Genomic DNA, 144,179 nt, shown 5'->3' with positions numbered 1-144,179 from the left:
TTCCAGATTCCAGGCTCCTGGCTTTTGGCATGACTGTTGTGGGCATTTGGGGAATGAACCAACAAATGGAAGATTTCTCTCTCTCCTTTTCTCTCTCCCTCCTTCTCTCCTCTCAAATAAATACACTGAAACCTTACGTACTGCTATTAGGCTGAGAATCAAGCATCCCTAAACCTAACAAGTTTATATAAATTCAGCTCTGAAGGGTCATCTAGTCTTATCTTTTTTCCCTCTCTTACCTCTGAGCTCTGCCAACTAGCTTTATATTTCAGTTCTTCACATGCTCTGAGCTCTTTCTTTTCTCAGGTATTTTTTCACATTGCTTTTTTTGAAATTCTGTTCTCTTCCTTGTTGCTTTTCCATAACATTTTCCAAGACTGTATCTTTCCTTGATCTTGGTTCACTTTTCCTACTCAGGTTCATCCATTTCTATGGTATCTATACTCAGTTCTGTATGGCAGATACTCAAATCTACCTTTTAAAAAAGCTGCAGGTGAACATTTCCCATGATGGCTATTTACACCTCAGTGTTTTGTGAATGTCTTAACTTTAATATGCAGCAAACTCATCTTCCTCCTAAATTCATTCCTCCCCATGCCCACTATATCTTTGTAATAGTATCAGGAAACTCAAAGTCATTTACTTTTTAAGTTTTTTTTTTTTTTGTATTTGAAAGGCACAGCTAGAGAGAGAGAGAGAGAGAGAGAGAGAGAGAAACTTCCATCTACTGTTTCACTCCCCAAAAGGCCACAGTGACCAGAGCTGAGTTGATCTAAAGTCAGCAGCCAGGACCTTCTTCTAGGTCTCCCATGTGGATTCAGGTGCCCAAGCACTTGGACCATCTTCCATTGCTTTGTCAGGTGTATTAGCAGGGAGCTGGATCGAAAGTGGAGCACTGGGGACTCAAACCAGTGCCCATCTGGGATGCTGGTGCCTCAGGTGACAGCTTTACCTGCTGCACCACAGTGCCAGCCCCAAATTCATTCACTTTTAAAAATAACATCTTCATTAAGATACAATTCATATACCATAAAATTTATCCTTGTAAAATGTACAATTCAGGGATTTTCTTCTATATGCACAAAGTTGGAAAGCCATCATCACAACCTAATTTTAAAACATTTTCATCATTCTAAAAGAAACCCCAAACCCATTGGCAGTCACTCCCCCTCCCTCCAGCCCCTGAGAATCATTATTCTGCTTTCTGTCTCTATGGGCTTGCCTGCCATTGACACTTCAGGTACATAGAATCTTATGATATTTAGCCTTTGTGTCCAATTTCATTTGCTTAGCATGTTTTTTTTTCTTTTTTAAAAATATTTATTTATTTGAAAGAGTTACACAGAGAAAGAGAGAGAGAGAAGGAGAGGCAGAGAGAGAGAGACGTCTTCCATCTGCTGGTTCACTCCCCAGTTGGCCACAACAGCCAGGGCTGTGCTGATCTGAAGCCAGGAGCCAGGAGTCAGGAGCTTTTTCCAAGTCTTCCACGCAGGTGCAGAGGCCCAAGGACTTGGGGCCATCTTCTACTGCTTTCCCAGGCCATAGCAGGGAGCTGTGTCGGAAATAGAGCACCCGGGACTCAAACCAGTGCCCATATGGAATGCCCGTTATGCCACAGTGCCGGCCCCAGCATGTTTTCAAGATTTAGTACTGTTGTAGCATGAATTAGGAATTTATTCCTTTTTAAAGTTTTTTCTATTCTATTCTGTGTATATACTACATTTCCTTTATCTTTTCATGAGTTGATGAATATTTGAGATGGTTCTACACTGGGCTATTTATATTGATGCTTCTGCAAATATTCCTATATAGGTTTTTTGGGAGGAGTGGACATAAATGTTTAGTTATCTTGTGTATATACCTAAGAGTGGAGTTGTAGGATCTTCAAGTAACTTTATGTTTCACTTATTTGAGGAGCTGCCAAATAGCTTTTCAATATAGCTGCACCATTTTACATTCCCACTCACTTTTCAGTCTGTGCTCATTCTTGTATGTAGAAACAAAGAAGACAGTAATTTGTTATTTTGTATCATATATTCAATCTCTGCAATGTCCCTTGAGTGTGCCTCCTGTTTTTCACATATTCTATCACTACCTTAGATTTAGATTCTTATTATTTCCTCTGGGAGATGGAGAGACTTTCAAAACTTCTTCTCCCCCACAACCCCCTTGTTTTCCTTATTTTATCTCTCCATGCGGTAATTTAATAATGCACAAATTAAATCTCTAATTCTGTCACTCAAGTGGTCAAAAATCCCTCAATGACTTCCTAATGCCAACTGAATTAAGCTGAATTCCTTGGATGGGCATTAGGGGCCTTATCTTTTGTGGTTCTTGCCTAGTATTTTATTCTTAAATCCAAGTATAGTAGAGCGAAAGTTGTCCTATTTGTAAAGCCCTTCCTGGATAACGACAATCATTTCTCAAATTAAAATCAGATGAACTTTCCTAACACTTTCCTAACACTTCCATAAACACATTCATTTGTATTAAAACATGTTTTAGGGGCCAACGCTGTTGCATAGTAGATAAAGCCGATGCCTGCAGAGCCAGCATCACGATTTGGTGCTGGTTCGATCCCAGCTACTCCATTTCTGATCCCAGCTACTCCACTTCCCTGTTAATGTGCCTGGGAAAGCAGTGGAGGATTGCCCAAGTGCCTGGGGCCCTACACCCATGTGGGAGACCTGGAAGAAGTTCCTGGCTCCTAGCTTCAGATTGGCCCAGCTCTGAGTGTTGCGGCCATTTGGGGAGTGAATCAGCAGATGGAAGATCTCTCTCTCTCTCTCTCTCTCTCTCTGCCCCTCTCTCTTTGCCCCTCTCTCTCTGTAACTCTGTCTTTCAAATAAATAAGTAAATATTTAAAAAAAAGTCTTAGAACAAATGTGCTAGACCCAGAACAATATATGGTGATTGTTCAATAAATATTAATTGAATGAATGAAAAAAGTATGAAAAAGTATTCATTTTTATCTCTCTTTCTTATGTGTTCACCAAATTCATTCAACACCACTGTGTGGCAGTAAAGATCCCAAGTGATAGGGCTGCAGTTCAGGCATCCTTGAACCCTCATCAGGTAACTCAATACTTGGTATATAATAAGTTTTCAATAAATACTTGTGGAATGAATAAATGGATGACTCAATCAATCCAAGCCAAAGCACACTATTTCTTAGTCTTTGGACATGCTCTGAACATCCCCACCATCTTGCCTTTGTGAACAGAATCTCTCTTTCCAAATGCTGTTTCTCTATTTCCAAAAGGAATCATTTCAAATAACACTTCTTCTGTTATGCCTCATTAAAGATTTTATAGCATTTCTTTAGTACCTCTCTCATGGCTAATCCTGTCCTTCCTTCCCTTCTAGGCACCTCTGAACTCCTGTTATCCAACACCACTCATACCTGATCCTTCTCTTAATTACATCTGTGTGGGATGAGGGGATATATATTATTTTATTTTTTTAAAGATTTATTTAATTATTTGAAAGTCAGAGTTACATACAGAGAGAAGGAGAGGCAGAGAGAGAGAAGTATTCCATCCACTGGTTCACTCCCCTACTGGCCGCAATGGCTGGAGCTGTGCTGATCTGAAGCTAGGAGCCAGGAGCTTCTTCCAGGTCTCCCATGTGCAGGGGCCCAAGGGCTTGGACCATCTTCTACTGATTTTTCAGGCCATAGCAGAGAGCTGGATTGGAAGTGGAGCAGTCAGGTCTTGAACCAGTGCCCATATGAGATGCTGGTACTGCAGGCAGTAGCTTTACCCACTATGCAACAGCGCTGGCCCCAGGGATATATATTATTACTGCTAACAGAATGCTTTACACAGAAGTAGAGATTTAAAGACTGAATCAGAAAATAGTGTGTTGATTTTTAAAATAAATTTTTGTTTTCACTTTATTTGGAAGAGAGAGAGAGAGAGAGAGAGAGAGAGAGAGAGAATAAATATGCCTAGGCTAGGCCAACATGCAAAAACTAGGAACTCAATCTCAGTCTCCTCTGTGGGTGACAGGGATCCAAGTACTTGAGCCATCACCTGCACAAAATGCACATTAGCAGGCAGTTGGATGGGAAACTGAGTAGATAAAACTTGAATCAAGACACTCAGATATGGCATGCAGGCATCCCAAGCAGCATCTTAACTGCTATGCCACATGTCACTATATTAGTTCTTAATTGATGAGTTGAACTTAAAATACACAGAACTTCTGATGTTCCCATCCTTGTTTTTTCCCATATTGGTACATAGCATCATTACGCCAAAATCTGGGGTTAACATTTGATGCCTCTATTTTCCTTGCCCACACAGTAAGCCTATCAGCAAAATCTATTGATTGTAACTCCTAAAGTAGATCATGAATTCCATCTTTTTTGTTACCACTCGGGTGACCATCCTGGTTCAATCTGGCATTCTCTCACCTTTACTACTACAACAACCTTGCAAGTGATCTCTTTACTTCCATTCTTATATCTTTGTAAGATTATAACTGTATTGTCATACTATTATGTTTATATGAAATTTATATACTTGGAAACATAAAGAAGATTCATGGCTTCCTATTGCACTCAGTTTAAATCCAAAACTCCTTTATGTGGCTGAACCCTCTCCTCTATATGTTCTCATCTCCACTCGTTTCTCCCCATGCTCCCTTCTTACCGTCCATCATGATACCAGCATGAAGTACAAGGTAGCAGAGGTATTTTACTTCCCACCCTGCTACTAAAAACTGTGAAACTTTGGATAAGTTTCTTTACTTTTGGTGCTCAATCACTTATCCCCAAAATGTGGGGAGTTGATTAAATGGTCATAAATGGTCCCTTCAGTTTAATTATCTTCCCTGTTCTTGAAGTCACTTGTCTCTAAGGTCAGGATGTGTTATTAGTAGGAATCATTTTTAAAACTCCTAAACAACGTTATAAAAAATGTTGCTGATTCTGAGGCCAGAGTGCTGTTTAAGACATCTGCCATTCTATGGGTCTGCTGTGTATCTCACTTCCCATGTTGGATCGTTCTCTCCCTTTTTTATTCTATCAGCTAGTATATCATGCGGACCCGGCTGAAAAGCCCATGAGAGTATTTCAGGCATGGAAAGCCAAGACACTCTGGAAAAAAAACAAACAAACAAACAAAAAAAAACCACCTAAATGAAAGATCTCTGTGAGTGAGATCCCAGTGGAAAGAATGGGTCATCAAAGAAGGAGGTACCTTTCTCTGAAGGGAGAACTTCCACTTTGACCATGGCCTTGTCTAAAAATGATCAGAGTCAGTGAACTCAGGGGGCTTCCATAGCCTTGGCAGCTCATGACAAGAGCCTAGGGTGATTACTGAGGCCATAAACAAGAGTGTCAATTTGTAAAGTCAACAACAGGAGTCACTGTGCACTTACTCCTCATGTAGGATCTCTGTCCTTAGTGTGCTGTACATTGAGATTTAATGCTATAACTAGTACTCAAACAGTATTTTTCACTTTATGTTTCTGTGTGGGAGCAAACTGTTGAAATCTTTACTTAATGTATGCTAAACTGATCTTCTGTATATAAAGAGAATTGAAAATGAATCTTGATGTGAATAGAAGGGGAGAGGGAGTGGGAAAGGGGAGGGTTGCAGGTGGGAGGGACATTATGGGGGGGAAGCCATTGTAATCCATAAGCTGTACTTTGGAAATTTATATTCATTAAATAAAAGTTAAAAAAATAAAAAAAAATGTTGCTAATGCTATGATGTTACAATTTAGTATGCTCCAACCAATACATCTTCTGATACCAGGAAGATGAAAGCAAAGCAAGTGCTTTATAAAGTATAATAATGGCTAAATGATTCTGCTTTCTTTTTAATAAATGAGGATTTCAGACAATCCCTAAAGTGACTTCTGTTCATATGCCATATTGATTTCTTTTGTTCACCTATAACTTCACTAGAAGAAAGCTTAAATTTTTCCTTTTGTTAAAAAGAAAAGAACTGGTAGAAGGTGTATTAGTTTCCTATTGCTGCTGTTCACAAATTCACCACAAGGCTGGCCACTTAAAACAACACAACGTTATAACCCCACAGCTCTGGAGCTTACAAATCCAAAATATGTCTTAGTGGGCTAGTTTCAAGGTATTGCCAGGATTGCTTTCTTCTGAAGGTTTTGGGAAACAATCTGTGTCTTTGCCTCTTTTGGCTTCTACAGGTTGCCTGCATCCCTTGGCTCATAATCGACTCCCTTGTGTCTTCAGAGCCAACGGTGGAAAGTTGAGTTCTTTTGATTCTGCATCAACTGATTCAAACTCCACAGCCTTCCTTTTCCCACATTTAAAGGCCACTTGTGATTTCAGTGAGTCCACCTGGATAATCGTCTTTTAAGACAGTTGTTTAGCAACCTAATTCTTTCTGCAATCATAATTCCCTCTTGCCAGGTAACAGCGGGGACAAGGATGCTGACGCCTTGGTGAGACTATTGTTCTGCCTACAATGACAGCACGAGTCCAGGAGACAACTGATGAGGATCTGAAGTAGGCAGTGATGGGGTCGATCCTGATTTAAGTGGCATTTAGGATGTAAAATAAATAGGAAGTAGCAACTGCTGGATCGCCTTTGAGGAGGGAAAGAAAAGGACACTTCCAAGATGATTCCTGGGTTCACAGCTTAGGTACTCCCTTTCACAGGGTACAGGCTTCTGGTTTTTTGTTTTTTATTTTTCCCCCTGCCACCTCTACAAATAGAAAAATAATCATCCACCAAGACCAAGTACGATTCATTTTAGAAATGTAAAGGATTATATAATATTAGGACACCCCCCCCCCCCACCACGCACACAGCCAAGATATATCTACGCAAAGCTTTTAAAGAAACCATGCTGTGGTAGAGACAGCTAACTGCCTACCCAAATTCTATGTCCCTCATTACACTACATAGAGTAGTTACTAGAAAGTGATTCCTGATGGGGCCAGTAGACAAATTTTTGGCAAAGAAATGTGAGTAGTGATGATGTGTGTTCCTCTGCCCCAGAGCCTTTTAGGAAGCTGGTGTGCTTCTTTTATACTCTCTTTTTCCACCAGTAAGACATAAAAAGCAGCAAGGCCTCAGGAGCTAATACAGACAAAATACATAAGGAGCTGAGTCCCTGAATTACTTTATGGAGGAGAGCCACCTGCCTCAGCATTACATAATTGAAAAATAAAACTCAGTATGTTAGACAGCAAGCTGTATACCAGCTCTGTTTGTTACTGTACCTTAAATGTTACAGGAATTATTATAGTAGACTCCTTAAAGCAAGCGATAACGGTGGATGACTATTGCTGATGTAAATTTTCAAAACAATTAATTAACTTGCAAGGAAGAGAGAGAGAAAACACCTTCTCAACTGCTGGTTCACTCCCAAAATGACTGCAACAGCTGGGAAAGAGCTGAGACTGAGACTGAAGCCTAGAGACCCAGTGTGCAATCCAAGATCTCTCATGTTGAGGGCAAGAACCTTTTATCTGAGCCATCATAGCTGTCTCTCAGGTTTTGCATTATCAGGGAACTGGAGCTAGAAGTCAGATCTGATGTGGGGTGTGGGCATTCTAACTGCTAGGCTAAACATAGCCCCCCAAACTTAAAAAATGCAAATTAGTTATATGCTCTGTTAACAAGGGGTCCATTGACCCAGACATGCAAAGAACAAAGTTGGTTTGTGAAAAATTTTATCTTTATTCTCACTAGCATTCAAATGAAATTCAGCATTTCTTTCCATTATGAAGAGGCAACAAATCAAGTATTGTTAGCAGCTCAAGGGACTAGTCACCAATAGAAAATGCAATCTTTTCCTATAGCATTCTAGTTGTTGCAGATATATCAAAGGATCATTTATCCGTATCACTAATTCAAAATGACAGTAACTATTAGATTATCACTAGATCGATCTTGTATTTGAATGTATTAATAAAAGGACATAGCTCACAAATAATATCTTAACAAATATATTATAAAACAACTGAATTTTAATAATCATATCTAGTTCATGCATTTAAAAACATTTTTCTGAAAATGGATCTATAGCATTAAAAATGGATAGGAACTAAAAGATGAGTAGCACTGATTGCAGCTTCATGCTAATGTGAATCCTGGGAAGCAACAGGGGTTAACTCAGGATGATGGGTCTCTGCCACCCATGTGATTAGACATGAATAGCCATTGTGGAAATTTAGGGTGTGAATCAGCAGATAGGAGCTCTCCTTGTCTTTCAGTCTGTCTCTCTTCTCTCTCTCTCAGGAGAAGGAGAAGAACAGGAGAAGTAAGGAGAGAAAAAGGAGTAGTGTTGAGTTATAGTTGCATCTCCACCATTTATCCCTTTTGTGACCTTAAAATGACTCTGGGCAAGTCATTTAATCTTTGTTAGTTTCTACTTCCTTACTTGTAAAACTATGATAATACTTTCCATGCCTACTTTACTGAGTAGGAGAAGATCTTTATGAGAAAACTGTTAAAACCTGTTAAGTGCTATATAAGGGATTATAATTATTTATTTCTTTTTGTATTCTAATATCTAATTCAAACTTGTTTAAACATAATAAATAATATTTACTGACAAAGAAAAAAAAAGATGAGTAGCAATATAGCATGTAGCCATAGAGCAATGAGCATCTAAGTAGCAATGAATGTAGTCATGAATATCTAATTTAAAACAACAAATCCGCTACACCCAACTTTACATTTCTAGTTTGAATACTAAGATGGAATAAACAGAGACAGAATGATAATTAAAAAAAAAATAACAACTCACAGGAGTAGGCATTTTGCCTGGCAGTTAAGATCCCAAGCCCTCTCATCAGCATGACTATGTTCAAGCTGCAGCTCCAGCTCTGACATCAGCTTTCTGTCAGTGCAGACCCTGGAGGACATTGGTGATGGCTCAGGTAATTGGGTTCCTTCCACCTGCAGTGGGAAACTTGGACTTCATTCCCAGTTAGGAGGCCTAGCTTTGGCCCAGGCCCAGCCTTTGCAGGCATATGGGGAGTGAACTAATGGGAGGGAATTCTCTGTTTGTTTCAACCTCTTAAATACAAAATAATTTAAAAATTTCAAAAATCTCACAGTATTCTTAAGCATTGGAATAATAAATAATATAACATGATCAAATAATACCAAGAATAAAGGAACCTGTTAATATGTGTATGTTTAGACACATGGAAATTAAGTACTTGTAATCTTTTTTACTGAGGGTAAGCATTGACATTTATATTTATTAAGACTTCTTTTAAATGGGCCATTAAAGAAGGAGGTACCTTTGTCTGAAGGGAGGAAAGAACTTCCACTTTAACTATGGCCTTGTCTAAATGAGACCGGAGGTGGTGAACTCAAGAGGCTTCCATAGCCTTGGCAACTCATGACAAGAGCCTCGAGTGATTACCGACGTCATAAATAAGAGTGTCAATCATTAAATCAACAATGGGAGTCACTGTGCACCTACTCCCCATGTAGGATCTCTGTCCTTAATGTGTTGTACTATGCAAATTAATCGTAAAACTACTACTCAAACAGTACTCTATACTTTGTGTGTCTGGGTAGGTGCAAACTGTTGAAATCTTTACTTAGTATACACTAAGTTGATCTTCTGTATATAAAGATAATTGAAAATGAATCGTGGCAAGCGCCATGGCTCAACAGGCTAATCCTCCACCTGCGGCGCCGGCACCCTGGGTTCTGGTCCCGGTCGGGGCGCCGGATTCTGTCCCGGTTGCCCCTCTTCCAGTCCAGCTCTCTGCTGTGGCCAGGGAGCACAGTGGAGGATGGCCCAAGTCCTTGGGCCCTGCACCCGTATGGGAGACCAGGAGAAGCACCTGGTTCCTGACTTTGGATCGGCATGGTGTGCCGGCTGCAGCGGCCATTGGGGGGTGAACCAACGGAAAAGGAAGACCTTTCTCTCTGTCTCTTTCTCTTTCACTGTCTACTCTGCCTGTCAAAAAGAAAAAAAGAAAGAAAATGAATCGTGATGAAGAATGGGATGGGAGAGGGAGTGGGAGATGGGATGTTGTGGGTGGGAGGGAGGTTATGGGGGGAAAAGCCGCTATAATCCAAAAGTTGTACTTTGGAAATTTATATTTATTAAATAAAAGTTGAAAAAAGACTTCTTTTAGTATGTTTCTTTCTAATTGATTATGATCATTTTACAAATAGTAGAATTCAAGTTAAAGAGCTTACAATATTCTTGATCTTCACCAAGCCAAGTTAGCAAGTGCTAAGAATTACTTCATCCATGAATCATGTTGGAGATTACAGTATTAAGCGTTTTAATAATAGTGATCTTTTTCTAAAATCAGAACTTAAAGACTTCTTGAACTTTTTTCATTTCCAAAGGTAGCAGAACATTCTTGGAGCACCTGCCACGTAAACATTTTTACTAGAAAGTCTCTCCATTTAGGACTCCTAGGGATATACGAAATCATTTATTGAAATCACATTAAATCATGTTTACATCACTTTCCAATAATTGTCAGCTCCACTATCCAATAAAAACAGCCACAATTTATTCCTAAAGAGAAGATAGATCAGTGGTTTTCATGAGGCAGGAGAGCATGAAAGAGTGGACTTTTCATATCAAAAAGACCTGTGTTTGGATTCCCAGTCCACTACTTAAGATTGTTCATCTTAAATAATTTACTTATTTTTTCTATTTTTAAAAATCATGTATTTATTTATTTGAAAGAGACACAGATCTTCCATCTGCTGGTTAGCTCCCAAATGCCTGTGATAGCCAGGGCTGGGCCAGGCTAAAGCCAGGAACCAGAAACTCAATCCAGGCCTTTCACATGAGTAGCAGGGACCAATTAGTTGAGCAATGACCTGCTGCTTTACAGGGTTCACATTAGCAAGATGCTAGAATTGGAAAGGGAAGCAGAACTAGAACCCAGGCCATGGGTTGTGGGTGTCCCAACCAGCATTTTAATGAAATGCCCACCCTTAATTACTTTTTTCCAAGTTTCACTTTCCACTGGACAAACCTGAGATACAATGATTTAATCCATAGTACTTCTGTGAATACTGAATGAGATACTTCAGTAAATTTCAACAGGAACGTGTGTGCAAAAACCACTGATTTCTGATCTATTGATTTATAAAACAGTCATCACAATAGACGTGAACAAGTAGTTTAACCTTTACAAACCTTAGGAAGATCTCCACAAAGGGAGTTATCTTGTGTCAGGGAAGTACTTGGCTATACAAACACATAGCATCTGTCACTATAAATATTGATACTCTTAAAATCTGCTTCTCTCATAGTATGTGTTCCTAAACTTTTGAGGTAGAATGCTGTTGGATCCAGTGTTTTTGGGGAACTGCTCCTCTAACCAAAGGGAAACTATGTCAGATGCCAATTAAACTTTCTGACAATATCTCTGGGTATGTACTATCTGATTAAATCTATCCCAGTGACTCCCATGATTTCCCAACTTAACACTATCTATATATGAACAGCTAGTAGGGGTACTCCTTTTATTTGTCTTGGATGTGAAGAATTATTTGTGATGATATTATTTTCTTTTCCAAAGTTGTGGTTGTATAAAGTGCTAAAATGTTCTGTCCAATATATCTCTGCCTGAAGATGTGTGCATTATAGTTTAGAGAAATGCATTTTTTGGGTAATTTTTACTATTTAGATGTCTACCAAATTTGTGTACAGTCAGTAATCAGGTAATAGTAGTAGCTAATGGCCGGCGCCGCGGCTCACTAGGCTAATCCTCCGCCTAGCGGCGCCGGCACACCGGGTTCTAGTCCCGGTTGGGGCGCCGGATTCTGTCCCGGTTGCCCCTCTTCCAGGCCAGCCCTCTGCTGTGGCCAGGGAGTGCAGTGGAGGATGGCCCCGGTGCTTGGGCCCTGCACCCCATGGGAGACCAGAAGCACCTGGCTCCTGGCTCCTGCCATCGGATCAGCGCGGTGCGCCGGCCTCGGCGGCCATTGGAGGGTGAACCAACGGCAAAAGGAAGACCTTTCTCTCTGTCTCTCTCTCTCACTGTCCACTCTGCCTGTCAAAAAAAAAAAAATAGTAGTAGCTAAGATTTACTGACTTCGTCCGTAGTACTAGGATCAGAAAATGATACCTAAAGCAAAAGCTTCAGGAAGTGCCTGAGGAGCAGGGGTTTGCGCTGACCTTCTCCTGTCTTCCTGTCTCTCACCTCTCATTCTCCTTCAAGGCAGACTAGGGAACTAGAGCTCCTGTTCTTCACGATGGGTCATAGAAACCAGACTCTTTTCCCCAAAGTCAGCCATAAAACCTGAAAATACAGCTCTAACATTGCCCTGCTTTTCTAAGTAACAGCCAGCCATAAAAAATTTCTTTGAGCTACTTTGTTGGATTGTAGATTATAAGACTATTCCAGAAAGGGTCTGCCCCCATATCTTGGAAGAAGTGCTGCACAAAGAGGTCAGGAAGAATCTGGACAGACAGGCATTGCTGGGCTTTCCTTCTGTGTCCATTACTATTAGACCATACCTTTTTGGTTCATTCATATTTCTACAGGATTGTCTATGCTTCATTGTTCCCAAGCATAGAAAAGGGTAGCTCAGCCTGTATCTGTGTCTTTAATCTTTTAAAACAGTTTTATTTCTTTGAAAGTCAGAGAGGTACCAGTGCGGTGGCGCAGCGGGTGAAAGCCCTGGCCTGTAGTGCCAGCTTCCCATATGGGTGCTGGTTCAAGTCTGAGCTGCTCCATTTCTGATTCAGCTCTTTTCTATGGCCTGGGAAAGCAGTAGAAGATGGCCCAAACCCTTGGGCCCCTGCACTCACATGGAGTCCTGGAAGAAGCTCCTGGCTCCTGGCTTTGGATCAGTTCAGCTCTGGCCGTTGTGGCCATCTGGGGAGTGAACCAGTGGATGGAAGACCTCTTTCACTCTGGCTCTACCTTTCTCTGCAACTGCCTTTCAAATAAAGAAAATAAATATTTTAAAAAAAAGAATACAAAGAAAAAAAGAAAGAGAAAGACACAGAGATTCACTGGTTCACCTCTCAGAGCCTGCAACAGCTGGAACTGGACCACGAAAAAGCCAGAATCTGGAACTTAATCTAGGTCTCCTTTGTGGGTGGCAGGAACCAAGTACTTGAGCCATCATCTGCTTTGTCCCAGGGAATGCATTAACAGGAAGCTGGAATCAGAAGCAGAGCTGGAACCTAGGCATTCTGATAGCAGGCATCCAAAGTGGCATCTTCACCACTATGTCAAAGGCCCACCCTGGGTCTTCAGTCTTAAGCCTCCTGTGTCATGTGACATTATGATAGAAAAATTTCTCATACTTGTTTTTGGTTGTTAATATGTCTTTGTTATAGGAGTGTTGGCAGGAAAAGGATCACTACCTGTTTTGCCTCTACAGAAAGAAGAGTGACATATGACTTGCATATGTCATCCCTGCTAAACCTTAAACCCTCCTAAGAGATGTGTTGTCAGAGATGGAAAGAAATTTGCCTGAGGTCAGAAAACTCATAAATGGCAGAGCTGAGATTCAAATCCAAGTGTCTTTCACATCCCATTCTCTCAATCATGATGCTATGCAGTTCTTTGATTTCCTGATGAGAGTCTGGCTAACTGAACTCAACATGACATCTCACAGCATGTGGTAATGTTGAACACTTCAGAATCCTAAAACTGCTAGTAATGTTTGGAACTTTAAAAGTGAGCATGAGAATAGTATAAGCCACCTGATTTCCTGTAACCAAATGGAATGAATATAGTACAAGATCAAATAGCAAATTATTAGAATGCATCAGAGAACAAAAGGTAACAATTTCTGAGCTCTGGTGAAAATGTCTGTCAACACTCTTTCCAATAGCTTTGAAAAAAATCTTTATTGCTTTGACCCCATTCCCACTCCACCCTGTTTCCTGAGCTATGGAAAACAAGTGGGCCAAATTCTAATGTCAAATTCAATAATAGATTTTTTCAAATATTTCCATTGAGGTATATGTGGCATTCAATTCCATATCCTCAAGCCTAACTGCTCTCAGAAGTCTCCTTTCCCATCTCCAAGTATTTGCTACATCATCCCACTTAACTTGTCACACTATTTCAGCATCAATATGTAGGTTTAAGAGGGCTACATGCCACTCTGGTACTATTAATGAGACCACCAAGAGGTGTTAGTCCCCCGGGCTCAATTGCTTGTGTTCTAATCCTAGCTCTGCCACTCATAATCTGTGATTTTGATCCCATCATCTAACCACTGATGCTTCAGGTTTCCCATCTGTGAAATGGGAATGAACACTATGTGAAGTTCTTAGGAATGTGTTATATGTAAAGCACTTCAAGTGCTGGGAACGTAGTAAGTGTCATGGAAATGTTGGCTACTGTTATTATTGCTGTTGTTTTTATTCCCTCAATCATGCAAGGTGAGAACTGTGGTCTCTTGTTTGGATTGCTAGAAATTGGAAAGATGTGGCATAAAGGCACAGGGAGTAATAGTCACCAAATCCTTCCACTTCTTCCTGTGGAATGTTGATTGCATTCTCACAACCTCACACTGAAGGCCTCTACTACCTCTGATCTACCCCATTACAATAGCAGCCTTCTTGTTTCCTATTACTTTTCTTCTACAATTCATGTTATACATCATCAGCAGATCTATCTCTTTAAATGTTGATTTAATGAAATTATTTTACTATTCAAAAACCCTCAGCATCTAATGTTACAGCATATAAGGTAAATTCCTCTAGGACGGAAAATTCTTTCAATCCAACCCCAATCTATCTTTCTTAACTTCATTTCCCACTCCCTAGAATGTCAAAACAAGTCTGGACAAACCAGTCCACTCACTTTGTGTTTTTTACACAAGATTCCTAGGGCTTGGGATATCCTTTTCTCACTATTCAAATCCTACCTGTTCCCCAAAGTCCAGTTCAAATTTCCTCTTGTCCAAGGGCCTCTAGACATGACATAGACTCTGCAATGTGGAGCAGACACAAAGGACATCAGAAGACAATGTCAGTCTTTACTGATCCAGAGTGGACATATTCCTGTATTTGGTCTGAGTATATAAAAGCAAAGCCAAGGTACAGAGCTTGAGTGATACTTTATGAATTACAAAACTTTAGAATTATTCAATTATTTTCAAGATTTATATGGTGTCTTAGCTACTTTAACAGAACACCACAAACTTGGAATTTATAAATAATATAATTTATTTATCATGGTTCTAGTGGCTGGGATGTCTAAAATTAAGGCACATGCAGGTTTAGTTTCTGGTAAGGATTCACTTTGTTTTCAAGATAGCTCCTTGATTCTGTGTCCTCTGGAGGAGAACACTGTCCTCACATGGCAGAAAGGATGGAAGGGCCAGCCAGGTATCTGAAGCCACTGTTAACAAGAGCACTGATTTCATTCAAGATCCTTTTTTTTAAAAGGCCCCACCACCTTTTAATATTACCGCCTTGGGGATAAAAAGACATGCATTTTAAGGCCGGCACCGCGGCTCACTAGGCTAATCCTCTGCCTTGCGGCACCGGCACACTGGGTTCTAGCCCCAGTCGGGGCGCCGGATTCTGTCCCAGTTGTCCCTCTTCCAGGCCAGCTCTCTGCTGTGGCCCGGGAGTGCAGTGGAGGATGGCCCAAGTGCTTGGGCCCTGCACCCCATGGGAGACCAGGAGAAGCACCTGGCTCCTGCCTTCGGATCAGCGCGATGCGCCGGCCGCGGCAGCCATTGGGGGGTGAACCAACGGCAAAAGGAAGACCTTTCTCTCTGTCTGTCTCTCTCTCACTGTCCACTCTGCCTGTCAAAAAAAAAAAAAAAAAAAAAGAGACATGCATTTTAGAGGGAAACATACATTCAAACCATTGCATATAGTGATATCAAGCAAAGATTGAAGTAATTAGCATAGAACATGCTTTAATCCATTTTTATAGGTAGTATTGTATATGAGGGAACTATTAAAATAATTGGTCATCATCAAACTAGTAGCCCTATTGTCTCAACTGCCTGTTCCGCTATCATGAAATAGGTGCATTCATACGGAATCTTGCATGATCAAAATAAAAAGTCAATGTAAAAAACAGAAGCTTCAGATTCATAATATTGTTTCTAAGGAATTTCAAAAATAAAGGTGCTTCTTATAACTATACATGTGTAACTACAAAATGTAAACATTATTGAGCAAATTGAATATTTTATCATATCTAGGATCTTCAAAAACTTCATAAAAATGTATTACCTCTTACCTCCTTTTTCCATGAACTTTGTGAAGTGCTCTTATATCAAAGGTATTGGCCTTTCTCTATTACTTCTTATAGCCTCATTAAACAGAACCTCCTGCCATTTCTATCACCACTGATGAAGCAGAGCTGCTCAAATAAAGCAGGAGTACTATGAATTGCCTCTTTAAGGGTAGGGAAGGTTTGTAATTAAGATTGTATTACAAATGTATGATTATGCAATGCACACTGATGATGTTATAAAAGCCCATACTGTACTTGAAAATTTGTTTTTGCATAGAGAATAAAACATTAATTTTAAAGCCACTCCATCAAATCATCAAAAATGGCCAATTAGAGAAGAGGTTCACAGACTAAGACCCGCGGAATCCAGATTCTATTGCAACCCTGGACAAATTCACTTGATTTTCTCATCTGAAAAATAAAAGACTAGATGATTTCTGAGACCCTCCCCAAATATTCAATGCTTTTTTTTTTTATTGCCTACAGGTTATTAACTTTGTAAAGTTCTGTTACTTTGCTTGACAAAGTTCAATGAATGTGTCTATTCCCACATGGCTTATTTTTCAAAGAATCAGAATATAATCTTAGTAGTAAAATAATGAATAATTATAATTGACTCTCTGCATGCATTTTTCTCTGTATTTCATGTATCATATATATTTTTTATCTTTATTTTAAAAATTTATTTATTTATTAAAAATCTTTAAGGTAAACAAATTTCATGTATTTCATATGTACAAATTTAGGAAAATAGTGATACTTCCCACCCTGCCCTCCCACCTGCCCAGGCTCCTCCCCTTCTCCTTCTTTCTCTCTTATTCCCTCTCAAGTTTTACAATGACTACCATCAGTTTACTTTATATTCGTATTTTTAATGACTGTAAGGCCATAGTACATTACTATAATTCTAATACCCAAGAGTTTAACTTTATTAGCTTTTTGCTTACATAATATTTCAAATACACAGCCTCATCTGGGGGAGAGAGCAGGTACTAAAATACACAATTAATTTCAAATTTGAGATCCTATCAGATCTTTTAACTAAACAGCACTCTCAGACTTACAGGATTTCTCTCTTTCTCTCTTTCTCTCTCTCTCTCTCTCTCTCTCTCTCTCTCTCTCTCTTTCTCTCTCTCTTTCTCTCTCTCTTTCTCTCTCTCTCTCTCTCTCTTTCTCTCTCTCTCTCTTTCTCTCTCTCTTTCTCTCTTTCTCTCTTTCTCTCTTTCTCTCTTTCTCTCTTTCTCTCTTTCTCTCTCTCTCTCTCTCTCTCTCTCTCTCTCTCTCTCTCTTTCTTTCTTTCTTTCTTTCTTTCTTTCTTTCTTTCTTTCTTTCTGACAGGCAGAGTGGACAGTGAGAGAAAGAGACAGAGAGAAAGGTCTTCCTTTACCGTTGGTTCATCCTGCAATGGCCGCCGCGGCTGATCCGAAGGCAGGAGCCAGGTGCTTCTCCTGGTCTCCCATGGGGTGCAGGGCCCAAGGACTTGGGCCATCCTCCACTGTCTTCCCGGGCCACAGCAGAGAGCTGGCCTGGAAGAGGGGTAACAGGGACAGAATCCGGCGCCCTGACCGGGGCTAGAACCCGGTGTGCCAGCGCCGCAGGCAGAGGATTAGCCTATTGAGCCATGGCGCCAGCTTCTTTTTAAAAATTTAATTAATTATATTTATTTGAGAAGCAGAGAGGCCCAGAGATAGGGACAGACGGACAAAGCTCCAAGCCATTGGGTCATTTCTCATTGCCCACAATAGCCTGGTCTGGGCTGGGCTAGGCTAGGCTGAAGACAGGAGCTTGAATTCAATCCACTTCTCCCAGGTGGATGGCAAAGACCCAACTACTTGAACAATCCCCTGTTATTTTATAGGGTCTGCCTTAGTAGGAAGCTGGAATGCGAAGCAGAGCTGGGACTTGAACCTAGATACTCCAATATGAGATGTGGACATTTCATTTCAGCCAGCCAAATGCCTGCCCTTCCAGAATTTCTTGATTGCTTTGCTATTGAATAGTTTGGCTACTTCACAGATTTTTTTCTCTTTCCTTAAATATTAGTAGCTATGAGTTTTTCTCTCCACCTTTCTTCTGTGATTCAAGACATTAGATTGCACTACAACAATCATTTTCCACAACTCATTTTTTTTAAATGAAATGCATGCAAATCATTTCCTATCTTGAAGGCTAGTTTCATAGCCCAAATAATGGCACCTGGGCAACAGCAATAGGTGGGGAAGGTCATGTACAAGAACAAACAGGTAGAATTGATAAGTTTGATCATTCTTTATAAAACTAGATGCCTCCAATTCTTTGCAAATGGTTAAGTCCCAAATTTGAAGAATTTCTAGGTAGTTAAATGGTGACACCTATTGGCCAAATATATCACTGCTGCCAATCTTTTAAAATATCTACAAGTAGAGGATTAAATAAAGTTGGCAAAGTCACAAGCACAAAATTTGAAGTTCTTTTATTTAAATGATCTATTTATTTATTTGAAAGTTGGAGAGAGAGAGAGAGAGAGAGAGAGAGAGAGAGAAAGTTTTATCTGCTGGTTTGCTCTCCAAATGGCTGCAACAGCCAGGTCTGGGACATGTTGATGCCAGGAATCAGAAACTCCAGTACTTGAGCTATCATTTGCTGCTTCCCAGGTGCATTAGAAGGGAGCTGGGTTGGAAGTGTAGCAGTAGGGATCAAATTGGCACTCTGATATGGGATGCCAACTTCTCCAATGGCGTTTAAACAACTGTGCCACAAACCTGCCCCAAATTTAAGGTTCTTAATCATTTAAGATATTCACATTTGTGGATACATTTTAATGTAGTATTTTAAAATTTTCTAACATATCCAGGTATTTTACTGTTAGACGTTTTTGTTCCCATTGTGTTCATTAAAAGGCACTCATTGCTACTAGTAGGTTGTTTTTCATTACACATGGATTTACATGGTGGAAAAATTAACAGCTAAAGCAGCTTCTGCAGTAACCATTCAGTATTCACAACAATGGTATCGACTATCTAAATGTTTGTAAAGTAAGGATATTGATTTTTACATATAGCTTATATATTTATCTCAGTGCTTTCCAGTTATCCTGTGTAACATTCAGTGTCAGAAAAGGGGCTATCATATTAAACTTCTACAGAGTCTTTAATTGCCTGTGAAAATAAACTTAACTGAAAAACAGAAAACAGGATTAATTCTAGAAGTAGGCCAGGAGTTCTAATATCTGAAATGATACGTTACTTCTTTTACACTTTATGCCGCACTTTTAATATGCTGAGAGGAACTTGGTGTTTTAATTGTCACCAACAAAACTTACATTTTTTCCAAAATGCTATGGTGATTTTTGCCACTTGGGGACATTATTGTCTGGAATCAAAGTAGAACTTCGGCTTTTCTGCATAAAGTAATACTGTGGTTCATGTACTTTTGATTCCAAGGGAACTATAGAGAGTAATCTAAAAGCATGTGCTCATCCATTTGAGATTAATTGCCTCTTCCAGGTCACTAATTCATGCTTCCGTGTCCCAGGAGAGTTAATTTATTTCCCATGAGTGACCATTTGACTCTGAGAAAGTATTTTTGGCTCATCGGGGCTTAATTTAAGATTAATCTTATTATTATAACTTAGTTACACTACAATAAACATAGTTTCCCTTTCTTTCCCAGCTTATTTACTCAGTTGCAGAACTAAGTCTTCCTTTTGACCCTACTAGTGATTCAAGGCAGTTTAAATGGCTACATATACTGCAACTGGCATTTCAGATTGTGTGACATTGAAGACAGCGTTCTTACTACTTAAAATAACTTAAAAAATAAAGGTAAATGATGTCGCATGCTCTGTAAGCAAATAACAAATCTTATATCATTCAGTAATCAAGTAAGATTGTGAAGAATAAAATTCTTCTAAAAAATATTGTTGATTTCAGTGTTGAGGATCTTTGTCCTGATTTTAAAACCAGGAGAATGAGATAGCAATCAAGCAAACAGTAACCACTCAAAGGTAAAACTCTGGAATTATAAACTGATGATCTGCCATGAAGTCATTAACCCTGAAAGCCTAACTTTTCAGTATACTCACAGCTTGTACCCTTTTCAATTTTAGTAGATATTTAAATTTCTGATGAAAACTATTGTTTAATAGTGATGTCACTTACACAGGGTCAACAGATTGCTTAATAGTGATGCTATTTACATAGGGTCAATAGATTAACAAACAAAAATCAGTAGATAGTAAAATATATTTGAACATCAGATAAATAATTCTTTGTATAAATATCAATATTTGGGAGGTAGGTAATGTATTTCATTAAATACACCATTCCAAATAGGCTGATTACATAGTGCTACAATTGTAAAACAGGTTGAACATCTGAGTCTAACAGGAAATTAATCTGAAACTTACAGGAAATATCTCTGTAAGAGGTTTTTGGAATAAAGTGAATACCAAGACAAAGCTTCAGTTAGATTTTCTAACAATTAATAAGTTAATCAGCATCTGTTTCACAGCATCTATCACCGAATGTCTAAGTAACAGGAACTACACTTGAATATTCTATAAGCTACAAAACAGAACCATTTGGCTGATACTTTTTCATGAGTCTTGTGACAAGGGTGGCTTTGTACTATTCAAAAACTCAATTTGTAAAAAAATTCAATTTGAGCAAAATGACATATAAACTTGAAACAGACTGAATACAAATCAGTGATTAAAAAGTTTAATGCCTATTTTTGTATCATTAAATTGTCACTCATTTTAAACAGAGTGGCAATTTAATGATACACAATGATGATACATAATCTTTATAATGGAATTTAAAAGAAGTTATAACAGAATGAAAGCAATTAGAAACTCTGTTTTTATAGCATTGCAATTTTATCTGTTAAGCTCATTTTCATTTTAGGGAAGTAAAGTTAAAGACTACACAATTCCTATAAAGACAATGAAACAAAATTGTGAATGTGCCTAACAATTAATCAATAATTGAAAATGATGAAAGAACTGTTATATTGTTTAAAGACTGATGGAAGAAAAATCTACAATGACTCAATGTGGGGAACTGTAAGAGACAATGAATTTAACTATCCAAGGATTGAGAGATTCTCAGAAAACTTACAAAATTCTGGGAAAACTTACCATGCTACAAAAAATGTAAAATTATGTCTAATGACACAGCATTAACAACAATGAAAGGCTTTGCCAACTTGATGTTTTGCTTAATGTAAGCATTAATGTATAGCTGAAATTATGTATTTCATAAGAAAAACTGTTTCATAATTCCCTTCCAGTTAACTATAAATTTCTTTTTAAAGGCTCTTCTCTTCACTGATACAAGTTATCTTGAATAGGTTCCAGCACTATTTTAGGAGATTTGATTGTACTTTTAAGAACTTGCTATTAAAGTATGTTACAACGTATGTATAAGTTTGCACAACTAAATTAAGCAGTTGAGGAAATTCAGAAAAAATTACCCACATTCCGGAACTCACAGTTATTTCTACCAGTCATACCCTTCTTGTCTGAAGGATAAGCACCATCCTCAATTCCTGCACCACAGTTTTCTTTTTGCACCTTATATTATTGGAATTATATAGTGTTTCATGTCTGGCCTCTTTTGCAGTTTCATTTCACTTTTGTTGCAAGCAGCCAAAAAGCATTTATATTCATTACTATGTAGCATCCCATTATGTGAATATGTCACAATTGATACACCCATTCAAGAGTCAATGAGCCTTTGAGCAGTTTCCTACTTTCACTAGTACATTTAATGCTGGTATGCATTTTCACAATCTTGATGAATATACAGATATATTTCTGTTCAATCTATATATTAGAGTGGAATTACTAGGTCTGAGGAATGTTAAGCCTTAGAACTGAGTTTTCAAAATATTTGTTAACATTTTACATTCCAAACAAACACACTATAAATCGCTCTATAGTCCTGTCAATACTGGGCATCTTATTATTATTATTATTATTTTATTTTTTGACAGGCAGAGTGGACAGAGAGAGAGAGACAGAGAGAAAGGTCTTCCTTTGCCTTGGTTCACCCTCCAATGGCCGCCGCGGCCTGCGCACTGCGGCCGGCACACCACACTGATCCGATGGCAGGAGCCAGGTACTTCTGGTCTCCCATGGGGTACAGGGCCCAAGCACTTGGGCCATCCTCCACTGCACTCCCTGGCCACAGCAGAGAGCTGGCCTGGAAGAGGGGCAACTGGGTCAGAATCCGGCGCCCCGACTGGGACTAGAACCCGGTGTGCCGGCGCTGCAAGGTGGAGAATTAGCCTAGTGAGCCGCGGTGCTGGGCATCTTCTTTATTATTTTAGCCATTCTGTTGGGCATGGTATTGTTTAATTTGCGTATCTGATGATGGAGTAGAACATCTTTTCATGTCTACTGGCCATTTGGAGATCTTTGTAAATGTTTGTCATTGTTTTTGCTTTCTGATTTTAGTTCCTTATATATGTTAGATTAGTCCTTTGTTGGGTATGTATATGACTTGATTGTTGGATATGTGTATAACTTCACTTGTTACTTTCTCCTTCAGGGTGTTTTAATTGAAAGTACTTAGTTTTAATATGCCACAATTAGCAAACTGCTCCCTAGTTACGTCATATTGTGCTTTAAAAAATACTTGTTGGAGCAAGTGGAGGCTAAGAAACCCACTTGAGATACTTCTAACCCACACTGTAGTGCATGGTTCCAGTCCTGGCTCCTCTTCTGATTAAGCTTATAATAATGTGCATTCTGGTAGGCAGCAGGTAAGAGCTCAAGAACTTGCATCCCTGCCACCCACATGGGGGACATGGACTGGGTTCTGGGTTCCTGGCTTTGGCCTGGTCTAGCTATGAGTATTGCCAACATTTAGGTGAGTGAACCAGTAGATGGAAGATTCTTCAAATAAGAGTGAAAATAAAATTTAACAAAAAATGTCTCCTCCAAGGTCATAAAGATCTTGTTTGTTCCTAAGTGCTTTATTTCACCTTTCATATTTAGATCTGCAATCCATTTTGGAACAGATTTTTGTGAAACATATAAAGAAAATAAAAATGCACTATTTTCCTGTATGAATTATCCATCAACCCATTAATACATATGGAACACATCATACTTTTCTCACTGCAGTGTCCCTTTTGTCATAAATTAAGCAATTACTTACGTGCTTCCTATAGTAGTGGCATGGTTTTACGTGATTACAACTTCCCGTAATCATTGGAAGTCAAATGCTCAAAGCTCTACATCTTCTGTATAATTTACAGCTTACATGTACTTCTATTGACACAAAGAGGGAAGGGCAGACCAAAAATCTATGAATGTTTAAAATATTCTTAGTCCCTATTTCCCAGATGTGAAAGGCAAAATTTGAGGAAACATACCAAAGAACTGTGTACTAGTATATAACCTAATGCAAAATGGTGTGGTTTAAACCAAGTACAATACAAAGAAAAGAAAACACAAGTGAAAAGAATAGTCGGGAAAGTTTTACAAAGGAGGACTCAAATAAATCCTTGAATTGATCTGGGCTCTGATTAGGACACTCAATACAAAACATTATAGAGACCCCCCATTTTGTTTTTAATACATTATCCTCACTCTCTGCTTTTATTTCCTTTGATACCTATTTTACTACAATAAGTTTTAGAATATAATGATTGCAATCCTGACTGTATACTGAAACACTTAGAAAGGTTTTTTTTTTTTAAGATTTATTTATTTGAAAGGCAGAGTTACAGCGAAGCAGAGGCAGAAAGAAAGAGAGGTCTTCCATCCCCTGGTTCACTCTCCAGATGACCGCAATGGCTGGAACTGGGCCGATACAAAGCCAGGAGCCAGGAGCTTCTTTCGGGTCTCCCACTTGAATGCAGGGGCCCAAGGGCTTAGGCCATCTTCTTCTGCTTTCCCAGGACATACCAGAGAGCTGGAAGTAGGGCAGCCAGGACTCAAACTGACACTCAAATGAGAAGCTGGTACTGCAGGCAGCAGCTTTACCCGCTGCATCACAGTGCCGGACCCTAGAAAACTTTTAGCGATGCTCAAACCCCACTGACTAATGAAATCAAGTTCTGGATGTGGGGCAAAATCTTCTGCATTTCTATCTCAGTTGATTCAAACACACAGCTAAGATTGAGGAGCATGAATCTAGAAGTTGCCTCAAGTCAGTGGTTCTTGACCAAGAATAGGTCAACAAACATTTAACTAACAAATTTAACTTCAGAAAAGGAAGCATTTTTTCCTCTAGGAGTATTACAGCACTGTTTGGAGACATTTTTTGTCATGACCAGCAAATGCTGCTAAATAATCTACAATGTACAGGACAGCCCCCACAACAGATAATATGGTTCAAAACATCAATAATGCAGAGGTGGCTGAATACTGCTTTGATGCAACAAGAGAACTGGTTGTAGAAGAGGAATCAAAGCTGGAACTAAATGCAGGATTTGGTTCAAACATAAGGATTTTGTTGATGTTACAAGTGATAGAAGACCAAGAAAAATATGAAGGTTTTACACTTGAAGCCAGAGTACTACTTCATGAAGTGGCATTCTATAATTAAACTTTTAGATACATATTTTAGTGAATTTTCAAAGAAATTCAGAGCATGGAGAGTTCAATGGAATGAATTTGTAACTCAAAACACAGCAGCTGTATTAGTTAACCCTAACATTCTTTGACCTTAAATTCTGTAACTCTGATATTTTTAGGCAGATACATAATAGTCTTGATGATAATAAAACAGCAAATATGAATCACAACCTGTTTCAGTGGTGGGTCTCAATACTAGCTGTGTGTCCTCATGCATGTTCCTCAGCTTCCCATTTTACCTATAAAATGAGGGGCATGGATCAGATGATCTGAAAGACATCTTTCAGGACTTCCATGCAAAAGTTTTCAAGTTTTTATCAAAACATAAATTTCACAACAAAAATTTTTTCCCAGTGAAAGGTCTAATATCAATTTACCTTCTATTAACAGGTAGAAAATTTAAGATGGCTAACTTTGTAAATTCTTCCTTATTCATAGGTCTTGATCAAGCGAACATGATGGAGGAGATATCTGAGGTATTTTCTTACTGTAGTATACAATACTACACTATTTTCTACTATTTTCATACTTAATTGGCAGTTACTATTTGTCATGTTTTTTGTGTCTAGAAATCTTGTTAGGAACAAGGTAATAAAAGAAGTTCCATCATTATGTATATTATTCCCCAATCAGCAGTCACCTACAGGGAATAAATATTTTCAATCAGTAGAGGGCACTTCTTAATTGTTAAAGCAAATGTTCAAGTTTCAAAGAACACAGCTCAGAACGCGACAATGTAGGAAATACCTAACTAAGTAATATCCATGTTAGAAATACCGAAACCACATCATTCTCTGTTGTGTCCTTTGCACTCTGGGATGTTTAGCACTATTACTGGTCTCTACTTAGTAGATGCTATAACACAATTTACTCCCTGCATTCCTTGCTCGACCGTTGTGGTAATCAAAAATGTCTCTAAATACAGGGCTAGCATTGTGGTATAGTGGGTTAAGCCACTGCCTCCGATGCTGGCATCCCATATGGGCACTAGATGGTAACCTGGCTGTTCCACTTCCAATCTAGCTCCTTGCTAATGTGTCTGCAAAAGCAGCAGAGAATGCCCCAAGTGCTTGGGCCCTTGGACCCATGTGAGAGACTAGGAAAAAGCTCTTGGCTTCAGCCTACCCCAGCCTCAACTGTTGTGGCTATTTGGGGGAAGGAACAAGTGGATAGAAGATCTCTCTCTCTCCTTCCCTCCCATTCTCCCACCCCACTACATAATTCTGGCTTTCAAATTAGTAAATCTTTAAAAAATTAAAAAAAAATTAAAAAACTGACTCAAGGGCCAAAACTGCCCCAATTTAAAAATCACTGAGAAGATAACACCTCTCTCAACAGGTTATCTATAATGATACATGATAAGAATTAATTTCACAATGTTAAATCAAAGAGGTCAGCCACAAAAGTGAACATTTTATATAGTTTCATGTATCTATATGAAGCACTAAAGCAGGCAAAACCAATCTATGCTATAGAAATTCAGATAGTGGTTACCCTTGGGAGAGGCAGAGATACTTGTAAGGGAGCAGGATGAACCTGACGTGTTCTGTGGTTTGATCTGGGTGCTGGTTACATAAATAGAAACATATACTTTCAAAATGTTATGGAAATCATTACTCATCTTTTTCTAAAGACAGAAAACTTTGTGGTTTTTGTTTAGATTATAATATCCATTATCAAGTGATTAAAAAGTTGGTCACCTTCATGTAAACACTGAAAAACATTAAAAATATAGAAAATTATCCATTATGGTTAATTCATTTGGTACAAGTTCTTTTTTCTTCTGAGATCTATTTTTACTGGCAAAAGCCTATCAAAAAATTCTTTTGATGTATATCAAGCTAAAAGAACAAGCTTTTTCACAAATGAGGCACTTCAACTGCAAAAGCTGGAGAAGTATGATTTAATGGCTGAGGCATAGTTTTAACTGAAAGCAAAGTATATTTACCTGTCTTACGGAGTTATGGTTTTTTTTTAAGATTCATATGCTTTTATACATAAAGATATATTGTCTTTATGTTTCCATTACATTATTTCAAAGTAACAGACTGCATTAGAACATTTAACAGATAAGAAAAAAATTAGAAATGGGAAAACCTAAAATGAATTAAATTCTCAACTGCGTTGTTAAAAAACACATTGTAGCTTCTTAACAATTTTTAAGAATCATATTTTTAAAATATTGCAGTGAAAAAACACATTATCATAACCAAAAGTGTGATTTATTTTTGGAGAAAAATAATTAAAAATGAAGTTTTTCCAATAAAGGGGAGAAATAAGACCATACCCTGGTTACATGTTAACTGTCACATTCTGTGCAATATGGATGTGCTCAACATGTATTCAATGAAAATATCAATAATGAAGTTTGCAATTTAGAACCTCAAACCACCTGCCAATGTTGCAAATTCAGAAATATTGAAATAAATACCTACAAAATAAGTATATTTTAAAACTTGAAGTCTTGACAGTATTTATAGATCAATCCATCATATATAAACAGTACAGCAAATAAACTGATGTTACTGTTAGTTTCCACTTAATTTCTTCATAATATGGCTGTCTGGTGTTGCATTAGTGAAAATACTTCCTACAAATACATGGGTGCCCCAGAGACTATGACGAATCACTTTACAGCAGCCAAGATCATCGACAGAGAAACCTAAATGTCGGTAGCGTTCATCTGTTTCAAAAAGAGTGTTGTTTGTATATGGTCCAAAAAACTGGAAGAAATAAAATACAAAGTAATATTTTCATTAGGAAGAAAGGCAATGTAGTAAAAGTTTTCATGTAAACATGAAGATACAACTACCAGTACTCCAAATATTTCAAGTAGGAAATAAAAAGGTTATATTCAACATCTGAATTACTCCCTCCTTCTAAATACCTATGCATTCTGAAAAGCTACATGAATGATTTAGCAGATTTTGTGTTTTACCTCAAATGTGTAATATTACATAACCTTTAAAGATAAAATGAATCTTAGAGAAGTTCACTATCATTTTCATTATAAGGAAAAGTCCAGAGCAAAAGTTTTTCATTTCTAGTCCATGGTTTGTATCTTACTTGCCTTTGAGAAGAAACAGTACTTAATCCCATCTTAAGATCCAAAAAATGATTTTATTACTACTTGTAACTGAAAGATACATCCAGAATTTAAACTCTGATCACAATAACAGTGACATTTTCTTCAAAGTATAACCTTTAAAGTTTATAGCTAAACCTTAAAGAAACTAGACTATATTTCCAATTCTCAGTTTACAAACAGTAAACATAACAATAAAAATCAAAAAACATCTACTGGCAAGAGTAGTGATTAATAACTACTTTGGTTATTTTTAGTAGGAAAAAAAAAGTTGCAGTGATGGAGAAACTGAACTGTGAGTAACAGAAGGCTCTCAAAACTTGAATGCAACTGACCTATAATAGCACTTCTTGGGTAAAATTGTGATATTTTAAAAAAGTCATAAATGATCTACTTTTACCAAGGTTATAATAGTCATTTTACAATAAAAACCACTGCTATCTCATAATTTGGTTTTAAAAATGCATTTAATTACTCACTGCCAAGCCAGATGATGGGTCAATAAAGTCAGCCCAATAGCCTTCTGCTCGAAGAGCATAGCAGATTTCCTTAGCACCACTGATGAACTGTATAGAGAAAGCACAAATAATATATTCAAGATAGCATCACTGTAGATTGCCTAATTTTTTGAAAAAAAAAAAAATTTAAATGGATCTCTGCTTATGAAAGAAAACTCAGTAAGGTTAATAAAAAATAATAATTAAGATTGTAATGTTGTAAAAAAAATTTTTTCCCATTCCAAAATATTAATGGTTACTATAACATTTTAATTTCAAGAAGTCTTAATTCTCTATTTTTTCATCTAAATTATTTTCTTTATGAAATATTTCTGATTATTTCTATACTGTAACTTCTGAATTTACCATAAACTATAGGTTATAGTTGCTATTTTATATCATTATGGAGATATCAGATAACAAGAAAATAAAATGTAAGAAAAGTTCTGAATCATTCTTTAGTTTAAATGATAGCTGTTTGTCTAGGCCAGGGCTGTGTAGTAGTGGGTAAAGCTGCAGCCTGCAGTGCTGGCATCCCACATGGGCGCAGGTTCAAGACCTGGCTCCTCCTCTTCCGATCCAGATCTCTGCTATGGCCTGGGAAAGCAGATGAGCTAAGCCCTTGGGCCCCTGCACTCGTGTGGGAGACCAAGAAGAAGCTCCTGGCTCCTTGCTTCGGACTGGTGCAGCTCTAGTCATTGTAGCCATTTGGGAAGTGAACCAGTGAATGGAAGATCCCTCTTTTTCTCTGCTTCTCTATAACTCTGGCTTTCAAATGAATAAATAAATAAATCTTTTAAAAATTGATAGCTATTTGAAAACATCTTCAAAACATCTCTCCACTCCCATATTTATGAAATTTTTCTGAAAAAGGGGTTATACACCCCTGTGTATCTTTTGCATACCACAGTGCATAATGACTGCATACCATGTGCCTATATCACAATTTTAGTCTTTCAAATCTAATGTCTGTCTTTATTAGCTTTATCAGAAGTTCAAGTAATGAAAAACAAATACTAAGACTAGATTACAATGCTTGAAATAAAAGGCCTAATCAGTTAAAAACAAGGGTACAAAGCATACAGTTCCACTTCTAGTCATGTCAGCATAAGTAATGAATTCACTATCCTATTCAGTAATTATAAAAATTGATCAAAATATGGGGCAATTAGTTTCAGATTTTAAGTAACTGCCAGACTATAGACTTTGAGAGAAGTAAATAAATGAAGTAATTTCCATATTTGCTCCCTTTGTTTGGGGACATTTTTTTGTCACAGGACAAAGATAAGGAGCCCAAGCAAAGTGATGGTGCTGAGGGAGGTTAGGGTGGGAAATAAAGAATCCTAAGTTTTAAATTGAGCACAGCTCTGAATAGCATGGTGTATCTCAGTTTCTCTTGCTTCTTCTGTTCCCTTTGTACAGCATATCCACACTCCAAATGCTACCTGCCTGTTGAGTCATTTAGTTAGCTGCTGAGGTATCACAGCATTTATGTTCAAGTCAACCTGACTTTACTACTTTACTTAATAATGGTCCTCAAGCACAAAAGTAGTGATGCTAGCAATTAGGTTATGCCAAAGAGAAGTCATAAAACACCTGCTTTAGACCAGGATAAGCACCTGGCTCCTGCCATCGGAGCAGCGCAGTGTGCCGGCCGCAGCGCGCTGGCCGAGGCGGCCATTGGAGGGTGAACCAACGGCAAAAAGGAAGACCTTTCTCTCTGTCTCTCTCTCTCTCTCACTGTCCACTCTGCCTGTCAAAAAAAACAAATAAAAATAAAAAAATAAAAGTGAAAAGAGCAAAAGTACAGTAAGACATTCTGAGACATTTATGTAACTTTTATAACATTTTTGTCATCACTGTTCTATTTTATAGTATTATTTTAATCTCAACGTGCCTCATTTGTAAATTAAGCTTTATTAAAGTTATGTACATAAAACATAAAATAGTTCAGTACTATCTGGGGGCTCAAGCATCCACTGAGAGTCTCAGACTATACCCCTCAATGAAAACAGGGGACTACCATATTTGCTGACTAGGCTTTATTACACAAAGTTTATGGCAGACTACTGTTTTAGACTAGCCTCATGTATTAGTTTCCAGTAGGCTAGACCAAACCAGAATGGTAATCATTCATGCTAGGTGCCATGTAATTAACAATTAAACTGACCTTGGCAGAGGCCAGTTTAAAAAATAAAAACAAATCTAAAACTCACAAGATTCATACCAATTAATTGAAGGGGTTCAGTTTACCTGAGCCAGCATGGTAAGAAAATTTCTGTCTATTTTAGTCCCATAAGCAAAAAACAATTTCGAAAGGGCTAACGCACTTCATTTTTCCTGTTTGTACTTCAACCCTTTTCTATCTATAGTGTCAAATTCCTTTGCTTGCCTCATAGGAACATTCATTCTAGAATAGAACTGAGGTGAATAAAGTGCTGTCCAATACTGGAATGGCCAATAAAACCCAATTAGATCTTTAAATAGTTAAAAGTTGGTCCAAGGTAAACCTCCAAGCCTTGGGTCTTTAGTTAACATACTGTAACCAATCTTAGTACATAAACAAACTGAAAGCCCAACTTAGAAGTGCATTTCTTTCTTTCTTTCTTTTTTTTTTTTTTTGACAGGCAGAGTGGACAGTGAGAGAGAGACAGAAAGAGAAAGGTCTTCCTTTGCCGTTGGTTCACCCTGCAATGGCCGCCGTTGCAGCTGGCGCACCGCGCTGATCCGATGGCAGGAGCCAGGATCCAGGTGCTTTTCCTGGTCTCCCATGGGGTGCAGGGCCCAAGCACCTGGGCCATCCTCCACTGCACTCCCTGGCCATAGCAGAGAGCTGGCCTGGAAGAGGGGCAACCGGGACAGAATCCGGCGCCCCAACCGGGACTAGAACCTGGTGTGCCGGCGCCGCAAGGTGGAGGATTAGCCTGTTGAGCCATGGCGCCGGCACTAGAAGTGTATTTCTTAAGAAATATCAAGGGTTTCAGCCAATCACAGTAGCTGAGTTTCAGTCAATGGTGGTATACCCTGAGCTATAAACAATGAAGTTGTTTCTGTCCTGGCTTCTGCTTTCCATCTATAAATATTTCCTGGCCACACGGCAAAGTAAAGCTCTCTCTGAAACTCTTCATGTTCTAAGAGCTGCCTGATTCCCACATCATTCTTTGCTCAAATAAATAGTTAAAACTGTCAGAAATTGTTTTTACAGGGCCGGTGCTGTGGCGCATCAGGTTAAAGCCCTGGCCTGAAGAGCCGGCATCCCATATGGGCACCGGTTCTAGTCCCAGCTGCTCCTCTTCCAGTCCAGCTCTCTGCTATGGCCTGGGATAACAGTGGAAGATGGCCCAGGTCCTTGGCCCCGCACTGGCGTGGGAGACCTGGAAGAAGCTCCTGGCCCCTGATCAGCACAGCTCCTGGCCGTTGTGGCCATCTGGGGAGTGAACCAATGGATGGAAAACCTCTCTCTGTCTCTACCTCTTTCTGTAACTCTTTCAAATAAATAAAATAATTCTTAAAAAATTGTTTTTATGAAACTAAATTTGTTGTAACCTTATTTTTTGATATTCTTCACAGTTTGTTGATAGGTACACCACCAAAGCAAACTTCTTTTTAAAGATTTATTTATTTATTTCAATGGTAGTGTTACAGAGAGGCAGAGAGAGAGAGCACGCACACACGCGCGCGTGCAAGAGAGAGCAAGAGAGAATGAAAGGTCTTCCATCCACTATTTCACTCCCTAGATGGCTGCAATGATTCGAGCTGTGCCAATCCGAAGCCAGGAGCCAGTAGCTTCTTCCAGGTCTCCCAGGTGGATGCAGGAGCCCCAGCACCTGGGCCATCTTCTACTGCTTTCCCAGGGCTTAGCAGAGAGCTGGATTAGAACTGGAGCAGCCAGGACTTGGACTGGTGCCCAGATGGGATGCCAGAACTGCAGGCGGCAGCTTTACCCGCTATACCACAATGCTGGCCCCAAGCTAACATTTTTTCTCAATACCTTCATGTAAACTAATGATGAGCATTAAACATTAAAATAATTCTGTATTCTGTAGATTGTATTCAATATTTACATTATGGTTATATCTAATTAACCCTCATAATTCTCAAAAGTACTGAAACAACTGAACATAGTACAGAAACTAGGGATAACATATTTCAATTTAATAGATATGTGCTGTACCTAAAATCTATAAGCAGAGCGAAGCAATATAATGTAATGCAAATGCTTAGAAACATTAACTAAAAGAGCACCAAATTAGCATAAGAAAAAACAATTTAAATATCTGTTTCTGTTCAAGGGGCTGGTGTGGTGGAACAGTGGGTTAAACCACTGCCTGTGACACCACCATCCCATATCAGTGAGCCAGTTTGAGTCCTGCTTGCTTTGCTTCTGATTCAGTTCCCAGCTAATGCCTTGGGAAGGCAGTGGGAGATGGCTTAAGTACTTGGGCACCTGTCACCCACATGGTGGATCCTGATAGAGTTCGAGGCTTCTGGTTTTCGCCTTGTCTAGCCCCAGCTGTTGTGGCCATCTGGGAAGTGAACCAGCAGAGGGAAGATGTCTCTCTGTCTCTCCCTGTTTCTGTAACTCTGCCTTTCAAATAAATACATTAAAAAAAAAATTCTCATCAACACCAAATACATCTGCTGGAAAAAACTGGAACAGATTTAAACTATATAACATATATTATCTACTTGGAGAAAAAACTATGTATGATTCTAAAATAATCACTAATATATCTTCAATACACTTATCTTTTTTTCATAGAGAGTGAAACAGCTACAGCCACTATAAAATTAAATTTCAATAAGAAAGATGTTGTCATTTCAAAATCCTGAAACTAGTTATTGAAAACTGACTTAGAACTATACCAGAGTCAGTTACACATTAGGCTCAGAATTTAACCGATCAAAAATTAGGGCCACTAATGCAATGCATATGTGAGAGTTCCCTGGCCACTCAATGACAATGATAAATTAAGTACTTACTAAGCTTTATGTTAATATACAAATAAAGTATTTACTGTTAGTTATTGCCTATTCCAATTCTCTAAATCAGATGTTCTTGAAATCACTGACAATGTTTTATGCCTTTCTGTAATTTCTTTTTTGATAAGCATTTAACTAATATGTTCACGACTGTTACAAACCACATGAAAATTATTAGATAGCTTTATGTGAGACAGAGGTATGATGTCATTATCATAAAATACTACTAAATATATGAATTACAGTAATGCTACAAATGATAGGGACCATACATCCAATCCTAAAGAAAATATAATTCTAAACATTATCCTAAAAGGAAATCAGTAAAGGAAAATTTTCAACTCAAAGTTAGCTAAGGTACTCAAATGAGTCATTCTTAGCCTGTCATACAGAGGAATATTCCTTTCTGTCTTTCAGACAAAGAAACTGATAGAACCCAACATTAAATTCTTAGAAACATAATTATACAGGTTTAAAATATAACATGAGAAAGTACTACTTATCACTTCCCAGACAGATAAAAATGAAAAGAATGTTAACACATAGGGTAAGTTAGGGTGATAGCCATATACAAAAAAAATCTTTTTGGTGGGCAAATTAGCAGTGTGTATCAAAATTTTAAATCTAATTATCCTTTGATTCCTCTCTACATAGGAATCTATAGAGAGATTAGTATGCATTAAAACATGTACAGACTTTTTTTTACTAATGTGTTGCCTATAAATGCAAAAGTTTGATTTTCAACCTATAAATCATTAATGAAATTTAAAAAATAATTTAAAAACCTCCTGGTTTAGACATGCTTTGTAATACTATGCAAATTTTAAAAAGAATGAAATATATCAATGTATAATGATATAAAAAGTACTCAAATATATGCTTATGTAAAAGTAAAAGAGGAAAAAATATAGGCAGGATCATCATATTGTTCACTGTTAACATTTATTCTTTGGAGAGGGTTGGGGTAACTTTTACTCTTTCTTTTTGTTTCTTTCCTTTTTTTTTTTTTTTTTTTTAAGATTTATTTGAAAGGCAGAGTTACAGAGAGAGAGCTCTTCCATCTGCTGGTTCATTCCCCAAATGGCTGCAATGGCTGGAGTTGGGCTGATTCAAAGCCACGAGCTTCTCTCTGGTCTCCCACATAGGTGCAGAGGCCCAAAGACTTGGGCAATCTTCTACTGCTTTCCAGGCCTAGCAGAGAGATGGATTGGAAGTGGAGCTGCTGGGAGTTGAACCTGTACCCATATGGGATGCCAGCACTGCATGTGGCAGCTTTACATGTTCTGCCACGCATCGGCCCCATAACTTTCACTTTTTACTCAACATGCATTAAATGAGGGTAGTGGAAGAGATGGAGGGAGAGAAGGATTTAGAGAGGGAGAGACAGGGTAGAAGAATAAATTTTATTTTTGTGTCTTTTTTTACTGTTATTTTCCAAATTTCTGCAAACAGACATACATTTTTTTTTGACAGGCAGAGTGGACAGTGAGAGAGAGAGAGACACAGAGAAAGGTCTTCCTTTGCCGTTCGTTCACCCTCCAATAGCCGCCGCGGCTGGCGCGTTGCGGCCGGTGCACTGCACCGATCCAAAGGCAGGAGCCAGGTACTTATCCTGGTCTCCCATGGGGTACAGGGCCCAAGCACTTGGGCCATCCTCCACTGCACTCCCTGGCCACAGCAGAGAGCTGGCCTGGAAGAGGGGCAACCGGGACAGAATCCGGCGCCCTGACTGGGACTAGAACTCGGTGTGCCGGCGCCGCAAGGCAGAGGATTAGCCTAGTGAGCCACGGCGCCGGCTCAAACAGACATACATTTTAAAACATTCAGAAAAGCAATGAACATAATCTAAATTTTTCAAGAATATTTTAAAAAAACTGTCATTTTTATTCTGAAAACAGATGTGAAGTCCTTTATAATTAAAATACTTCAGCAGAGAATGAATAAAGACTGAAGATCATACTCATAATTGTAAAACACTGGCTCTATGGTATATAAATAAGATCAAAATTAAACCATGCATAATTGAAAGAATTACCTTTTCTAAGAGCATTTCTCTTTCAGTTTCTACCTCTTCACTCCAAACAGTCATATCATTCTGAGTTTTCTGTGTTACAGTCAGAATCATTAGTTTGCTATTAGACATTTCTGGAAATAGTGATTCAAAATCTACAAATAAAACAAAAATTCAAAGAAGAATATAATTTGTTTTGTGAAAAAACAGTGTATAAAACAGTTTATTAAAATACTTTAGAAAAATGATCAGGTTAAATCATTGTGATATTACATTATTTGTATAAATGTATGCAATTTTTTGAAATGAGTAAAATAAACTTCGTTTTGTTCACATCTGCTTTTGTTGGATGAGCTGAAATATTACCACCAAAGTTCTGATGAATAAACAGGGTTAAAAAATGTTATTGGTGTTAATATAATTTTCAAAAAAGTTTATTACCAAGAAAAGAGTTTTCTCAGTAACATTTACTAGCTCATGAAATAATAGCTATAAGCACGCAGGAGGAAAACTGACTTGAGCTTAAGAGAAAACGTTATTGAAAATAATAACACTCTGTCTACCAGCAACAGAACATAGATGCTAGGAGACATCTGAAAGCCTCCATCTTGGCCAGGCAATCATATCTAGCCAGACCTTAAAATGTAAGGTACAGCACTACAATTCCTATGGAGTACATTATTTAGTATACATTAGTATTTCAATGTATAAAGCACAACATACCTCTTCGCAGCAATTCTGGACATGTTTGGATTGCACACTCTACCCTGGCACTTTCAAAGTAAGTTTCTGCACTGTTAATTTCCTGTTCAACAGGTGTATTATGACCCTATGAAGAACAGGGATATATAAGTGAAAATAATGTAGGGTTCAAATAAAATGTATGCCTTCTATGTACTTACCAAGTTAGAAAGTTTTTAAAAAAATAAATTCTAATCTAACTGGAAGATGAGGTAATAATATTTTATATACTTAAAACTCTTCTCTGATGAAAGATTTTAAAATTTTCAATGAAATAGAATATGTGCATATATATATTGATATTTAAACACATGGTATGAACTGAAATTGGCTAAAACTCTAACTACTATGACTCTATCATGATGTCTTTCATATTCTGTGATAAATATAATTTTTCTTTTGTGCAATCATCTATAAAATGGGGATAGTAACACTAACTAGCAAAATACCATGATTCAATAATAAGGCTCTCCTACAGGGAGAGCTGAGGCTTTTATTCAACTGAAATTTATTGGGAGCCTACTATACATCAGCCACTAGAATAGGAGCAAACATTACACAGGTAAAATTTCAGTCTTCACTCTCAGGTATACCAGAACTAGAAGAAAAATGAACATAAAGAAATTAATTCAACTGAGTATTAAAAGTGCTACAGAGTTATGAAGAAAGTCTTCTGGGGATGGAGGAGGAAGGAATTTGCTTTGCAAGGAGGAATCAGGAAGAAAGTTGAAATGGTAATATTTGAGCTCTCTATTAACTTATGTGTTTATCTGTTAAGTAAAGAACAGGTGGAATACAGGATAGGAATTCAGGAGGAAAAGCAGATCAGTAAAACCAAATAACAGTATAAAGGCATACAGTGGTGTATTTAAAAAAGGTAAACTGTGGATGGAGTGCAGATGTAGTAGGAGGTGGTGGGATACAGGGAAAGGTTCAAAATTGTGAAATGAAATTTTTTTTTTTACTTTTTTGTTTCTATAAAGGGAACAAATTTCATGTTCTCTCCCTCCTTCACTGTTTCCTCCTTCTTAAGCAAAAAGAAATAGTAAGATCACATACAAAAAATGAACATAACTATTAGTGAAGTACATATGCTAATGAGAAGAAGCAGATGATAGATCAATTGTCAACATTTATTATTGGTGTTTTAGGGTAGTTAAGTGCTTTGTACATATTACCATATTTAATCCTCACAGAAATCTTGTGAGATTGGAATATTATCCCTATTTTACTTACAAGCAAAAAGTGATTCAAATATATTAAGTAACTTCCTCAAGGTCACAAAATTAAATAAGTGGTAGATGTGGGGACCCATGAGCCGGCCATGGGCCCACATGCTAAGGCTTAGCTTGCTGACCCATTGCAATAGTTACTGCTGTGTGGATGTTTATGGTTTTTGTTGAGCTGAGATATCAGGACCGTTTCATAACCCCAGGCTAGAGTCAAAACAACTATGGCCTTGGGGCTTCCCGTACTTCTTTTCCCACTGACCAAGGCTGAGAAAACAACAGGTGGAAGCTTGTGCTTAGCACCTGAGTTGCCTGCTACGTGACCAGGAGCTTGATTGGATGAAGGCGCATGATCACCTTTATGGTTGGACAGGGAGCGCATGGACTGTGAGTGATCAGGCACCCGACTGAAGCACCACCGCATGGACTGTAGCATGGACTAAGCTTGCTTACATGCTTCAACAAAGTTATACTATATAAGCTGTTTGTGATATGGTACGGGAGCTTCCCCTTTCTTTCGGAGCTCCCCTTGCTCAAGGGTTTCTTTTTCTATCCTGTTTAAATAAAAGTCTACTGAAGACCGATCAGCTGGGAGCAATGTCGTTCCTTTGCGGGCAAGGGAGCCAAAGGTAGAGAAAATTTTTGAGCCTAGATTTATTTTATCACCATAGTCCCTGACAATATAATGCCTCTAAGAATTCATATGATGTAAAGAGCCCTTGAACTTTGGCAGAGAACTGAGAAGACACTAATAACTTAGGAATAAATTCAGGGATAGGAGTAATATGATTTTGATACTACTTATGGTGACATGATAAAGAAGGAAGCGAAGCTTGGTACTACTTTGGGACAGGAGGATGGTTCTGCCAATTTGGTTACACAGGTTTTAGGAGAAAACAGGACTACTTCACATTATTTAATATGGAAAATCTAGGAATTTGTGAGACATTCAAATAAAAATGTTTGGCTGGTAGAAAGAAATATAGAGGCAGACATGTCAGAAATAGAAATACTGAGTTAGGAGTTATTAAAAAATAGTCTGTGTAAGAAGCCAAGAGATTAAGTGACCAATACATAATTTAAATGAGTATGAAGGACAAAATTCTATGAAAAGTGTAATTTAATTTGTATGCAGAGGAGAAACAAGGAGCCAAGAAAGAAAAAACAGTTATTTGGGACAAAAAAGATAGGGGAAGTCAAATCCAAGATTTGGTTATGTACCTAACTCCTAGTTGTGAGGGACACTGCTGCTTCTAATAATACGGCTTTGATCAAAAACTCAGCCTGAAACCACACAGAAATGTGAAAAGTGGTAAACATCAGGGATTTGACAGAAACCCTGAATTTTATTAGCTTTTACCCAAATGAGCCATGACACAAAGCAAGTTTAAAAAATTCAAATAAAACTTAAGAAACATTCCCCTCCCAAACTCCCAGATATTGTTTTATAAAAAGTTATTACTCTTCCTTTTCAATTTACTATATTTTAACAATTTCAGGGATCTCAAACATTTCTTAAGCCTTTACATGGGCAGGGGAGTATTAAAAGTAGCTGGAAGTAGGCCCATATCCAAATTATAATTGAGATTTATAAAAGTGAAAAACAGAATATAAATTTCTAGTAATCTAAAATAATAATTATCAATATTTGAAATAAGTAGTTATTATAAAACATATTAAGACTTCTATGAGGGCTGGCGCTGCGGCTCACTAGGCTAATCCTCCACCTTGCGGCACCGGCACACCGGGTTCTAGTCCTGGTTGAGGCGCTGGATTCTGTCCTGTTTGCCCCTCTTCCAGTCCAGCTCTCTGCTGTGGCCCGGGAAGGCAGTAGAGGATGGCCCAAGTGCTTAGGCCCTGCACCCACATGGGAGACCAGGAGGAAGCACCTGGCTCCTGGCTTCGGATCGTGGCCGTGGCAGCCATTTTGGGGGTGAACCAATGGAAAAGGTAGAGCTTTCTCTCTGTCTCTCTCTCTCTAACTCTGGCTGTCAACAACAACAACAACAACAAAAAGACTTCTATGAGTACCTAAAAATTATATAACAAAAATCATACAGGACAGTAACCAGTTTTTAATGTTTTTTTCTGTATATACTGGAAGAAGTTTGATTTCTTTTTTATTTTTCAATGTGTAACATGCTTATAGTAACTGAAAAGTAATATAGCATCAACTGGAACACAAAAAAACAGTATTAACAACTTACTTGAAATTCATTTACATATTGTGCCATTACGAATTCATGTCTTTCACTTGATAATGGTTCTGCTAGAACATCAGGCAAAGTTTTATTAACTTGGTTTTTCTTCTGTGAAGCAGTGCCATTGAGGTGACAATCAAATCCTATGTTTCCAGGAAGCTGGAATCTCTGATCCTGAGGTCCAAATGGTCCCATAGCTTCATCAGGCCATACTGTTCGAGTGCCTGAAGAGGAGGAGCAACAAATGAATCATATTTTCTATGATAATTAAGTGCATTGGCAAAGTGAAAGAATGCTCTTCTTAAAACTGTGCATTTTTTTCCTGAAAGATCTTTGAAATTTTGCTTTCTCTGTGAATATAAATTATTTTGTCATATCCAAAAGTCTAATCAAGCAACTAGTGCATTTAAAAAAAAAAGCTAGGTCAAAGAATATATATGTACGAAACATGTTTTTATATCTTCATATTCATATTTTTAAATAGCGAAAAAATATTTAAAAGGAAAGACATCAAGCTTAACAGCAGTGATCCTTGGGGAGGAGCATTCAGCTGCTGTTCCCTAGTGATATCTGTATCAATGGGCTGGGAAAAAAAAAAAAAGAGTTGCACATTATGTGACAAAACGCTCTATTTACAAATCACATGAATTAATACAGATTACAAAGCAGAAGAGACCACATTATTTACTTAAAGCTTAACAAATACACTAGCTTATAAAAAATTTAAAAAGATCAAAAAAAAGAATAAAGTAGAAAATCAAACTAATAATTACTCAGAATAGGGGGTTAATTTAGAGAAACTTAAGGACAACTGTTATTCACATTACTTGGCAATAAAAACAGTTATTTTTTAATACCCTGCCAGAATAGAATGACTGAAAAAGGTCATGTAAATGTGGCTCCCTCTCTGCTGGATTGTGAGTGTGATTACTTCTTTCATATGCCATTATCACCTATCAGTCATGGAACTTGTTCCTGCTGAACCTTGATACCTTCTCAAAATTATCAACACAGACACCTTAACCCAATGTTTCCCAGACTTTAAAGGACTTAAGAAAAATGTGGGATCTTGTTAAAATGTAAATTCTGATTTAATGGCTTGGGGTGGGGGCTCAAGATACTATTTTCCTAACAACTTCTCAGATAATAGCAAGGTTGATCATTTTGAGTAACAAGACTCTAACAATTGCAGCTCATCACAAGATAAAGTCTTTTAAAGCATTTCTGAACAAGATGAGTTTTAAAGACTATTCATGTCTATGAGCTTCTAGTACTCTTCATAAAAAATAAGTGCCTCACAATAATATTGGATTTGATTAAACTTTCATATAGATTTAGGGTCATTTAGTATTTCTCTTCTGTGAAAGGTCTGCTCATATCTTCATTTGTTGTGCTTTCTGGGTTTCCACTGGGTTCTTCTTCCCACTAATCTTTTTTTTTTTTTTTTTTTTTTTTTTTTTGACAGGCAGAGTTAGACAGTGTGAGAGAGAGAGAGACAGACAGAGAGAAAGGTCTTCCTTTTCTGTTGGTTCACCCCCTAAATGGCCGCCACGGCCGCGATCCGAAGCCAGGAGCCAGGTGCTTCCTCCTGGTCTCCCATGTGGGTGTAGGGCCTAAGCACTTGGGCCATCCTCCACTACCTTCCCGGGCCACAGCAGAGAGCTGGACTGGAAGAGAAGCAACCAGGACAAAATCCGACGCCCCAACCGGGACTAGAACCTGGGGTGCGAGCGCGCAGGCAGAGGATTAGCCAAGTGAGCTGCGGTGCCGGCTTCCTACTAATCTTTAAAAATGCTTTACATATTCAGGATACCAATCCCTTACATAACCTGATGGCAAGTCTTTCATTTATGATAACTTATGATTTACCTGAAAGTGACATAAACTGAATAGTCGTCAAAGATGGTGGGGGATGGGAAGCTTTGAATGCCCAGGTCAATGTCAAATACATTGTGTTTCATGAAAAAGTGTTTTTCATGAAAAAAGTGATTCCACGCATGACAACTTTTGAACACATTAGGTTAAATTTCTAAGAGTCTTTAACATTTTAGTGTGCATTACAAATTTCTAAGACAGGAATATAGAAGGTAGAATTTCTCAAACTTAACACAAAAATCTTCCACCTTTTTTTTTTTTAAACCGTGAAAAATGATTCAAAGTTTGAGGATGGTTTAGGAACTGCTGATAAAAGTCATGGTGTAACCAAAGTTTATGAAGAAAATGGCATGATTAAAATATTTAGAATGATTAGCCTAACAGTGGCATACAAAATAAATTCAAAGATGTAAACTTTATAGATAGCAGGTGAGTTACTGAATATACACTAATATATAACATGTGCCAGCTATATTTAAGAAACTTAGTGGGGGCTGGCATTGTGGTGTAGTGGGTAAAGCCATTGACCGTGATGCTGGTACCGATATGGGTGCTGGTTCAAGTCCCAGCAACTCCACTTCCAATCCTGTTTCCTGCTTATGTACTTGGGAAAGCAGCAGAGGATCATTCAAGTGCTTGGGCCCCTGCACCCACATGGGAGACTTGGATGAATCTCCTGTCTCTTGGCTTTGGATCAGCCCAGCTACGGCCATTGAGGCCATATGGGGAGTGAACCAGTAGATGAAAGGTATCTCTCTGTCCCCCTCTTTCTCTGTAACTCTGCCTTTTAAATAAATATATCTAAAACAGGAAAAATAAATTAGGGAAGAATATCAGGAAGTAGCAGCACAGGTTACCATATCAAAAGGAGAAATGTTTCAGGGAGACTGTGGGACTGAAGATAGAAAGAAACTAAAATTCGAGAAAATAAGCTTTGGAAACAAGTACATATGGTCCCCATTTTATGATAGTGCAAAAGAATATATATTCAGTAGAAACTGTATTTACATTTTGATTTTTATCTTTTCCCGACCTACCAACATATAGTATAATACCTATTGCTGAACAGGCAAGTAAGCCACAGCTCCCAGTCAATCATGCATTCATGTGGGTAAATAACTGATACCCTTACAGAGTACTACGTTGCTGAACTATGATATTGGGCTAGATGTATTAAATGCATTTTTGACTTACAGGTATTTTCAAATTTAAAGAGTATATCAAGACATAGCCTCATCATAAGTCAAGAGCATTTGTATTCTTTTTCTTTTCATATTGTAGCTTTCTGGTATAAATTATTTATGCAGAACACATAAACACAACTTAAAAAATATCCATAAAAACCCAAGAAGAAACAGTAGAAGAAATACAACTCAAAGTGTTCTGATACAATTATAAGTAATAATAACCTTTACTTACAAATATCTGGAGGTGCAGTAGCCACATGAGATTCATCGGAACCTGAAGATCCTGCAGTTGAAAAGGCTCTGGGGTTGACAACCCTCTTAACTAAAGAGCAAAATCCCGGGAGATAGGAAACCAGTCTGGCTCTGTTACAAAGCACCTAACAACAGCACCAAAGTTAAAAATTATTTATTCTAGATAGTAATGCTATGTTTACATAGATATTCTCTGCAAATCATCATACTGATTTTTACTTTTATTGATCATCTACTACGTGACAAGTTTAAAAATAAATAATAGGATCGTTGTTAGACTCAACATGGAGTCACTTTTGTCAAACCCTAATAAAATGCAATTGGAAAGTCATGAAGTTGGTCCTTTTGCATATTTGCCTGACAACAGAATAATCACAAAAATGTATGCCAAATGACAACATTGCACAAGGGCTACCACAACCTTACACACCAAAAAATTTGAAAAGGATTCTTACACAGCAATTGTTTGTTCAATCTTGGACTGACACTAGCCTTGTTACTAATCCTCATGGCCAACAATGATTGTTTCAAGTAACTATGAACTCTTTCTCATTTTACCTTTAAAAACTTATTTTTAAAATATTTATTTGTTTATTTGAAAGGGAGAGTTACAGAGAGGCAGAGGCAGAGACAGAGGGAGGTTTTCCAACCATTGGTTCACTCCCCAAATGGCCGCAACGGCCGCAGCTGCGCAGATCCAAAGCCAGGAGCCAGGAGCTTCTTCCAGGTCTCCCATGTGGGTGCAGGGACCCAAGGGCTTGGGCCATCTTCCACTGCTTCCCCAGGCCATAGCAGAGAGCTGGATTGGAAGTGGAGCAGCCGGGACTTGAACCAGCGCCCACATGGGATGCCAGCACTTCAGGTGGCAGCTTTACCTGCTACACCACAGAGCCAGCCCCTAAAAACTCTTGTCTTCCTTTGCCTGCCTGAGTATATCTATGGCTCCCACAGTTGGCCATATCAGGGATTACTCTTGGATATACTTTGTTTTTTGAGAGCCCCTTTCTCTGCCACACATTTTTGGGTTGATAGCACCAATATTAAAACAAACAAACAAACAAACAAACAAAAAACAGTAGCTTACTTTGGTTAAAAGTGTGTGTCTTTTCTGGTAAAAATTAGAATTAAGAATGCCATACAAGAAAGAAATGAAAACCCTATGTTCATAATTTCCTAGACTGAGCTTAGTTACAATGGACAGATGTGTTTCACACATAAACTTTCAGCAAAATAGTTGGCTCAGACGAATATAACACAGGAGTTGGCAAACTATTTTACAATACAGCCTACTGCTCTAGTAAATAAAGATTTATTCTAACATAGCCATACCCATTCATTCATTTATGCTTTCTCAACATAATGGCAAGAGTTAAGTAGTTGCAATAGAGATGGGATAGCCCTAAAAATTACAGGAACAAGTGTATCAACTGTGAAATGCTATTAAGAGTTAAGTAATTGGGGCTGGCGCTGTAGCCCAGTGGGTTAATGCGCTGGCCTGAAGTGCCGGCATCCCATATGGGCACCGGTTCAAGATCCAGCTGCTCCACTTCTGATCCAGCTCTCTGCTATGGCCTGGGAAAGCAGCAGAAGATGACCCAAGTCTTTGGGCCCCTGCACCTGCATGGGAGACCAGGAAGAAGCTCCTGGCTTCAGATTGGCGCAGCTCTGGCCATTGCGACCAATTGAGGAATGAACCATCAGATGGAAGACCTGTCTCTGTCTCTGTCTCTCTCTCCCTCCCTCCCTGCCTCTCCTCTCTCTAACTCCTTCAAATAAATAAATAAATCTTTTTTTTTTTTTTTTTTTTAAAGAGAGTTAAGCAATTAAGAGACCAGGAGTAGGGGTGTTGGATAAGGAGAATAGCTTTGAGGATTAGTGAGTAAAGCTGCAGCCTGTGATGTAGGCATCCCATATGGGTGCCAGTTCATGTTCTGGCTGTTCCACTTCCAATCTAGCTTCCTGCTAATGTGCCTGGGAAAGCAGCAAAATATGGCCTCAGTGTCTGGGATCCTGACACCCTATGTGGGAGACCCAGATGAAGCTCCTAGCTTCTGGCTTCTGTTTTTTACTTTCATTTATTATCTACTATGTGACAAGTTTATTGCGGCCATCTTGGGGGTGAACTAGCAGATGGAAGATCAATCTCTCTCTTTCTCTCTCTCTGTAACTCTGAATTTCAAATAACCAGTAAAGGCAATATGGAGAATGGACTGGAGTGTGGAGGGTAGAGTAGCATGAAAATTAGTCACCAGGATAGGATGCTGGATCAGTATAGACATTCGTAAAGTTCAAAATCATCCCTTTTTCTTTTATCTAATATTCTGAAATCCAATCTAGCTGTTCTTACTTTGTTTCTTATCCTAATGTAGCATCCTAGAAATGGTCTTCTAGCTCTCTGACATATTCCCTACAAATTTTACCTTCCTTTTTCTTATTCTATGCTGTAATCATGTAAGAACATCTTATCAACATCTCTCATATTACTCTGTATTCCTTTAAACCAGGGGTAGGGAATCTCTTTATGGCCACGGGCCATTTGGATGTTTGGAACCTCATTTGGACACACAAAATTTTCAGCTTAATTAGCCTGCTAGAGAACTGACTGACTTCCTAGTCTTGTGTTAGACTGCCTTGGTAGGGACAGACCAAACAACTTCACAGGCTTTCAGCCTTATACAACCCTTAGGCCGGACATTCCCCACCCCTGCTTAAATGGTCATAGGATTTTTTTTTCTCTGTTAAAAATGCTTACTTTCCCCTTCCCTTGAGGCCTGGCAAACTCACACTGTCAAGACTTGGAGAAATATAAATTCTTGGGTGATATGCATCTACAAAGCATATGGCCTGTCTCCAGAGAATTCTATATACCTGAAAATTTAAGTGTCCATTCTTTGGGCCTGGACCCAACCTGCCCAAAGACACAAAAATAGCAATTATAGCAATTATTTGGCTTTTTACTTACTAGACAAATGGACTTTTGGATGTCTATATAATACAAATTAATCATTATAATAATAATATAAATTAACCTTTATAACTGAAAATAATTCAGGTTTAAAGGTAATTAAAGTTTTAAGTTCTAAACTATTGTGTAGAAAGGCTCAAAATAAGAGGTTAAATAAGAATATTTGAACATTTTTAAAAATTTAAAATCTAATTAAGTAATTGAGAGGCAAAGAGTCTGAGAGAGCAAGTGTGAGAAAGCATACTGTCATCTGCTGGTTTACTCCACAGATGCCTGCAACAGTAAAGGCTGGGTCAGGGTGAACTGGGAGTCAGGAACTCGACCCAGATCACCCGTATCATATGGATGGCAAGGATCCAATTAGCTGAGTCACTACCTGCTGCTTCCCCAAGCGTGGATTAGCAAGATTGGAACTGGGAGCAGAGACAGGACTTGAACCTCAGGTACTTCAACATGGGATGCATGTGTCCCAACCAGTGGCTTCACTGCCAGGCCAAATACTTGTCCTGACAACATTCATTTGAAAGCATGTGATGGTAAATAAACAAGATATTAACTGTTATGGGGCCAGGTCCAGTGCTACGTACTTTACATGCATTGTTTTATTTAATTTCTACAACAATTCTACATACTATTAACACTATGTTTAGTATAATTACTAAAATATGATTCATGATCATGCACATTCACATTGCTTCAAGGCAAAAACACAGGGAAAGATCATTCAAATTAGTTTAGAAATTGTCTAATGTTATTTATGATTATTTTAGGCCAAGAATTAAGGCTACTAGATTTCTCTTAAGCCAGTTTTCTTCTTAATGATCAACATGTAAAGAAAGTATATATTAAAATGTGAGTTTTGTTCCTACCCTAAGAAAACCCAATTACGAAATTTCATTTTAATGAAAAATGGCCAGTATTGAGTTTGCCCAAAGAAAAGGACAGCTGAAGATAGTACTAATTTGTTTCAAACCTTACCCTTTAACCTGTTAAGATTCTTAAATCCCTTACTTAGGAGGTATAATGTTTTGTGACAACTTGACAGACTTTATGACATTGGGTCAGCTAATGAACATAATAATCAAAAGTGACAGTTAATGAATACTTCCAAAACTGTAACAGTTGAGTTCATTTTTGTTGGAGGATAAGTCACAAACAATTCACTTCCAACAAACCTAAGAGGTCTAGACTTGGGAAAATATTAGGCTATTTAGATTTAATTGCAAAATCCTTAGTATAAAAAGAGAAACAGCTTTCAGGCACACCTTTAGGGCTTAGTCCTGTTTCTTGGTCATGTGAAGAGAACAAAAATGTCTATTCCAATTGCTAAAAACTAATGGTGTAAAAAGTACATCCACACCCATCTACAGATACGTCTTGTGCTTATTTTTCAGTGTTTTGAGAAGTTTGAAGTGGTTATCAACACTGAAAAATTGCAAGATTTCACACAAAGTCCAGATGTTTAGCCTTTCTTACAATCTCAGAAGATAAGGCAATAGATTTATACATGCAAAAGGCATTAATTAATGAATAACAGATCACTGCAACTAAGGGAAGGCTACTCTTTTCATATCAGAGACACATATTTCAGTTTGTCATAGTCTCTACCATTGTTGTTTATGATCCTTGTTATGCTTGTTAATTACAGAAGACCCTCATATCTGCATATTTTATTACTATCCATTCAGAATTTACAAAGCAAAAAAATTAACACAAAAAGTTCATTTTAATACTAAAATTTAGTTGTATTTTAATATAAAGTCACCTAACTCAATTTATTCAGTTAAGCCAATATAAGTCAAGAGAGATACTAGCATTTTAGTTTATTTCAATTAATTTCCCTTCCTTGAAAGCACCATATAATTTTTTTTCTTTTTAAACAACATTCCCTTTCTGTGCAGGTTACTGTTCGACAAAAATTTACCTTAAAAACTAGTTCAGACTGATGGTTCCTGTTTATTTCTGGACAGTTATACCTTTAGGCTTTATTTAATATATCACCTTCAATTGCTAGAGTAGCAAACCGGCTAACTGTTGGCACATATTAATGTTCCTAACACAAATCATAACTTAAAGAATAAACCTTAAATTACCGAGTCTAGCACTCAAAGGTATTAGTTTGTCCCCACTTCACAATCCAACCTTCCCTTTCCATTAATCGTTTTCACACATCTTTTATTTGAGAAGGCAGAATGACTTCTTAATATTTGAAGCGCGTTCTCTAAATATGCCCCCTAGTTTCCTCACCTACACCTTCACTCTCTCAAGTGCCATCCATTTTCAAAACTCAAGTTAAAAGCTCTGACCACTAAATGATCCCAACTCCCTGCTATCCCCTCTCCACAAAGCTCTGAATCTGCTTTTTACTTTTTCAAAGCTTTGTAAATGGCACGACTGTACTCTTTCTACACCTGTTTTCCTATGTTTCATGTGCCCTTATTACATGAACGCCTACGGCAGGATCTTTCACTCACATGAATAGTATGTGCTCTTGCTCTCATTTTGTGGAATCTGAAAGGTCATTTCTTATACTGAAACTGCTACAGAGAAAAAGGGGCTTAAATATTCTAATCTACTGAAACAATGTCTTTAAAAAATATGGAAGGGGTACTTGCACTGAGTTTCTATATAAACCTGAAATTAGAGAAGTGCACACGCATTTAAAAGAATGTGCTCAAGTTACCTCCAAACATAACAAGGATTTCACACTTCTTGCTATCCTGGCATTTTTGAAACCTTCAGTAGAACATGACCCCGCCAACGCCATCATAATCCCTCCCTTTCCTAAGAAGTTCCCAAACCAGATGACCGATTTTAAGGGACTATTTACTCACATTGGCCATATCTGGCAGAGCAGGCAGACGCAAAGGCTCCCCTGTTTGTAAAGTTACTCCTGGGAAAGGACAAAACAAAACAGGTTCGTGACAGACTGAACTCTTAACACGGGCGGCTCGGGTAAGGTCCACGATTTCCTCCTCCGTGTGCCTCGCCCACCGCAGGACCAAAGTCTGAGCTCAACCCGGACCCAACGAGGAGGTGGCCAGGACCCGTCCCCCGCCCTCAGGAGGCTGCGCAGAGCGCCCGCCCGGCGGCGGCGGCTCGCCTCGGACTCGGACCCGCCAGGCCGGAGTCCTGAGGGCCGAAGCAAGTGTTTGAACACAGATCCGGGTCGTGTGGCGACAGCTCCCAGCTGTTCGGACCGAGCTGAGGGCGTGAGAAAGAAGGGAGCCTAAAAGTAGGGTGACAGGACGACTAGGGCCTCGTAGGCATGGGGGCAATACCCAGGGCTCTGGCCCGAAGGCAGGGGAATGTGGAGAGGCTAACGCGAGAGGAAGCCGGCCGCACCACTCACCACCGCCGCCTCCACCTGCCCCAGAACCAGACTCTTCCCGCCGTGGAAATGGCGGCGGCGAATACAGCGACAGCAGCGACTACGCCGGCAGCGGCCAGGCTAAACTAGTCACTTTCGAGCGCATCGATGAGAAGGATCGTCGAGTCGGTGATGCGCACGCGTGTCACGTAGGCCTACGTGGCGCTGACTTTCGGTAGGATGCTCCCGGGCAGACGACGTGGGAGGAGGAAAGGTGGGGTGGAGAGGGCTACAGAGCTTGCTCCTTGACTCCTTGAACCCCTTTCAGAATTCCTCTCACCGCAAACTTTTCTGATTGCCTCCAGGAGGCGCAGTTTCCTGTTTTTCTGTCAGAATCGCGTACTTCATTGACCTGGACCCTGGGTTGTGAGCTAATGGTCATTTCTGTTCCAGGAGCCTTCCTGAATTCCCTGTCACATTTACTTGCCGTGGCTCCACGGACTCTAAACTGTGACAGTTCTTCAGACCTCCCCCACACCCCCCAGTAATCTTTACAGTTTTGAAACATCGTCTTCAGGCATTTTGTCAAAAGTCCCTCCCCTCGGGTTTACCTGACCTGTTTCTCATGATGGACTGAGGTGGCGGATTTTTGAGTGCGGAGATACAGCGCCCCTCTCAGCACAACGTATCAGAGACTTATCATTATGATAACAACACTACTGGCTTACCGTTGTTGGTGCTAACTTTCGTCGCTTAGTGCTTGTTCAGTTTCCGCACTGTGAAGTTTCTCTTTCTCCCAGCCTGTTCCGTGACACCCTTTGGAAGGATGTCCATGTGCGTTCCCAGTTGTAGGAGTGGGAAGTTAGGCTCACCCTCTTCTGAGGGCAGTGTATCTTCACAATGATTTGAAACACCTCTGCATGAGAGAGTTGGCTGTTTTCCTCATTTACGTATTCTTTTGTTTGTGTCAGTATCATTTGACATCTCAAAGGCCCTCTCAGAAAATTGTCGCTGCCCAACACTCCGCATGGTGCACATTTATTTCCTCTTTTCCTTTCCATCCTAGAAATTAGCTTGTCAAAATAGAATGGAAAGCAAAAATGCTTCTTCTCAAATTGTCTTTTTTTTTTTAAACTGGTGCTTTTTAATGCTGAGGATTTATTGTTCTAAAGTTGGTGAGTGACTAAGTCATTATACTCAAGCTGAGAGGTGGGAGAGAAATGAGTGTTTTCTCAGAGAAAATATCAGATACACAGCAAGAAAAGGAAGAGAGGAGCTCTTTTTCTTTGTTGGTCTCTTATCAAAATCTGGATGTCAGGTCCTTCAGGAATGGAATTTGCAGAAAAGCTCCAAAGAAATTGGTCATTTGGGGCCTTTACATTGCAAACATAAGTGACATAAAATAAAATTATTTCCACTTTGACTATGACCTTGTCTAAATAAGATCAGAGTTGGCGAACTCAAAAGGCTTCCATAGCCTTGGCAACTCATGACAAGAGCCTAGGGTGATTACTGATGCCATAAATAAAAGTGTCAATTTGTTAAGTCAACAACAGGAGTCACTGTGCACTTACTCCCCATGTAGGATCTCTGTCCTTAATGTGTTGTACTATGTGAATTAATGCTATAACTACAGTACTTTATACTTTATGTTTCTATGTGGGTGCAAACTGTTGAAATCTTTACTTAATATATACTAAATTGAACTTCTGTATATAAAGAGAATTGAAAATGAATCTTGATGTGAATGGAATGGGAGAAGGAGCCGGAGATGGGAGGGTTGCGGATGGGAGGGAAGTTATTGGGGGGGGGGGGGGAAGACCACTGTAATCCAAAAGCTGTATTTGGAAATTTATATTTATTAAATAAAAGTTAAAAAATAAAATTATTTCTAGCTCTGAGGAGATAATTCTAGATTATCTCTTTAACATAAATATAACTAGGAGTAACCAGTCTGAAGAATTTTACTCCCCCTACAGGTGCCATTTTAGAAAGGCAGGATATATCCTGAGTTAACGTCCAATTTGATATTTGTAGCTGGGTCATGCATCAGGCTAAATTACTAAGTCTCTTTATGTTTTAATTTCCTTGCTTCTAAAATGAATTCTGTGAAGAGTAAATGGGTTAATATATAGGCAGTACTTATATAGCAACACACACACACACACACACACACATGAAGCTGAGGGTGGGATAAAACCCAGAAGTCTTCAGAGAATGGAATACTTAACTGATCATTGAAGTTACTTGAAGCTTTGTGATTCTAAAATTTCTCTTTCTATTTGACTTACTTGTCCATATTATATAGCAGGATTTCTGGTGAAATGGTGACTGTCAGCTTTTTGAGACTAGGAACCATGTGGTACTCATCTTTACTGTGATATAAAATCTTCTGTCATATACAACCAGGATATGAAGGAAGTCAGCCATCAACAGTATCGCAGGAGGCTGTCAGGAATAACTTCATAGTGGATGGTGATGCTTGGACTTGCTTTGAAGGATGAGTAGGTGCTTGCGTAAATGTCAAGAGCAGATGCAAAGGGTTGAAAGCATTTTAGGTACAGGAAGCAGTGTGAGTAGGAGCATAGAATCCAAAGTGCTGTGAGCTGCTTGGGAGCTCCACGATTATTTTAAGTGACTAAATTGAAGGTAAATGGGTACACGATCACAGTTGGCCTTCAGTGCCACAGTAAGGTAGGTGTAGTGCTGGAAGCAATGGAAAAGCAAGCAGGAAGATTTAAGCAGAGTCATGCCATTTTCAGAGTGATGTCTTTGGAAAAGATCCTCTGGCAGCTGTGCAGAGGATAGATAGACAGGGTGTGGGACTGTGGTTGGGTCAGCCAGATAGGAAACATTTGGGTATCTATGAGAAAGAACACAAGAACCTGAACTAAGCACAGGAGGAAGTTAAGAAGTCACCAGCATTGCCATCTGTTTGTTCCAGATGAGGAACAGGGGACAAGTAGAAAATGGTTCCTAAATTTCTGACTAAGGATACTTGGTGAATGGATTTGCTTTTACTGAGCTTAATAATCCAGTAATATTAGCATTTGTGGAATGCACACCACATGGCAGGTACAAGGATAAGCATTTTTCCCATCATTTATTTTAACCCAAGTAATACTACAAAAAAATGGAGATGTTATATTATCCTTATGTTATAAATAAAGAAATTAAAGCATAAAGAAGTTAACCATGCTGCTGGAACTTCAGGGGCTGGATTTATATCTAGGTCTGTTTGGTTTAAAAATAGCGTTTACTTCCCCATAGAATTCTGCCTCTCAGGAGGAGAATAGCTTTAAGGATAAAGATAATGAGTTTCGTTTGGGAGATTTTGAGTTTAAGATGCCTGAAGGACATTTGTGTGGAATTGTCCAAAAATAAGTTGTTTGGAAACAGGGCTGTTGCTTAGGGAAGTGAACTACGTAGGAGATGTTTTTGAGGATCATTCCAAAGCCATAAGGACACCTTGAACTGGTGTTCAATGAGAGACTTTGGGGGATGAAGAATGTTTATAAAACTTTTGAATAAGTATGTAGGTTTTTGTATATTTTTCAGTAAAGCAGTTCCTCCACCAACCTCCCAAGATCAGTGTGTACAGTTTCTTCAAACCTTTAAAGCGTCCCTGCCTCTGAAGATATCAACAGCAATTAGTAGAGAATATAAAAGAAAGGAGCAAAAGTCAGAGCTGTAGGAAATATTGATTACTTAAAGTGACAGAAGTAGAAAATGTGGCAACTTTCAGAGAGGTTTCAATCTGAGAGTAGGTTGTGAGTAGAAAGACAGAATGAGAGGGAGGAATGGAGAGAGAGAGAAAGGGGATATTCTTGATATCAAAAAGGTGGTTTCTCAATAGTATTAGGTGCTCCACAAAGGTTGTGTTGGGAACCAAGGGTCCATCCTATCTGCGAGATAGGGTAGGGGTGACTTTGCCAAAGGACTTTCAGTGGCGTAGCGGGGAACAGATGTTTCATTACCATGTGATTCAAAGGATGAAGCATGAATAGCTGAGGACAGAGCTTTAATAATAAGCTTTAATAAGAAGAAGAATAAAGAAGAGATCTGTTGTATCTCTTGGGACTTCCCTATATTCTTTCCACAAAGAGGATATTGGTAAATATGTGTAGAAAGTTAAGACAGATGAAGAAGTAGTGGCAGCTACTCTTAACAACAGCTGTTCTTTGTTCTATTTCTAGACTCCATACCTACCTAACATCTGTCTTCTCAGTAACTCTGCTGGGGAAGCAGTAGTCCCTGCCTGTCGTAAGTGAGGAAACTGAAGGAGACCCTGTGGCTGAGTAAACTGCCCAATGCCATTGAGATGCATAGTGATGGATATGAGATTCAAACTTGGATTTTTCTGGCTTGAAAGTCTCTGTTCCTTTCACCACAGTAAAACTAAAGAGAAGAGAAAGAGGTGAGTAGCTGACTTGCAGCTGTTGTTGCAGTTTTCACTTGTCTATTTGCTTTCCTCCTTCCACTCCCTCTTGACGTGGTGTTGTCTTCAGAGGCAGAGCAGAGCTTTCAGAACTAGCAAGGTTGATCACAGTACCAGATTACAAGATTATTCAGAGGCTAATGAGTAATCCTGGGGTTTCCTTTCTCATCACTCTCACAGATGCTTCTACTAATGCTTTCTGATAATCAAATGACTTCCTTTGTATTCTATGAAACACTAGTCCTCAACAACAAAGGGTACATACTTAAGGGGCTCAACCTGGAAATACTATTATATTCCTGCCTACGCTTTCTATAAAGGCAATAATACTATAAAAGCAAAGGACTAAAGAGGGGTTATTTTCTGCTCAACTAAGCATCTCTACAGCACATTAGAAGCATGGAAACATTACTTTCTATTATTTAAAAAAGTTGCATAGATTTTTGTTACCTGGTTCTAAGGAAATAACATGTAAAGGAAGGGTAATAATAAGAAGAATAAACAAGAGATTAGATTCAAGAAAAGTATGAAACAATGTTGTTTCAGAGTTTCAGAGTTCTGTAACTCAATACACCATTGTAAGTTGGCCACATGGAGGGTATAATACCTGTTTAGTACTGAATGCATGAGACAGGCATATGCATAGGCCATTTCTAGAAAACCCAAGATTTTCCTGGGTATCCCTTGTAGTATTCCAGACATCATTGCTAGATGGTAACATAGGAATATTACAGAGAAATGTGATAGAGAGAGAATGTTACATTTCTTTAGGGCATAATGGAGGAAGATCCCTGATTTAATATTTTGACCTTTACATTGTGACTCATATAGTCTATCACTGAGCTTAAAATATGATACATTTTTAAAATTTTTTTAAAAAGACTTATGTTATTTATTTGAAATGCAGAGTGACAAAGAGAAAAAGAAATGTTTTCTATCTTCTGGTTCATTCCCTAGATGGCCAGAACAGCCAGGTCTGCTGGGCCAGGCTGGAACTCCATTCAGATCTCTGTAATGGGTAGCAGGGGACCAAGTACTTGGGCTACCTTCTGCTGCCTTCCCAGGCACATTAGCAGGAAGCTGGATCTGAGGCACAGTAGCCAAGAGCTACTGTACTGGTACTTCCATATGGCATGCCAGCATCACAAGCAGTGGCTTAACCAGCTGTTTAACAAGGCCTTCTCCTAATTATGATATTAATGATTACCTATCTACTCTTCTCTGTCTCTCTCCTTATCATTAAAATGAGGACATGATGTTATCTACCTAATGGCATTTTGAGAACTATATAGATAATCCATATAAAGAATTTAACACAGTGCCTGGAACTTAGCAAGTACCCAGTAAATGTTAGCTGATATCATATGATCATTCAATTCCTTTAAACTCCATTCTGGGAGGAGGTGATAATGTGGTAAGGAGCTTTGGCTTTCAAGGACATGTATAACATTCATAAAGATTGTTACTTCCCTGGGCCTTTTTGTCTCTTTGGTACCAGAAATGATTTGTTCTAGATAGGAAAAGGCATAGGTTTAGGTGGGATTCCTATCAGAAACTTGGCCTGTTTTCTTCCTAGCTATTTCTGGAGGTGACTTTGGCTATCCCTTAGGACTCTGAGTATGTGGACAAAGTAGAGAACAGAGGTAAGGATAAGATTAAAGCAAAACCTCTTTAACCAGTGAGCAAGAAGCATCCATCATTCACATTTTGTAAATGTGACTATAGTAATCTAGCCACATAAACAAGAGGAAATTAATAGGTTTAAAATGGGGGTATAAAGTTACCCAGAAGTTTGTTAGAAATGCAGTCTCTGGCTTCATACCCAAACTACTGTCTCATAATCTGTATTTTAACAAGATTTCTAGCACCTTGTGTTTGTTGTAGAGTTTGAGAAACACTGTTATAGTCCCTTGAATGAAACTGACCAAGAGGTGGGCTTAGGGTTGGTAGCAGTGGGGCTTGCAAAATGAACTTGGCCTCGTATGCACAGAATCAAAATTTATGAGAGTATACTCTTAGAAATTTGCATTTCAAAAAGCTTTTCAGAGAACTTACTATGAACACTAGAATTTGAGGATCACAGGTAAAAGGCAAACACTGAACTGAAGGAAGACATGCAATACACACTATGAACACCAGGTGTCACTATTCTACAATTTAAAAATGAGTCTAATAGTTAACAGCAAAAAGAATTATTACAAGCACATTTTCTCAATTTGACTTGTAAAGATCTAGGGAAAGTGACTTATAGATTAAACAAGTTCAGATTTTATTGAAGGTCTCCAGGATATATAGATGGTTTACAAAGAGATTTAGAGATTTTGGATATATGTGAATAAGCTTGCATCAGAAGAATAATGTCCTCACTGTACTTGGGGAAATTAAATGAATGTTTTTGTGGTTTAAAAGCCAAACTGAATTCTGCACTTTGAAAGTAGGTAAGGTGGTTCAGTAACTTTCTGAGGATATCTTTTCATTTTCCTGGACAGAGGTTTTGAAATTCTTATGTAATGCTCACATGAGGATTTTCTTTATTTGTAAAGTTTGCACTATACTGGTAGATTTGGATTCACGTTATAGCTTTTCCATCACCTCCACGTGGATTATGATGACAGCTCTTAGACATCTATTTTCATCATCTAGAATTGTGAAATGGGCATGTGAGAGTTTTCATGAGAATAATACAGATAATATAATTAATGATACAGATAAGATAATTAATAAATTTGAACAGATTTTATTGATTACAAAGCATTAAATAAGTGCAAGGTGTTATTTGAATGCTTTGTTGTCGAGGCTTTACTTTGTTATTTGATCATTTGAACTCCCCTAAGTGCCATTTCCATAAAGACAGCGCAGGTCTTTGCTAGAAGCCTAGTTGTTTTTCCAGGTTGGGATTTTCGTACTCCCCCAGGTAGGTTTACCTGACAAAGTACAAAGTACAGGACAACCAGTTAAATTTGAGTTTCTTTCCTTCCTTCTTTCTTCCTTCCATCCTTTCTTTCTTCCTTTCTTTCTTTTAAAAAATATTTTATTTATTTGAAAAGCAAAGTTACACAGAGGCAGAGAGAGAGAGAGAGAGAGAGAGAGGGAATCTTCTGCCCACTGATTCACTCTCCAAATGGCCACAGTGGCTGAAGCTGTGCAGATTCGAAGTTAGGAGCCAGGAGTGTCTTCCAGGTCTCCCACACGGGTGCAAGGGGACTTGGGTTATCTTCTACTGCTTTCCCAGGCCATAGCAGAGATAGATTGGAAATGGAGCATTTAGGACTTGAACCTGTGCCCATATGGAATGCTGGCACTGCAGGTGGTGGTTTTATCTGCTGTACCACAGCACAGGCCCTGAAGTTTCAGATACACAGTATTTTTTAGTATAAATATGGAAGGATTGAATGGAAAACTCTAATTGCTCACTTCTTCAATTTTTGCCCGATAGAGAAAACATCTGATTCAGATAGGAATATAGATCTAAAAAGGCTTTGAGATAAATCATTGCTGTCTGAAAGTTTACATCTTCAAAAATTTTCATACCTTCTATTTGAGATTATTTTTAATTTCTATTCTGCAGTTATGTTGATTTTTGATTGTGCATTAACACCTCTTTCTCTGCCCCACTGTGTGGTTATGGGAGTAGAAGGAGAGAAAAGGTAAATTTACAAAATGACATAATTCTACAGCCTTAAAATGTTATGAACAATTCTGATTCATTTCTTGTGCAGTCTCTGTCTAATTATATTTTGTGCAGTTAATAATGCTGTTACTATATATAGACTATACATAAAGAGAGCTCACATCCCAGTGCTGGAGGAGAGTAGAGAGGTGGAAGGTGGAACTTTGATATATGCTGAGTGGATAGATGTCACCCTGGGAAGAGTTTGCAGATTCACAGTACTTGGGACTTTAACAATAAAAAATAAAACCATATTTACACTTTTTGGGTGTGTGCTGAAGTGGAGTGAAGAAACACTAGGAACCCTGGTGTACAGGGTGGCCGAGTCTAACAGGAAACCCCTTGATGACTGAAGAAATGTCACCTTTGGGCTTTCCTGACTTTGGACACTAGGTGTCAGCATAAGACAATGCAGAGCTTTTAGAACTTGAGGTTGTGGTGGATGGACTGAAATAGTGAGAGAAAAGAGTTGTGAGATGAGATTTTGTTTCCTGCTGTTAACACAGAGCCCTTCAATTTGTGGTAGAATATTGAATCTTCACTAGGGACAGGAAATGTGGCAGATTCACTTCTGGGGATTTTCTCCCTTTTTTTCCATTCTAGGACTGATTATTTCTCACTTCTGCAAAGTACTTAATTAGTCTCATCAGGCCTCCAAACCTGATACCTGTGCCTAAATTTAGACATGGAGATGGAGAAGGTATTTAATTGGTAGTTAGACCCATTAGAGGGAATCAGGAGAGCAGCAGAGGGACATTGTGCTGGGGTCATTTGAGCTGAGCATGAGGGTAAGGATATAATACTGGGCTGTGTACTCCCGTCACTAAGAACATTTGCTAATTTGCTAACAGATTGCAGTGGGAATATTCCTGGAACCCTGAAGACCCAGTGGCCTGTCATTTGAGCATAGCAGGCATTCTCCCATCCCACAGGAGTATCGATGATGATGTTTGCTGAGATCAATGATGTTTATTAATTGATTAAAGATGCTTTTGTACTTAAAAATACCAATAGAATCTTGGATCAGGTAAAGTTTTCCTATATTTGATTTTTATTGATACTTCTGAATTCCAAGGAAATTATATGAATATTAAATGAGCTTTGAGACCTGTTTTCCTATTGTTTTGGGCATTCTCTGCACTCCATCTTGTATTTCTGTCCTTTCTCCTATGGAGTAAAGCAGAATGATTTAGAATGCTTAAGAGTTTGTGGATGTAAGACATCAAGCCTTTATTTGTAACAATAATCTGAAATTCAGGTTAATTTTCATGCCCTGATTCACATTCCTCCTGCCCCCTTTCCACATTTAGGTTTGTCTTCAGTTGTCTTATAACAATACTTTCCCTTAGCCAGAGTAAGGATCAGTGCCTCCTCCCTGCCCCCCGCCCCCCCACCTTTACTTGTACACATGGGCCTACTGTTTTATACATGCAGTGGACACCAAAGTCCACAGATGTGCAGATCCCTTATGTAAAACAAGCAGCACATGTTCAGTATAGAAACATTTTTTTTTCTGAATATTTTTAGTCTGTGGTTGGTTGAATCCATGGATGCAGAACTCTTGAAGGGAGGGCCAACTGTAATATTCAGTTTACCCCATGATTATAATCTAGTCTTAGTTGTTTTTTAATAGATTAACACATATGTACATGCATGCATGCACACATCCACATAATACCCAATGAACTGGATTCTAAGCTTTTTGAAAGCAGGACTGTACCCCAATGACAACTAACAATATGGTGTGTGTTGTATATACATTCTCAGGATAGCCATCTTCTGTTCATCTCTCTGGTCCTAGAGCCAAGAACACAGTAAATATTAAAAAATGTTTATTGAGATAGCTGAGAAATGTGTTCAAACTATTCTGCTGAAGTTCTAGATATTTGATAGTGGTAGATTGTGACATATAGTGTGAAAAACTGGTGCACAACCCTTCTAAAAGCTTGCTGAAGTCTTTTCTCTTCCATCACAATTTCCCCAGGCTGGCACAATCCGCACTTTTCTCCCCTTGTTCATGACTTCTCCTTTTGGTTCTGAATTAGTAATGCATTCTATATCTACACTGGGAAAAGCTCCTCACTCAGGATATCATATCTGTAGGATAGGGTTGATAATATACCTACCTAGTTGGAGTTGTCTTGTGATTAAATGACTTTATATATATACTGTACGTATATACACACACACATATGTATTTAGAATTTTTATATATATGTATTAAATGCACATATATAAATATATATTTATTTAGAACTTTTCCTGCATATAAAAGTGATCTATAGGTGATTATTTTTATTGTTGTGATTATAACATTTATTTTTAGGTGTGAATAGAACCTTTCTGAAGGGGCAGGCATCATCCCCTTTTTCATTCCTGGTATTGGTAATTTGTGTCTTTATGTTTCCTCATCCGTTTAACTACAGATTTATCAATTCTATTAATTTTTCTTATACTATTAGTTTTTTTTCTTCTTTGTTTTTAAAACCATTGATTTCTTTATACTTCTTCCTACTTGTTTTGGGCTTTTTTAAAAATTCGTTTTGTAGTTTCTTATGATATATAATTTGTTGGAGACCATACTTCTTTTCAGATGCAAACATTTTTCTTAATTTTTCTTATACTGTTTCAGCTGCATACTATACATTTCAATATGTTGTGTTTCAATTTTGTGCTGTTAAAATATTTTCTACTTTTTTGTCATTTCTTCTTTATTTATGAATTACTCACAAGTGTGTTGTTTTATTTGCAAATATTTGGAGATTTTCCAGATTGCTTTCAGTTGAAATAGCAACATAACTTTGTGTGATTTCAATTCTAAATTTCTTTTGTGTGTGTGTGTGTGTGTGTGTTACTTAATTTTTTAAAACTTTTATTTAATAAATATAGATTTTGGATTATAACATTTTCCCCCCATAACCTCCCTCCCACCCATAATTTCTTAAGACTTGTTTTAAGGTACTAAATGATGTAAACATACAATGAGTTCTTGCAAAATATGTATATTATGCTTCAGTTGGTCATGGTGTTTTATGAAAATGTCAGTTAAGTGAAGTCAGTTGATAATGTTGTTCAAGTCTTTTATATCCTTCAGATTTTCTGACTCCTTATTCTATTAATTATTGAGAGAGAAACATCAGTCTTCAGATAAAGCTGTCTCCCTTGATCCATGGGGGATATATTCAAAGACCCCTAGGGGGTGCCTGAAACTGCAGATAGTGCTGAACCATGTCTATGTCTATATGGATACGGATATAGATAGTTATTGTTTTTCCTATATACATATTGATGAACTTTCACCTTTTCACTTAAAGTAAGCACTTTATAGTTTTTTTTTCATATCTGCATTGCCAGCAATATTACTGTTTTACTTTGGGGGCATTATTATTAAGTAAAATAAAGGTTACTCGAACACAGAAGCACTGTAGTACCTGACCTTCAATGTGATAATCAAAATGGCTACCATAATAGCATAGACATGCTGGACATAGGAATGATTCATGTTCTGAGCAGGATGGAATGTGATTGCCTGAGATTTCATCAAGCTACTCCAAACAGCATGCAATTTAAAACTATGGATTGTTTGTTTATGGAATTTTGCCTTCTATATTTTTGGACATAGTTGACTATGAATATCTGAAACTGTGGAAAGTGAAAGTATGGGTAAGGAGGGACTGCCGTATAAGGGAAGATCTGTATATGTCTCCTTTCGGTGCTATCAGTTGTAATGCTTGTAGTTTGAAGTCCTGTTTGTAGGTGTTGAATACAGGCTGCCATAACAGTGTAACATAGAGTGGTTGACTTAAATAGAAAACACATTTTTTCACAGGGCTGGAGGCCAGAACACACAGGATCACAGTGCTGACATAGTTTCTGGTGAGGGCTATCTTCCTAGCTTGCAGATGACTGTCTTCTCACTGTGCCCTTCATGGCAGAAAAACACCTCCAAGGTCTTTCCTCTTTTAGATAACACTTCTAATAAATTAGGCCTCAGCACTTATAACCTCATTTAATGTTAATCACTTCTATAGCGTCCTTATTTCCAACACAGTCACATACATGGGAGTCAAGACTACAGATATGAATTGTGGGGCCACACAATTTGGTCACACATATAGGATTGTTGTGCCTTCGTCATGAATTAACTTTTTCTCACTATGAAATACTCCTCTTTTAACCATTATAATTTTCATTGATCTAAAATACTTTGATATTAATAATGCCACTCAAATTTTATTTTTTTAAAGATTTATTAATTTATTTGAAAGGCAGAGTTACAGAGAGGCAGAGAGAGAGAGAGAGAGAGAGAGAGAGAGAGAGATCTCTTTGATCTACTGGTTCACTCCCCAAATGGCTGCAATGGTTGGAGCTGGGCTGATCTAAAGACAGAAGCCAGTAGCTTCTTCCAGGTCTCCTATGTAGGTGAAAGGGCCCGAGGACTTGGTCCATCTTCCACTGCTTTGCCAGGCCATAGCAGAGAACTGGATCAGAAGTGGAGCAGCTGGGACTTGAACTGGCACCTACATAGTATGCCAGCACTACAAGTGGTAGCATTACCTGCTACACAACAGAACTGGCCCCTCAAATTTCTTTTGATAAGTGTTAGCATGGTATGTACTTTTCCATCCTTTTATTTCTTGTATTTTTGGTGCAGTGCGGCAAATTTTGCCTTTTAAATGGAATCTTGAAATTATTTTTGTTTAATGTCATTATTCAGTTGGTTAAATAAAGCCTACCAACTTGTTATTTTCTATTTGCCTTTCCTGCTCTTTGTTTTGGTTTCCTGTTCCTCTTCCTTTTCATGAATAAATTGACTATTTTTATAGTCATATTTTATTGACATCTTTGGGGGTATACCTTCTTGTTTTGTTTTTCATTGGCTTTTCTTGAGTTGCCAATATCCACTTTTAACTTGGTTTATATCAAATAGTATTAGACATCCACGTATGTAAAATAGGAAGTTTACAATATTGGATTTTGTTCTCATTATCGCTTGTGTTATTGTTATGTATTTTTTTTTAACTCTATCATTTGGGGCAAGTCAGCTTGAGCATGTCCCAAATTATACATCTCTTCCCTCTCTTATTCCCACTCTTATGTTATGTATTTTGTTTTCAGATATGCTATAGAACCCACACTATATTATTCTAATTTTTGCTTTAGTCACTTAAGTTTTGAAAAATGAGAAAATTATTTTTTTACATTCTCATATGTACTTCCCATTTCTGGGATTCTTCAATCTTTCATTGAGGTTTGACTAGTGTTATTTCAGCTCTGTCTAAAGAACTTCCTTTAATATTATTGGAGGGTTATTCTCGTGGTGATGAATTCTCTTCATTTTGTTCAGTTTATATTACTCTTTTTTTTTTTTTTTTTTTTTTTTTTTTTTTTTTTTGACAGGCAGAGTGGACAGTGAGAGAGAGAGACAGAGAGAAAGGTCTTCCTTTGCCGTTGGTTCACCCTCCAATGGCCGCCCCGGCCGGCGCGCTGCGGCCGGCGCACCATGCTGATCCGATGGCAGGAGCCAGGTACTTATCCTGGTCTCCCGTGGGGTGCAGGGCCCAAGCACTTGGGCCATCCTCCACTGCACTCCCTGGCCACAGCAGAGAGCTGGCCTGGAAGAGGGGCAACCGGGACAGAATCCGGCTTCCCGACTGGGACTAGAACCTGGTGTGCCGGCACCGCAAGGCAGAGGATTAGCCTAGTGAGCTGAGGCGCCGGCCAGTTTGTATTTACTCTTCATTTTTGAAAGGTGTTTTCTCTTGGTCAAGAATGGTAGGTAAACAGATTGTTTTTGCCTTTCTATATATGTGGCTTTCATGGTTTATTATTGCTGTGTATGTTCTATAACAAAGCACCTTATTTTCCTGGCTGATTTTAAGATTTTCTTTTTGTCACTAATTTTTAGCAATTCTATTATTTAGAGCCTTCAAATGCAATACCCCTCTTGAAGCTTCTACTTGATGCTCTATCTAGTTTGTTGCTGTTAGTTTTGGCGTTTATTTTCATTCTGGCTGGTGGCAACATGAATTACTACTAGTCTTCTCAGTTACAAGGTTTTTCTCACTATTCCATTCCTTTTTATTCCCCTAGATTGGGTCATTTCCTGTCATGCATGCATACACCTGTATTCAGCCAAAATATGTGAATCCCATGGCAGATCTGGGGAGTCTGTCTTTGTGCAGCTCCTTTCTCTGTGATACTGTGTCCTACTCATTCCACCTTTCTTGGTTCTCTTTAATTTTAATATCTGGTTTTTTTTCAACTCAGAGAGACTGCCTGACTCTGTTGTTGCCTGGAAGCTGCTTATAGGAGTTAAGCTGGTGCATCTTGCACTTTCATCATCTGTTTTCTTTCTTTCATGGACTGGAGTCCTGTATGCCTCTTCTTTAATGTCCGTAAACCACTATTTCTCATATTTTCTGGTTGTTTATAACGTGGGATGTGGTAACAGTGCTAAGCCCATCCCATTTTTAAAAGGATTTAATTATTTATTTATTTGAGAGATGGACAGAGAGATGGACAGGTCTTGCATATACTGATTCACTCTTCAAATTCTTTTTTTTTTTTTAAAGATTTATTTATTTTATTTGAAATTCAGAGTTACATAGAGAGAGAAGGAAAGGCAGAGAGAGAGAGAGAAAGAGGTCTTCCATCTGCTGGTTCACTCCCCCAGTTGGCCACAAAGGCTGGAGCTGCACCAATCTGAAGCCAGGAGCCAGGAGCCAGGACCTTCTTCCAGGTCTCCCACAGGGGTGCAGAGCCCCAAGGCCTGGGTCATCTATTGCTTTCCCAGCCCATAGCAGAGAACTGAGTCAGAAGTGGAGCAGCTGGGACTTCAGGCGGCGGCTTTACCTGCTACACCACAGCGCCAGCCCCTCCAAATTCTTGAAATAGCTGGGACTAGGATACACTGAAGCCAGGATCCAGGAATTCCATCTGTGTTTGCTGTGTGGATGGAGCAACCCAAATCCTTAAACTATCACCTGCTGCCTCCCAGGGTGCACATTAGCAGGAAGCTAGAATGAAAAGCAGAGCTGGTACTCAAACACATGAACTCTGATATGGGATGCAGGTGACCCAGATATCTTAAGGACTGTGCCAAAGGCCCACATTAAACTCATGCCTTTTATCTCTCTTTTGGCTTGAAGCGAAAGTATCTGAATGTATGCTGAAAGGTGATTTTTTTCTGACATCTTAACTCTATACTCTAGAGTTTATGATAAAAGAGAATAGCCAGAAATTAATGCTAGTACTAGTGCCTGTATGGATATTCTAGTAATTGCTAGATAATGATAAATAAAAATATCATGAAGATTATTTGTATTATAAAGCTATTTGACCTGTACATCAACTATGGTGCAGCAATATCATGAAATGCAGTATCCTTTTCTGCTACAGTCTGCAAGTCTTAGAATTTTAGAACATATTACTCTCACTATTTCAGATGCAGTAATTGAAGTTCAAATAGATTATTAAATTTCTGTCTGGCAGACAATTGCCAGGAAGGGTCCAAATAGAATTCATATGCCAGCTGCCTTAATGGTTTGTGAAATACTATAGGTAAATGAGAGGCAGTTTTAATATTGTGACTTCAAGGTGAAAGATTGTTGTTTAACTTCCTAATAGATAAACACATTATTGCCTTTCAGTTCACTTTTGTTTAAAAACAGCTTCTTCTGGAATTTTTCACTGATACATTGCTTTAGCTTTGACACAAATCCCCAAGGTGTCAGTGCAAAATTTAGCATCTAAATCTTCTTTAAAATGAATATAGAATTTTCATGAGCATAGTAATACCATTTAGAAATAATATAAATGTGCATACATGTGAATATGTATATATAGTTTTGAAGTCTATAAAAATTATAATTTCAGCATTTTCATTAGTCTTTTAAGGTATCGAATTTTTCAATAAAAGTACTCTCTATTATTGTGCACTTAGAGATTTTTTTCTAGGCAATATTATGTGAATTCATTGCTTTCTCAGAGCTTGCTATGGATTTTCCAATTATGCATGGAATAGATTGAATAAATTTTTCTCTTTTGTGGCAGTTTTAACTATCTTTAAAAAATAGTTTAAATCCCTAGTTACTGCATCTCAGTGTTAATTACTTTAAGAAATGCTCCCTAGAAAAAAATCTCACTATTAATAGAAAAATTTTCTTATAATAGCCAATTACAAATTTTAGCCAGGATTCTTAATAAATTTCTCTTTGATATGAATTTTTAAATACCAATTATAATGAATCTGCTTCTGTAAATCAAAGAAGTGGTTAAAACCAAATGATCCAATTACAGGTTTATTTTAAATATTAATGAATAAGGAAAACGTTTTAGCTCCTTAAGATGCTATTTTTCCCTTTATAGAATGTCAGCAAAGTAATCAATCTTACTTTGATTAGACTTGTGTCTTGTCTTCTTTTTCTATTAAATTTCTGGAGACTTTTCATTTGCTGGAGGAAAAATCACTCAGAATGGTATGGGGCAGTGAGAAATAACAGCTAGGAATTTTCCAGGGCTTTGAGGGTGGATAAACTGAGAAGACATGAGTGACTGCTGTACTCTGCGTTCAACTGTGTTTGTTGTGCTTCTCCAATTTCATTATAAGCAGGTTTGAGTCCCAACTGCTCTACTTCTGATCAGCTCCCTGCTATGGCCTGGGAAAGCAGTGAAGATGGCCCAAGTGCTTGGGCCCTGAGTGGGAAACCTGGAAGAAGCCCCTGACTCTTGTCTTTGGATCTACCCAGCTCCTGCTGTTGTGGCCTTCTGGGGAGTGTACCAGCTGATGGAAGACCTCTCTCCCTCTCTCTTTGTGCCTCTGCTTCTCTATAACTCTTGCTTTCAAATAAATAAATATATATTCAAAAATTGTATAATTGCTTTGATTGTATAAGTATCATAATTATCTAATATTAGGACATTTTCATCACCCCAGGAAAATTTTGTACCCATTTGCAGTCACTCTGTTATTCCCTATTCCCCTAGCCCATACAATTGCAAATCTACTTTTTGTCTCTATGGATTGGTCTATTCTGGGCATTTCAAATAAATGGAATCTTAAAATGTAGACCTTTTGTGTCTGGCTTCTTTTACTTAACTTACTATTTCCAAGGTTCATTCATATTGTTCCATGTATTTCTTTTTATGATGCAAAAACATTCCATTGCATGGATATACCACATTTTGTGTATCCATTCATAAGCTGATGGGCATTTAAGAGCGCTAATTCTTCTTAAATGTTTAGTAGAATATAGCAATGAAGTCATGTGGTCCTGGGCTTTTTTTTTTTTTTTAAAGTTGTATTTATTTATTTGAAAGATCAAGTGACACACACACACACACACACACACACAGATCTTCCACCTGCTGATTTACTTTTTTGACAGGCAGAGTTAGACAGTGAGAGAGAGAGACAGAGAGAAAGGTCTTCCTTTTTCTGTTGGTTCACCCCCCAAATGGCCGCTACGGCCCCTGCACCCCTGTGGGAGACCCGGAAAAAGCTTTTGGCTCCTGGCTTCAGATTGGCTCAGCTCTGGCTGTTTCAGCCATTTGGGGATTGAACCAGCAGATGGAAGACCTCTCCCCCCCACCCCACCTCTCCTCTCTCTTTGTATCTCTGACTTTCAAATAATATATATAAATCTTTTTTAAAAAAAAGGTGTAATTTTTTAAATTTATTAAGGAAATTGTTGAAGTGACTTCTGACTTAAAACTGAAAAGCTGTCACCTCTGAAGTACTCTTTGAAGGACATTTGGAAATGTTCGTCCTCTCTACAGCAAAGGAGAGCAAATGATGGAATCACATTAAGAAGTCTATTTACAGACACATGGAAAGTGGGGCAGGAAGAAAAGATTGTTAGGTCCTTTTACAAAGTGTTCTGAATGCTTGATTTGGGAGCTGTCTCTCATAAGAAGCACTGGCAAAAAATGGGAGTAAGCTTTGATAAATCATATTCTTTAAAAGAATTTTTGTGTATGTTTAAGGTATACAATATAGACAGTAATGATATGAAAGGCTTCACAAATTTTGTTTCATCTGTGTTCATGGGCCACAAAGTGCTCTGAATGCTTGATTTGGGAGCTTTCTCTCATAAGAATTACTGGAGAAAAATGAGTGGCATAAGCTTTGATAAATCATTTGTTTTAAAATAATTTTTGCATTTATCTAAGGTATACAATATAGACAGTAACTATATGAAAGGCTTCACAAATTTTTTTTTTTGATTCTGTGTTCAGGGGCCACACAAATCTCTGTATCATTTAATTGTGCTGGCAAAGCTAGCATTTACTCTTGTCAGTTTAAGTTGTGATAGGGAGAAGAAAAGGAGAAGAGCTCAGCTCACCCCCTTCATTGCCTCAGCACTTGGGCTGTATTTTAATAAGCCCCAGGCTGCCCTTGAAACCCTAGGATGAGAAGATACTTTACTTTGTTGGGTTAGCCTCTGTGTTACTTTAGGGTTCAGCCAGAAAAACAGAAGTCATGCTAGGTCCCTCTGTAGATGAAATTTTTTCCAGAGAGCAGGTTACACAGATGACAAAGAGGTAACTTGAGGGATGTGAATGGGGCTCTCAGAAGCTGAACCATGGAAGAAAGGACTACTTTAAGGGATTTCCAGGTCTCTGGAGGTATCCGAGGGGACAAAGAAAATGGGGTGCAGGGACAGATGCCCTCAAGATTACACCATCTTGCCCTCTGTCTTCCGGCAGCATCCCCCATATGCCAAACACAATCTGGCAAGAGACAGGCACACCAAGTACATTTATGCAATGGGGATTGTATGAATTAACTTATCGCCCCTCTCCCACCTGTGACAGGCTCCCTCCCGTACAACCTCACTCACTACTGTTTTCAGGGCTCATGTGTACATGTGTTTGCATATGCATATCTTAGATCATTCCTGGCTTTGTTTCCTAATCATGAGAAAAGTGCAAGTGCTAATTTAACAGTGTATGCAAAATGACAGCTAACACCCTTATTTTCAATTGGCACTTAACATTTACATAATGCCAAAACATCTGGTCCTTCCCATCAATCCAGGCATGCAGTTAGTCCAGTTGATTGCTGAACAGCTGGCTGCTTAACTGGAGTTTTGATTATGGCTGAATTGGCTGGATTTTTGGTGTCTTGTAGACTAATGTTTTGACTGGCTAAAGATGGAACAGAGCCAGTTAGCAGAGAGACTAGTAATAAATTTGTGAAATTAAACTTTCATATAGAATTTCATAGAAAAGATAATTACTTCAAGTAGTTTTCAAGACCAGTCTCAGAAGCTCTGAACCCTGGTTAAGGGTATCTCTGTTGTCCTCTGCCTGTGTGTTCAGGGTCTTGTGACTGCCTATGGCCATGCACCCTTAAGGCACCTGTTTTCTGCATGTTTTCTCCCTGGGCAGGATCTCCAGCTTCCTAATTTTTAGCTTTTCTTTCTCTTTCCCCAGCAGCTCCTTTCATTACATCCCATCTGTCCCAAGATTGAGAGGTCTGCTCTCAGTTGCAGGATCAAGGCATCCCAGAGACAAATTCTCCTGAAGTTGTTTGTGGATGAGATACATTAACATGTATCTCTTCATCTTGCCGTATGTGAAAGTGGTCACAGCTGAGACTGGAATTCAGGCATACTTGGCAACTTTTTATCTTGTGCTTGCCAGAAACATGCTTGCAGAAATACTGAGGAATATGTCCTGGAAAAAGGAGGAACTAGATGGGTTGGGCCCTCAGCAGAGAGCCTTGGCTGTCATGGAGGCAGGATCAGCATGTGTTATGGGTCCTGGACCTACAGGAATATATCTGAGCTTTGTGGTGAGCAGAGGGACTCTTCCTAAAATTTTAAGGAAAGCTGGGGGTTGAGGGAGAAGAGTAGTGAGAGAGAGAACTTCAGTTCAGTCACCTAAGCAACAGTCCTTTCGCCAAAGCAAAATGAAAGGGATATTTCTTTCCTTGAAATAGACCTTGATAGATTTGATTTTTGCAGGGTTCTATTAGAGACTAGAGTACTTATAGGAATGATGACTGAGGTCAAGGGTCATCACAGGAGTTTTCAAGGATATTATTATTTAGGTATGAGATAGCTACTGCAGACTTGCACTCATTGAAAAGATGTATACAGAAGATGGCTAGAGGCCTGAGGGCCTGTCACAAGTGGATGTACAAGCCAGGGATATTTAAATTATTCCTTTAATTGGAAATTCATTTTAACCCACATGTGTCAAAACCTAAGAAAAATGCAGATTATAGCTGTAACATGCAAGGGAACCCCCAAAATTCATGGGAAATGGAATTAAAAGAGAATATGAATTTCTGATGTGAACTTTTTTGAAGCTTCCTTGTCTTTTTTTGCTTTGTCTGTTTGGAGTCCAATGAGTAGATTGATGGTGGCTACTTCAGATCCCACCAAGAATAACTGATGAAGGAAAATACTTTTAAACAATCCTTTAAGTATCTTTGAAATAATACTTCATTAATTTTCTTAATATCTTCCTGGTTTTATTTGTTAGCTTAAGACATGGAGACTTGTAATGTTACTATACAGTTATTGACAGAGGCCTGGCTGCTGCTGGGGAAATGAAGGGTGTAACATCTAAAAACATTTATGAACTTGAAGTAGATCTTTACTACCTCAAACCTAGCAACATTAAAATGTAAATTATTTCAGTTTATAGGAATAATTAAGATAAGTCTTCAGTTAAATGTTGGTATTGCTGATTGCTCTTGCTTATTAATTCGCTTAACCAAAATTTGCTTAGTGTCTTTTTAAAAAAAGATTTATTTACTTGAAAGACAGCGTTACAGAAAGGCAGAGGCAGAGAGAGGTCTTCTACCTGCTGGTTCATTACCCAAATGGACTGATCTGAAGCCAGGAACCAGGAGCTTCCTCTGGGTCTCCCACGCAGGACTTGGGCCATCTTCTACTGTTTTCCCAGACCATGGCAGAGAGCTGGATCAGAAATGGAGCAGCAGGGTCTTGCACTGGTGCCCATATAGGATGCCGGCACTACAGGCGATGACTTTACCTGCTACACCACAGTGCTGGCCCCTGCTTAGTGCCTTTTATGTATCATGTAGGTCACTAGCCAGGGTAATCTTTAGTGAATTCAGCAGATGTAAAATATAGTGCAGGTATATTGACTTAACTTCCCTATTTGTTTAATTGAGATAACAGCTGAAAAGTATAAGACATCTTACATGAAAATGTTGTATTTATACACCAAAACCTATAATTCTTTCTAAAAAGGATTTTACTTTATATCAAGAGAAAGTAGGTTCCTGTTCCCAAGATCTGGAGTATATTTCAGTGTTTAATATGTTTGCATGAATGCATGTGTATGTATAGTATGACTTGTGTCCATATCTACTAGAGCCTTATTTGGTTAGTGAAAGATTTCAGAAACAAAAACATCCCATCAAATATGTAAGTTTCAGATGTAGAAAAAAATTCCAGTTTTTATTTAAGCCACCAAAATTGCAGTCAGCTGCTGGGAGAAAAACAAGGACAAATTTCTTGTATACAGGGCACCCAGAGTTCAGCCTTCAGATAGTTTTGGTTAAGACATGATTCTCTTCATACTAATAATTATATAAGATACTTTTTTTGTGAATCAGTGATTACTCAACTGCCAAGTGTCCTCCTTTTTCTTGTGTTCTTATGGTACCTTTATATTGATACCTTTGACTTTGGACAATCTTTACTGAAAACTTACTCCTTTGCTGCTCTTCTGTACTTTAAAATTGCATTCTAGGGACTGGCATTGTGGCATAGCAGGTAAAACTGTTGCCTGCAAAGACAGCATCCCATAGGGGCACTGGTTCTAGTCCCAGCTGCTCTATTTCTGATCCATCTCCCTGATTATGGTATGGGAAAAGCAGCAGAGGATGGACCAAGTGTTTGTTCCTTAGTCACTCACCTGGGAGACCTGGATGAAGATCTTGGCTCCTGGCTTTGGCCTGGCCCAGCCCTGGCCCTTGAAGCCATCTGGGGAATAAACTAGCAAATGAAAGATCTCTCTCTCTCTCTCTCTCTCTCTCTCTCTTTCTCTCTCTCTCTCTCTCTCTCTCTCTCTCTGTGTGTGTATGTTTCTCTCTCTGTAAAACTTTCAAATAAGATAATAAATCTTAAGAAATATTCTATAATGAGAAAAATTCTAATTTTTTGTGTGTATGTATATGTGTGGTTTTCCAGTTCTTTCATTAGACTCCTTTTGCATATCTCTTACTTCTACTGGCAAGGAGCTGGTATGAAATATTAGTTAAGTATTTAAGCTTATAATGCACTTGTCCTCACTACCTAGTCTCTGCTTCTCTGGATTGAGTGCATTAGAATGTTTACTTCTTGTAGCTACCCTGCCATGCCTAGAATAACCATAATATACTTGCTTTATGGGAAGTATACTACAGGGTGAGGTAAGCCTCACAACACCAAAGGTGAGGGAGTTAAGCTGTCTGTGAAAGGGTCAGAGCTTTCCCATGTACGTGGGCCAGAATCTGCAGGCAGGGAAACCAGTCTTGATGAGCTGTGCTGTGTTCACAAGGCCTCAGTGCTGACACATTCAACAAAATCTTCTTAACTGACTGCTTCAACAATGATAGCTTTTGATTCTTCCATGGGTTTGGATTTAAATCCATCACCCTCATTGTCTAAAAATAAGACCTCATAGACACTCGTTGCTATAAAAGGAGTCTAGTAGACCACCTATGAAATATGTTTTTGCACATTATCTCTATTAAAAACATATTTTATACCTAGAGGTAAAGCTACTCAGAATATTTAGGTTTATTTGTTTTAGATGTAGGGAAAAAATTATTCCATATGAATATAATTACTCTTCAACTCTATATTTATTTGCTTTTAATCATTGTTTCTGACACTGATTATTCTGGATCATAGCTGAAGAAGTGCTTGCCCCCTTTCAGTTGGAAAATATATTTTTTTTTAACTTTTATTTAATGAATATAAATTTCCAAAGTACGGCTTATGGATTACAATGGCTTCCCCCCCATAACGTTCCTCCCACCCGCAACCCTCCCCTTTCCTATTCCCTCTCCCCTTCCATTCATTTTCAGTTCTCTTTATATACAGAAGATCAGTTTAGCATACATTAAGTAAGGATTTCAACAGTTTGCTCCCACACAGAAACATAAAGTGAAAAATAATAGATGATTTTTTAAATGATGATGAAATCAGATCAGACCTATTGTCATGTTTAATCCCAGCGAGAGTCAAGTTGGGAATTGCTAATTTCTTCTTTTTTTTTTTTTTAACAGAAGATCAGTTTAGTATACATTAAGTAAAGATTTCAACAGTTTGCACCCCCATAAAAACACAAAGTGAAATATACTGTTTGAGTACTCATTATAGCATTAAGCCTCAATGTACAGCACATTAAGGACAGAGATCCTACATGAGGAGTAAGTGCACAGTGACTCCTGTTGTTGACTTTACAAATTGACACTCCTGTTTATGGCATCAGTAATCTCCCTATGCACCAGTCATGAGTTTCCAAGGCTATGGAAGCCCCTTGAGTTCTCCGACTCTTATCTTGTTTAGACAAGGTCATAATCAAAGTGGAGGTTCTCTCCTCCCTTCAGAGAAAGGTACCTCCTTCTTTGAAGACCTGTTCTTTCCACTGGGATCTCACTCACAGAGATCTTTCATTTAGGTTGTTTTTTTTTTTTTTTTTTTTTTTTTTTTTTTTTTTTTTTTTTTTTTTGCCAGAGTGTCTTGGCTTTCCATGCCTGAAATACTCTCATGGGCTTTGCAGCCAGATCCGAATGCCTTAAGGGCTGATTCTGAGGCCAGAGTGCTGTTTAGGACATCCGCCATTCTATGAGTATGCTGAGTATCTCGCTTCCCATGTTGGATCACTCTCCCCTTTATTTATTCTATCGGTTAGTATTAGCAGGTACTAGACTTGTTTATGTGATCCCTTTGACTCTTAGTCCTTTCATTATGATCAATTGTGAACTGAAATGAGTGAAATAAGCCAGTCCCAAAGGGACAAATACCATATGTTCGCCCTGATAGGTGACAACTGACTGAACACCAAAAAGGAAACCTGTTGAAGTGAAATCAACACTATGAGAAACGGTGACTTGATCAGCTCTTGTCCTGACTGTTAATGAACAACTTAATACATTATCCCTCTTAGTAGTTTTTTTTTTTGTCTGTTCTACTTAATATGACTGGTTTAATTCTGTAATTAATACACAGTTATTCTTAAGTGTTGAAATTTAACTGAAATGTGATCCCTGTTAAACATAAGTGTGGGGATAAGAGAGGGAAGAGATGTACAATTTGGGACATGCTCAAGCTGACTTGCCCCAAACGGCAGAGTTAGAAACATACCAGGGGACTCCAATTTAATCCCATCAAGGTGGCATGTACCAATGCCATCTCACTAGTCCAAGGAAAAGATATATATTAAATGACAGGAGAAGGAAGAAGAAACCCTCCCGGCTGGCACTGTGGCTCAATAGGCTAATCCTCCGCCTGCGGTGCCAGCACACTGGGTTTTCAGTCCCGGTTGGGGCGCCGGATTCTGTCCCGGTTGCTCCTCTTACAGTCCAGCTTTCTGCTGTGGCCCGGGAGTGCAGTGGAGGATGGCACAGGTCCTTGGGCCCTGTACCTGCATGGGAGGCCAGGAGAAGCACCTGGCTCTTGTCTTCGGATCAGTGCGGTGTGCCGGCCGCAGCATGTCGGCCGCAGTGGCCATTGGGGGCTGAACCAATGGAAAAGGAAAACCTTTCTTCTGTCTCTCTGTCTCACTGTCCACTCTGCCTATCAAAAAAAAAAAAAGAAAGAAAGAAAAAGAAAAAGAAAAAGAAACCCTTCCATCACTATTGTGCTTGGATACATTCCTTTAGTGAAGTGGGAGAGAAAGAAAGGAAAAACAAAACAAAACAAAGATAACCCCATAGAGTAGCCATCTAACTACTTTCTCTTTAGTCATTGAATTTCCAAGAAAAAATTTTCTTAAAAAAATATAACAGACCTATAAAAATTATACATATTTATGGGATACTATGTGATGTTTTGTTGCATGTTTACATTGTATGATGTACAATCAGGGTAATTATATTTATTCATTTAAAAATTTAACATGAATGTAAATAAATTTATTTGTTCATTAAAGAAAATCATACTTGGTGCAGTGTTGTGGCAGAGCAGGTTAAGCTACCACTTGTGATGCCAGCATCCCATATCAGAGTACTGGTTTGAGTCCCTTCTGTCCTGCTTCTAATCCAGATCCCTCCTAATGTGCCTGGGAAAGCAGTTGAAGATGGCCGAAGTGATTGGGCCCCTGCCACTCAATGTTGGAGACCCAGTTAGAATTCCTTGCTCTTAGTTCAGTCTGGCCTACGCCTGACTGTTGTGATTATCAGGGAAGTGAACCAGCAGATGAAAAATCTCTCTTCTCTCTCCCTCTATTGCTCTATCTTTTGAATAAATAAATATATATTTTTAAAAATAAGATATTTGTCTGTAAGAAAAAGGTCCATTTGTCCAATTTCTCTTACTTTTCTTTACTTCTAAAGAAGTAAAAAAAAATCTACTTTTTCTTACATTATTTGTGATCAGTTAAAATAAAACAGTACAACACATTATATTCCAGTTTGAGATTCACTCAGAACTGAGTTTAGTGCTTTCTTCAGGGTTTACCTATAAGCACCACCTACTTCTCCATTTTGGTTCTCATCTTTGATAACAGATATTTTTTGTTGGATTTGTTAGGTAACAAATAGAATGGTAACTCTTAAATATTTTTGCTACAGATGTTTTCTAATGTTTGTAGTAAGATATTTACATATTGCTCTGTAAAACTTTGTTTTCTTCCTTGTTTCTCAGCTCTACATATAGCAACTGTTAAAACAGGTGACATTGTCTCCAGACTGGGAGAAAGTCTCCATGACCTCCTCGAGGGTAGTAACAAAGGGCAGAACCCAATTAGAAATCTTATTTTCTTCAGAGGTTGACCATCTTGAACCAGTATATTAGAGAATAGGTCTCCACTTTGGCTCATCTAAAACTCATCTTTTGCTTAATGTACAATTGCCTTGTCTCTTCTGCTTTTCCATGAGATCAGGTCTCTTGTTACCTCATTCACAGTTTGGGGCCCAATAACTTGCATAGTACCTAGAATGTAACAGCTAATACATATTTTCAAGGGGGAGAAGCAAGTGGCCACTTTTGTAAGATGCCCACATAATCTTCTCCTCACAGAGACAAGACTTTGAGCTGCTAATCATGCACCAAGTCACCTTTATGGGAAGTAACGAAGCCAGGTAACAGACCACTGTGCCTGGTTTTAGTAAAATAAGAAAAAATACTTAAAGAATATAAAAAGGAAAGAGTTGCCTGTATCACCCCTCTCCCAGCCTCCAGTAGTAGTGCAATGTGAAGAGAAATATCTCCAACTGGAGGCGAGAGGGAGGAATTAAGTCAAGACCTTAGACTTGAAATGCAATTTCAGGGGGGGGGGGGCAGTGTTATGGATTAGTAGGTTAAGCCTCCATCTTGGCTGACATCCCCTATGGGTGCTGGTTCAAGTCCTGGCTGTTCCACTTCCAATACAGCTCCCTGCTAATGGCCTGGAAAAGCAGTGGAAGATGGCACCCTGCACTCTCATGGGAGACCTAGAAGAAGCCCCTGGCTCCTGGCTTTGGATCAGTCCAACTCTGGCTGTTGTGGCCATTTGGGGAGAGAACCAGCAGATGAATGACTTCTCTCTGTGTCTCTCCCTCTCTGTCTCTCTCTGTAACTGTGCCTCTCACATAAATAAACAATTTTTTAAAAAATGGAGAAAAACTCAGTATCAGCCCTGTGACAATTAAACTTAGAGTCAGAAAGGAACCCATTGGGTCTGTTCCCAAGCCAGTATCTACAGACTGAGCCTTTGGACACCCATTGGTCGGGTGGCCATGGAACACCTCTTACCACCCCTCCCCTAGTCTCTGGCAGATCTCAGAATAAGACTCAAGCCACCTTAAATCATACTTGAGGATTATGGCAGGCAAGTTAAATTTAAATTTTTCCTTGAAGCACAGTGCAGGAGACTGCTGCAGTGAGATCCGGCACCAGAAAGCCCCAATGCCTATATCTGTTATGACTGTGCTCACAGATGCAGCCATTAGATCTGTCCTAGCATCAGGCAGAGACCTGAACCATGGTGGTGAGACATAGGTGTGACCCAGTGTAATACACTGTGATAGTCTGGGTGTCCAAGAGATTGCCTCATCTAACTCTCCCTAAAACAAGGAGTAAGAATTCAACCACAGGGGAGGTAGGGCAGGGCAATGAGCTCAGGGCTTTGCCTTGATGCTCAGTGCCAATGCTATAGAGGTGCCTATCTGCAGGTCAGTACTTCTAGACAAAGCCTCTAGACCTGTCCCAGCATCAGATGGAGAACTGCATCCTGGTAAGACACATGACTATTTTAGCTGGCATCACCCCCACTCCCAGCCTCTTGCAGAGTTGTGGTACATCCACAAGATAGCACAGGGCTCTATGGCTGTGAGACTCAGAGCATCATGTCAACCTGGAAATCCAAAGGACTGCATTCACCACCCTTTCCCTAACTTTGGGCAGACAATGAGGAGAAAGACTCTAGCCACTGTGGGATAGATCACCAAAATAGACACAGATCTGTGTCTCAGATCTAGTAAAACCATCCCTGGGCAAATGCTAACTGTTCCTATTCCTTGGCCACAGATGGAGCCTCTGGACCTGCCCCAGGCCCAAGTGGACACTCATGGCCACAGTCAGTTGGAATTTATCTTAGCCAGCATAATATGAGATTGATTGCAATAACCCTGTGCCACAAGTTCACCTCAGAGGCAGGCATCCCACAACAAAATAGGCCCTACTTGTACCCCATGCAGTGCTGGTCTTGACAGGCTGTGCTTTCTGGGTGTGATCTAGCATTGCAATATAAGTGCCATGGAACTGTTTAGTCTGTTCTTCCCCCAGCTCCAGGAAGCATTATCCAAAGAAAGAAACTGTTGGTTTATGGAAAGAAAAGGCAGATGAGTGGCAGAACTTTGTATAATCCTGAGGCTGGAAGCACAGAATCCCATAGACCCACGGCAAACTGTAGGCTGACACTATCATGACCTTCACCATGCCCTTGCCAAGGCAGGTATCTGAATGACCCCTGTAGAACTCTAAGCCAGCACTTCTTCTATCTCAATGGACTGAGGGATGGTGCCACTAGAACTCAGATCTTGCTCTCTTGGCTTCTATCAAGACCCACAGACCTATGTTGAGACCAAGAGGAGTGCCCATGTCCCCACTGCCACTTCCATCAATTGCTGTAGAAAAAAATATAGGAAGATTATACTACAACACCCAGCTGACAATAGAGACAAAATAGCCTACCAGAGCAACTCCTGAAGATTTATCTTTAGTAAAATGTCTTTTACCCTAAAGGACAATCATTAAAAGTGACAAAAATCACTAATCTTCCAGATGTACAAATATCAGTTTAATGATACAGGAAGTATACAAAAGCATGGCAATATGATTATATGTTTATACAACATTTCATACAACAGCTTCAGAACACACATCGTTTTCATCATTATCCCTTAGGATAAACAATATATTAAGTAAAGCAAATCTCATGTATTTTTCATTTTAAAAGTTATTTAAGAGGGAGGGAGAGAGAGAGAGAGAGAGAGCTCCCATCTGCTGTTTCACTCTGTAAATGCACAAGTGATCTTGCGGGTATGGATTCTTCCTAGTCTTCCTTTGTGATGAGTTTGGGCACAGTGGGCCTGCAGTTGTAGGAGTTTATCAAGGGGAAGTCCTAAAAGCAGCAATTCTAGCAGCTGGTGCACCAGATGACTGAATCTTGATGGGAGAAGTGCATGGACAAACCTGGGCCAAAGTTGGATAGTTGGGCTGTGACTATGTTGAGGGCCTTATGGATATAAGCCAATTCATCATGAATTGACTGGAACAGACCAAGAAATCCAAACTAGAAAGCCTGACTTTCTGGCTTTCTCAGAAAGCCTGACTGACCTTAGCATTACCTCTTGTAAGAGGAAGGTAGATGAAGCAACTGAAACACAATTGATGGGATGATTAAAGAAACTGCTGTGGTATCATTGGTTCCCACTTTTGTCACTCTTGGAAAATTCTGTCATTTAAAATAAACAGAGCTAATCATGTTTTTGTGGGAGGGTTTGAACGTCACATGTGTATTTGTTGTGATTTTAATCTAACCATTTGAAAATAATTGACAGATGAATGGGGTACTCTATCAGATACATATTACTACATATGGGACTGTGCTTTTCTCAGGGTCCCTTTAACTTCTTCCTATAATTTGATAGTGGAACTATTTTCTACAATTTTATAGTGGAACCACATAAGTAAAATGCTTATTTGTGTGAATTCATTTCACATTTCTGGGAGAGCATTTTACATCTGTCTAAAAGGGCAGCAGTGGAGGAAGAGTAATTTCGTACTTGACTGTTGGCTGCCTTATTGAATGTCTGACTACTAATGCTGGAAAAGCATCTATATGGTTTGTGCAGTACACTTTGTGTTTATGGTTTACTTTCCTCCCTATACTATGATTTACTTAATATCTGTATTAAAATATGTTCTCAAGATAGTATAGTCAGCCTGAGTCTAGAGGCCTCTCCTTACACAGGATTCTAGCCAGTAAATGGAATTCTCATTACTAGACTACCACAAGGGTAAAGTTACCTACCCCATAAATCAGAGTAAAAAACTCAAAGATGTGCCTAAATAAATAAAACTTTAGGCGAAAGATCACAACAATTTGGGGTAGAAGTGCATGCCTAATGTTAATCAGTATAGATTCCATTTGTTTCATTCTTTTAATCACTGCAATAAAAGCTTCCACAGATTGAAAAAAAGACAAAATGAAGGCCGCTGCCACGGCTCACTAGGCTAACCTGCGGCGCCGGTACTCTGGGTTCTAGTCCTGGTTGGGGTGCCAGTTCTGTCCGGTTGCTCCTCTTCCAGTCCAGCTCTCTGCTGTGGCCTGGGAGGGTAATGGAGGATGGCCCAAGTGCTTGGGCCCTGCACCCACATGAGAGACCAGGAGGAAGCACTTGGCTCCTGGCTTCGGATCGGTGCAGCGCGCCGGCCATAGCGGCCAATTGGGGGGTGAACCAACGGAAGGAAGACCTTTCTCTCTGTCTCTCTCTCACTGTTTAACTCTGCCTGTCAAAAAAAAAAAAAAAAAAAAAAAGAAAGAAAAAAAAGACAAAATGCTGATTAGAATGTGGAGAGGGCCAGTGCCATGGCTCACTAGGCTAATCCTCTGCCTTGCGGTGCCGGCACACCGGGTTCTAGTCCCAGTCGGGGCGCCGGATTCTGTCCCGGTTGCCCCTCTTCCAGGCCAGCTCTCTGCTGTGGCCAGGGAGTGCAGTGGAGGATGGCACAAGTACTTGGGCCCTGCACCCCATGGGAGACTAGGATAAGTACCTGGCTCCTGCCATCGGATCAGCACGGTGCGCCGGCCGCAGCACGCCGGCCGTGGCGGCCATTGGAGGGTGAACCAACGGCAAAGGAAGACCTTTCTCTCTCTCTCCTCTCTCTCACTGTCCCCTCTGCCTGTCAAAAAAAAAAAAAAAAAAAAAAAAAAAAAAGAATGTGGAGAAAAGAGAACTCTAATACACTGCTAATGGGAATACAAATTAGGATAGCTATTATGGAGAACAGTATGGGGTTCCTCTAAAACTAAAAGCAAATCTTACCATATGACCTATCTCCCTTCTAAGACTATATCAAAAGAAAATGAAATTAAAGACACTAAAGAAACACCTATTGCAGCACTATGCACTGTAGCAAATGTAAGGAATCAACTCAGGTGCCCACTGATGGATGAACGGATAAAGAAAATGTAGTATAAATACACAAAGGAATATTATTCAGCCATCAAAAAGAATGGAATCCTGACATTTGCAACAAAAGGGAAGAAACTGAGTATCATTATGTTAAGTAAAATAAACCTTGACAACAGAAATACAAATGCTTCATGTTGCCTCTCATAGGTGGAAGTTATACAAAGTGTCAATCTTAATTTAGACTTGTGATTACTAGAGATTGAAGGGTGAGTAGAGGGGACAGAGGGAGGCTGGATAATGGGTGACAGCCCACAGATAGAAGTAACACGTTCTTGTGTGCCATAGCACTATGCAGTAACTATAGTTCACAATAAGATATTGTAGACGATATAAAGAACTGAAACAGCGAAGCTGGGAGACTTCAAACACAGAGAAAAGATATGGAAATAGAAAGCTTGGTTTGATTGCTTTATGCTGTGAATATGTATTGAAATATTTCAGTGTACCTCATAAAATGTTCAAATTTTCCTTGTTATTCAAAAATTTTTAAATAAAGTAATTTAATAAGAAAAGATTTTCAAATGAATTAGTAATTAAATGAAATGAATGAATGAATTACAGAAACATGCTCAGAGTCTACTTTGAATAATAATACAATATACCTTCTGGATCCATTGCCCATATTTATGCCTATACACAGTACTTGAAAATTGAAAAAAAAATGGAGTTAGACATTAACTTATTATTTAAGCACTTGATATAGTAATCAGGCAAAAAGAACTTCATTTACAAAACCTCTATTTCTTGATTTATTCTTCCACCTTAGAAAATTACTTTCTCTGTGGGGCCTTGATATCCATCTAATTTCATGATAATCTGAAAATATTTTTTGATCTCATTCTTTTTCTATATCTGGGGTCTGCTTTAGAGGACTGGGTATGTACCTTCATTACATTTTTGAGTTGAACACATTTGAAGTCTCCACAGAGTTAGAAAATGTTACCTGAAAAATGTTACCCCTGGGAAAATGATAGGAACTTTTGAATATTTTCTTGGTACTTTTCCTTTTTAATGGTCCTTGGGGAATCACTTAGTGAACATGAGTTACCGCATTCAAATCCCTGCTCAGCCACCAGAAATGCCATTGACAATGACATCCCATTCACACAATGCCATGCTCCATCATAAAGTTTCTGTCTAGAGTGTTCTCCATATCTTATTTCCTGTGTTATGTTTTTGGAATACTTCATGCAGGCAGGCAGGAGATAATTTTTTCTTTTTTTCATTTTTGGAGTTTTTTTTACTCCCTTTGGAAGTTTTACTTGGATGATTTGTATGTGCTTGAGGGAGGGACAGCAGCCAGGGACAGAGCTTACTGGGCCTCGGAGACACCAGAGACACAAGCAGATGCTGGAATATTGTTTCCATCATTTTCATCTGAATCTCTGAATTTAACAGATATTGCAGTAAAGAGGAGTTCACAAGGAATTGATGAGAATTCTCTTCTTTCTTTCCTACTTCACTTTTCTACCATATAGAAGTTCTGCAGATTCAACTCAAACTTGCTGGCTGGAAGCCTGAATTGGATTCCTCATCGTGTGGCAGGTAGTCATAGCATTTTTATGATTGCAAGTGTTTCTTTTGGTCTGAAACCCAGGTATCTGAAATATAGGTCAGGGGTTTAAAATTAATGCTGGTTTGTCATGTGAGAGAAGAAATAATTGGCATGAAATGTAGTAAAGAATGCCTGCCAGCCTAACAGTGTAGGGTCATTTCTTGGCAATTGGTTTTGGCTGCTATTCCCAGAAAAATAATGGGCAGGTTCATATTTCTTAGAACATATCTTTATCAACACTGTCAACTGATGGTGTTATGGACCCCCAAGAGACAGCCAGAAGGTCTTTGCTGGTGCCATTTCTATGCTGAGAAAGTGACTGTACATACCGTGACAAATCAATACAGATGGAATAATGAGTTTCTCTTATCCCCAAGACCAGGGCTGCTGGGGAAATCATCTACATCCTTTGAAAGATTTGTGATTGGTATAACAAATTCTTTACAAAGATTATCATTTTAAATAAACATTTTATTTTACTCTTCTAGTACCCCTGATATATGCACAGATTACAGGAAAACTTGGTCTTCAAAAAGGTTATGTTCTGACCATTGATATTAGAGCACTGCACACATTGTCCTTTATACAGACGTGATATGCTTCAGATCCTAGGTCTAGCCTATTTAAAAATCCATAGGGGAAGCTATTATCAGAAGGCTTGACCTCCTGTACTGTTTGTATTGCATTCATTCATGATTCCAGACAACTTATTTGGTGAGAGAAAGAAGCCACACTTGAGTTTTGGGCATTGACTCCTTTATTTAGCAGGGAGAATTGATAAATGACTTAAAACATTTTGGAACAAAACAGATTTGAAAAACCTTTGGCAGATTTTAGAGATTTTTGGAGTACATTTGACCTCTTAAAAACTGCCCTTTAAAATTAGTGAACACTTACATGACCAGTTGTCCATGAAGATTTTTGAGGGGGTCAAGAAGGCACTAAATGTGGTCAGATCTATGAAGTCAGAATTTGTTGTATTGACACTTAAGTATTACTCTGCTGTTTTCACAATTCTCATTTAGAAAGTGGAGTTTCCAAACAAATGAATGTACAAATGTAAAAGTACTAGAAGCTAAATTCTTTAAAAGACTAATACATCTTATTTCTGATGTAAATGCTTGCAATTCAACTAAGAAAATTAAATATATTGATGTATTACACATTGAAATAAAGATGACTGTTCAAAAAATCTATAGAGTAGAAATACACTGTATTTTCAATGAAAAACAAAACAGTTTTAATATTGTTAATTATGCAAAACAGAGGAACAACTCATTGGAAGAAGGGTTTTTGTCTTTCTCAAATGTGGTGCTTACAGTTTGATTAGGGGCAGGTGAGTGGGGAGGTGAACTGATGCCTCCAGGTGTTATAAAGTGGCTTTTAAGGCATTCAAGGACTTTAAGTGTTGGAGGCTAACCTTTTTCAATCAAGTCTACAAATGTTATAGTAAAGAAGCATGACTCATTAGAAAAATGACCTAACTCAGCTTGCTTTTTTTCACTATCTTTCTTTCTTTTTTTAAAAACTTTTATTTAATGAATATAAATTTCCAAAGTACAGCTTATGGATTACAATGCCCCCCCCCATAACTTCCCTCCCACCTGCAACCCTCCCCTTTCTCGCTCCCTCTCCCCTTCCATTCACATCAAGATTCATTTTCATTTCTCTTATATACAGAAGATAAGTTTAGTATATATTAAGTAAAGATTTCAACAGTTTGCACTCGCACAGAAACACAAAGTGAAAAATACTGTTTGAGTACTAGTTATAGCACTAAATCACAATGTACAGCACATTAAGGGCCGAGATCCTACATGAGGTGTAAGTGCACAGTGACTCCTGTTGTTGACTTAACAATTTGACACTCTTGTTTATGGCATCAGTAATCTCCCTAGGCTCCAGTCATGAGTTGCCAAGGCTATGGAAGCCTTTTGAGTTCACCGACTCTTATCATATTTAGACAAGGTCATAGTAAAAGTGGAAGTTCTCTCCTCCCTTCAGAGAAAGGTACCTCTTTCTTTGATGACCCGTTCTTTCCACCGGGATCTCACTCGTGGAGATCTTTCATTTAGGTCATTTTTTTTTTTTTTGCCAGAGTTTCTTGGCTTTCCATGCCTGAAATACTCTCATGGGCTGATTCTGAGGCCAGAGTGCTGTTTAGGACATCTGCCATTCTATGAGTCTGCTGGGTATCCCGCTTCCCATGTTGGATCGTTCTCTCCCTTTTTTGTTCTATCGGTTAGTATTTTCAGACACTAGTCTCGTTTATGTGATCCCTTTGATTCTTAGTCCTATCATTATGATCAATTGTGAACTGAAATTGATCACTGGGACTAGTAAGATGGCATTGGTACATGCCACCTTGATGGGATTGAATTGGAATCCCCTGGTGTGTTTCTAACTCTGCCGTTTGGGGCAAGTCAGCTTGAGCATATCCTGAATTGCACATCTCTTCCCTCTCTTATCCCCACACTTATGTTTAACAGTGATTACTTTTCAGTTAAGTTTCAGCACTTAAGAATAACTGTGTATTAATTACAGAATTAAACCAAAAGTATTAAGTAGAACAGACAAAAAAATACTAAGAGGGATAATGTATTAAGTTGTTCATCAGCAGTCAGGGCAAGGGCTGATCAAGTCACCGTTTCTCATATTCACTATCTTTCTAACCCATGTTTTGAAGGCCCCTTCCGCCTTTCTTTCCCCACCTCCCCTGCCTTGAATGAAATTTAGAGCAGATCTAAGAGCTTTTTAAGTTATTTTTTACTCTCTTGTCATTAACAGTTCTCCAGTCACTTTAATGATCCAGTATAATAATGTAAACCTATTGTTCTTAAATTTTCTCCTACTCCCCAGTCAGGAACTGACTTAAGAATTGGAAGCCTGGTGTGTGTGTGTGTGTGTGTGTGTGTGATGTGAATATATATGAATGTACTTTTTTTTTTAAATTTATTTGACAGGTAGAGTTATAGACAGTGAGAGAGAGAAAGAGAGAAAGGTCTTCTTTCCATTGGTTTGCTCCCCAAATGGCCACTATGGCCGGTGCTGCGCCGATCCGAAGCCATGAGCCAGCCAGGTGCTTCACTTCTTCCTGGTCTCCCATGCGGGTGCAGGGTCTCAAGCACTTGGGCTATCCTCTACTGCCCTCCCTGGCCACAGCAGAGAGCTGGACTGGAATAGGAGCAACGGGGACTAGAACCCAGCGGCCATATGGGATGCCGGCGCTGCAGGCAGATTAACCATGTGAGCCACGTTGCTGGCCCCATGTACTTCTAAGTGTTCTGGCCTTTGCAGCACTGAAGTAGGTTGGGAAAGCAGCAAAGATCTTAATGATGGGATTTGGATTTGACATCACAGATGTCCAAAGCTGACTTTATCATGGGAGTGTTTTCAGATGATTTCTCTCCTGAGACCCTCAGTTGCAACTCTTAACTCCTATAAAATGAGTGATGCTTCATGAAGCTGGTTGGTTTCTGACACTGTTCTCTGTTCCTGAACTTCACTCATCCTTTGGGCCACTTTGCCCTTCCAGATAGTCCTTTTGAGATACCATTAGATTTGTTCTTGCTTGTGTGGCACATCTGTGGTCTACAGAAAACCTGATTTTTGCCCTTTTCTCTGCACTGATTCTTTAGGCTAGTCCAGCCATAGTTTCTTTCACCAGCACATAAATTATGTTAGACTCCAGGATATACTTGTCAAACTCTCCAATTGTCCCCTTTAAGTTACTCTCACTTGTCTGTTTAAAACAAAGTAGTCTTTTCCCATACCTCTAACAACTCTCTTAACAGGATTCTTCTTCAGGTCTTCCAACTCTAGAGTTTTTATTGATTAGGGATTATTAATGCTGGCAGAAGTGGTTTCACAGTCTTAGCAATTCTGCTCAGAGTTTGTCTTACCTCACTGTTAAATAATATCTAAGTCTTTGGATCCTTGGCCAAAATTGAGGGAGGAAGAATCCCATTTATTATGTGGTTGAATGTCCAATATTACTTCAATTTATAATGTACTCTTGCCCTTTGCTATTTGCAATAATAGTGCACTAATCAGCCACATTTCAGTTCCTTAATGCTCACAAATAGCATTGTAAGAAAAGTGCAAAGAAATCGGTAATAAAAAAGAAGTGACAAAATAAAGATTCCTTTCTCTAAGATATTTTAGACAGAAACATACTACAAGGGGAAATGTAACTGGCAAAGAAATGCTAAAACCCATGGTAGTGTGGTGGTAAAAGGAGAATAGAAAAGTGAGGGTGGCAAAGGTATGTTTCCTCAGGAGGCTCTGTCAAAGGCACAGGCTTAAACCCTGCTTGTGGTGGCTTCTGAAGAAGAGGACATGAGCAGAAGTGGTGTGCAGCTAGACATGGCAGTTCTCAGCAGTCTGCTACCAACCGTAACAACTATCTTTATTTGTAAAGAAAATCATTCTCCAAACGAAGCACATGGTTACTAGTTATTTAATTCTTTTTATCCCATTCCCTGTTCTTTTCTACAGTGCAAAGCCTCCCAAAAGGTATTTTTTAAAAAACCTTATTGTTTTCTACTCTTTGAATTTCCCATAAGAAATTAATAAGAGTAAGTTTACAAAACAGTTAGTAGGACCCTCAGAAAAGACTAATTTTGGTTCTTAACATATCACTAGTTTCCTTTACATAAAGAAGGCAGAATTTAAAATCCTAACTAAATTTCCTACTCCTTGTTACCTTGTTTTCATATTCTCACTGAGAAATGACTAAAGATTATTATTTCCCTGCGTGTGCCTAAAAAGTCATTCAACCAGCATTTTCCCTCATTATAGTGGGTTAGAGTTGAGTTTCTGGTACCATTCTCAGCTTTATCATTTCATTTCAAGGGTAATAATATCCCCAAAGAAATAGGCTCACTGATATTCATAAGGATTTCAATTATATCTTAACAAATCTGAGAAACATCCCACTAAATGGTAGAAACTTTGTCTTAGAAAAGGATCAAGGAACAGATTATTGAATTGATTTTTCCTTTCAGAATGTCTAAATTAATTTCAAATAGCTCTTTAAAAATGTTCATTTTTTTACCTTAATCTGTAAGGATAAGTCCCTGTTGATCAACATTATTATTTTTTCTACAGAGAGAATAACCCCCTTCAGAGACATCTTTATTCCAACACATTAAATCTACAAAGATTTTATAAAAATATAAATAATGGATCAGGACTTCCACTGACAAGTTGTTCTTTGTAAAGTGAATCCTATAATTCTCACGTGACTAAGCCTTAAGTTGTTAAGATTCCCAAAGTATCATTATCTTGCAGAGAATCCCAATAAAAATTACTGAGTAACTCTTTGCAAATGTTCCATGAGCCCCTCTAATGACGGTGACATCTGTTGTGAATAAGAGGGACTCCACTGGCGTTTGCTGCCAGCAAGACTTGTCCTCTTTTATCTCAGAGATGGATTTGACTGAAGTCCCCCCTAGGATGAGCTGGTTGGGCAGGGGTGGAATGGAAACAGATTTTGGTGTTCACACACTAGAAAATAAGTGACAATGAGATCCTGACAACCTAGTCTACAAGTTCGGCTTCCATAGCACAGATGGACTCAGTGACAGACCAGCTCCTTCCTACTTGCTCCTGTCAGACTGCCAGAGATCCTCATCTAAATGACAGAAAAGCAGGAGCTTAATAAATGTTTGCTGAAGAAGTCATTCGAGGAGAGGTCAGGTGTTGCAGTTTCCCAATTTTAGATCCACTTCAGCCTAGACTGAGGGCCTTTGCCCACAGCTGCAGGCTTCTCTCAATATCTCCACTGCAATGCCCAACGCAATCTGTATAGCAGAAAAGAATGCTATGCCAGTGAGCTCAGTTTCAGATTCCAGAGGACTTGTGAAGCCTAGCCATGTCTGGATTTTCCTTTGAAAGGAAAAATCAGGCCTGAAGAATTATGCAGTGTATCCCTCTTTCCAAGACACTGAAAAGTGTGGCTGGAATGGCAACACACATGGATAGAACATACTTTGCGGAGTGCAGCATGTTCTACAACAGCCAGTGAGGTAGAAGAGTGCATCTGGAGGCCCAGGGTGTGGCCATGAACTGTAGAAGACCTGGAGCAAAATGAGTTTCTTGTTATTCCAGATTGAAGTTGTTTTGTGGAGATATGCAGCACATCCTCCAAGTCAAAAGTCCAGCTTTTTTTTTTTTCTTTTCTGTTTTTGCTTTTATGTATTATTTTTTCTTTTAATATCAGAATGACACCTGACCACTTCCTTTTTGTTTTATCCTTCAGTTCTCTTTGGGCTACCAACATTTCCGTCCAGCAAAAATTTCTAACCCTTGGCTTTTTCTACCCTCATCCCTTTCATGTCTGAGATTTATCCTGTCATTTTTTTCATGGCTTGGTGTTAGCTCCTGTTAGTGTTCCCTTCCCCCTCATCCTTCCGATCATCCAGTGGGCTCACCCCTGACTTCTGTCTCTCAGTATTGGCACTAAGAATGCCTGATTTCTTTTTCCTCAGACCCCAGAAAACAGGTGTGCTTGTGACTCATGATCAGTAGGAAATGGAGTGCCAGGGAATTAGTAATCCCTGAGATCGGCTCTCAACTGTAATGTCAGGAGGGGGGATAAAAATGTCCCAGTTATGCTGCCCCTTAGGAGCAGTGATTTGAAGATGTGTTTCCTCTCACAGTTTCCTTAGTAAGAATGTGTTCAAGTCATCCTCAGTGAAAGATGGATTGATAAGACACCGTTCTCTGTATTTCTCCCCTACTTCTCTGCCATTACTCCCAGATTTTCCTTAAAATTTCCTATATATGAAAATCCTTTTCTCAGGATGTCCTCTAGGTAACACAAACTCAGGCATACCTCTAATATCAGGAAACTCTCTATATCCAGTCCCTTACCGTTGCTATCTTTTTAAAAATCCCTAGCCAGATCATCTGAATTTCACTTCTGCAAAAGGATGAGCAAAGGTTCAGATATAAAAGAGGACGACATAAATCTATGAGGAATTTATATTCATGCAGGTATTCAATGATTTTGAGTTGTAATACTAGAAACCTGGCTCACTAGGCTAATCCTCCGCCTGCGGCGACGGCACCCCCGGTTCTAGTCCCGGTCAGGGCGCCAGATTCTGTCCTGGTTGCTCTTCTTCCAGTCCAGCTCTCTGCTGTGCTCCAGGAAGGCAGTAGAGGATGGCCTGAGTACATGGGCCCTGCACCTGCATGGAAGACCAGGAGGAAGCACCTGGCTCCTGGCTTCGGATTGGCGCAGCACGCAGGCTGTAGCGGCCATTTGGGGGGTGAACCAACAGAAAAAGGAAGACCTTTCTCTCTGTCTCTCTCTCTCACTGTCTAACTTTGCCTGTCCAAAAAAAAAAAAAAAAAAAAAAGGGAAAGTAAGATGGTATAAGAGAGAGTAGTATGAGGAGTCTTCAGAGAGTTATGGGAAATACATACTATGAAACAACTATGTCTGGAATTAAAAATTTATTGTACTGAAATAAACTTAACTCTATTTTTCATGAATTCTTTTATGTACCTGAATATAACCGAAGTCCAAGGAATAGCAAAGGATATTGATACCTTTGTAAGAATGGAAATGCCTTGCTCTTTATTGAACACTTCTGGGCTAGAGATGATGCTCAGTCATATAAATATAGTTACCTTAGGCTTATTCTTTTAGTAAACCTGATATAAACATAACTATCCTCTTTTTATTGATAATGAATATAAATGGGGTTAAGTAATTTGTCCCAAATTAGTTAGCTTAAAAGGGGCAAAATCGCAATTCAAACAAGATACTTTAGAAGCTTTTGTTAAAATAGATATGAGATATATTATCAATTATACTGATTCAGAAATACAATTCAAGCATATTTCTATAATTATACAATTATAGTTTTTCACTAAAAAGTATTGAGTTGGCCATAAATTATGGGAGAAATTCATATCTTGATGTATTTATTTCATATCTGGAAGATACTACTTACATTAATTCTATTATAGTATTATTGATACAAAACTACAAAATAGATAAAAATTTTAGAAATATTTCTGGTTGGGCACTTTGCTGTTAAAGTGAAAATATTTTAGCAAGTTTCTATCTCAAAGTCACATTAGAACTTGAGACATTTGGTGATCCTAGGAAGGTTGAAACTTAATACTCTTTTTTAAGATTAAACTGTGGCTCCAAATAATTTGCAAAAAACTGACATCATACCTTTCTCTCTCTGTCTCTCTCTCTCACTGTCCACTCTGCCTGTCAAAAAAAAAAAAAAAAAACTGACATCATAATATACTTGAAAGAAAGAATGGAAGGGAAAACTAATTAGACTGTTCTTTCAGGTTTCAGCAAGGTTTAGAAATCTTAATTTAATGTGAACTTGGAGGTGACATGAGATAGGAATAGAATGAGAAGATAGGAAAGAGAGGCATTGATCAGGAGCAATGATTAAATTGCTCTCAGAGGTCTTCATCAGAAGTCAAGGGTCTCTAACTTACATTTATTCTATTCTGTAACTTTTAGTTTTTACTCTACCTTATAGTTTTTAAATTGTGAATGAACACACACACACACACACACACGAATGAATATTTGTTGTTGTGTTGTTGTTGACACTTGAATGTGAGAATGTCTCCAAACTGGTTAGCTGTACCCTTTCTTAAGGTGTGAGTTGTTATCACATGGGATATATATTTAACTTTTCAATGTAACCATATTGTCTGTGTTAAATAAGTTTGTTCCTGAGTGCAAGCATATTAAAACCCGAGTTAGATTCTCACAGGAATGATGAGATTTACTCTTCTGCGTAACAGAAAGTCTGAAGGCAGTCAGATGCTAGTGTTTAGAGCTTGGAAGTATGAAGGCTAATATCTGTGATTCCTGAGAACTTTAATTCCTGCATGCAAATAGTAATTGTAGCTTTAGCAACTTTGTGCTCAAGGCAGACGTAAGGGGTGGGTGGATGACTAAAGATTTTCAAGAATCTTCTTGTGAACTATTTGGTGGTTTTTTTTTTTTTTTTTATTTGTATGTTTGAAATGAAGAGAAAGAGAGAGACACACGTGGAGAAAGATATCTTTAGCTCACTGTTTCACTCCTCAAATGGTGGCAATAGCCAGGAGTGAAACTTCATCCAAGTCTCCCAAACATGTGACAGGAGCCCAAGTACCTGGGCCCCCTTCCATTGCTTCCCAGGCACATTTTCAGGGAGCTGAATCAGAAGCAGAGAAGTAGGAACTCAAACCATGCACCAGCATCACAAGTGGTAGCTTCACACACTACACAACAGTACTCACCCCTTCCTATGTTTCATTAGGCCGAACTGCATTATATTTGGAAACCCTAGCTGAACTGGATACAAGAAAGTGAATATATAGTGCTCTTGCTCATGGCAGAGATGGTTAGGAATGGATATAGAATTATCCAACCAATCTTCTGTTATTTCAATATGTAAGTAGGATCAATAAGAATTAAGTGTAAGAAAACAGATGTCAGCAAAATCTACCAAGATAGACTTAAAATTTTCATGGCTGCCGAGAACTTAAGTGGGCTCCTGAATAGGTGATGAATTCCTCCTCATTTGTGGTTTAAACATTGGATGAATGAATATTTGACCAACTTACTGTGAAGGAGATTGAAGTAGTAGATGAATAAGTGATTGAACCTGATTTTTTTTTAACTTTTATTTGATGAATATAAATTTCCAAAGTAAGGCTTATGGATTACAATGGCTTCCCCACCCCCCCAAAAAAAAACTTCCCTCCCACCTGCAACCCTCCCAATTCCCTCTCCCTCTCCCATTCCATTCACATCAAGATTCATTTTCAATTCTGTTTATATACAGAAGATCAGTTTAGCATATATTAAGTAAAGATTTCAACAGTTTGCACCCCCATAGAAACACAAAGTGAAATATACTGTTTGAGTACTAGTTATAGCACTAAATCACAATGTACAGCACATTAAGGACAGAGATCCTACATGAGGAGTAAGTGCACAGTGACTCCTGTTGTTGACTTAACAATTTGACACTCTTGTTTATGGCATCAGTAATCACCCTAGGCTCTTGTCATGAGCTGCCAAGGCTATGGAAGCCCCTTGAGTTCTCCGACTCTTATCTTGTTTAGACAAGGTCATAGTCAAAGTGGAAGTTCTCTCCTCCCTTCAGAGAAAGGTACCTCCTTCTTTGAAGACCTGTTCTTTCCACTGGGATCTCACTCACAGAGATCTTTCATTTAGGTCCTTTTTTTTTGCCAGAGTGTTTTGGCTTTCCATGCCTGTAATACTCTCATGGGCTTTTCAGCCAGATCTGCATGCCTTAAGGGCTGATTCTGAGGCCAGAGTGCTATTTAGGACATCTGCCATTCTATGGGTCTGCTGTGTATCTCGCTTCCCATGTTGGATCTGAACCTGATTTTTTAAAGGTGTCCTCAAATCTTCAAGAATCAATGGTACTCCATAAGCAGTCCAATTTCTTGCAATTTGAAAGTTGTTTTCTCTTTGTGGCTTACTTCTCTATCATGTCCAGCAACATAAAACTGCTTCAATTTTATCTATGTTAATTTCCAACCCTGAGATATTGCCATCTCGATGAAGGAAATATCTTTACTCCCAACTATGTTCATATCAGAAAAATCTTTTTCTTGCCCCCAGTAACGTTGACAGAGTTGATTATAGCATAATTTTTTTAAATGGTTGTAGCTTTTAATTTGATGCATTTTAAATCTTCAAAGTCTTTACATTGTACTTACGACACCCAGTAGGAATGTCAGCTTCCATAAGAATTTCAAAGTACTTGCCTTATATTTATTCATTTCTTTTCAAAGTACAAACATAAAATTTTTCTTTTTAGATTTGGATCTGTGTTCATGAAAGATAGAAATTGTAGAGAAAATAATATAGGTAGTAAGTTGAAATTTTGAATTAATATTGAAAGGTTTTTTTTGCTGAACAAATGCCAAATGAAAATATTCCCTCTTCCTAATACTTTGGAATGAGACTGATTTCTGCTTCAGCTGATGACAATCTAAACCAAAGATGTCAGGAAAAAATGTTGAAATTCATATTCAACTGAGCACTGAATTATGTTTACCAATCCCTGGGATCAAATAATATACCCTGTAAGTCTCATGGCAATGAACTTTATTTTATGCTTTTCCTTTGCACAGATAACAAGGATTGGGGCTGGTGCTGTGGCGCAGCGGGTTAATGCTGTGGCCTGAAGCACCAGCATCACATATGGATGCCAGTTCAAGTCCCAGCTGCTCCACTTCCATCCAGCTCTCTGCTATGGCCTGGGAAAGCAGTGAAAGATGGCCCATGTTCTTGGGCCCCTGCATCCGTGTGGGAAGAAGCTCCTGGCTCCTGGCTTTGGATCGGCACAGCTCCAGCCATTGTGGCCAATTGGGGAGTGAACTAGTGGATGGAAGACTTCTCTCTCTGTCTCCCTCTCCTCTCTCTGTGTAACTCTGACTTTCAAATAAATAAATCAATCTTAAAAAAAAGAATATAATAAGGATCAAAAGTGTAGAGAATAAAAGATAAAATATAAAATAAAACAATCAGCATTCATTTGTCAAAAATAACACAGAGGTGGGAATTTTGCCTAGCAGTTGAGGCACCTGCATTCCATATCTGAGTGTCTGGATTCATGTTGAGACTCTGGCTCCTGACTTCAGCTTTCCACCAGTGCTGACCCTAGGGAGGCAGTGGTGATGTCTCAAGTGGTTGGGTTCCTGCCAGTTAAATGGGAATGCTAAACTGAGTTCTTCACTCTTGGCATTTGGGAAATGAGCCCTTGATTAGAAACTCTCTTTCTTTGTTGGTCTCTCTGTCTCTGAAAACAAACAAACAAATTCAAATGGAGTAAAAATTGAGTTATGTTCTCCCACTCCTGTCAGACATGGTTAAAACAATTGATAACACTCAACGTTCTTGGGGATTTGAGAAAACAACCCCTCTCATTTATTTCTAGTGGGAATGTAAATTGGCCCAAGTGACTTGGGGAGTAATTTTTATAATAGCTGTCAAGAGCCCTAAAAATGTAATAATCCTTGACTCAGAGGTCCCAGCTTTAGGAATTTACCCTTATGAAATTCTTATGTAAGTTGGAAAATATAAGACAAAAAACAGCAGTATAGTAAGGTTTATAATAGTGAAAAAATTGGAAAGTTCCAAGATGGCAGGGTAGGGAGGGAGCTTACTGCTCTTGTCTAGGAGAAGATAGATTTAAAAAAGTGGAGAGACTGCAGTCTCAGGGAAGAGTTAGGGAGAAAATGACAGAGGAAACTCTATGCAAATTAGAAGGACATGGTGGACCTATGTAGAGTACGTGGATGTCTACAACTCGGGACTCCAGCAACTGAGAACCTATGCACCAGTATTGGAAAGTGAGGTGAAACCAGACCACAGCAGCCCAAGCCATTGGCGTTAAAGCTACAGGAAGAGCTTAGAGGAAACCTGGCTTGGAGCCTTGTAGGGGATAGTGTACCTGCCAAACTAGAGGAGAGAAAAAAAAAAAGGAAAAAAGGAGTGACACGTTTCTCTCTCCCTGATCACTTTACAATGGCACCTGTAACAAGCTGATAGAGCAGGTGCCATTTTGGACATATGTAACAGTTGCGCCAGCTCATGTCCAGCAACCAGCCTAGTGGAAACTCCTGGCTCTGGTGGCGAGAACTAGGAGGGATGGATGTTTGTGACTGTGAAAAAACTGAGGCTGTGTGGGAGGACTCACAGTGTGGCTGGGACTTTGGGCAGTCACTGTCGGAGACTCCACACAGGGCTTCCTGGTTACCTGGTCAGGGACATTGCTTGGAAATCTGAGCTTACACTGAGCACTGCACAAATCCTTTGTTGGTCATTGTGTCAGAGCAGATGAATATTATACACACTGGGGCTAGTGCTCTGGCACTGGTCTCCTTTGAGGAGAGGAGCTCAGCTGTGCAGAATAAATTTCCCTTCTGATTTAAAAAAGGGGGGGCAATGCTGTGGTTTAGTGGGTAAAGCCACTTTATGCAGTGCCGGTATGCCCATATGGGTGCCAGTTTGTATCCAGGGTGCTTTGCTTCTGATCAAGCTCTCTGCTATGGCCTGGGAATGCAATAGAAGATGGTCCAGATCCTTGGGCCCCTGCACCCTTCACCTGGGTGAAGCTCCTGGCTCCTGGCTTTGGATCAGTGCAGCTCCGGCCATTGTGGCCAACTGAGGAGTGGGCCAGCAGATGGAAGAACTCTCTCTGTCTCTCTCTGCCTTTCCTCTCTCTGTGTAACCTTGACTTTCAAATAAATAAATAAATTTACCAAAAAAGGAGAATTTACTACTACTACAAACCTGGGTGTGTCATCTTAGACATGCCCTTCACTCTGGAGAGTGAGTTCCCTGGCCACACCCACTGTAAGCCTCTAGATATCACTGAAAGCAGACACTCCAATTATTTACAGAGGAATAAGACAAAGATAAAAACCACTACAGTGAAGAAACAAAGAATAAACCAATGAGTATCTAAACAAAGCTGAATAACAAACACATTAACTCAAGAAACAAGAATAAAGAAGAAAACATGATGCACCCAAAAGAATAGTACTTCAATACTAGATTGTGAAGATGATGAGATTGGAGAAATACAAGAAATGGAATTCAAAAATTGATCAGAAGATCACATAGAAGTAATCAGAAGCAAATGCTTGAACTTCTGAAATCCATACAGGACATGAAAGAAAATTTCTCCCACGAAATTGAGATTATAATGAGTAATCAAAATGAAATGAAGAATTCAACAGAACAAATACAAAATGCAGTAGAAAGCCTTAACAACAGAATCAGTGAAGCAGAAGAAAGAATATCTGACATAGAAGACAAAGCACAGGAAATTATACAGTCAAACCAAAAACAAGAAGAGGAAATTAGAAAACTAAAAATTATTGTTGAGAATCTACAGGATACTATCAAAGGACGAAGTCAGACTATCCCTATTTGCAGATGTCATGATTCTATATATAGAAGATCCAAAAAGATTCCACCAGGAGACTATTGGAACTCTTATAGAAGAGTTTGGTAAAAGTACCAGGATATAAAGTCAGTACACAAAAAATCAACAGCCTTTGTATACATATACAATACCAAGGCTGAGATTGAGCTTCTGAGATCAATCCCATTCACAATAGCAACAAAAAAATCAAATGCCTTGGAATAAATTTAACCAAGGATGTCAAAGATCTCTACAATGAGAATTACAAAACATTAATGGAAGAAATAGAAAAAGATACAAAAATGGAAAAATCTCACATATTCATGGATTAGAAGAATTAATTCCATCAAAATGTCCATTCTTCCAAAAGCAATTTACAGATTCAATGCGATACCAATCAAAATACCAATACAGCCTCTTTAACAAATGGTGCTAAACAAGTGGATTTCCATATGCAGAAGTATGAAGTAAGACTACTACCTTATACCTTACAGAAAAATCCACTTAACATGGATTAAAGATCTAAAGCTATGACCTAACACCATTAAATTATTAGAGAACATTGGGGAAACCCTGCAAGACATTGGCACAGGCAAAGACTTCTTGGAAAAGACCCCAGAGGCATAGGCAGTCAACACCACAATTAATAATTGGGATGCATCAAATTGAGAAGTTTCTGTATGGCAAAAGAAACACTCAGGAAAGTGAAGAGGCAACTGACAGAATAGGAGAAATTATTTGCAAACTATCCAATTGATAAAAGATTAATAAGCAGAATATACAAAGAGATCAAGACACTCCACAACAACAAAACAAACAATCCAGTTAAGAGATGGGCCAAGCACTTAAACAGATGTTTTTGTAAAAGAGGAAATCCAAATGGCAAACAGATACATGAAAAAAAAATGTCAGAATCACTAGCCACCAGGGAAATAAAAATCAAAAAAATCAAAACCACAATGAGGTTTCACCTCATCCAGTTAAAATGAGCTTTCATACAGAAATGAACAAACAACAAATGCTAGCAAGGATGTTGTGAAAAAAGCACACTAATCCACTGTCATTGGGAATGTAAACTGGTAAAGCCACTATAGAAGACAGTATGAAGATAACTCAAAAATCTGAATATACAGCTCTCTGCTGTGGCCAGAGAGTGCAGTGGAGGATGGCCCAGGTGCTTGGGCCCTGCACCCCATGGGAGACCAGGAAAAGCACCTGGCTCCTGGCTCCTGCCATCGGATCAGCGCGGTGCGCCGGCCGCAGCACGCCGGCCGTGGCGGCCATTGGAGGGTGAACCAACGGCAAAGGAAGACCTTTCTCTCTGTCTCTCTCTCTCACTGTCCACTCTGCCTGTTAAAAAAAAAAAATCTGAATATAGACCTCCGATATAATCCAGCCATCCTACTCTGGGGAATTTGCCCAAGGGAAATGAAACCAGTAAATACAAAAGTTATCTGCACCTCCATGTTTATTGCAGTTCAATTCACAATAGCTAAGACATGGAATCAACCTAAATGTCCATCAAAGGAAGACTGCATAAAGAAATTATGGGATATGTACACTATGGAATACTACACAGTGGTAAAAGAAATGAAATCCAGTAATTTGAAACAAAACAAATTAATCTGTAAAGCATCATACTCAGTGAAATAAGTCAGCCCCAAAAGGACAAATACCATATGTTTGCCCTGATCTGTGTAACTAATAGAGCACCTGAAAGGATATCTGTAGAAGTGAAATTGACACTCAAGAAAGGATGAGCTGCCCTTTTCTTGACTGTCAAGAAACAGGTTCGTTTTTTTAGTTTTTTTTTTCTTTGTACTGTTTTTTGAATACTTAACATAGAGTTAATCATATGTGTATAAAGTCAATTTAGGGTGGATCTCAGTAAAAACAAGAGTGGAAATAAGAGAGGGAGGAAGAATTTTGTAACTGGAAAGCTGTATAGTTCTGCATACATTCATGTGGACTTCTAAGGGTACAGTTTGTTTTTTAAAAAATTTTTTTAAAGATGTATTTTATTTAGTTGAAAGACAGAGTTACACAGAGAGAGGTAAAGCCAGAGAGAAAGAGAGGTCTTCCATCCACCAGTTCACTCCCCAATTGACCGCGATGTCCAGAGCTGGGCTGATCTGAAGCCAGGAGCTTCTTTCAGGTCTCCCAAGTTGGTGCAGGTGCCCAAGGATTTGGGCCATCTTCTACTGCTTTCCTAGGTACAGCAGTGAGCTGAATCAGAAGTGGAGTAGCTAGGACTTGACACAGCACCTATATGGGATGCCAGCACTGCAGGCTGGGGCTTTAACCTGCTGTGCCACAGCAATGACCCCAAGGGTACAGTTTGAAACTTGTCATGGGACTCTAAATCCCAAAACTTGGTGGTAAAACTGCCATCTTAATTGTTAAAGTGATCATATTAAGTGTTAAAGTGAACAAGTGAAAATATAGATAGGATTAAGTGCTAAAGTGATCCTATAAATAGGATCAAGTATCTAGTAATAATAATAGAATTAAAAGGAGAGACTGTTGGAACATAGGAAGCAGTCTACCCAGCAGACTCATAGAATGACAATTGCTTTAAGTAACACTCTGACCTCAGAATTAGCTTTAAGTCTTCCTCGTCTGGCTGAAAAGCCTGTGAGAGCATTTCAGGCATGGAAAGCCAAGGCACTGTGGCAAAAAATGTTCTACATGAAGGATCCCTGTGAGTGAGACTCCAGCAGAAATAAGTGGCCATCAAACAAGGTTGTACTTTTTTCTATATAGAAGAGAGAACTTCCACTTTGCTTAGGGCCTTTCCAAATACTGATGGAGTTTGTGGACTCAAAAGGCTTCCATAGCCTAGGCAGCTCATGTCAAGAGTCTTGGGTAGTTACTTACATAATACATAATTGTGCTAATTGTTAAATTAGCAACAGGAGTCACTGTGCACTAAGTCCCCATGTAGGACCTCTGTCCTCAGTGAGTTTTATTGTGAGAATTAACTGTAAAACTAGTTCTCAACAGTATTTTTTTGTGTATGTATATGCAAATCGTTGAAATCTTTACTTAGTATACAGTTGGTCTTCTGTGTACAGAGTTAATTGAAAATGAATCCTGGCCAGCGCTGCGGCTCACTAGGCTAATCCTCCGCCTGTGGTGCTGGCACACTGGGTTCTAGTCCCAGTCGGATTCTGTCCCGGTTGCTCCTCTTCCAGTCCAGCTCTCTACTGTGGCCCGGGGAAGGCAGTGGAGGATGGCCCAAGTCCTTGGGCCCTGCACCCACATGAGAGACCAGGAGGAAGCACCTGGCTCCTGGCTTCAGATCGGCACAGGCGCCGGCCATAGTGTCCAATTGGGGGGTGAACCAACGGAAGGAAGACCTTTCTCTCTGTCTGTCTGTCTGTCTCTCTCTCTCTCACTAACTCTGCCTGTCAAAAAAAAAATGAAAAGAAAGAGAGAAAGAAAATGAATCCTAATGGAGAATGGGAGTGGGAAGAGGAGTGGGAGGAGGAGGAGGAGGTGTGGGAGTGTGGGTGGGAGGCCGGGTATGGTGAGAAGAATAACTATATTCCTAAAGTTGTACTTATGAAATTTGTATTCCTCAAAAAATAAAAAAATTAAAAATAGTGGAAAATTGTACATAACTTTAAAGTCATGGATATAGTGGTGGTTGAAAAAAACTGTGATGTTCGTAGAGTAGCCTACTATGTGGATGAAAAATAATAAAGTACTAAGAAGGAAAACGTTCCACAAGACATTATAAAAAGAGAACTTTAGTATACCATGGATAGCCTGAACCACTTTGGGTTTTTTAAAAGTGCATAATTGTATCCATTTTATAAGAGCTTTAAAGAGGGCAGGCACTGTGGCGCAGCAGGGTAAGCTGTCATCTGCAGTGCTGACAGCCCATATGGGTGTTGGTTTAAGTCCCAGCTGCTCCACTTCTGATCCAGCTCTCTGCCATTGTGGCTGGGAGAGCAGTCAAAGATGGTCCAAGTCCTTGGGCCTCTGCACCCATTTGGGAGGCCTGGAAGAAGCTTGTGGCTCCTGGCTTCTGATCAGCCTAGTTCTGCAGCCATTTGGGGAGTGAGCTAGCAGATGTAAGATCTCTCTCTCTTTCTCCCTCTCTCTCCTTCTCACCCCCCCATAACTCTGACTTTCAATTAAATAAATAAATATTAAAAAAGATTTAAAAATGAATTAACACTTAAAAGCATTCTCATATTTTTGTTCAGGAGTTCAGCATTATTTTGTGGAAAATGTCGTAAATGTTGAGCTCTAAAAGTTGAGGAACATCTATCTGGTAATCTTATCTAGTAAAGGTCCGATTAAGAGGATGTTTTTCCTCTTAGGTCTCTTAAAAGCCATTCCTATTGTCCTAAGAACAGAACTACTGTGAATTAATAATAAAAAAAAAGCAATTGGATATTAATTTACTTCTAGGTCTGGTCCATTCACAGAATTTTTATAATTTTCGCCAATTCAAATAAATTCAATGCTTTATCTATCTGTAAAATGGGAAAATTAAAGATGAATTGAAATAAAATAATAACAGGTACTTGCATATATAAATTTTGAGCAGTCTTTAACCTCTTTTTTGTGGAAAATTTTTCAGAGGTTATTTTCTTAAGCTATTAGAATACACTATCTTTGATTTAGGAAATCCATTGAATGATCTCTTATTAAACTTCTTCTACTAGAAGCTTGTCTTGGAGAAGATAACTTTCTTTCTTTTTAAATATTCTGTTACAGCTATTAGATGTACTTCCTTACTGAATTTTGGTCAGAAAATTGCATAGAACAATTTTCCCAATTCAGCTCTTTTCTTTTTGAGATCTATCCATTTCTACTCTTGCATGCTCTCTTTTTGCAGGCTTCTATTTCCTTTGCACAAGTGGGCTCATCTAAGTCTTATGCTTCGTTTGGACTCTGACAGTTAATAAAGGCCTTGCTGTATATCCTGGATCAAAAGGACTTTGCTATTTTGTCAAAGTTAAGCTGCCTTAAAAAATTCTTGCTTTTCAGTTCTGTGGATGGAAACCAGTGGTATAGAGTGGTTATTGGTGAACTTTCTTCATATTTTATATTTGACCTTTTCACTTCTCATTATTTCTTTTGTTTTCTTTAAGAGGATTTTTCTTTTTTTCTGTGGGTCACAAATATTGTGGTCACCCATATTTTTAGTACTTCTGATGTTTAGAAAGGTGGGCATACCTCATACATTTCATCACATATACAATGAAAGCTGAGCTTTAGAATAAATCCCATGTGCCAGGAAGAAATCTAATTTTCCAATTTCTTATGTTTGGTTTATGATGTTGTTTCAGAAGAAGTGCTATGCTACTCAATCAAAATGCATCAGTGTGTGGGTTATCGTGTGTCACTTGCTGTTTTCTATGCTCAGTGGAGCTCTAGGCTGAGGAAGCTACCCATAGGAAAAACAATATAGAATATCTCTGATGCAGCACTTGGTACCACTTTGCGTGACATAAATCCATTAATGCAGTTTTGGATAGTCTTCCAAAGCCTTTGGAAAGTCAAGATCATTGCCACTTAAATATGATTGATGACCTTAATTAGTTTAATTTATATTCTTGTCAATTCCAGAAGTAAGATAATAAGCACATGTTAAAAGACTTATTTATTATTTATTTTACAGTTTGAGAGAGAGGGAGAGAGAGAGAATCTTCTGTTCTCTGGTTCACTCCCCAAATGCCAGCAACAGCCATGGCTAGGCCAGGCCAAAGCCAGGAACCAGGAACTCCATACACATCTCCAATTTGAGTGGCAAGGACTCAGGTACTTTGTCCATAATCTGCTGCCTTCCCAAATGCATTAGCAGGTGGCTGGATTGGAAGCACAGTAGTCCGCCTTCAAATCTGGCATTCTAAAATGGGAGGTAGGTGTTCTATGCAGCACCTCAACCTGCTATGCCACACACCGGCCCAAAAAATAAATTAAATTAAATAGATTAAATAAAATTTAAGCAAATCTTTAAATAAGAATTAATTAATAGCAGGACTAACCAGAGACACTAAGAATGAAAATCTCAAGGAATCTCTGAGCCTCTTGAGCAAAACTGTCCTCTAGAAATATAATGCAAGCCACACTGATAATTAAAAGTTTTTAATTATTACATTAAAAATAAAATGAGATGGCATTAATTTTAAGAATATATTTTATTTTACTTAATACAATCAAAATATATCAACACACAACCTGTTTAAAAAATTCAGAGGTTTTATATTTTTTCATTAGTAATTTTTTGAAAACAGGTATGCACATGTATTTTATACTTATAGCATATCTCAATTTAGACTAATCATATTTGAAGTGTTCAACAGTCCTATGTGTCTAGAGGCTATCATTAGATAGTATAGATACACATTTTTAAAAATTAAGTGAGAGATCTAGTTCATTCTTATTTGATCTTGATGAGAGACATAGAGTGGCTAGCATATTACTACAATTAGAGTAATTAAATAAATATTTTAAATGACAACCAAATCTAAGGACATATATCAAGCTACCACTTAATAAAGGATATGTAATGCATATACTGCTGATTCATTTCCAAAGCATAAAAAAATACAAGCTGCTAGTTCCTTCTATTATACACCAAATAAAACTAACCCACAAATCTGAAGGGAAAAGTAAAACACATAAGACCAATGATGGAACATGTTTGACCAAACACAAGCCTTTTCTGCAGTATCCTGGGGAGATAAATTTAAGGGCAAAACTCTGGGCATGAAGGCAGAGATCCAAAGGGTGAATCAAAGATCTTCCAAATGTCAGCTTTTATATGTTGTCCATATGTTAGTCCCTTACCGAAGCTTGCTGAACTGACAGGCAAGCTGGCTGATGGGATATACAGTGGGGATGTTACAGTATCATATTCTAGTTAAAATAGGAATATCTTGCACTTAAGCAACCTTCAGTTTTTCAGAGGGTGTTTTCATTGCACAACTGTGAAAGCAGGCTTTCTTAATTGCAGTATACTGAGCAAACTAAGACCAAAAATTTCATTTCAATGATTATTGAGCAATTAACAGGCAAGGAATCATGTTAGGTTGCATGAGCTAATGGTAGTTGTTACCTGAGAACTTAAGATAAATAGTATCTTATATATCTAAATCCTGAAAACCATCATTGGAGTCATTTAGTATTTGTCTGCTTCAGACAAATACCCAAATCTTGCTGTTTAGCCAAATCTACCTTCTTTTTAACCATGGTGATTGGGATTTATTATGGAGGAGCCTCAAGGAATCTTTGCCTCATGCTAAGGTAGGGACATTTAAACTCTTCATTCTTCTTTTCATTGATTCTTTTCAGAATTCACACAGAGCTTTCCAATGGGGACAGAAAAGATAACTGAGATGGGGTTACTTTTATTGTCTTAACAAGATCTCCTTGATCCTTAAGATTCTTGGACTTACATGGGAGCTCTACCTGCAGGAATTGAAACATCCTATGAGAGTTATGGGTGCTAATACTGATGGACAGATGGACACCACTGTTTTTAAAAAACAGGTTTATTTTTTAAAAATATTTATTTTGTTTGGAAGGAAGAGTTACAGAGAGGCAGAAGCGGAGAGGGAGAGAGAAGTCTTCCATCCTCTGGTTCATTCCCTACGTGTCCCTACGTGGGTGCAATGGCTGCAGCTGGGCTGATCTGAAGCCAGGAGCCAGGAGCTTCTTCCATCTCCCAAGTGGGTGCAGGGGCCCAAGGACTTGGAGCATCTTCTGCTTTCCTAGGCCGTAGTAGAGAGCTGGATCAGAAGTGGAGCAGCTGGGACTTGAACTGGCGTCCGTATGGGATGCCGGCACTGCAGGCAGTGACCTTAACTGCTTCATCATTGTGCTGATCCCCCCAAAATTTATTTTTTAAAAAGATTTACTTGAAAGTCAGAGTTAGAGAGGGAGGGTGGGAGAGGGAGAGAGAGAGAGAGAGAGAGAGAAAGAGAGAGAAAGAGAAAAATAGAGAGACTGTCTTCTCCCTGGAGGTCAACATGAGAAAGGACAGAATATTCTGACAAAGTATTCCCAAAGTTGTATCTTTTTTATCTTAGTCAACTGATTTAAAAATTCAAGTCTAGTTGTCCAGAAATGTCACCACCTTTTTCTTTCTTTCCTCCCTCCCTCCATCCCTCCCTTCCTTCTTTCATCTTCTTTTATTTTTTTCTTTTTCAGATTGTTCTAAGTAATTTTTAAACATTGTAGCTCTGGGGCTAGTGTTCTGGCACGGTGGGTTAAGCCACCACTTGTGATGCCAGCATCCCATGTTAGAGTGCCAGTTCAAGTTACAATTGTTCTGCTTCTGATCCAACTCCCTGCTGATGCACCTGGAAAAGCAGTGGAGGATGGCCTAAGTATTTGGGTACCTGCCACCCATATGGGAGACCTGGATGGAGTTATTGGCTCCTGGCTTTGGTTGGAGCAGACATCTGGGGAATGAACAAACAGATGGAAGATCTGTTTCTCTGTCTGTCCCTTTGTCTCTGTTACTCTGCCTTTTAAATAAATAAAAATAAATATTTTAAAAAGTTGTAGTTCTGAAGCTTTTTTAAAAAATAAATTTTGGTACTTATATATATAAGCAACAGGAACTGAAAATTCACCACACATTTACTTAATTCTTTAGCTTGACCTTCTAGTAAATCTTCATTAATTTTGAGATACTCTTTTGTCTTGGTGATTAAAGATGATAGTTCAATGATGAGCATCTTTTTTTTTTTTTTTCCTTAATTGGCAGAAGGGCTTACACTTACCGCTAATGTGCTTCTCATTTTGTCAGTTTGGATTCAAACCAACCTCTGTAATAACCACCACTGAATGCAGATTTTTGTAGACTTTGAACAACTTGTTTTATTTACATTTCATGGCTTGCAAAGAATAACGGCCCGCAAATCCTGCAGCAATAGTCAGTTCAGCTGCTACCACTGTATTGGCCATGGTTCAGGCTCAGCCCGTCTGCTTTGACTGGGAGGGTAGTTCATCCCACTTCAAAGGCTGCAGCCACCAACAGCAAGCACAAATGCCACCTCTTTTAGGAGAAATGAGTGGAAATTTCTTGTGACTTTCCAGTCCTTGGCATTGGTCCTATTTATCCTGGGTAAATATCATGGGAATTTTTATACATATGGCTATTATAGGTTTCCCACTTTTATTGTACTCAGAAATTACTATGTCACGTAATTACTTAAATTGCCAGCAAATTTATCCTTAATTCATATTATAAATTGGCAAATAATTCAACCTTATTTTATTTTTTCTTTCAAATTGTGCCTAGCTATTGTTCTACTAAATTTACATGTTTAAGCTATATGTATCTTTACTAAATTTGTTGCAACAAATAGTATGACCAAATAGTATTTTAGTAGTAAAAAGTATCTGATATTTGTTCCCACATATATATGTATTTTGTTGTTTATTCGAAAGGCAGAATTACAAAGACACTGAGAGAGACAGACAGATGGAGAGAGAGAGAGAGAGAAATCTTCTATCTACTACTTTACTTCCCAAATGGCTGCAATGGCCATGGCTGGGCCAGGCTAAAGCTGGGTGTGAGGAGCTTCATCTATGTCTCCCAGGTGAGTGGCAGGGGCCCAACCACTTGGACCATCTTTTGCTGCTTTCTTAGGCCATCAGCAGGGAACTGAGTCAGAAGTGGAGCAGCCAGGACAGGAACCGGCTCACATATGGGATGCTGGTGTCACAGGCTATGGCTTTATCCACTATTCCACAATGCCGGCCCCAATTTGTCTTTCTTTTCAATCATTTATTTGTTCTTATCTAATACAAGAAGTTCTCTTCTTTTGTACAGGCATAGTGTATTTCCCCTTCTGACTTTACTTGGTATAAGACCTTTCTTCTGGGGCCTAACTAGAGTTTCTGGAACAGATGATTTTTCTTCAGCTTTTTGCACTTCCCAAAGTTGTTAGAGACCATCAGGAACCACTATACCAATATTGGTCCTAAGAAGACCATATTTTCTTAGAATACTGACTTTGAAGGAAAGGAAATCAATGGAGAGATGCCTCAGGGGTTAACAAGGTTTTTGGATCATTTTGTTTATCATTTAATTTTGAAATGAGAGTGACTTTCCAAGGTTGTGATCATAAAGAAAATGTCCCTTGTAGAAGGGACAATGGTTTCATCATGTTTATCTTCACTAACCTGCTTGAGGATGTGATGAGCTCTAGATAGTAGTGATATTTCTTTATCAAAAATAAAACTGATAGAAAAGAAGAAGAAAAGGAAAAGATGGTAAGGACTTGTTTCAGACTCTCATAGTCTAAGCTGGGTAAAAGATGTGATTATACTTAGAATGGGATGAGGGAAGTAGTTTTGAAAATTATGGAAAAATATGGAGCTTCTGTTTTGGAGGATTGGTTTTGAACTCTGGTCTCATGTTACAGTCACCAAACACTTTTAAGAAATACCTGATGCCAGGACCCCGCTTCAGGATAATTGAATCTCTGAGAAGTAGGACCCAGGAAGGATATTTTTCAGAAGCCTCAGAAATTTCTAATGTGGGTAAGAGTTGAGAATCTATTGTATAAATATGATAGTTCCCCACTTCATATCAGTTAAATCATAAGGTTTCATTGTGTGAATAGGATCAGTATTTTTAAAAGCTCTCCACATGGTTCCATGTATCTCTCTGAGAATCACTGCATTAGGGAACCAGGCTTAGAGATTTTGAAAGCATGAATGGTGGGAGATGGAGGGACTTGCCTCTAAAACTCAGGATGTCCGTTTTCTTTCTCTGGGATTTTCTCTCATTTTATCTCTGCTTGGTTTGTTTTAATACTTAATCTCTTCCCTGGGTTGTCTTTATACCTGCCCATGTCTGGACTCAGAAACAAATGTATTCTGTGCTATCATAGACCTATAGATCTAGACAAGTCCTGTACTTTGTCGTATCCATGTTTGCCTTAAAACCCCAGACTGAACCAGTCTTTATTCTTCCTGGTCTTCCATGAACCTGTGAAGGGACGTTAAAACATTATTATACATGATCCTAGGGATTTAAGAGTTTATACTTGCAGAGCTCCTGATGAAGAAATAAATTTCAATTTACTATGACTTGGACTTGATCTACCATTGCAGTTTATTCTTACTTTAAAAGGAGACCACATGCTATTTATTCTGTGAACTGTAAGCAGTCTAATATCAACCACCTTACCTGAACTGGTTTCTTCTTCATTCAAATCTGCTTGCTATCCATATTCCTTATCTCAATGAATGCTGTCATTATACAACATATGCCTAAACTTGCCAGTTGCATCCTAAAATGACAAATTTTGTGGTTTTTAATAAGACATTGAGTTTTCTAACAAACTGAAAATGAATCCATTAACCTTCTGTAATTTTTAATTCTTTGGAGGATTTCTTGATGGCTAGAACCCTTTAACATCCAGTCAGTCCTTAGATTCTATTAATTCCACATATTAATTTATTTCCTCATTTTTTCCCACCCTGACCATATCTGCCACAATTCAAATCAACATTTCAACTCACTCCTTTTCTTGTCTGCCAATCTCTTGTCTCTTCACTTGCCCCTCTTTTCTCCCTCCCCCTAAGCCATCCTTCTTACTGCTGCCAAATTGGTCTATCTCAAATGAAAATGTGATCATCTTTATTCCATACTCAAGTTTTTTAAATGACCATCCAATGTGTCAAAAGTAAAACCTTTGTATGGCATATAAAACTTCATTAGGTAGTCCTCCTGTTTTATACCTTTTACTGAACTAGTTGGTAGATTCCTGAACAGGCTGTGTTGTTTTGCCCAGGATGAAGCCAGGAACCAGGCACTTCTTCCAGGTCTCCCATGTGGCTGCAGGGGCCCAAGCATTTGTGCTATCTTCTGTTGCTTTCCCAGGTGCATTAGTAGGGAGCTGGATTGGAAGAGGAGCAGCCAAGTCTCTAACTGGTGCCCTTATGGGATGCAGGTTACGCAAGCTTAACCAGCTGAGCCACAGTGTTGGCCCCCACAGCCAAGCTTCTTAAATTTTAATATACATATAAATCACCTCTGAGTCCTGTTAAGATATAAACAGGCATTTGAGACAGAGGTTAAGAACTGCATCCCACAGTAGACTGCCAGAGTTGGAGTCCTGGCTTCACTTCCAGTTCCAGTTTCCTGCTAATGTACATCCTGGGAGGCAGTAGCTGATGGCTCAAGTACTTGGGTCCCTGCCACCCATATGAGAGATCTGGATTGAATTCCTGCCTCCTTCCCGGCTTCTACCTGGTGCAGCCGTGGCTGTTACAGGTATTTGAGGAGTGAATGAACAGATGGAAGATGTTTGTCTCTGACTTTCTGTTTCTGTGTTTTACAAATAAATAAATAATTTTTAATAAAGGGACAAAATTCTGAGTCAGTATGTCTGGGGTCTGTGATTCTATATAACTAATACATCCTGAAATTCTAAGAAGCTGTTTTTACGAATCACACTTTGATTAGCAAAGGTTTAGAATTCATGGCCTTGTCTAAATAAGGTCAGAGTTTGTGAACTCAAGAGGCTTCCATAGCCTTGGCAGCTCATGACAAGAGCCTCGGGTGATTATTGACGTCATAAATAAGAGTGACAATTGTTAAATCAACAATGGGAGTCACTGTGCCCTTACTCCCCATGTAGGATTTCTGTCCTTAATGTGTTGTACTATACGAATTAATGGTAAAATTAGTATTCAAACAGTACTTTATTGTGTCTGTGTGGGTGCAAACTGTTGAAATCTTAGTATATACTAAGTTGATCTTCTGCATATAAAGATAATTAAAAATGAATCTTAATGAAGAATGGGATGGGAGAGGGAGTAAGAGATGGGATGGTTTGTGGGTGGGAGGGTGGTTATGGGGGGAAATCTGCTATAATCCAAAAGTTGTACTTTCAAGATTTATATTTATTAAATAAAAGTTTTAAAAAAAAGAATTCATCATGTATAGAATTCATTATGTCAAGCATTAGATTCATTGAGTCTTTTATCTTGAAGATGAAGTCATCACTATCTCTTAAAATTTGTTTAAAAATGAAACCTGAGTATTGTTTTTGTTCTCAGATTTTTGCTCTTCCTCAGGCTTCTGAACCCAGTCAACATGTTGTCACCATGCATCCTCTTCAACTGTTCTACTCCACAATAATCTATTCTTTCTTCTAAGTATTCCCCCAGTTACCAGTAGTTCTTTTCTCATCTCGGCTAGTTTTGTTTCCAAATCAAGGTTGTAAGCTTCTTAAGGGCAAAGGTCATATCTTATTCATTCACCACCTGCACTGAAAATAATGCTGCATATCTAATATCAACAAATAATATGAACTTATAAGTACAAATGCATCCAGGATGTTCAAGGACTACACTCCATTTTTTTGTATATATTTCCTCATTTAATCTTTCACAAAACCTGTGAAGTTCCCTCCTTTTTGCTTATAAACAAAGTGAGACCCAGAGAGTTTGTTAACTAGGTAAAGTAATTTACTTAGTAGTGGCATCAAGATTTGAACTCAGGTGTAATTTCATAATTCATCTTTTCTCTCTTGTACACTATACTGCTTCCTATTACACACGCCACTTTATTATAATAATGTGAACTAATCCTGTGAACTACTCACTGGTTGAACCAGAATCAAATCAGAAGCCTTATTCAGACTTTATCTTATTTTTTTTTTAAATGGCAGGAACCTCCACATTAGGAATCAACAAGGAGAATTTTAAAAAGGGTTTCTGGTATAATTACTGCTTTTTTCAGATAAGCTACTTTCCTGGACTTTGGCTGCTTTCAGACTGGGAGTGCTGTGAGCTTTCTGAAGGGTTGGCAGTTCTGACAAGGCTGTTGTCAAGGCTTCCACCCAAATTAGTGGCTACATGGTTGTCTGATCCTCACCATCACTTCCTTACTTCATTTACTTCACTTCTGGCTTTCTGTGTTCTCAAACTGAAGACTGATATGGTGGTGGCATATTTATTCTACTGAGGTACCAGTTGACATAGAAGTAGTTGTTTTGTAATTCACCACGTTTTATGACTCACTGCCTGCCTGTCTTATGTCAATTTCACCTACAAGAGGAAATGTCCTTATGTCTAGATGGACTGCAATGTAGTCTAGGTTTTCTGATACTTATTGGTCTGTTGCTTGCAAATTAAATATAGAAATGAATAAGTAAAATTCTAAAAGGGAAAAACCTACTTTCTCCTTTTCACTTACTCAAGGCTTATGAAACGTGTTGGGTGTGTGAGGAGTGGTTCAGATGTCCCACAGTTCTTACTAGCATCGTCCATTCCTCTAATTAGATGCCCTTTTCAGTGAAGACAAACAGGAAGAATTCCACATGCTCACTGGTTTATTAACACAAAAGCACTCAAACTTCCTTAGGGATTTTCTGTTAATTTTTATAATCCAATAACTAGCATTTTATTTTTTTAAATGGCTATTGTTTTGAAAGGCAACTATGGAGTGAAGTTGCTCCTTCAGGTGGCAAGCAAAGGTAGTGTATACAAATGTGGGCTCTGGAGACTGGACTGACTGCATCACTTACTATCATAGTGGCCTGAGATAATAAACTCCAGCTGTTCCAAGTTTTCTTTTCCATCATCTTCCAAATAGGTATAATAATAACTCATATGAGGATGAAACTGGTAACTTGGGTGAAAAATTTGTGCTTATTAAGAACTCAAAAAATGTTAGCTTTTATTATTCTCCTTGATTACTTCTTCCAGAAATGAAATTTTGGAAGACTGAAGTGCTGATTAACAAAAGTTTTGGATGATTAGAGTTCTCTTAAAAGTGGTTATTTTGGGAAAAGGTGAATATTTTGGAGTTAGAATCTGATTATATCTGGATTTTCTTATTCATTTTTGATAACTTTTATTCATATGAATCATTGTAGTTTGGTTTTATTTTTACTTCATGAACAATTATTTAATTATGGTCATGTAACCAACTTTTTTTTATACTGACTCTTGAATTTTTTAGGATTTGATATTTTTACTGGGGAGAGGACTTTGAATATTTTAGCCATGTTCTCTTGGAGCTTCTCATCCACAAAGTTGTAATAAAATATGAATATATAAGCATTAAAATGACTAGAATAATGTGCATAAGAAACTAACAACTAACAATAATATTTGATAGTGTTATTCCAGATAGATTTGGAGGGTCTTATGCTACACTTATTTACCTGGAAGCTTAATAAATAACAGCCTCAGGAAATTCATATCTTTTCTTCATACATACACACACATATTTTGGACCCAAGATTACTTATATAGCACTTAAGTTAAACTCTATTCTTTTTATATGCATACTTGGACATTGAAGAATAGACCATTTGTTCTTATGGGTCAAGATCCTGTAAAAATTAATGAGATGTGTCAGAACAGTGCCTTTGGGTATGACAAAACAGGTAGTGAAATTCCAGATGGGAGACAAGGCAAGTTCTGCCAGTGGAGGGCATTACTGGCCTAGGTTGATAGAAAAAGCTTTTCAATTCTGGAGATCTCTTGTTATGGTCTGTCCATAAATATATAAGGACAAACTCAGCACACTGTAAACTAGAAGCTGGTAAACCTAACAATACCAGATTATATTAAAACATATTTTAGTCCTCTACTCTGTGATTGCAAATCCCTTTTTAAAATAGGTTCAACTTTTAGAAATATCAGTTACAATATTTAAGATAGACAATGAGTGACTTGCTTTATCAAAGGAGTATTTGTTCACTGAAATATTTCATGTAGGCTTCCTTTAAATCAAGAGGCACAAACCTAACCGCTTACAGTGGTCAAGCAGGAGGTATAAATGAGTAAAGTGGGCTGGATATAGAATCAGAGATTCTTAAATTCACAACTAGTCTCTTAAGTTCATTCACCTGGGGGCCAGCATTGTGACATAACAGGTTAAGCCACCATCTAAAATGTCAGCATTCTATTTGGGCACTGGTTCGAGTCCTGGCTCCTCTACTTCTGATCCAGTTCCCTTTTAGTGCGTCTGGGAAAACAATGGAAGATGGCCCAAGTACTTGGGTCCCTGCACCGACATGGGAAACCCAGAGGAAGCTCCTGGCTCCTGGCTTTCTCCTGGCCCAGCTCTGGCTGTTGTGACCATTTGGGGAGTGAACCAGTGAATGGAAGACCTCTCTCTCTCTCTTTTTCTCCCTCTCTCTATAACATTGCCATTCAAATAAAATAAAATAAAATCTTAAAAATATTATTAATTCGTCTTTGGCTACTGTAACCACAAATATCCATGGACCCTGAGTCTGAAACTTTGAATTTCAGTTTGGGTTTTCCCACTTATTTTTATAGCCTTGGACATCCGTGTCTTCATCAACAAAAATGTTAAGGAGCTGGAGTGGTGGCCTAGTGGGTAAAGTAACTGCCAGTGATGTTGACATCCCATGTGGTCACTGTTTCAAGTCCTGGCTGCTCCACTTCTGATCCAGCCCCCCTCTACTGGCCTGGGAAGTGTGACAAAAGATGGCTCAAGTGCTTAGGCCCTTGTACCCACATTGGAGACCTGGATGAAGCTCCTGGCTCCTGACTTTAGCCTAGGCTGAGTGCTGGACATTGTGGTCATCAGGGGAGTGAACCAGCTTATGGAAGATTCTCTCTCTCTCTTTCTCTAACTCTGATCTGCAAATAAATATATAAATCTTTAAAAAAAAAGTGAGGCTGAAATAAATGATCTATAAAGTGAATTTTAGCTTTGAGCGTTGCAAGTTTATAGATACCAATCCCTTCATCCTCCCATCCTATAGAATTCCCCGTGGCAGAGAAGAATCAGGAGACATATGGGGCCTGCATTGTGGTGTAAACACTTATTTTGAACTTATTATGAGAAAAAAATTTTTACTATGAGCCATTATCTATTTATAGGCTTGTTACTGAAACTGAAGTTCTAGTACTTGAGATAGATATTGTAGATTGAGTATTTATAAAAAAACCAAACCAAAATTAAACTAAAATATGTCTTAGTGGGAGGTAGGTAGGTGTTTGGTCCAGAAGTTAAGACACCATTTGGGCCACCCACATTCTATATGGGGTGCCTGGATTTGAGTTCCAACTCTATTTCTGAATCCATCTTTCTGCTAGTGCACATCATGGGAGGCAGAAGATGATGTCTCAAGTATTTGGGTCCCTGTCATGTACATGGGAGACTTGGATTAAGTTCCAGGCTCTTGGCTTCGGCATGGTCTAGCCCCAGCTGTTGTGGGCATTTGGAGAGGGAAGCAACAGAGGAAGATCCTTGTAGCTTGTTTGTCTCTTTCTTTTCATCTTTTAAATAAAAGAAAGTTTGAAAAATGTGTCTTAATGAGGTTGACGAACCTACAAAATGAAGTTCCAAGTTATGCAGCTTTAAAACATGTAGGAGGGGCCGGTGCCATGGTGTAGCAAGTAAAGCCGCCGCCTGCAGTGCCAGCATCCCATATGGGCACTGGTTCAAGTCCCGGCTGCCCCACTTCTGATCCAGCTCTCTGTTATGGCCTGTAAAAGCAGTAGAAGATGGCCCAAGTCCTTGGGCCCCCGCACCCACGTGGGAGACCAAGAAGAAGCTCCTGGCTCCTGACTTCAGATCGGCGCAGCTTCGGCCGTTGCGGCCAATTGGAGAGTGAACCAGTGGATGGAAGACATCTCTCTCTCTCTCTGCCTCTCCTTCTCTCTCTGTGTAACTCTGATTTTTAATAAATAAATAAATAAATCTTTAAAAAATTGAAACATTTAAGAAATCTCTTCCTTGCCTTAAATTGGAAGTCAGGTCTTGTGCCCACTGAGCCTGTAGCTTAGAGTGCTGAGAACAGCTAGAGTGATAGTGTGTATTGATTTTTTAAAAAATATTTATTTATTTATTTGAAAGTTAGAGTTATACAGAGAGAGAGGGAGGGGCAGAGAGAGAGAGAGAGGTCTTCCATCCGCTGGTTCACTCCCCAGTTGGCCTCCATGGCTGGAACTGCATCGACAGCCTGTGTTGCATCGATCCAAAGCCAGGAACCAGATTCCAGGAGCCAGGATGTAGGAGCTTCTTCTGAGTCTCCCACATGGGTGCAAGGGCCCAAGGACTTGGACCATCTTCTACTGCTTTCCCAGGCCATAGCAGAGAGCTAGATCGGAAGTGGAGCAGCTGGGACTGGAACAGGCAAACATATTGGATGCTGGCACTTCAGGCAGCAGCTTTACCCATTGTGCCACAGTACAGGTCGTATTGAATTTTAATTTGTACTCTTAAATATTATGTTGTAAGAAGTAGTTGGACTCAGGGTAACATTTCCATATCTCAGATATAAAGGAAATTAATCATGTCTAAAATTTTTAGGTTTTAAAAGTCAGGAAAGACAGCTATGTGGAGTTACAGAATTTCCATCTAATTCAGGTATTTATGTGTGTCAGGCACAGCCTAATGGCTGTCAGGATTCTAATCCAAGTTCTGTCCTTCATTTTCTGCATGAAGTTAGGTGGTTTGAGTGCTCTAAGATGAAGTTAAGGAAGTTGTAACTTGGATGAAGCAGAAACTATCAGTAAGCAGGAAACCTGAGGCAAAGACAGACCATTCAGTATATACATATGGTAGGGAATCCAGTGAGTAGAGAGAAGGTAGTGTAGGGAGCACCTGAATCCCTTTAAGGGCAGAGAACTACTTTATAGATGTCCCCTTATTAGGTCTTGAGAAATGCCAGTCTCTATGAGGCCTCACCCTCCCATAGTTTATCTTCATGTATCAAATGAGATTAACCACCCCTCTTATTTCTTCTCAAATACTTCCACTTTTTATTTGAGATATTATAAGTGGACCTAACAAAAATCAATTATAATTAAACAAGTATTTTTTATTTATTTATTTAGTTTTTTACCTAGAAACCTTTATTTAAGGTATACAAACTTCATTCATTTGATATATACAAATTTAGAAACATAGTGAGTTTTCCCGCCTTACCTTCTCTCCCTCCCACACTCCCACTCTTTTTCCTCTACACTTTCCTATACCCATTCTTATTTTTTACAAAGATCTATTTTCAATTAACTTTATATTCATAAGATTAACCCAAAACTAAGTAAAGAGTTCAACAAATATATGAGAAAAAACAAATTGTTCCTTAACAGTTGAGACAAGGGCTGTTCAAAATCATCACATCTCAAAGTGTCCATTTCACTTTTATAGGTAACCTATAGCTATTAGTTATCACAGGTTAGGAAGAACATATAGTATTTGTCTTTTTGGAACTGACTAATTTTATTAAGTATAATGGTTTCCAGTTATATCCATTTTGTTGCAAATAACAGGATTTCATTTCTAAGCAAGTATTTAACACAGACACATACATATACACACACATGGGAATTTTGGCTCTGGTAATAGATTAGTTGTTTGGCAAACTTATCAGCTTACCCTCCAAAGATATCTTTGTAAAAATGAGATGCTTATATCTAGGTATTAAATTATAAGATGCTTCTTTCATTCCTCCTGAATTTCTAGATTAGGTCTATTGTGTCTATTAACTTGGTGATTAAGTTTTAACAAGAAAGCAAAGAATTAAAACAAAAACATACAGTAAATGTGAAAATGAAATTTTAATAGTTATATGGGTAATGTTTATTTTTTTAAGTGAAGGTGTGTCAAAGTTGCCCTAAAAACCAACATCTCCTTCCTCCACATGAACTTAATCTATTCATACTGTTGAATCCACCATTTTATTTTCATCATGTTCTTTTTCTTTATTTTTTTTTTGCCATGTGACTCCTTCACCTGTTATGGGGTAATGTGTGATATAGGAAGGTAAAACAGGATAAGAGCAGTTTGTACAGAAAACTTTTGTTGGGAGAACATTGGTGGTGGCAGATCAGCTCCTGTTCCTCAGCATTAGCAGCCTCAGGTCCAAGCTAAAGCAGAACGGTTGCCTGGAGCCTCATACACATTGAGGCTCTCTGCCTCACCTGTTCTCTTCCCGAATGAAATCAACGTTTTGTGACTTCAGGTAGCTCAGCTGCACTTTTTAAATACATTTGCTGAATCTCCCAGGCTTGAAAGAAAGAACATTTATTATGTCTCTACTTTGTTCCAGATACTTTCAAATATACTCCCTGAACTCATCCAGGCAAATGAAGTAAATGAACTCTTTAGAAAGACTTAATGACTTGCCCAAGACCTTGCTTTTTTATAAGTAGATTTCCTGACTCCCTGGTTCATTGTCATACCATTTGATTACATTACCTGGTGAGAAAGTTCTTCAGGATGCAGAGGCACTACTGGGGAGTGACAGGAAGTAGTTCTTTCTATGCTCTTTGCATTATGTGGAACATGGCAGTGATCACCACTGTTCCACTATGACCAGAGCAAGTCTAATTTAAAACACACAGACCTTGCAAATGTAGCTATACCACTGTGGAGCTGAAAGGAAGTTCAGCTCAGAAGAGGAAAAGAGAAGAAAGTATGCATTTCTCCTCTTCAGGTCTTCTATGAATTTAGTTTGTTTTCATTCCTTTTCTTACTCTTTTGCTCCATTTCCTCTGATCACATTTGCCTATCATATTCCTCATAATAGGGTCCCATCAAGTCAATAAAGCTCAGAGCTGAGGCTATATTCTGATGACAATGTTCATTTCGTAAATCAATCAGCAGAGTCCTAAAAATAGTTTCCATGCATCCTTGGGTCTATATTTGTCCTGGATTCATGCCAACTTAACCATGCCAATTCCTTCTTGCCCTCACTCCAAAAACTTACAAAAATAAGAACATTCATCTTCATTACAACTTCCTTTTTATAATCATAAAAAGATTGGGGAATTTTTCATTCAAGAATTACTGAGGGGGGCACAGGGATCCACAAGTGAGGATTTTAACTTGAACTCTTCCAGTAGAGCTCCACTCCTTACACTATGCATTGAGGTTGCTGAGTAGATGACTCTTTTAATCATCAGACTGATTTGACGATTCTATTCCTATGCCTATGGGCTGGTGAGAGCTCGAACCTAGCTTGGTCATGGCTGACTTATAATATGGAGTAGATAACCAAATGCACCATAGCCAATGTTTTCTTTTTGAAAAAACAAGACCATTCATTCAACAAATAGCTGCTTGAGTAACAGATGCATGCTAGGTACTGTTCTAGGCACTTGAGTTATAGCAGAAAACAAGACAGTCAATATCCCTGCCCTCACTGAGCCTTTTTGTTCTACTGAAGGAGACAGAAAATACAGAGGATCATTTATGGTAGAAAGAGCTGCTCTGAAATCTGTAACACCAGTGATAGAGATGGGGCTATAGACAAGATGATAGGGACTATGGGATAACAAGAAGGGATGAGGATCTCACTCTAGTAGGAGTAAGATTTGGCCTGAGACATGAATGATGTGACGGGGTGTTTCCTTTGGCTGGCATCATCTCATGTCTCGATATTGTGATACCCTCTTTCTTGCCAGTCTGCTGCCAGTCTTTCCCATCTCTGTTCCATCTTATCTGGTGCTATCAGCTCACCATCTAAAATTCCATGTGATGATGCATTGAGCCCAACATAAACTTTTTCTTAATTCTTCTGTGCCTGGGATATAAAGTTCAGATCTTATAGCAGAATTTATATGAGGCTGTAGGATCTATCTTCTAGGCTTTTTTCAGCCTGATTTTTAGTCATGGGAAATAAAGCAGATATTCAGCCAATTTTTGATCACATTTAGCATCTAGCTGCCCCTAGTTTGGTTGTGCTGATTGTCTGTCTGTACTAACTAGCCATACTTGGCTCCTTGTACACTTCTGCATGCTTCCTAGTTTTTGAAATCTCCAGGCCAGATAGCCTTTACTCCATGCATTTTTCTCTAGCCTTGTATTTCCTATATTATTACCTGGCACTTCAGGTATAAATGATTTTTTCTTTTTTTTTAAGATTTATTTATTTATTTGAAAGTCAGCATTACACAGAGAGAGAAGGAGAGGCAGAAAGAGAGAGAGAGAGGTCTTCCATCTGCTGGCCCATTCCCCAATTGGCCGCAACGGCCAGAGCTGCACTAATCTGATGCCAGGAACCAGGAGCTTCCTCGGGGTCTCCCACATGGGCGCAGGGGCCCAGGGTCTTTGGGCCATCTCCCACTGTTTTCCCAGGCCACAGCAGAGAGCCAGATCAGAAGTGGAGCAGCTGGGACTCGAACTGGAGCCCATATGGGATGCCGGCACTTCAGGCGGTGGCTTTACCCCTACACTACAACACCGGCCCCAGAAATCTCTGTCAATTTCTCATAGGCCATTGTGGCCCATCACATGAATTGTGGTGATTTGTTGCATATCTTTTTCACTAGATTATGAGCTCTTAAACATGTCATACATTTAATATCAATACCCTCAATGCTTTGCACATTTCCTTGCATAAATTAGGGAGCAAATAACATTTGTTTACAGTGTTAAGACATATTTGTTATGCTGTGTGCTGAAATACTTGGTGTAACCATTGCCACCTTTTAGACTAGATGATATTTTTCTGGAGAGGATGTGAGCTTTGATCATGGAACCTTAAAATGTAGGTATGGAATCTTATAATAGAGGTACAAAACCAGGAAACAAGAGTGAGGAAGTGAAAAGAACAGGAGTTTGGAGGAGCAGCCCAAAAGAAAACAAAAGTCCCTGGAGAAAATATAAATTCTGGGTTTTTTTTGTTTTTTTTTTTTTTGTTTTTTTTTTTTTTTTTTTTGACAGGCAGAGTGGACAGTGAGAGAGAGAGACAGAAAGGTCTTCCTTTGCTGTTGGTCCACCCTCCAATTGCCACCGCAGCTGGCATGCTGCAGCCGGCACACCGTGCTGATCCGAAGCCAGGAGCCAGGTGCTTCCTACTGGTCTCCATGCGAGTGCAGAGCCCAAGCACTTGGGCCATCCTCCACTGCCTTCCTGGTCCACAGGAGAGAGCTGAACAGGAGGAGCAACCGGGACAGAATCTGGCGCCCCGACTGGGACTAGATTCCGGTGTGCCAGCGCCGCAGGCAGAGGATTAGCCTATTGAGCCATGGCGCCGCCCAAAAATATAAATTCTTTCTGCTCTCCTAACTACTTGAAATAGCTTTAAAAACAAGGAATGAAATTATCTTTCTTGCTTTTGTTTAAATATTTTAAATTATATTATTAGTATGTAAGTTTATTCCAATTGTACAATTTAGCCACTCTTAAAAAAAAAAAAAAGCACTCAAATTCTTCTTGGTGTCTGAGGTAGGCTGAATAATAGTCCCCCCCTCCCCCCCAAAAAGAGTAATGTCCACATCCTGACCTCTCCATCCTTACCATACATAGTAAAGAAATTTGGTTGCAGATCTTGAGATGCAGAAATAATCATGGACTATAAGCAGGTGGGCCCAATGGAATGACCAGGGTCCTTATAATTAGGAGGCCAGAGGATCAGAGTTAGTAGGAGGAGAAGGGATGATGGAAATAGAGGTTGGAGATGCCAGGAAGGGACCATAAGCCCAGGAAGGCAGGTGGTTCCTATAAGCTGAAAAAGGCAATAAAGAGATTTTGCTTGTCTGATTCTGTATTTTACTTTTATACCAGAATTCCTGAGATGGATGTATTAATCTGTTTTCTGCAATAAAAATAGCTGGGGCTAAAAACTGTATAAAGAGGTTAATTTGGCTCATGATTCTGGTGACTGTAGAGTTCAAATAGCAAAGCACACTTCTGATTCAAAGATGACTGAATATAGAAAAGACATGTTGATTTTGACCAGGGGAAATAACAGAAGAAATGTGGAAGAGGTGCATTGCTAGGGGAAAGCTGGAGAGAAGTTTGCAGTATAAATTTTACAGAAAGAATGCTGTGGAGCAGTGTGGACAGTACAAACATGCAGCAGTGATCGATGATACCACCCATGATACCCACAGCTGGAGGCTCGAGGAGACTCCAGCTTCTGAGAGCAAGGTGATTGCAAATTGTGGCAGCCAGTTTCAAGGGTGACATTGCCAGAGGGAGAACTTTGTGGACCACACTGACTTGGAGTCTGGCCCGGAACTCTAGTGGGGGACAGCATACCCACCTAACCCCATGAATGAAAAGCACATTGTTTTCTATCCAGCCTCTCACAAGGGCACCCAGTGACTAGCAGGGAGAAAGTACCATCTTAACGCCAGTACAGGCTGTGGTGGCTCTTGGATGTGCAACTAGGGGATTTGACTAGAGGGATAAATCCACATTCCCCACTGATTGAGTCTGGGCACCAATTTGGAGTGTGAGGCACTTCTATCCCCTACCTTATCACATGTTGCAGGACTCAAACTGCCAAGGTGGAGCACCCACAGGCAGCTGGCTGTGGGGATACCTCTACTCTTTCTGTAGATGGGGCAGGATCATGCGTTTGAGAGTAGAGCCCCTGCAAGCTGTGACTGTGAGAGCCTTGTGTGCTATGATCGTGGGAATACTGTGACTGCAAGATAGGACATGGAGTGTATCTGGGACTCTGGGCAATCACTAAGTCTGGCCTCAGAGGCTTAGAACTCCCTGCTTGCCTGTGGTGGGTCACTGCAGAGGGTTCTGTGCTCACATTGAAGACTACACAGATCCTTTGTGTGGTTCTTGCATCTGTGTGGGTTGGGGTTGTGGCCACTGTGGGTCTTGGAAGAGATGAGGTGACAACATCGTAATCATAGCCTCCCTCTTGCAGGCAGTAGAGGAGATCTGCCAGGCCAACTTGGGTATCACCCTGGACTCTGGCCCCACACCTGGGCACTGACCAGTGCTCCCTGAAGCCACCCAGCACATGCCTGTAGATATCCACTGAAGAAACAGTAACTCCAGTAAGCTACAGAAGCATAGTTCAAAGATAAAAGCCATCAGAGGAGAAAACCAACAAGTGTTTCAACAAATGCCTAAAAATAAATGCAGAAATACAAGAAACAAGAACAAGGAAGACAATGACTCCCTAAAAGGAACACAACAACACTGCAATGTGAGAATGTGAAAAAATGAGGCAATTGATGAAATGCTTAAAAACTAATTCAAAAGAATGATCTCATAAGATTATTCAGAAACAGAAACACAGGATAAAGAAATCAATACATGTTGTGGATGAAAAATTTTGCTGAGAGATGGAGATATTAAAGAGAAATCAATCAAATATTATAAATGATGAATTGAATATATCAAATAGAAAATATAGTAGAAAGCCTCAATAACCTCAATTACAGACTTGGTCAGGCAGAAGAAAAATATCTGAGCTAGAAGACAAATTCTTAGAAATATCTCTGATGAAAAAATAGAAGAAAAACTTAGAAAACCTGAGAATAGTTTTGAGATTCATGCGATACTACCAAATGACTAAACAATCGTGTCAGGATTTCTTGAAGGTGTTTAAATAGAGAATACATTATAGGGTCTATTCAGCAAAATGATAGCAGGAAATGTCCCTAATTTGGAGAAAGAAAGGGAAATCCAAGTACAGGAAGCATGTAAAACTCAAATTAGTATGATCAGAAAATATTTTCACCACACCAATTATAGTCAAACTTTTACCAGTGAAACACAAAATATTCTAAAATGTGCACAAGAGAAACACCAGATTACCTTCAGAGGATCCCCAATTAGACTAACAGCTGATTCCTCATCAGAAACCCTGTAGGTTAGGAGAGAACGCAGAGACATAATTTATGTCCTCAAAGAAAGAAACTATCAACCCAGAACACTCTACCCAGGAAAGCTCTAATTTATATATGAACAGGAAATAAAGAGCTTCCAAAACAGAAACTGGAAGAATTTTTCACCATTTGTGCAGCTTTACAAATGATTTTTGAGGATGTGCTGCTCACAGAGACAGAGAATCATAGTCATCATTATGAAAGAATGTGAAGGCAGAAAATTTCCTAGTAAGAGTACAAAGGAAATTCAAAGCAAACAATAATAATATTTGTGGAAAATGATAGCGTATTTGTCAGTAATAACCTTGAATGTAAATGGCCTAAATTTTCCTATTAAAAGATATGACGAGCTGAATAGATTAAAAAACAACAACTATTCACTTGCTATAAGAAACATATCTCACCAACAAAGATAGACACTGACTGAAAGTGAAAGGATGGAAAAAGATTTAATATGCTAACGAGTAGCAAAAATGACTAGGTGTCCCCATTCTATTATGGCAAAATAGACTCTAACACAAAAATGGTTAAAAGAGACAAAGAAGGGAATTATGTAATTATTAAAGGATAAGTTTAACAGGAAGATATGACTATTGTAATTGTATATGCACTCAATGTCAGAGTGCCTATTTAAAACAAATTTTACAAAAGAGCCAAAGGAAACAAAGACTCTAGTACAATAATAACTAGGGACTTTAACATCCCGCTTTCATAATGAACAAATTAATTAAACAGAAAATCAAAAACACATCAACAGAACTAATCTACACTATGGGCTAAATTGATCTAATTTATATCTACAGAAAATTCCACCCCACAGTTGCAGAATACACATTCTTTTCATCAGTACATGGAGCTTTTTGTAGGGTAGACCACGTGTTAGGCTCTAAAAGCAAATCTCAGCAAATTCTAAAAAACTGAAATTGTACCATGTATCTCTTCTGTCCACAGTAGAATGAAACTAAGCTATAAACTTACGAAACTCTAGATTGACCAACACACTCCTGAATGAACAGTGGGTCATTGAAGAAATCAAAATGGAAATAAAAAATTCCTGAAAATTAATGAAGATGACAGAACAACATTTTAAAACTTATGGGATACAGCAAAAGCAGTTAAGAGGAAAGTTTGTAGCAATTAGTGCCTACATCACAACATTGGAAAGGCATCAAATTAGTGATTGATCAATGCATTCCAAGGTCCTAGAAAAATAAGGAACCAAACTAAAAATTAGTAGGAGGAATGAAATAATTAAAGTTACATAAAAAGTAAATAAAATTGAAACAAAAAAATAATACAAAAGATCAGTGAAATGAAGAGCAGGTTTTTTGGTAAAATAAAATTGATACTCTGTTGGCCCTACTAACCAAAGAAAAGAGGGATAAGACTCAATCAATAAAATTAGAGATGAACAAGGAGATGTGACAATAGATACCACAGAAATAAAAAGAATCATCAGGAATTACTACAAAGATCTATATGCCAACAAACTGGAAAATCTAGAAAAATGAATAGATATCTGGACACTTACAATCTACCAAAATTGAGTCATGAAGACATAGAAAGCCTAAATAGACCAATAACTCAGATGGAGAATAAATCAGTAATAAAGACCATCCCAACAAAGAAAAGCAGAGGAGTGGATCTCTTTACTACTGAATTCTACTGAATTTTTAAAGAAGAATTAAATCCAGTTCTTCTCAAACTATCTAAAACAATTGAAAGGGAGAGAATCCTCCCAAACTCCTTATATGAAGCCAGAATCACCTTAATTCCAAAACCAGAAAAAGGTACAGCAAAGAAAGAGAACTATATCCAGTATCACTGATGAACATAGACACAAAAATAACAAAATACTGGCTAGTGGAATCCAACAACATATCAGAAAGATTATTTACCTGGACCAAGAGGGATTTATCCCTGGTATGCAGGGATGGTTAAACATATAAAATAAATAAATATGATATATCACATTAGCTAATTGAAGAATAAAACCATATGATTATCTCAATAGATGCAGAAAAGGCATTTGATAAAATACAACATCATTTTATGATAAAAACCTTAAGCAAATTTGGAATAGAAGGAATATTACTCAACACAATCAAGGAAATATATGACAAACCGTCTGTCTGCATCACATTGAATGGAGAAAAGTCGGAAACATTCCCACTAAGATCTGAAACAAGGTAAGGATCCCCACTGTCCCCATTGCTATGGAAGTTTTAGTCAGAACTGTTAAGCAAGAAAAAGAAGTAAATTGTCTACAAATTGGAAAGGAGAAAGTCAAATTATTCATGTTGCAGATGACATTCTACATATAGGGGATCAACAGACTCCACTGAGAGACTATTGGAACTCATAAGATAGTTTGGTAAAGTTGCAGCATATAAAATCAACGCAAAAAATACATATCCTCAGTGCAGTGCGCCTGCCACAGCGCGCCAGCCGTGGCAGCCATTGGAGGGTGAACCAATGGCAAAAAGGAAGACCTTTCTCTCTGTCTCTCTCTCTCACTATCCACTCTGCCTGTCAAAAAAAATATTAAAAAAATACATATCCTGTGTATACACAGACAATGCCATGGATGAGAAAGAAATTTTAAGATCAGTTCCATTCACAATGGTTACAAAAAGCTTAAATACCTTGTAACACATTTAACAGGATATGAAAGCTCTCTACAATAAAAATTACAAAATGTTAAAGAAATAAATATAAGAAACAATATAATGGGAAAATATTCCATGTTCATGCATTAGAAGAATTAATATCATCAAAATATTCATACTACTGAAAGCAAGCAATGCTATTCCAGTCAAAATACCAATGACATTCTTCTTAGATCTAGAGAAAATTATGTTAAAATTCATAAGAAAACCCAAGTGACTCAGAATGGCTAAAGCAATATTAAATAACAAAAAGAAAGCTGGTGGCATCATAGCACCAGACTACAAAACATATTTCCGGACAGTTATAATCAAAAACAACCTGGAACTGGCACAAAAATAGCCATATGGAACAATGTCACAGAATAGAAACCCCAGAACTTAATCCACACATCTACTACATCAATTGATACTTGAAAAGTGAGCTGATATCAATCCCTGGAGAAAGACAGACTTCAAAAAGTGGTGCTGGGAGAATTGAATCTCCACATGCAGAGTATGAAACAAGACCCCTCCCTTATACCTTATACAAAAATCAACTCAAAATGCATCAAAGATCCAAATCTACAACCTGATATCATCAAATTGCTAGAGGAAAACATTGTGGAAAATCTGCAAGACATTGGCATAGGCAAATACTCCCTGAGAAAGACCCCAGAACTACAGGCAATAAACATAAAAACAGACAAAGGGAAATACATTAAGATGAAAAGCTTCTACACTGAGAAGGAAATGCTCAACAAAGTGAAGAGGCAACTGACAGAATTGGAGATATATTCGTAAAGTATGAAACTGATAAAGGGTTAATATCCAGGATCTACAAACAGTTCAAGAAATTCAACATAAAAAAATCCAACTGAGATATAGGCTAAAGAAATGAACAGGATATTTTCAGATGAAGTACAATTGGCCAACATACATATGAAAAATGTGCAAGATCACTTGCCATCAGGAAAGTTACAAGCTACAGTGTGGTATCACTTCACCCAAGTTGAAATGGCTATCATACAGAAATCAAAATACAATAAATGTTGGTGAAGACGTGGGGAAAAAGTACTGAAATCCACTGTTGGTGGTAATGTAAACTAGTGCAACCATTATGTAAGACGGTATGGAGATTCCTCAGAGATCTGAAAATAGATTTAACATATGTCCCAGCCATCCCACTCATGAGAACTTACCCAAATGAAATGGAATTAGCATATGAAAGTGTTATTTGTATCCTCATGTTTATTGCAGCTGAATTCACAATAGCTAAGATGTGGAATCAACCCAGATGTCCATCAACTGATGACTGGATAAAGAAAATATTGTTTGTATATATAGGTATATAGATATATCTATATATATAGACATATATACCTATATATCTATATAGATAGATAGATACATATCTCTATTTCTCTCTCTCTCTCTCTCTCTCTCTCTCTCTCTCTATATATATATATATATGGCAACTAATATAGAATACCAAAAAACGTATAAAAATGAAATGGTCATTTTGGGATATGATTGTTGTTTTTAAGCCTTTGTTTATAGTTCTGTGGAACTTTGGTCTGCCTTATTTTTATTTGTTGAATACTGAGATTACTAGGTAAGTAATCCTGTGAATATAGAATGGATTAAAATTATGTCTGCAAAAACTGATGAAGAAACGGGAAGAAGAGGTGGGGCTGTAGGAGAGTGAGGGAAACATGCTTGTCTTCTTGGAACTGTTCCTGTGGAATCACAAAATATGTTCTCTTTATATTAGGTTAAAAAATTGTAAAAATAGCAAGACACTGGGATAGTGATATGGTATGCATACCAACGTATGTATGGTATGCATCACAACGTGGTGAGAAATGGAAAGGGAACCAGTCCACTTGCAGAAGAGAGAGATCAAATGGCAAGATATGAAGCAAGAAAGATTTAGGAGCCCTAAATGTTCTTAACAACCTACTCTTGAGGAAACTAACCAGGGGCCTATGCAAATTACACTAGTCCTTTCAGAGAACTGTGCCCCCAATGACCTGAAAACCTCCCACTCGATCTTGCCCTTTTTTTTTTTTTTTCCCCACAGGCAGAGTTAGACAGTGAGAGAGAGAGAGAGAGACAGAGAGAAAGGTCTTCCGTTGGTTCAACCCCCAAATGGCCGCTATGGCCGGCACACAGCACCGATCCAAATCCAGGAGCCAGGTGCTTCCTCCTGGTCTCCCATGCGGGTGCAGGGCCCAAGCACTTAGGCCATCCTCCACTGCCTTCCTGGGCCGCAGCAGGGAGCTAGACTGGAAGAGGGGCAACCAGGACAGAATCTGGCACCCCACCCAGGACTAGAACCCTGGGTGCTGGCACCGCAGGAGGAGGATTAGCCTAGTGAGCCACAGCGCCAGCCTCAACCTTGACTTTTTTATAAAAAAAAATTTTATTGATAGGCAGAGTTAGACAGTGAGAAAGAGAGACAGAGAGAAAGGTCTTCCTTCCTTTGGTTCACCCCCCAAATGGCCGCTATGGCTGGTGCACTGCGCCAATCCGAAGCCAGGAGCCAGGTGCTTGCTCCTGGTCTTCCTCCTAGTGAGTCACGGTGCTGGCCGACCTTGCCTTTAAAAAATTCTAGTACACACTGCATCAAGATTGCAGCACTGAAAGCTTTGGGGAATAAACTACATCCAAACCATAGAATTGGGTAATTCACAATGAACAGAAATGTATTGGCTCATAGTTCTGAAGGCTGGAAAGTCCAAGACTGAGGGGTCAGCATCTAGCAAGGGCCTTCTTGCATCATCCTATGTTGAAAGGTCAAAGAGAGGGTGAGAGCAAGCAGGAGATCAAACTCACAGCTGCAAGCAAGCTATTTATAATCAACATTAATCTGTTCATGAGGTTGATTCCCTCATCATGTACATTTCCATTAGGCCTTACCTCCAGCACTGTTGATCTGGGGATTAAGCTTCCAATACAGGCTTTTACAGAGGACACAGTCAAACCATAGCACTCCCTGTAGAGCCCCCAGAAGAAACCATCCCTGTCAACACCTTCACTTTAGCTCAGCGAGACTAGTTTTGGACCTCTTTCCTCTACAAGAAAATAAATGCATATTTTTTTAATTTTTTTAAAGATTTATTTATTTATTTGAAAGTCAGAGTTACACAGAGAGAGAAGGAGAGGCAGAGAGAGAGAGAGAGAGAGAGAGAGAGAGAGAGAGGTGTCTTCTATCCACTGGTTCACTCTCCAATTGGCCACAATAGACGGAGATGCACCAATCCGAAGCCAGAAGCCAGGAGCCAGGAGCCAGGAGCCAGGAGCCAGGAGCCAGGAGCCAGGAGCCAGGAGCTTCTTCTTGGTCTCCCACGTGGGTGTAGGGGCCCAAGGACTTGGGCCATCTTCTACTGCTTTCCCAGGCCAGAGCAGAGAGCTGGATTGGAAGTAAAGCAGCAGAGACTTGAACGGGCACCCATATGGGATGCCGGTGTTTCAGGGGAGCGCTTTAACCTGCTGTGCCACAGTGTTGGCCCCAGAATTCATGATTTTTTAAAAAGCCATTAAATCTGTGGAAAATTTTTATGGTGGTAGTAGGAAACTAATACACCTTTTTTTTTTTAAACTTTTATTTAATGAATATAAAATTCCAAAGTACAGCTTATGGATTACAATGGCTTCCCCCCCATAACGTCCCTCCCACCCGCAACCCTCCCCTTTCCCATTCCCTCTCCCCTTCCATTCACATGAGGATTCATTTTCAATTCTCTTTATATACAGAAGATCAGCTTAGCATACATTAAGTAAAGATTTCAATAGTTTGCTCCCACACAGAAACATAAAGTGAAAAATAATAGATGATTTTTTAAATGATGATGAAATCAGATCAGACCTATTGTCATGTTTAATCCCAGTGAGAGTCAAGTTGGGAATTGCTAATTTCTTCTTTTTTTTTTTTTTTAACAGAAGATCAGTTTAGTATACATTAAGTAAAGATTTCAACCGTTTGCACCCCCATAGAAACACAAAGTGAAATATACTGTTTGAGTACACGTTATAGCATTAAGCCTCAATGTACAGCACATTAAGGACAGAGATCCTACATGAGGAGTAAGTGCACAGTGACTCCTGTTGTTGACTTTACCAATTGACACTCCTGTCTATGGCATCAGTAATCTCCCTATGCACCAGTCATGAGTTTCCAAGGCTATGGAAGCCCCTTGAGTTCTCCGACTCTTATCTTGTTTAGACAAGGTCCTAGTCAAAGTGGAGGTTCTCTCCTCCCTTCAGAGAAAGGTACCTCCTTCTTTGAAGACCTGTTCTTTCCACTGGCATCTCACTCACAGAGATCTTTCATTTAGGTTGTGTTTTTTTTTTTTTTTTTTTTTTTTTTCCCAGTGTGTCTTGGCTTTCCATGCCTGAAATACTCTCATGGGCTTTTCAACCAGATCAGAATGCCTTTAGGGCTGATTCTGAGGCCAGAGTGCTGTTTAAGACATCCGCCATTCTATGAGTCTGCTGAGTATCTCGCTTCCCATGTTGGATCACTCTCCCCTTTATTTATTCTATCGGTTAGTATTAGCAGGTACTAGACTTGTTTATGTGATCCCTTTGACTCTTAGTCCTTTCATTATGATCAATTGTGAACTGAAATTGATCACTTGGACTAGTGAGATGGCATTGGTACATGCCACCTTGATGGGATTAAATTGGAGTCCCCTGGTATGTTTCTAACTCTACCATTTGGGGCAAGTCAGCTTGAGCATGTCCCAAATTGTGCATCTCTTCCCTCTCTTATCCCCACTCTTATGTTTAACAGGGATCACATTTCAGTTAATTTCAACACTTAAGAATAACTGTGTATTAATTACAGAATTAAACCAGTCATATTAAGTAGAACAGACAAAAAAACTACTAAGAGGGATAATGTATTAAGTTGTTCATTAATAGTCAGGACAAGAGCTGATCAAGTCACCGTTTCTCATAGTGTCCATTTCACTTCAACAGGTTTCCTTTTTGGTGTTCAGTCAGTTGTCACCTATCAGGGCGAACATATGGTATTTGTCCCTTTGGGACTGGCTTATTTCACTCAGCATGATGTGTTCCAGATTCCTCCATGTTGTTGCAAATGACTGGATTTCATTGTTTCTTACTGCGGTATAGTATTCTAAAGAGTACATATCCCATAATTTCTTTATCCAGTCTATGGTTGATGGGCATTTAGGTTGGTTCCAGGTCTTGGCTATTGTGAATTGAGCTGCAATAAACATTAGGGTGCAGACCGCTTTTTGTTTGCCAATTTAAACTCCTTTGGGTAAATTCCAAGGAGTGGGATGGCTGGGTCGAACGGTAGGGTTATATTCAGGTTTCTGAGGAATCTCCAGACTGACGTCCATAGTGGCTTGACCAGTTTGCATTCCCACCAACAGTGTGTTAGTGTCCCTTTTTCCCCACATCCTCTCCAGCATCTGTTGTTGGTAGATTTCTGCATGTGAGCCATTCTAACCGGGGTGAGATGAAACCTCATTGTGGTTTTGATTTGCATTTCCCTGATTGCTAGTGACCTTGAACGTTTTTTCATGTGCCTGTTGGCCATTTGGATTTCCTCTTTTGAAAAATCTCACTCCCTCCACCACAGGTATATACACCATAGTGCTATCAGTGTACTGAATATCTTTCCAACCTTTCTTATATATGCAACAATATGCATAGTTGTGCATGTGTAAATAGTTTGATTTTGAGCATCTAAAATATTTTTACTGCAGTGGTAGTCATTTTGTGAAGTAGTTAAGTCACTGGAAGGCAGAAGGGATAGCCCAGACACCTGGATTGAGTTTCAGGACCCTGATTTAGTCCAGTCCAGCCCTGGCTGTTGGGGGCATTTGGGGAGTGAACCAGAAGATAGACGATTTCTCTCTCTCCTCCTCCTTTTTGTTTCAAATAAAATGAAAATAAGTAAGCCAGTAAAATAAAATAGAATAAAAGTAATATTTTTACTTCACATATGATGGTACTTCAAAAAGTTCATGGAATAATAGACTTAAAAGACAAATGCATTTTGGTGCAAAAACTTATGAAATTCTTGCATACTTTTTCATAATGTAATAATTTCTGTGAATTTTATAATGACCTCTCATAGTAATGTGTAATTTGTTTATTTCACTTATCACTGTGTCTTGAGGAGGGTGTTTTTCTTCCTATCTTTGTTTTTTTTTTTTTTTAAAAAAAACAATTTATGTATGTACATATGTATTTGAAAGGCAGGGGATATCTACACACACGCATACGTATATATATACATACATACACATAATATTATGGTGATATATATCATATATATATGGGGAAAGAGAGAGAGAGGGAGAGAGAGAGAGAGAGAGCACACTTCCACGTGCTAGTTCGCTTCTCAAATAACCACAATGGCTAGGGCTCCATCAGAACAGAAAGGAGCCAGGAAATTTATCCTGGTTTCCCACATGGGTGGCAGAGGCCCAAGCGCTTAGTCCATGTTCTGCTGCTTTTCTAGGCACATTATCAGGGAGCTGGATCAGAAGTGGAGTAGCGGAGATTCAAACTGGTGCTTTGAAATGGGGTGCCAGGGTCACAGGTGGCTGCTTCGTTCACTGTGCCACAATGCTGGTCCCCTGGGGCTTTTCTTAATCAGAAGATAAGAACTACCCCTCTGATTTATATTATCATTCCAGTAAATTATTTTATATATTAAAATGTTGAAAATGTTGAAATTTACTTTTCTGGTTGAAAAATATGGTCAAGTTCATGCCTCAGGATATTAAATAAAAGCCATATTTAACTGTATATAATCATCATTGGAAATATTTTATTTCTCTCACATGCATCATTATAGTTGAATGTGCATTGAAAAAAAGCAATATTAAGAAATGCTACTTGTTCTAAGATTCTCATTTTTTATTCTTTTTAAGGTTTGTGGATAACTTGGTGTTTCATTTTGAGAGATTATAGCTTTAACAGATTAAAAAATGATAGTAAAAAAAAATCAAATCCTACCCTACACAGCAGTCTTTTGGGATGTAGACTTGTCAGAGCAGGTTATAGCACATAATGAAATGTCATAGTCTGTGAGACATGCAAAGCAGGTTTCAAAAATTGTCAATACTGCAAAGTGACTACAATACTCATGATGGTAAATCTGTGAAAAAGAAATTCATTAGCTGCCATTCTATTGAAATAACTGGAAATATGTAGTTATGAGAGCTCCAATAAATGCTTCTTTTGGGTCATTTTCTTTTTTTAAAATATGCAAAAAAGGACTAAAATATTATAGAATTTCTTTGGAAACTGAAAATACTTTGCTACCAAGCCCTGCTCTTAGCACTTGTTATCAGTTAGTAGAAAAGATTTGGCTACCACCTTGGTGTTAAATATAAATGTAGTCTAAAAGTTTAATGGATTAAAACTGTGCTCTTTAATTTGAAATGGAATTTCCCACCATCCTAGATTAGGTAGTTAGGATTCTGTGGATTGGCTTTTCACTCTAGTCTGGTTTATAGACATAATAAAGAAAAGGTAGCCATGGATTTAGAATGCAAGTGTGTCAAATTGAGGAGACAGGCCTCCTTTTGGGAGAGGATAGTAGGAAAAAACACCCCCATTAACTCCAACTTGTTAAAATTTACCAAGTCTCTGTAGTTCATTAGCCTTTTTCCCCCTCTTCACACCAAAAGAGTAGATAAAAGGAAAGCAGCATCAACTAGAGAGACATTATATGCAGAGGTGAAGCAATATGACAGAATCATCTTTTAATAACAAACAGTGTTAGCTCTCTAGGAGGGAGACAGTGTGAAGTGCAACAAAAACTGTAATTATGCTCTCAGCAGGAAACCTGTATTTAGAGTGACAGTAAGAGTGTCTCTAAAAACCTGTTAGGTTAAGGCTGCTGGTCTTAATTATATGTATTAGGAGTTTGTGTCTTCACTTTTTCCTTTTAAAATTCAAAGAAGAAACCTAATTATAACTTGGACCCCAGTAAATTGGGCCATATTTAAACAATGAACATTTGGCAATCTCATCATGCACCAGGATGAGCCTGACTGGTTCAGCTGCTATAGAAGCCAAACTGGCTCCCTCAAATAGTTTGTTTTTGCTGCCTCCATGACAGAGGAAAAACAAACACAAGCTAAACATGGGAAATAATGAAATGATGCTTTTTTTTCTAGTCAATGATACACAAGCTTTCTCTATGGGCAGATCATTCTATGGGTAGATTCTTACAAACAGAATTACAGGTCATTTGTATGTTGTTAATATGCACTGCGAGATGAGGGTTGGATACATGTTGGTTGGGTTTTTACCTCCTTTTTGGCTATGGTTATAGTATCCTATAACTGCCTCTTTTGATGGAATTGTATGAAACTCAGAATTTTAGGTTTTTCCCAAAGTGCAGCAGAATGTGTACAGTGACGCAACATATTTCAGACTGCTAAGGACCAATCCTGCTGCATTTAAGGATGGGGCCCAAATGTGGAATTAACTACACTTAAGTTTTACATACTTGATACACAATTTACATGGTGTGTATTTCATACCAGTTTCCCATTTTCTTATGTCTCCACATAATGTTTGCTGAAACCCAACCAAACAAATCTTAATGATTTTGTTAGGCTTAGATTATAATCAAATAAATAAATATATGAATAGACTATAGGATTAGGACCTCCTGTTGGTGGAATAATTGATTGGAATGATTTATATTTTTGTTTTTTTCCTAAGGACATAATAAGTATGTTCATGGCTAATTTCTTTTTTTTCCAACTTTTATTTAATAAATATAAATTTCCAAAGTTCAACTTTTGATTATAGTGGCTTTCCCCCCAGTAACCTCCCTCCCACCCACAAACATCCCATTTCCCACTCCCTCTCCCATCCCATTCTTCATCATGATTCATTTTCAATTATCTTTATACACAGAAGATCAACTTAGTATATACTAAGTAAAGATTTCAACAGGCTACACCAACAAAGACACACAAAGTATAGAGTACTGTTTGGGTAGTAGTTTTACCATTAATTCACATAGTACAACACATTAAGGACAGAGATCCTACATGGAGAGCAGGTGCACAGTACTCTGTTGTTGATTTAAAAATTGACACTTTTATTTATGATTTCAGTAATCACTCGAGGCTCTTGTCATGAGCTGCCAAGGCTATGGAAGCCTCTTGAGTTCACCACCTCCGCTCTTATTTAGACAAGGCCATATTCAAAGTGGAAGTTCTCTCCTCCCTTCAGAGAAAGGTACCTCCTTCTTTGATGGCAGGTTCTTTCCCTAGGATCTCACTTATAGAGATCTTTTCTTTAGGTCATTTTTTCTTTTTTGCCAGAGTGTCTTGGCTTTCCATGCCTGCGAAATTCTCATGGGCTCTTCAGCCAGATCCGAATGCCTTAAGGGCTGATTCTGAGGCCAGAGTGCTGTTTAGGACATCTGCCATTCTGTAAGTCTGCTGTGTATCCTGCTTCCCATGTCGGATCATTCTCTCCTTTTTAATTCTATGAATTATTATTTGCAGACACTGGTCTTATTTATGTAATCCCTTTGACACTTAATCCTATCTTTTTGATCAATTATGAAATTAAACTGATCACTAAAACAAGTAAGATGGCATTGGTACATGCCAAATTGATGGGATTGAATTGGAATTCCCTGGCACTTTTCTAGCTCTACCATTAGGGGTAAGTCCATGTGAGCATATACCAAACTGTACATCTCTTCCCTCTCTTATTCCCACTCTTATATTTAACACTCATCACTTTTCAGTTAAATTTAAACATCTAAGAGTAATTGTGTGTTAATTAAAAAGTTCAACCAATGGTATTAAGTAGAACAAAAAATGCTTAAAGGAATAAAATAGTAAGTTGGTCCTCGGCAGTCAGGACAAGAGCTAATCAAGACATTGTTTCTCATAGTGTCCATTTCACTTCAACAGGTTTCCTTTTAGTTATCACTGGTCAGGGAGAATATATGATATTTTTCCCTTTGGGATTGTCTTATTTCACTCAGCATGATGTTTTCCAGATTCCTCCAAATTGTTGCAAATGACCAGATTTTATTTTACTTTTACTGCTGCGTAGTATTCTATACAGTACATATCCCATAATTTCTTTATCCAGTCTTCTGTTGATGGACATTTAGGTTGATTCCATGTCTTAGCTATTGTGAATTGAGCTGCAATAAACATTGAAGTGCAGATAGCTCTTTTATTTGCCAATTTAATTTCCTTTGGGTAAATTCCAAGGAGTAGGATGGCTTGGTCATGTGGTAGGGCTATACTCAGGCTTCTGAGGAATCTCCAGACTGACTTCCATAGTGGATTTACCAGATTATATTCCCACAAACAGTGGGTTAATGTCCTTTTCCCCCCACATCCTCTCCAGCATCTGTTGTTGGTAGATTTCTGTATGTGAGCCATTCTAACTGGGGTGAGGTGAACCCTCATTGTGGTTTTGATTTGCATTTCCCTGATGGCTAGTGATCCTGAACATTTTTTCATGTGCCTGTTGGCCATTTGGATTTCCTCTTTTGAAAAGTGTCTATTAAGGTCCTTGGACCATCTCTTAAGTGGGTTGTTTGTGTTGTTGTGTGTGGGGAGCAGCTCGGACTAGACTAAGTTACTGGAATTAAGACTTATTCTATGCATCTGCTCTCCTCTGTGGGGAGCAGCTCGGACTAGACTAAGTTACTGGAATTAAGACTTATTCTATGCATCTGCTCTCCCACAATATGGCGCTGGGAGAGAAGTAAACAGCTTCCGCACAGCTGCCTCCAGTTCAACCAATAAACTGTAGGACCTGCTCCTGATTGGAGAGCAGTGTACTCGGCGTGTGGGCAGCCGAGTTGGGATTGGCGGAGGAGGACTATAAAGGAGGAGAGAGACGGCATGCACCAGGAACATCTATGGGGAACATCTAAGGGGAACACCTGTGCAGCCCCCAGAGAGCCGGCCGGCGGTGTGCCGCTCCCCTGCGGAAGTGGGGAATGTGGCCAGGGGGAACTGCCCTTCCACGGAGGTGGAAGGGATAGTAGCCAACCCGGGAAGAACCAGCAGCAAACCCGGGGAGGGCCGAGCAGACGAAAGAACAGCGCAGGGTCCTGTGTCGTTCCTCCACGAAGAGGGGGAGCGACAGTTGTGGAGTATCTTAATTTCTTTGTAGATTCTGGTTATTAAACTTTTATCAGTTGCATAATTTGCAAATATTTTTCCCATTCTGTTGGTTGCCTCTTCAATTTCCTGACTGTTTCTTTTGCAGTACAGAAACTTCTCAATTTGATGTAATCCCAATTGTTAATTTTGGCTTTGACTGCCTGTGCCTCCCGGGTCTTTTCCTATAAGTCTTTGCCTGTGCCTCTATCTTGCAGGGTTTCTCTGATGTTTTCTAATAATTTGGTGGTGTCGGGTTGTAGATTTAGATCTTTAATCCATGTTGTGTAAGGTGTAACATAGGGGTCTTGCTTCTTGATTCTGTACGTGGAAATCCAGTTTTCCCAGCACCACTTATTGAATGGAGTGTCCTTACTCCAGTAATTGGTTTTGGATCCTTGATCAAATATGAGTTGGCTGTAGATGTTTGGATTGATTTCTGGTGTTTCTATTCTGTTCTATTGGTCTATACATCTGTTTCTGTAACAGTACCATGCTGTTTTGATAACAACAGCCCTGTAATATGTCTTGAACTCTGGTTTTGTGATGCCTTGTTGTACAAATTTGCTTTAGCTATTCAAGATCTCCTGTGATGCCATATGAATTTCAGCATCATTTTCCAGATCTGAGAAGAATGTCTTTGGTATTTTGTTTGGTATCACATTGAATCTGTAAATTGATTTTGGGAGAATGGACATTTGATGATACTTATTTTCCCAATGATGAGCATGGACGATTTTTTCCATTTTTTTTTTTTTTGTATCCTCTTCTATTTCTTTCTTTAAGATTTTGTAATTCTCATTGTAGAGATCTTTGGCATATCCTTGTTTAAGTTTATTCCAAGGTATTTGATTGTTTTTGTAGCTGTTGTGAATGGGATTGATCTTAGAAGTTCTTTCTCAGCTGTGGCATAACCTGTGTATACAAAGGTTGTTGATTTTTGTGCATTGATTTTATATCCTGCTACTTTGCCAAACTTTTCTATGAGTTCCAATAGTTTCCTAGTAGAGTTCTTTGGATCCCCTAAATAATCATGTCATCTGCAAAGAGGGATAGTTTGACATTTTCATTCCAGATTTGTATCCCTTTAATTTCTTTTTCTTATCTAGTGGCTAGGATAAAACTTCCAGGACTATACTGAATAGCAATGGTGAGAGTAGACGTCCCTGGCTGGCACTGGATCTCAGTGGAAATGCTTCCAACTATTCCCCATTCAATATAATGCTGGCTGTGGGTTTTTCATAATTTGCTTTGATGGTATTGAGGAATGTTCCTTCTATACCCAATTTACTTAGAGTTTTAAATCATGAAATGTTGTAATTTATTAAATGCTTTCTCTGAATCTATTGAGATAATCATATGTTTTTTCTTCTGCAGTTTGTTAATGTGGTGCATCACGTTGATTGTTTTGCACGCATTGAACCATCCCTGCATACCAGGGATAAATCCCACTTGGTCTGGGTGGATGATCTTTCTGATGTGTTGTTGAATTCTTTTGGTCAGAATTTTATTGAGGATTTTTACGTCTATGTTCATCAGGGAAATTGGTCTCTAATTCTCTTTCTCTGGTGCATCATTTTTAGGTTTAGGAATTAAGGTGATGCTGGCTTCATAGAAAGAATTTGGGAGGATTCCCTCTCTTTCAATTTTTCTGAATAGTTTGAGAAGAATTGGAGTTAGTTCTTCTTTAAATGTCTGGTAGAATTCAGCAGTGAATCCATCTGGTCCTGGGCTTTTCTTTGTTGGGAGAGCCTTTATTACTGACTCAATTTCTGTCTCAGTTGTCTCAATTATGGGTCTATTTCAGTTTTCTATGTCTTCATGGTTTAATTTTGTTAGGTTGTATGTGTCCAGGAATCTATCCATTTCTGAAGATTTCCCTGTTTGCTGGCATACAACTCTTTGTAGTAATTTCTGATGATTCTTTTTATTTGTGGTGTGTTGTCACATCCCTTTTTTCATCTCTGATTTTATTGATTTGGCTCTTTTCTCCTTTTTAGTTGGGCCAATGGTGTGTCAATTCTATTTTTCTAAAAACCAGCTCTTCATTTGGCTGATCTTTTGTGATTTTTTTTGATTCAATTCTGTTGATTTCTTCTCTGATTTTAATTATTTCTCTTTTCCTACTAACTTTGGGTCTGGTTTGCTGCAGTTTTTCTAGATACTTGAGATACATTGATAGCTCATTTGTTTGGTGCCTTTCCAATTTCTTGATGTAGGCACCTATTGATATAAACTTTCCTCTTAACACTGCTTTTGCTGTATCCCATAAGTTTTAATATGTTGTGTTGTTATCCTCATTTACTTCCAGAAAGTTTTTGATTTCTCTTTTGATTTCTTCTATGACCAAGTGTTCATTTAGGAGCATGTTGTTCGGTCTCCATGAGTTTGCATATGCTGTAGGGATTCCTGAGTTGCTAATTTCCAACTTCATTCCTTTATGGTCTGAGAAGCTGCATTGTATGATTCTAATTCTTTTGAATTTGCTGAGACTTGCTTTATGGCCTAGTATGTGGTCAATCCTAGAATAAGTTCCATGTGCTTCTGAGAAGAATGTGTATTCTTCAAGTGTAGGATGAAAAATTATGTAGATATCTATTAGGTGCATTTGGTCTATAGTATTGATTACATGTGCTTTTCCTTGTTGATCTTCTGTCTGGTTGATCTGTCTATTTCTGAACTTGGATTATTGAAGTTCCCCAATACTATTATTTGGAGTCTAAGTCTCCCTTTAATTTCCTTAACATATCTTTTAAAAAACTCAGTGCCCTGTAATTAGGTGCATATAAGTTTCTAATAGTTACATCTTCCTGATGAATTGATCCCTTAACCATTATATAGGTTCCCCTCTTTGTCTCTCTTAACAGTTTTTGTGTAAAAGTTTATTTCGTATGATATTAACATGGCTATGTCAGCTCTTTTTTGGTTTCTGTTGGCATGGAATATCTTTTTCCAACATTTCACTTTCAGTCTGCATGCATCTTTGTTCAAAAGATGTGTTTCTTATAAGCAGCAAATAGATGGGTTTTGTTTTTTCATCCATTCAGCCAGTCTGTGTCTTTTAATTGGAAAGTGAGGCCATTTACATTCAATGTGACTATTGATAAGTAGTGAGTTTGCCCTGCCATTTTCCCAAAGATATTTCTAATATATGCTTTGAATTTCCTGTGATCTTTTACTGGGGGATTTTTTTTCTTTCCCTTCTTTTGTATTGATGGCCATGTTTCTGTGTTTCTGTGTGTAACACATCTTTAAGCATTTTTTGCAGAGCTGGATGAGAGGTGACAAATTCTTTCAATTTCTGTTTGCTATGAGAGGTCTTTATTTCACCCATTCACGAATGAGAGCTTTTCAGGATATAATATTCTGGATGGCAGTTTTTTTCTCTTAGTACTTGGGTTATATCTCACCTTTCATGGCTAATTTCTGATTGTACATGCAGAAAAAAATGCTGATCATTACAAAGTTTTAGAGTGAAATGAATAAAATCAATTTCTTAAGTTTGATGGGCAAATGATATGCTGATATGACTAACTTAATAAATCAACTGTATAAGAGTGAATTTAATTTGTTTTGATACAGTTCTTCTCTATACTATGTTTCTGGAAGTTCTCATGGGTTCTTTATCCCTATGGGTTTTACATCCACAACCATCTTAAGATGGCCTGCATATTATGAAGACAAATTTATTTAATCCCATATCCTGTGTTTCTTTCTCTAATACCAAGTAGAAATGGAATTCAGAACTAAGACATTTTTTCTCTTTTGAATTTGTATCTAACTTAATTGAATCATTTTCTTTGGAATTTATATCTAACTAAATTGAATTTATATCATCTACCTCAAAGTAAAATAGGAATGGTTTTGAAAGTACTTAAATGAAGGATGATAATGATGAAAACTATTTGCATATTTATTGGTATTCCCATTGAAATTTGTGTCATGGATCTTCCAATTTTTAATTTTATTGAAATACTAATTTAGTCTTCATTGTTGTTGGCTTGAGGAAAACAATCACTGGCTCTAAAGTTAATAATAATTTCATATGAGTATCTGATGGTATTTTACAGTAGTTAACATCTGTAGTCTGAATAATGGCATTTTTCTAATTAAGCAGCAATGAATAAACACAATAAAATCATGGATGAACTATTCATTTATTTTCACGTGTTTTAGTTCATTTTAGATTATGCTTCATAGAATATTTGTTATTTCCTTGTTGAAAATTTATATAATTAATGAGTAACATGAATCATTGGAATAGCTTTCCATATTTTATCCAAAATAAATTGTTGAATGAGAAATGCAATAAGTTTTCACGTTTTTTGCCCCTAAAGTGGGATCAGTTCAAGTGAGAATTCAGTGAGTATTATTATTAGATGACCTTTTGCCATCTTAGCAGATAGGGTGGCACAAGACAAGAGAACTGGTCTTATTAAATTAAGTAGGATTTTTTACGGTGTCACTAAAAGGTGTTAAATTCTTGGTACAATTGGTCACACAATGTAGTCATTATCTTATATGTTCCTAGATTGGATAGTGCAGCATCAAAAGTATATCCACAGATGTATGTAGAAAGTTTTCACTTTTTATTAGAAGTGAAATGATAGAAAAGAAGGAGATTTTGAGTGTATATACTTGATACAATACTCCTCAGCCATACAAAAGAATGAAATCCTATCTTTTGCAACAAAGTGGATGCAATTGGAGAACATTATGCTGAGTAAAATAGGCCAATCCCAAAATGACAAATATATTTTTCCTGATTTGTGGTAATTAATATGTGGAGTACAAAATAATCTAATATACATGAGGAAAATTGGCATTTTGAGATTTAATTATAGCCCTTGTCCATGCTCTTGAGGAACAATGATTTTCTACTTACTAATTGTTCAATTCTTTATTTAGTGAACTATTTGTAATTATAAAGTAAAAGATTTTGTTTTCCATAAAAATTTAAAAATGTCAAAAACATCAAAAACATTGAGTCATTCTGTCATTCTGGCTTATTTTTTGTTTTACACAGAGATTTAAAAATGTCAAAAACGTCAAGAACATTGAGTTATTCTGTCATTCTGGCTTTTTAATGTTCTTTATGTTATACTCATTACTATTAGGTAGGATTTAAAGATGTTAGGAGGGTATTTGAGACACATTGGGCCCTCCTATGATGTTTTATATTTGAGCTTGGGAACCATTGTTTTATTTGTAGTAATATATTTGAGCTCTTGAAAAGTGTTGCTTGTCCTTTTGTTGGTCACATTGACTTGCCCTTCCCTAATATTTTCCATAATACATTATTCTTAAACATACTATAATTTAAGTGAACTACATATTAACAACATGAGTAAGAAAGACTAAAATTTATCTTTGGAGGATCATCAGATTAAGTACATTTGTACATTCATAGGTTTAAGTGATTAAATGGCAAAAGATTGATCTTTAATATGTAAATAGATTATATTTAACAACAATAAATAGTCATTTTTATTTCATCTTTTTTCTTATTTGATTTTAGAGTATCAACTATGCCAATGAATTTGATTTTACAATATTGTAATTTAACTAATTGAGAAAAGAATTTTGGCATACAAGATAATCAGTGGCTGGCACTGTGGCTCAGAGGTTCAAAGCCCCAGCCTGCAGCACTGGCATCCCATATGGGCGCCTGTTTGAGTCCTGGCTGTTTCATTTTCAATCCAGCTCCCTGCTAATGCACCTGGGAAAGCAGTGGAAAATGGCTCAAGTCCTGTGCCCCTACGCTCACGTTGGGAACCCAAAGAAGCTCCTGCCTCCTGGCTTTGGATTGGCTCAGCTCCAACTGTTGCGGCCATTTGGGGAGTGAACCAGCAGATGGAAGACCTCTCTATGTCTCTACCTCTCTCTGTGACTCTTTCAAATTAATAAAATAAATCTTAAAAAAATAAAAGCTTTAAAAAAAGAAAATTAAACTTTTTAAAAATAATCTCATTTTGTCCATCAGTAATGAGATTTTGTTTGTTTATTTTTTTAATAAACGAAGGTTGAATAACATTGTGGAATAAAATGGAGTTGCTTAAACTGGTACATTGGTTTAAAGTGATGGTGACTCTGATTCATTTCTCATTTTACTCTAAGAAACTCTATGTCTAATGTTTTGTCTGTGACCCCTGATACCATTTCTTCAAACAAGACTCAGTTCATCCAATTTGTGAATATTTTAAATATTGGGATCATGGCAGTTTATTTGAGTCTGACCCTGTAGCTCAGGCAATCAGTTCAATTAGCATGGAAAGGCCAGAAAAAGGCTGTGAAAATTCTTGTGAAAGGAAGACCAGGGAAGCTAGAATCATCATTGTCTTGACTTATGCTCCTTCAGCATATACAAATTAATGCTCCTTTTTCTGTGTTAACCCCAAAATTATGTTTTAAGTATAAATTCACATCCATATTTCATATGACTTCTTCATTTTAAATGTATGTATGTGTTTCCATCTTAGACATCTTGTTTATAAGAAATCTGGGGCAGTGCCAGATGACTAGCAGAATTTAACTCCAAAATTTATGAGACTTCTATTAGGAGAAAAATATGAAATTTTCTTTCCTTAAGACATGTTTTTATTGGGACAGCCTATTTGCCATTGCTGCTTAAAACAGAACCCCAAAGAGAAAATCTTCATGAATCACTGGATTGCTTGCCTTGGAACAAGGCCAGGAACAGTAAGTTTTCAAGATAAACAGTACTCAGACTGAAAGAATGGAGCACAAGATTTCTCAGGTAGAGTGTTCCCACTTCCCTTCTGGCATGTGCTGTATTTCAGTGTCCTACAGATAAGGCTTGAGGGAAATCCAATGTGAAATAACTTCATTTCATAATGTTTCTTTCCTGGATGTTTTATCACAATGTGTCTCGAACAGCCCAAAGAACATGGTTCAGAATACTGGTACTCATGGATTGAAACTTATTTTCATGTTCACCTATGGAGTCGATGCCTATTTTATTCACTGCTATGCTATTCACTGCTATTCCTAACTTTAGCACAGAGCACTGTCCAGACCAGGTGCTCAATAAATTCTGGTTGAACACCTGTTGCATGAATAAATTCAAGTTCACATTGATTGATATTTGGTAAAAAGAAAAATAAAACATGTCTGGGATGCTATAAATATAGCCAAATTATATCAGACTGGAACATGTGGTCCTTATAATTGGCCACGTCTGTGTCTTTTGAATAGCCATTCTATGCAGGCCCCTTGTTTTTGTTCATTCACCTCATTTAGCTATCCCAAAGATACTTACTGATCATTATTATGACATGGTTGGAATTATGCCAGTATTTCAGACAGTGCTGTGAGGAGTGTCAAACCTCTGAGCTGTGTCGGGATGCACAGGCACTTGCATCTCTTTAATCTTGCCATACTATATTTGGTTTTTGGTAAGCATATATATATATTTACAAAATAAGGTAGATTTATGGAAACAAACGTGGTCAGAGTGGGGAGAATTTACACATTTCTAAGAGATAAATGAATCTTTCTAGTGATCTTCAAGACTCAAGGATAGATTTGATTTCAGAAGGTAAGGATGGTGACAAAGAGCTTTCTATTAATGCATGAATTGTGTGTGTGTGTGTGTTTGCATGTGTTTACTTACATACTTTACTAGAGAGAAGTAGAGGAAATTGGAGAAAACAAGAGAGGAGGTCCTAGAGAAATTTTTAAATATGTACTTTTATTGATGTCTTCGCTCTACCTTTTCCTCTGTCTTTTGAGAATGAGGCCACTGAAGTTAGTGATTTCATCTTTGTATTCTGCATTCCTTTTTGTCGATATGGACTCATGGTCAGGTTTTTGAAACTTAATGGCACACTTGTTCTGACAGAGTGCACTTCACTGGTATAATAATGCATTGTTTGGGAGACCAAGACTACAAGCATTCAGGTGCTTCTGGTTTGTCATATCACCAAAATAAGCTATTCACCAGAACCTCATTCAGTATTTATAAGAATGTTACTCCTGGAGATTATTTGTGGACCTTGTTTTCTTAGAGCATAAAAGTATAATTTAAAGTGATTTAAAGTGTAGAGCAGAAATTTACAGAAAGTAATGTTTGTGATTTTTAAAGAAGGAAGACAGTATCAAGCAAACATCAGAATCTCCTGAAATTGCATGGAGGATTAAAATGTGTTTGCCCATTTAATTCTAACAAAAAGCATTTTATAGTATGTCATGGTCATTTGTTTTAGGAACTTTCTGACATTTTCTTTGTTATTCAAAACTCTGGCTTATTTTAGTGTTCAAATGTTCTTTCAGTGTTTAAAAGTGTATATTTAAAATGATTGCCTTAGATCAGATAGACTTGGTGCAGTCTATATATCTTTTGGAATTGTATGAAACCTTATATACACAGTTGACTTCATTTGCAGATTATGTAGATGTGAATTTGCTTACTAACCACAATATGTAACCCCAAATCAATACGTGAGACACTTTCACAGTTGTTGGCAGACATGTGCAGAGCAGTGAAAAATCTGAGTTGCTTGATACCATTCAATCCCAGCTGAAGTCAACAAGGAAGCATTGCCTTCTTCCTTCAGCTTAAATATATATGTAAATACTCTTTTTGTGATCTTGTTTGTGACATGTTTTTCACATATTTGTGCTTTTCATCAGTTATTTCACTTCTGAAGTGGCATCCCAGCGTAGTGATAAAGTGTTATCTAATATTGCTAACCACAAGAAGGCTGTGGTATGTCACATAGACAAAATACATGGGCTAGTTAAGCTTTGCTCCACCAAGAGTTACAGTTGTTGGCCATGACTTTCCTGTTAATGAGCCAACAATATTTGTTAAATAAGATGTATTTAGACACAAACACATGTAAAACAAAGATATGTATTTATTGGTTGAAAAACATATTGTGATTCTGGGCTCACAGGAAGTTAACCCTATGTTTCTCCTAGGAGCAGGCGGTCACTACTGTCTCTGTGTTCACAATGACTTTCATAGAGCAAAATTACCATGAATAACCAGAATGGAATGTACATTTAATGTTCTGGAACAAGGACCTATAATACTCATCAGATCTTTAGTGGGGACTGCAGTTATCCTATGTTAAGAAATCTTGTTTCTGGAGCCAGTGTTGTGGCATAGTTTGTAAGCTACCACCTGTGACACTGGCATCCCTTATCTGAGCACCAATTTGAATCTTGGCTGCTCCGCTTAGTTTATTGCTAATGTATCTTGGAAAGCAACAGAAGATATCCCAAGTACTTGGGCT

General features: G+C 38.4%; 1 protein-coding gene, 1 long non-coding RNA gene and 1 pseudogene across 7 annotated transcripts; 1 reads left to right on the top strand and 2 right to left on the bottom strand.

The window, feature by feature from the left end:
* Nucleotides 1-26,617: 26,617 nt before the first annotated feature.
* On the bottom strand, nt 26,618-49,187 carry MMADHC (metabolism of cobalamin associated D). Of its 2 annotated transcripts, none has more exons than XM_089329178.1 (8): nt 49,036-49,187; nt 48,589-48,647; nt 42,770-42,914; nt 39,482-39,699; nt 36,028-36,133; nt 35,329-35,459; nt 28,293-28,379; nt 26,618-27,451 (listed from the first exon to the last, which is right to left on the bottom strand). In XM_089329178.1, the coding sequence occupies exons 2-8, from the start codon at nt 48,595-48,597 to the stop codon at nt 27,257-27,259; spliced, it is 891 nt and encodes a 296-aa protein (XP_089185304.1). In that variant the 5' UTR covers nt 48,598-48,647; nt 49,036-49,187; the 3' UTR covers nt 26,618-27,256. The 2 variants fall into 2 exon arrangements, with proteins under 2 accessions (XP_089185304.1, XP_002712201.1); XM_002712155.6 differs by having other exon boundaries at nt 49,107-49,187.
* On the top strand, nt 49,160-93,138 carry LOC103348757 (uncharacterized). 5 transcript variants are annotated; one of them, XR_016231551.1, is made up of 4 exons: nt 49,160-49,299; nt 53,261-53,481; nt 55,079-55,145; nt 65,787-65,920. It is a non-coding gene; the product is annotated as an uncharacterized LOC103348757 (long non-coding RNA). The 5 variants fall into 5 exon arrangements; XR_007920401.3 differs by lacking the exons at nt 55,079-55,145; nt 65,787-65,920 and adding an exon at nt 92,749-93,138; XR_517050.5 differs by lacking the exon at nt 55,079-55,145 and having other exon boundaries at nt 65,787-66,242.
* Nucleotides 93,139-102,454: 9,316 nt separating this feature from the next.
* Nucleotides 102,455-104,483, bottom strand: LOC149127428 (mitochondrial import inner membrane translocase subunit TIM14 pseudogene; annotated as a pseudogene).
* Nucleotides 104,484-144,179: the final 39,696 nt, after the last annotated feature.

This window comes from Oryctolagus cuniculus, chromosome 3 (genome assembly GCF_051225735.1).
Source record: "Oryctolagus cuniculus isolate XC-2025 breed Fujian yellow rabbit chromosome 3, ASM5122573v1, whole genome shotgun sequence".
Classification (NCBI taxonomy): Eukaryota; Metazoa; Chordata; class Mammalia; order Lagomorpha; family Leporidae; genus Oryctolagus; species Oryctolagus cuniculus.
This window is presented reverse-complemented; position numbering and strand designations above follow the sequence as displayed.

What these genes read in the sequence shown, in the direction of transcription:
- MMADHC (XM_089329178.1), bottom strand. An exon ending in TACTGCACCTCCAGATATTT is followed by an intron (nt 39,700 to 42,769) that starts GTAAGTAAAGGT and finishes CCTCCTCTTCAG; the next exon opens with GCACTCGAACAGTATGGCCT. An exon ending in ACCCATCATCTGGCTTGGCA is followed by an intron (nt 27,452 to 28,292) that starts GTGAGTAATTAA and finishes TATTTCTTCCAG; the next exon opens with TTTTTTGGACCATATACAAA.